The sequence below is a fragment of the Cynocephalus volans genome, chromosome 6, assembly GCF_027409185.1.
Source record: "Cynocephalus volans isolate mCynVol1 chromosome 6, mCynVol1.pri, whole genome shotgun sequence".
NCBI classification, from domain to species: Eukaryota; Metazoa; Chordata; class Mammalia; order Dermoptera; family Cynocephalidae; genus Cynocephalus; species Cynocephalus volans.
In genome coordinates this window covers 97,958,048-98,089,585 of record NC_084465.1, presented here as the reverse complement: position 1 = coordinate 98,089,585, position 131,538 = coordinate 97,958,048, and the positions used below count along the sequence as shown (strand labels likewise).

At 56.2% G+C, this 131,538-nt stretch overlaps 14 protein-coding genes, 2 long non-coding RNA genes and 1 other non-coding gene across 32 annotated transcripts in view; 5 read left to right on the top strand and 12 right to left on the bottom strand.

The window, feature by feature from the left end:
- Window positions 1–1,237, bottom strand: part of ZNF205 (zinc finger protein 205) — a 9,703-nt gene extending 8,466 nt beyond the window's left edge. Inside the window, exon 1 of the mRNA XM_063099977.1 lies at window positions 1,178–1,237. The gene's annotated coding sequence lies outside the window, so the exon portion shown is untranslated. The remainder of the gene's footprint in view (window positions 1–1,177) is intronic.
- Window positions 1,238–7,071: 5,834 nt separating this feature from the next.
- Window positions 7,072–12,231, bottom strand: LOC134379782 (uncharacterized). 2 transcript variants are annotated; one of them, XR_010023827.1, is made up of 3 exons: window positions 12,157–12,231; window positions 11,779–11,907; window positions 7,072–8,822 (listed from the first exon to the last, which is right to left on the bottom strand). It is a non-coding gene; the product is annotated as an uncharacterized LOC134379782 (long non-coding RNA). The 2 variants fall into 2 exon arrangements; XR_010023828.1 differs by lacking the exon at window positions 12,157–12,231 and adding an exon at window positions 12,062–12,116.
- A 5,360-nt stretch (window positions 12,232–17,591) lies between these two features.
- On the top strand, window positions 17,592–21,036 carry ZSCAN10 (zinc finger and SCAN domain containing 10). 2 transcript variants are annotated; one of them, XM_063098902.1, is made up of 5 exons: window positions 17,777–18,007; window positions 18,209–18,470; window positions 18,675–18,739; window positions 18,916–18,973; window positions 19,456–21,036. In XM_063098902.1, the coding sequence occupies exons 1-5, from the start codon at window positions 17,777–17,779 to the stop codon at window positions 21,009–21,011; spliced, it is 2,172 nt and encodes a 723-aa protein (XP_062954972.1). In that variant the 3' UTR covers window positions 21,012–21,036. The 2 variants fall into 2 exon arrangements, with proteins under 2 accessions (XP_062954973.1, XP_062954972.1); XM_063098903.1 differs by lacking the exon at window positions 18,209–18,470 and having other exon boundaries at window positions 17,592–18,007.
- Window positions 21,037–23,912: 2,876 nt separating this feature from the next.
- IL32 (interleukin 32) lies at window positions 23,913–29,412 on the bottom strand. Of its 3 annotated transcripts, none has more exons than XM_063101276.1 (9): window positions 29,360–29,412; window positions 29,190–29,231; window positions 27,307–27,360; window positions 26,895–26,921; window positions 26,661–26,720; window positions 26,158–26,265; window positions 25,819–25,857; window positions 25,613–25,672; window positions 23,913–24,341 (listed from the first exon to the last, which is right to left on the bottom strand). In XM_063101276.1, exons 2-9 carry the CDS (start codon window positions 29,202–29,204, stop codon window positions 24,111–24,113), a joined length of 594 nt encoding a protein of 197 aa, XP_062957346.1. In that variant the 5' UTR covers window positions 29,205–29,231; window positions 29,360–29,412; the 3' UTR covers window positions 23,913–24,110. The 3 variants fall into 3 exon arrangements, with proteins under 3 accessions (XP_062957346.1, XP_062957345.1, XP_062957347.1); XM_063101275.1 differs by having other exon boundaries at window positions 29,190–29,234; window positions 29,360–29,378; XM_063101277.1 differs by lacking the exon at window positions 27,307–27,360.
- A 10,177-nt stretch (window positions 29,413–39,589) lies between these two features.
- Window positions 39,590–49,002, bottom strand: MMP25 (matrix metallopeptidase 25). Its single transcript, XM_063101087.1, has 10 exons — window positions 48,889–49,002; window positions 48,339–48,471; window positions 46,773–46,908; window positions 46,393–46,682; window positions 41,307–41,483; window positions 41,127–41,211; window positions 40,881–40,963; window positions 40,435–40,587; window positions 40,097–40,354; window positions 39,590–39,879 (listed from the first exon to the last, which is right to left on the bottom strand). The coding sequence occupies exons 1-10, from the start codon at window positions 49,000–49,002 to the stop codon at window positions 39,590–39,592; spliced, it is 1,719 nt and encodes a 572-aa protein (XP_062957157.1).
- Window positions 49,003–56,871: 7,869 nt separating this feature from the next.
- BICDL2 (BICD family like cargo adaptor 2) lies at window positions 56,872–64,088 on the top strand. Its single transcript, XM_063101258.1, has 10 exons — window positions 56,872–56,883; window positions 58,081–58,376; window positions 60,665–60,880; window positions 61,019–61,135; window positions 61,245–61,391; window positions 62,215–62,406; window positions 62,522–62,668; window positions 63,105–63,235; window positions 63,489–63,609; window positions 63,689–64,088. Exons 2-10 carry the CDS (start codon window positions 58,095–58,097, stop codon window positions 63,848–63,850), a joined length of 1,515 nt encoding a protein of 504 aa, XP_062957328.1. The 5' UTR covers window positions 56,872–56,883; window positions 58,081–58,094; the 3' UTR covers window positions 63,851–64,088.
- Window positions 64,089–64,249: 161 nt separating this feature from the next.
- THOC6 (THO complex subunit 6) lies at window positions 64,250–67,179 on the bottom strand. Its single transcript, XM_063099269.1, has 13 exons — window positions 66,883–67,179; window positions 66,179–66,294; window positions 66,006–66,070; window positions 65,812–65,915; window positions 65,688–65,725; window positions 65,557–65,605; window positions 65,382–65,453; window positions 65,186–65,288; window positions 65,052–65,101; window positions 64,904–64,966; window positions 64,695–64,805; window positions 64,476–64,610; window positions 64,250–64,397 (listed from the first exon to the last, which is right to left on the bottom strand). Exons 1-13 carry the CDS (start codon window positions 66,919–66,921, stop codon window positions 64,317–64,319), a joined length of 1,026 nt encoding a protein of 341 aa, XP_062955339.1. The 5' UTR covers window positions 66,922–67,179; the 3' UTR covers window positions 64,250–64,316.
- Window positions 66,959–68,604, top strand: HCFC1R1 (host cell factor C1 regulator 1). 2 transcript variants are annotated; one of them, XM_063099270.1, is made up of 4 exons: window positions 66,959–67,391; window positions 67,700–67,756; window positions 67,870–67,998; window positions 68,228–68,604. In XM_063099270.1, exons 1-4 carry the CDS (start codon window positions 67,297–67,299, stop codon window positions 68,361–68,363), a joined length of 417 nt encoding a protein of 138 aa, XP_062955340.1. In that variant the 5' UTR covers window positions 66,959–67,296; the 3' UTR covers window positions 68,364–68,604. The 2 variants fall into 2 exon arrangements, with proteins under 2 accessions (XP_062955340.1, XP_062955341.1); XM_063099271.1 differs by lacking the exon at window positions 67,700–67,756 and having other exon boundaries at window positions 66,960–67,391.
- A 240-nt stretch (window positions 68,605–68,844) lies between these two features.
- On the bottom strand, window positions 68,845–70,887 carry TNFRSF12A (TNF receptor superfamily member 12A). The gene is made up of 4 exons (XM_063100071.1): window positions 70,738–70,887; window positions 69,909–70,013; window positions 69,534–69,668; window positions 68,845–69,452 (listed from the first exon to the last, which is right to left on the bottom strand). The coding sequence occupies exons 1-4, from the start codon at window positions 70,829–70,831 to the stop codon at window positions 69,397–69,399; spliced, it is 390 nt and encodes a 129-aa protein (XP_062956141.1). The 5' UTR covers window positions 70,832–70,887; the 3' UTR covers window positions 68,845–69,396.
- Window positions 70,888–73,335: 2,448 nt separating this feature from the next.
- On the top strand, window positions 73,336–74,001 carry CLDN6 (claudin 6). The gene has a single exon (XM_063100883.1). It carries the CDS (start codon window positions 73,336–73,338, stop codon window positions 73,999–74,001), a length of 666 nt encoding a protein of 221 aa, XP_062956953.1.
- A 1,334-nt stretch (window positions 74,002–75,335) lies between these two features.
- CLDN9 (claudin 9) lies at window positions 75,336–75,986 on the bottom strand. Its single transcript, XM_063100875.1, has one exon. It carries the CDS (start codon window positions 75,984–75,986, stop codon window positions 75,336–75,338), a length of 651 nt encoding a protein of 216 aa, XP_062956945.1.
- A 4,971-nt stretch (window positions 75,987–80,957) lies between these two features.
- LOC134380777 (uncharacterized) lies at window positions 80,958–82,589 on the bottom strand. Its single transcript, XR_010023909.1, has 2 exons — window positions 82,385–82,589; window positions 80,958–81,587 (listed from the first exon to the last, which is right to left on the bottom strand). It is a non-coding gene; the product is annotated as an uncharacterized LOC134380777 (long non-coding RNA).
- GREP1 (glycine rich extracellular protein 1) lies at window positions 82,587–97,538 on the bottom strand. The gene is made up of 33 exons (XM_063101086.1): window positions 97,472–97,538; window positions 96,224–96,253; window positions 95,644–95,679; window positions 95,527–95,562; window positions 95,395–95,427; window positions 95,243–95,302; window positions 94,413–94,472; window positions 94,265–94,297; window positions 93,839–93,871; window positions 93,514–93,546; window positions 93,364–93,402; window positions 92,775–92,891; window positions 92,122–92,154; window positions 92,001–92,036; window positions 91,654–91,683; window positions 91,539–91,571; window positions 91,398–91,451; window positions 91,199–91,234; window positions 91,036–91,068; window positions 90,784–90,813; window positions 90,672–90,704; window positions 90,546–90,581; window positions 90,203–90,400; window positions 89,547–89,579; window positions 89,401–89,442; window positions 88,304–88,366; window positions 88,182–88,211; window positions 88,037–88,093; window positions 87,789–87,902; window positions 87,446–87,490; window positions 83,194–83,360; window positions 82,730–83,064; window positions 82,587–82,677 (listed from the first exon to the last, which is right to left on the bottom strand). Exons 1-33 carry the CDS (start codon window positions 97,536–97,538, stop codon window positions 82,587–82,589), a joined length of 2,106 nt encoding a protein of 701 aa, XP_062957156.1.
- Window positions 97,539–103,027: 5,489 nt separating this feature from the next.
- PKMYT1 (protein kinase, membrane associated tyrosine/threonine 1) lies at window positions 103,028–112,384 on the top strand. Of its 9 annotated transcripts, none has more exons than XM_063099045.1 (9): window positions 103,030–103,101; window positions 105,375–105,413; window positions 107,994–108,510; window positions 109,359–109,852; window positions 110,501–110,607; window positions 110,744–110,916; window positions 111,002–111,159; window positions 111,986–112,063; window positions 112,145–112,384. In XM_063099045.1, exons 3-9 carry the CDS (start codon window positions 108,160–108,162, stop codon window positions 112,254–112,256), a joined length of 1,473 nt encoding a protein of 490 aa, XP_062955115.1. In that variant the 5' UTR covers window positions 103,030–103,101; window positions 105,375–105,413; window positions 107,994–108,159; the 3' UTR covers window positions 112,257–112,384. The 9 variants fall into 9 exon arrangements, with proteins under 9 accessions (XP_062955119.1, XP_062955115.1, XP_062955120.1 ...); XM_063099050.1 differs by lacking the exon at window positions 103,030–103,101 and adding an exon at window positions 103,215–103,600 and having other exon boundaries at window positions 108,143–108,510; XM_063099043.1 differs by lacking the exon at window positions 103,030–103,101 and adding an exon at window positions 103,215–103,600.
- Window positions 106,475–106,548, bottom strand: TRNAI-GAU (transfer RNA isoleucine (anticodon GAU)). Its single transcript has one exon. It is a non-coding gene; the product is annotated as a tRNA-Ile (tRNA).
- PAQR4 (progestin and adipoQ receptor family member 4) lies at window positions 111,834–115,948 on the bottom strand. 2 transcript variants are annotated; one of them, XM_063099054.1, is made up of 4 exons: window positions 115,433–115,948; window positions 113,836–114,057; window positions 113,537–113,706; window positions 111,834–113,335 (listed from the first exon to the last, which is right to left on the bottom strand). In XM_063099054.1, exons 1-4 carry the CDS (start codon window positions 115,596–115,598, stop codon window positions 113,273–113,275), a joined length of 621 nt encoding a protein of 206 aa, XP_062955124.1. In that variant the 5' UTR covers window positions 115,599–115,948; the 3' UTR covers window positions 111,834–113,272. The 2 variants fall into 2 exon arrangements, with proteins under 2 accessions (XP_062955124.1, XP_062955123.1); XM_063099053.1 differs by having other exon boundaries at window positions 111,834–113,706; window positions 115,433–115,947.
- A 1,254-nt stretch (window positions 115,949–117,202) lies between these two features.
- On the bottom strand, window positions 117,203–120,208 carry KREMEN2 (kringle containing transmembrane protein 2). Of its 2 annotated transcripts, none has more exons than XM_063100902.1 (9): window positions 120,124–120,208; window positions 119,712–119,886; window positions 119,008–119,099; window positions 118,786–118,910; window positions 118,431–118,584; window positions 118,023–118,355; window positions 117,832–117,957; window positions 117,664–117,745; window positions 117,203–117,413 (listed from the first exon to the last, which is right to left on the bottom strand). In XM_063100902.1, exons 1-9 carry the CDS (start codon window positions 120,206–120,208, stop codon window positions 117,203–117,205), a joined length of 1,383 nt encoding a protein of 460 aa, XP_062956972.1. The 2 variants fall into 2 exon arrangements, with proteins under 2 accessions (XP_062956972.1, XP_062956973.1); XM_063100903.1 differs by having other exon boundaries at window positions 118,431–118,467.
- Between the last annotated feature and the right edge of the window lie 11,330 nt (window positions 120,209–131,538).

Here is a 131,538-nt window from a genome sequence, read left to right as displayed (position 1 = left end):
TTGGCAATGCTGGACCCATATTCCCCACTTTCCAGATGACTTGCTTTCCAAATGACCACAGTTCCCACTTGGCCTTTGTCGCATGTGAGTCTGCGACTCTGCTCTTCTTAGAGTTAAAGATGTTTTAGGAGTCCTGAGATTCTGATTGATTCTGCTGTCAATTTGATGAAAGAAAAATTACCCCAGTGTTTGACTCTGGTTAGTATTTCCAGGCATTTCAACCTTCACAGTGAACAGGGGCATACAAATTTGTAGCTCTCTGTTTTCAAGCCAGAGAGCTATAAACTGAACCCAAGTTCAAGACAGGTCCTGGAAAAGATGAAACTATCCATCACTGTGCCAGCAAGGCACAGCGCCGGGTGTACAGGCTGAGGGAACTCACTCCTAAAGAGAATCATTCCACCCCACAAAGTCCCAGGAGTGCACCGATTCCAAAAAAAGTGGATGTGTCATGACTCCTGGGCAATAGTTTCTCTACCAGCAAAAGGAACCACTTCAGGGATACTGTGGGAGTCCAGGGGTTTGGGCCCCACCATGGGCTAACCTAAAGTAGACCAAATGACATCTGAGCCTTTATCTGTTTAGAGGCCATTTATTGAGGACCTACTATATTAAAGACATTAACCCCTCCTTGGGAAAGAGAGGAATTCCTTCCAAGGCTGGCTTTAGGATCTGAGCAGATTAGGAGAAGGTGACCATAGCTGCTGTGTGGGGATTGCAGCCCCTGAAAGAGTTCAGAAAGGCACCAGGGCAAAGTGAGGCTATAAATAAAGCAGATATAAAACATTTCAATGCCTCCAGCCACCAGGTAGCTCCATAAATGCCCAGTGGCTTGGGTGTAAGACAGGAGGGCAAAGAGAATTCAGGGGCCTTGAAGAATCTGTATTTTGTTTAAAGGGGGCAATTGGGGGCCCAGTATTGCCAAAATTTTAATATTTTTCGAAAAAGCCAAAAAAGAACTAGATTTCTACGTGAAATCTCTTGACTTTTGAACTGATAAAATTTTAAAAATTAAGAACTCCAGACCAAGGGTTCGGATCCCTGTACTTGGCCAGTCGCCAAAAAAACAAACAAAACAACAACAACAAATAAAATTTAAGAACTCCGTACAAGTCCAGCAGAACACGCCTGCTGTCTGCATCCAGCTCATAAGCCAATCACTTAGAGACGTACTCACCTCTCGAGCCTGCCGCAAGAACTACCTACCACGGACGAAGGCTTAGCGGAGCTTCAGGCATAGGGAACAGCAAATGCCAACTCCCATGCCTGGTACCTGGCGGCTTCACTGAGCCAGAGTAAGGAGAGGACTCCACGGTTACTAAATAAATCACGATCTACTCCCAGAGACTGGCCTGGCAGTTAACTCAAGTCTTAAAGAATAATAAAAACTAGGAGACATAATCAGCTGAACTAAGAACAGAATAACTGCTACTAATTGAGATGGCTAAGCCGGGTTGGAGACAGGGCAACGCAGAGCTGAAGCCTTAGGAGGAAGGAGACGACGGCAGGGGAAATGAAATGTGAGAGCGGTCAGCAAAAATAAGAATAACAGCAGAGCCAATGTTAAACACTGAAAAAAGAAGAAAAGGAAACCAGTAGAAGCGCTACTAGCTGGGCTAGTAGCTGCCAAAAAATTTTAAAAAACAAGAACACCCAGGGCCGCGGAAAACCAGCACATGCGAATCCCGTAGCCCACGCGGCCGCGGGACAACCCGAGCTCCGCGTACCTGCCGCTCTGCCCAGCCCCGGGAGAGCGTCGCCCAGGCAACGACGCTGCCCCGCCCCGGCGCCCACGGGCGACACCGTTGACTGGCTGGAGCCCCGCCGGGGCCCCGCCCCCCGCCCCTACCCGCGCGCTCCCGTCCGCGCCCTGCAGAGGTGGGAGGGTCGCCCTAGCGCCGGAGGGCCGACCCCGACCCCGGCTGGTGTCGCCACATTTCCTGTCCGGCTACCCCATTGCAACTTCCGGTTTGCCCGGCTCTCTCGAGGCGCCCTACCTGTCCGGCCCGGAACGCGGGGGCAGCCGGGCGGTGGGGACAGCGGGGCGAGGGCACCGCGGTCCTAAGGCTGCCTGGCAGAGGGAACTCCGCCGGGAGAGTGCCGGGGTAGCTTCCATGCCTGGGACCCGGGAGTCTTAATGAAGGGAGAGCCGAACTTCCGGGCAGAGGGTCCGGGTCGATAAAGCGGCGATACAGGCTCGGCTTCCCGGTCCAGCCTTCGGGACGAGGGTCTGCCCCACACTCACCTGTTATAGGTGTTTTATTTCAAAAATATGCTGCTGACCTGCCTTCTGTGTGTGTGTGACATGTATCTTTGAGATTGTTTAGTATAAAAAAACAGAAGAAAAAGGCTACAGCATATTCTTTGCAGAGAGCCGGCACTACCTCCCTAGGCAGGCCGCTGGTCACCGCCCCATTCCTGACGCACTTGCCTTGCAGCAAATGGAGGTACCCCAGCACCTGTCATCCCCTGGTACTGGCCGGGCAGCCTGCCCTGATCGCAGTCGGAAAAAATGGCCTTTTCAGGGTCCGCCTGTGGCTCACTTGGGAGAGTGCGGTGCTGATAGCGCCAAGGTCACGGGTTCGGATCCCTGTACAGGGATGGCCGGTTAGCTCACTTGGGAGAGTGTGGTGATGACAACACCAAGTCAAGGGTTAAGATCCCCTTACCGGTCATCTTTAAAAAAAAAATAATAATAAATAAATAAATAAGGCCTTTTCCTGTCCTGGAGGAGGCCCAGGAAGACAGGAGGAGCCTCCATGGGCAGCGACACCAAGCGCTTCTTTCTATGAGTGTCAGGACATGGAGCTTCAGCTTCAGCCAGGCCAACTGTGAAACTTCAGAACCAGAAACCCCCCAATACCCGCACCCCAGTACCCAGAACATTGTCTTTACCTGGGAGCTAAAGACAGCTTACTGTACAGGCAGGGAGGGGATACTCTATTGTAACTAAGCTCAGTAGTCACTCGGCTTTGACAAACTGGCCCTTTGGGGTGAAAACGAGATACATTACTTTCTCTATAGAGGCTGGTGCATTTTTAGGAAACCAGGACACTGTCATCATCCCCAAATATCCTTCACTGCTCCTGTAGCTGCCACCTCCTGCTATCTGATATCTAAAGTGTCCCCCAGTGTTTGCTAAAGTTTCAGGCTGCATTCACTCATACATAAGCCACCAAAGCGGTGGGGTGGGCATGTAGGAGTCATTCCGACCGATTCAGCATCCCAGGAACCCTACCAGATGCCCCTCACGGGAGCAGATGGCAGAGTGCCTGGGCACCTGCTTTGATGTCTTTTTCAGCTGCTGTCCCGCTGCCTGCACCCCAGCCCTATGACTCCCTCTTCCACTTGCCATGTGGTCTTTCTCTCACAAGTATCTCTTTTATATCGTTTTACTCCATTGTATGTGAAAAAATGTAGAACTTCCATTTGTTTTTACTTTACCTCATCCTTTTAAAATTCTATTTTTGTGAATGCTTCATAATGTAAAAACAAAAGGTGAACTAATGATAGGAAATGGCTGGTGCCAGGACTGAGGCAAGAAATGCACAAGTTGATCTTGGAGCATCTAGTAGCGCCAGAAGTAAGGAAATTCAAAAAAAAAAAAGAAAGAAAGAAAGAAAAAATGATGGGGCATGTTTTTAGAGGGACACAGGAATGAATGAAGAGAGCTCCCAACGGCCAAAGCTGGAATGGATTTAGTAATAAAATAAATCAGTACAAGATTATAACTCAAAGTATAAAATAAATATCCATAATTTCATACTGATAAAAATAAATGATTGAATAAATAAATATAAAGGGGAGAAGAGAGAAATCTCCCACGCAGAAAAATTCCAAATAAGTTATGTAAGTATGTAAGCTGAACATAGAGACTTCCTTCCAAAGGCGGGGTGGGTAACTTCACAGTGGAGAAACCAGACCAAAAAGACCTCAGCCAGGCGATCAAGGTCAGCATCAGCAGGATTAGTTCCAGTTGACAGTGGGCGCCCTGATATGATGTGGTGAGAATGGCACTTGACCTCTGTGCTCTTCCTTCCAAACCCACATCCCAAGTCTGATCACGAGGAAGACATCAGACAAAGCCCACTGAGGGGCCTCCTACAGTAAATGTGACAGCAACCCTCAGAGTTGCCCAGGTCATCAAAAACAAAGAATGTCTGAGAAACCATTACAGCCAAGGGGAGCCGAAGGAGATGTGATGACTAAACGTAAGGTGGTATCCTAGATGGGATCCTGGGGCAGAAAAAGGACATCAGGTAAAAACTAAGGAAATCCAAATAAACTGGTCTTTCGTTAATAATAATGTAACACTATCAGTTTATTAACTGTGACAAGTAAGGGCCGGCCATGGCTCACTCGGGAGAGTGAGGTGCTGATAACACCAAGGCCAAGGGTTCGGATCCTATATAGGGGATGGCCGGTTGGCTCACTGGCTGAGCGTGGTGCTGACAACACCAAGTCAAGGGTTAAGATCCCCTTACCGGTCATCTTTTTAGAAAAAAAAAAAATTAACTGTGACAAGTATACCATACTAGTAAGACATTAGTAATAGGTGTACTGGATTGAATTATGTTCCCCCAAAACTCACTGAAGCTTGAATTGTGTCACCCAAATTTTACGTATTAGAAACTTGGCCCCCACTGTGACTGTGAAGTGTGCAGGATATCCTATTATGGTAACTGAAAGGTGGAGCCTTTCCAATCACTGAAGAGGTGATTGGATTGTAGGACCATGCAGTAGTGAATGGATTAAAAATGGTGGTCAGGGGTGTGGTTCTGAAGGCCTTGAGAGAATGAATGAGGAGGTTGCACTCTGCTCCCTCGACTCTCTCTGCTTCCACCATCTTGCAATGTGAGGGGTCACTGCTGCCACCACCAGATATGTTCCTTGCACTGTGGGTTTCCCAGCCTCAGAAACTATAAGCAATAAATTTCATTTTCTTATAAATTACCCAGTATCATGTATTTTGTTATAAGCAACAGAAACAGACTAATACAATAGGAGAAACTGGGTGTGGGGTATATGGGAACTCTATTACTCTCTCAATTTTATTGTAAATCTAAAACTGTCCTTAAAAAATAAAGTCTATTTTTAAATAAAAAAATCAGTACTATAAAAAAATTTTTTTTTAATTAAATTAAACAAAATCAGTACTATAATTCATGAATTTAAAGCATTTCTAATACACACCAGAGGGCTCAAAAAACATTTTATAAGAGAAATACATGACCAAAAAAAGGTTAAGACCACTGTGTCTCAGCCTTGCTGTCTATCCATGAGCCATAATTAACATTTAATAAGTGCTTTACTATGTTCTAGACATACACTGTCTCATGTACATATACTGAGTCACTTAATCACAACAGCCCAAGAGGAGAAATGATTTTTTTTTGGCAGCTGGTCAGCTTGGGGATCCAAACCCTTGACCTTGGTGTTATAACTGCATGCTGTAACCAACTGAAGGAGGAATGATTCTTATCCCCATTTTGCAGGGGAGGAAACTGGCCTCAGAGAGGTTGGATCTCTTGCCCAAGATCACACAGCAAGGCATGGCTTGATGCTTTCGCAAACATCGTCTGCAACCTCACAATACATCTGAGAGGCAGGAATCATTGTTCATGCATTACTGAGGAGGCAACTGTGGTTTTGCAATGAGAAATGATCAGTCCAAGGCCACACGTGGCTGGGCATGGAGGGCCAGGGAGCAGAAGCTCAGTCTGTCTTAGTCCGAGCCCTGCTCCTTTTTCCTCCCCTCATTCATTCCTAGGGTAGCCTGAAAAGCATGCCTCCCCCACCCACCCTCCCAGACAACCAGGTTAGATGTCCCCAGCAGCCTGAACCTCAGCAAAAAGTGTCTTTCTGAAGGGACCAAAAGCCATGCTAGGGCAGCTCCAGGTCTGGCTTGCCCTGGTCACGTCCACCATGCCCAGCAGCAAGAGCAGGTCTATTTATGGACCAGTCCCTGGAGCTCCCTCCACAGCCCTTGGGCACACAAGTGCCATCCTCACCTCCCAGTGACAAACCTAGACTGCTGCCGCTCTGCCCTTCACCTTCTTCTACTTTCTGTTACATATGCGAATATGGTCACTAGACACATAGAAGAACTACTAGATACAGCCTCAAACTGAAAACTACCTGCTGTCCACCCACACCAGAATGAAAAAATAATGAACACCATGCAGCTACTGGAGGGAAGGAACAAGCAACCATGTGGGTGAGCCCTACAAACATGACGTTGACTGAATAAAGCCAGACACAAGAAAATGTATTCTATGGTTTCATCGATATGAAGTTCAAAAACAGACAAAACTACTCTGCTGTGGTTAGAGGTCAGTATGTTGATTATGGGGAGATAGGAAGTGACTAGAAGGGGGCACAACAGTAGCTCTTAGAGTGCGAGTAAACTCCGATTCTGACCAGGGTGCTGACTTTTTTTTTTTTTTTTTTGGTGGCTGGCCGGTACAGGTATCTGAACCTGTGACTTTGCTGTTGTAAGACTGTGCTCTAACCAATTGAGCTAGCCCGCCAGCTCAGGGTGCCGACTTAATGGCTGTTTTCATTTGGTGGAAATTCATCAAACTCTTCATTTCTGGTTTGTGTACATTTCTGTATGTATGTTATACTTATTAAAAGTTTACTTAAAAAAAAAAAGTGAATGAAGAGAAACCAGTTAGGGGCCGGCCCCGTGGCTCACTCGGGAGACTGTGGCTCTGGAAGCACTGAGGCCACAGGTTCTATATAGGGATGGCTGGTGCACTCACTGGCTGAGCGTGGTGCAGACAACACTGTGCCAGGGGTTGTGATCCCCTTACCGGTCCAAAAAAAAAAAAAAAAAAGAGAGAGAAACCAGTTAGGCCATTGCTATGGTCTGGGCAAGAGAAGATGGTAGCTTGGACTTGGGTGAAGACAGTGGAGGCAGAGAAACAGGCAGATTTGAAAAACATTTAGGATATCAAACCTATAGAACTTGGAGAGGTACAGGGAGGAGGTCAAGGAGAAATCTCAATTTTTGGCTTGAGCAACTGAATGGACAGTACTACATTTATTGAAATAGAGAATACCGGAAAAGACACAGGTTTGATGTGGAAGATTCATTCTGTCAACATTTACTGAGGACTTACTATGTGCCAGGCACTAGAAATATGGAAGTGACTCAATAAAGCCCACTCTCATGGCACTTATGTTTAAGTAGCTGGGTGAGTTTAATTTTGAACATAAAGACTCTAAGGCATTTATAAGACATCCAGGTAGAAATGTCACATAGACAAGAGTTGAAGAGCAACTATATAAATACAGAAGCAAAATATAAATACAGGAGTGCTGGCACTGAGATGGTTATTGAGACCACAGAAGCTATGAAACCACCTAGCAAGGTGTATCAGTTATCAATTGCTGTATAACAAACTGCCCCCAAACTTTGCAGCTTAAGACAAACACTTATTATCTCATGGTCTCTGCACCTGACACCTAACGCCACATAGCTGGGTGCCTCTAACTCAAGTTCAGGAGTTGTAGTTGAGCTGTTGACTACAGCTGTAGTCTCATCTTAAGGCTTGACTCATGGGGGAGGTCCATGTTGGCTGGCCTTGGCCCCTCATCTCATGGCCCTCTTCACAGAGCCACCTCAGACTTGGCAACTGGCTCTCCCAGGATGAGCAAGCGAGAGAGCAGAAGAGGACCCCCAAGATGGAAGCCACAGTCTTTTTACAACCGATCTCAGAAGTGACACCCTTCATGAATTCCTGACTCCTTAAAAGGGAGAGGATTACACAGGGTGTGAATAGCAAGAGGCAGGTGTCATTGGAGCAGTGGCGGGAACACAGTGAGAAAAGGACCCCTGGGCCAGAGCCCTGATGGGATGCCAAGACTGAATGGTTAGGTGAAAAAAAAGAGAAGTTGGTGAAGAAGACAGAAAAGAAACAACTGGAGAAGTAGAAAGAGAGAGAGAGAAGAGTGTGAGTGTTACCACCTGATGCACAGCCAAGCCACAATTTGCAGGGAAGAAAGTGCAGGCTACCTAAATGTTCATCGACAGACAACTGGATAAGGAAAATGTGGTATATATATGCAATGGAATACTACTCAGCCATAAAAAACAATGAAATTCTGCCATTCGCAGCAACATAGATGAGTCTGGAAGAAATTATGTTAACTGAAACAACCTGGGTGCAGAAAGAGAAATACTGCATGTCCTCATTCATAAGTGGGAGCTGAATTCATAACTAAACAAATAAACAATAGAGAAAGAAACAACAATCACAATAATAATTTGAACTCTTAGAAGGAGAGAACAGAACTGTGGTTACTGGAAGTGGAGAGGAGGAGGGAGAGGGAGTTAATGAGAAATGAATGAGAAATTGGTTAATAGACACAAAGAATGACTACATATTGTAATGACGAATAAGCTAACTATCCTGATTTGACCATCATATATTACGCACAACTATTGACAGTCAACTTTGCACACCACAAATATGTACAATCAATTATGCTTCAATAAAAAAAAGAGAAATAAAATGCTAAAGACAAAAAAAAAAAAAAGGAAGTGTAGGCTTTTACTGCAGGGCCAAGCAAGGAGAACAGGAAGCTATCACTTTAAATCCAAATTCTCCACTGGTTTTCAACCATGGGTTTTTAAAGGCAAAAATTAAGGGTAAGGGGCTAGGGATTGTGAACAGCTCATGGACATCTCTGATTGGTTGACTCTAGTGTAAGCTTCAGCAACTTTTTAATCTTGATTTATCTTGATTCTTGGCATCATCTTGTCTGGGCACCAGATGATCTACCTGACCATGGTCAGGCTGCCCCAACCTCAAAACCTGCAAGAACAAAACAAAACAAAAAACCAAAATAAAAACAAACAAAAAAGAAGGGTAACCCATACTGGCCAGCCACCAAAAACCAAAAAAACAAAAAAAATCTGCGACAACTTATATCTCTGTGTTAATTTTGTTATCTTCAAAACAAAAGCAGAAGTAAGCATCCTGTGATTCCAAATCAGTGCTGATATTAAGATATTATTACTTTATGACAACTGTCTACATTTTTCTTTAAGATAAGCAGGACATTCTTTAAGCGACTTCTTGTACACTTTTCTCTGTTGTAAGTTCCCACACTTGCTTGCTAAGGCCTGCGTGTTCAACTGCCATAGTGGCTACGGCTACAAGCTAACATGTTCTTTTTTTTTTTTGGTGGCTGGCTGGTACGGGGATCCGGACCTTTGACCTTGGTGTTATAACACCATGGTCTAACCAACTAAGCTAATCAGCGAGCCAGTAACTAAGCAAAATACATATTTCCAATCTTTGGGGTTTTTTTTTTTTTTTTGGCAGCTGGCCAGTACAGGAATCTAAACCCTTGACCTTGGTGTTATAACACTGTGCTCTAACCAGCTGAGCTAACCGGCCAGCCCCATATTTCTAATCTTAAAATATGAAGTCAAATTAAATCTATGTCAGTTTCATGAGTCCCAGATACCAATACATAGTTGTAAGAAAGACAGAATGCGGCCGGCCCGTGGCTCACTCGGGAGAGTGCGGTGCTGATAACACCAAGGCCACAGGTTCAGATCCTATATATGAATGGCTGGTTAGCTCATTGGCTGAGTGTAGTGCTGACAACACCAAGCCAATGGTTTAGATACCCTTACCGGTCATCTTTTTTTAAAAAAAAGAAAGACAGAATGGTCAACAAGGTCAAATGCTGCTGAGAGGTCAAGCTGGGCCATAGTGACCCTCGGAAACATGGTCAGTGGGCTACAATCCAGGGGGAGACAGAGGAAAGCCAAGTCAACAAAAATAAGCAAGCTAATTAGATTGAGAACTATCAAGGAAACAAGAGTGCACAGAGAGAGAACACTTTTATTTTTGTTTTTTGGTTTTTTTTTTTTGGCAGCTGGCTGGTGCAGAGGTCTGAACTCTTGAACTCAGTGTTATAGGGTGGCAAGCTAGAGAGAACACTTTTAAAAGGGTGAACAGAGGCAGTCTCCCCAAGGAGATTTAAGAAGGAAGAGAAGGCCGGTAAGCTCTGTGGGTTAGAGCGTGTGTCGATAACATCAAGGTCCAGAGTTCAATCCCTGTACCAGACAGCCGCCAAAATACAAACAAAAAAATCAAATATAAGGAAGAGAAACTAGCAAAGCGGTGGGGTTGGGGGAATGGGGATAGTAGCACACGTTCCAGGTGAGGGCAGGGAGGTGGGAACAGGCCTGCAGGATCAGGAATTGAAAGGCAGAGACTGGAACGTGGTGAGCAAAGGGCAGATGAGATTGGAGGCAGGCAGAGGCTGGATGAGCCCCACCAGGGTGAGCTGTTTGAATCTAGTTCAAAGTGCGACGGGAAGCCAAGGAAGAGCTCTAAGCAGCAAAAAGAAAGGATTTGATTAAATGATTTGTCAATGTCACGGTGATAGCAGCAAATGACAGAGCTGGGACTGCAATTCAGGCCTTTGGAGCCAAAGGCTGGCTTCCTGTCAATGAGACAAGAAGATGAGAAGCTCGGAGGGCAGCTAATTTACAGGCACTGCAGAAAGACTGGCAGGGCACATGGCTCACTCACCTTGTATTCTTGCCAAAATCTAACCCTAACCCAGTGCTCTGTACCAAGGCTGGACTTTAGTGAGGGGACCTGACTGCTGATAAACACCTGTAATCACTCCTTCGAGATTATGACAGTCCAGGTGAAAATGCTGGGATTAAGGAAGCAGGAAAAAATGTTACTAATGCAGTTAAAATACAGGCAGTTAAGGGACAATAGGGCTTTTAATAGTAATTCTTCCCAAAGCTGGAGAAATCTTTTGCCTGGAATTTTTTAAATGGGGGAATCCTGTGGAAACCGAAAATACAGGAAAACTTGTTTTTCTTTTGCAATCTCTGAAGAGATGAGAGGAAAGATAAAGACCTCATCAGTCACTATATTCAGGTGCTTTTGCTGATATGGCTGATACTAGACTTTACAATTTTTCATATTTAATAAATAAATAGTAAATTGGGTATTTGCTGTTGTTTTTTTAAAGACGCCAACTACTTCCAAAAAAATCTAAGGTTACAACTAGAATAGTTTATGTGTTTTCAAGATAATTTTAGAAGACATCGAAATATACCCCAAATATGTAGATTTACGTTAAAAAGTCTCTCCTTTGGGGGCTTATCTCTTACTGAATGGAGGTGAGATAATCCAGCGACTTCACAAGAATTTGCTTCTATTAGTGGATAGCACCCTGAGATGGGGGAGTGTATTTTCAACGACCAGGAAGAATTTGATAGGACTATATGTTCCTTAAGCTCTTTTTTCTGCAAAGTAACTCAGGTGAATAAAAGTCAGAAGGAATCCCTTGCTTGGTGATCCGGTCCTGCCCAGACTTGGAAGCCACATGGGGGCAGCAACTTGTCTGTTCCGCTCTGCACTGGCTCCCTCGTGTCAGGGACAGTGCCGGACATCTATTAGAAAAGCATATATTTCACAAATGAATAAATGAATGGACGGTATCTGCAAGCACTGGGCCAGGAGCAGGGGTGCTAGCTAAAGCCCATTCCCGGGTGGAGGTTTAGGAATGAAGGAGGGTCTTGTCTCACTCCAGGGGCCAGCCTCTGCCTGGATGCTATTTTTAGTGCTTAGGTCAAGCTGGTCTCTGCTATTCTGACATATTTCCAGGAAAGGTGACACGCCAGAGTCCGAGGGCCTGAAAGTCCATGTTTACAGCTATCCTTGAACCTTCTCGCTGCGTTCCAGACAGCTCTCCCAGGTTCTCACGGAGACCACCACGTAGGACCCTTACCCAGAGAGTTGTCCCGTTCCACGTCCCGGCACAGGGCCCGCTGCTTGCGGTCCTACCGCCCCAGCTCCCAAGGGCTCAGGTACGCGGTCACGTCCTCGAAAGCCACAGCCCTGGGGGCACAGGTCAGCCCTGCAGGGGAGGGGCAGGAGCTGCAGTGAAAGGGGTCGGATCCAAGCCAGGCCTGGTGTGCATGAGTGCGCATGTGCGAGCTCGGCCGGGAACTGGAGGGCGCCGGGAGGGAGGGGAGCCCCTGCCCCACCCCCGCCCCCGCTTCTCCACAGACCTCCCGCTCCTTCCCCTCTCCCAGACGCGCGGCATCACACCTCCCCGCGCCACCCGCACTGAGTGACAGCCAGGTCCCTTCCCCACGTCGCTCACCTCCGCGGAACCGGTGGGCGGAGCTCCGGCAAGACTCCCTCTACACCCCTCTGCCCCGCCCACCCGCGCCTCGGGCGGCGGAGGCCACGCCCCCGCCCACCGCACTCCCCACGCCCCCACGGCCGCTATACGTCCTGCCCCCTGGCCTTGTGGAGTGCCTCCCTTGGGGACCGGGTTTCGTGGCCCCGCCCATTGGCGGGCCGCGGTGGGCGGAGTCCCCGCAGCAGCCGCGCGGTAGCAGGAGCCCGCGGCCCGGAGCGCCGGGCAGACCTCTGGGGGCCCCGGGCCTCTCCTGGTAGCCCCGAAGTCTTTTCCTCCGCCCTGACTCGTGTCGGGCGCTGGGCCAGGCGTAGAGGATGCAGAGCAGACCAAGGAGGCAGATCATTGTCCGCAGGGAGTTTGTGGACCAGTGAGGCCAACGCTAAACAATTAAAATAAAGGAACAAGATAAGCTCACGTGCTGTTAAGTGCAGGAAAACAAAGGCCCGGCAGAGGAGCCAGAGCTAGGCAGGGTCTGGCCCCGACGGACCCAAGGGCCTGGGCCGAGGGGCGGCTAGCCCTGAGCCTCCCGCCACCAAGCAGGTAGCCCCAGGTCCCCAGGACAGGTGGTGCGGTGGGCCGTGCCCAGGGGCCCTGAACGCGCAGGGACGCCCCACGGATTCCCCAAAGGAAGCGCCCTCTGGACACCTTAAAAGAGAGGGAAGGGCTTGACTTTGGAGTTAGAGGTGGTGCCAGATGTCGTTGGTGAGGTCACTTCCTTTCCCTGGGAATCTCTGCTATCATCGGTAAAGCTGGGACAAGAGCCATCTCGCAGGATTCTAGGGAGGACTTCGGGTGACAACGTAGACCGAGCACCCTCTGCCCCGTCACTCCCCATCGCACCCTCCGGTTCCATTCCCTTCTTAGCACTGTTTGCTCCTGTGCCCTGGAACGGAAGCCCCCTGAGGGCAGGGCCTCCAAGTCCCCAGCACCTACAGCGGTGCCTGGAACACGGCAGACCCTTGGCGAAGATCTGTCACATGAATGCAAAAAAGTCAGCACACAGCAGGCATTTTTAAATGGCAGCTCTGGTCCCCAAAGAAAGGTACAGGCTATCAGACCCTGGAAGGGCACAGGGTCAGTCCTGATTTCGGGGGTGGAGTAGTCTGGCTTGGAGGCGTAGTTAGACTTGCATGCCTCGGTTGGAATCTAGATTCGTCACTTTTTTTGTTTTTTGTCTTTATTTCTCTGGCCCCGCCCTCTCCCCAAACTGGGAGGTTAAGGGTTAACTCTAGGAAGCCCCTTCATCACCTGGATGGGACTGGGGCAGGGAACTTCCTGTTCCATTTTCCTGGAGTCCTTCCCCAGGCTCGCCAAGGCTGGCTCTGGCCCCGGAGCCCTCAGAGAAGCCCCCAGCAACTCTGCCTCTGTAGTGAGGACACCGAGTGGTGAGTTGGAGGGAGGCATGGGGTGCAGAATGCCGGAACAGGCGCTAGGGGCTCACAGTAGCTTGGGGGGTTGGGGGGGCTCCAGACCTTGGTGGTGAGGTAGGGGCTGGAGAGTCTTGGGAACATGGGGGTGGGTGACTGTGCTGGGAGCTCAGTGCCAGCCAGCCCAGCAGACCTGTAGTGATGGGGGCATCAGCGAGGTTCACAGGGCATCGAAGAAGGAGGCAGGCTCCGCGTTCCCCCAGGTGGACAGACCGGCCTTGTCCACTCAGCCCAGCACCCGCAGGGAAGCCCAATTGGAGGGAAACCAAACAACACAGATGGGCAAATTAGGCACCTGCCACCTATGTCCAGGGAGAAAGGGAGTGTTCCTGGCCAAGGACCCCACTTTCTGCCCCTTCCCTGGCTCTGGGCTCTCTCACGTTGTCTGGGTGGTCTCATGGCAGCACCTCCACACCAGGCTGGTCCAGCCTATGCCCCTCCACTTCTCTGGGCTCCAAATTAAGCTGGTCAAATATCGGATGGTGGCTGAAGAGCCACCCCTGCCCCCAACCCAACCAACACCCCTACAGATGTGCATATTAATAGAGCTTTTGTCCTGGAGATTGTGGGGAGGGGGAAACTCTCTAAAGCTGACTTGCCTAGAATTTCACCTCTTTAAAACCTTTTTGAAGACCTCACCTGGAGATTCAGGCCTCCCTGTGAGCCTAGGCCTGGGGGCTGGAATTTGGAATTCTCTTTTTCTTTTCTGATTCACTGTGACATTATGGCTAAGGCCAGGATAATTGCACAAAGCGGGAGGGGAATCAGGTCCTTTCCTGTTTCAGAGATTTTGCACAGTGGCCTAGAACCACATTCTCTTTTTAGACCAAATCTTGGCTTGACCTGGTGTAACCTGGAGCAAGTCACCCATCCTCTCTGAGCTTGGTCTTTGAACATATCAAATGGAGAGATGATCATTTAGCACATGGGCCGGAGCAGGATGAAGCGAACTCCTGTGGATAAGTGCCCAGTACCTGCCAGCTGCTACTACAGGGTGACATAATCAGTGACTGGTTCTCTGGTTATTTTGCACGTGCTGCTAAAAAACAATGAAACAGAGCCCCATTTTCTTGAACATTTATCAAAGACTCTCTCTGTCCTAGACATTGTTGGATGCATCCCTCAGTTCCTACAACTCCAAGGTAGCCATTGTCAGGGCCTTTTCGTTATTTCTACTAACAAACATTGAAGTTAAGTTGAAGTGCTGGACGATCACTTACTGAGCCAGACACAGGTCCTGCTCACAGGCCAGAGGGAGAAATACACTCAACCATGATCGCAGCACAGCGTCACCCTGGGAAGGGAGAGACAGGTGGGTGGTGTGTTGTGGGATCTCAGAAGGGAGGTACCTCTGTGTGGAGGGAGCTGGTGGCAACAGAGAAAACCCCATGGGTGTCAGTTGCCAAAGTGCAAGTAAGAGCCTAGGTTGGACAGGTTGTGGGGAGGTGTGAGGTGGGAGGCCGGGAAGATAGGGGGAAGTTCTGAAAGCTTGGGGAGGCTGACCAGGTGGTCAGGAGCTAGCCAGGTCCTGAATTCTTTACTGTGCCCCACATCCCACTCCACTCACCCCACCCAAGAAGGAGGTTTGGAGAACCCTTGGCCCAACAGTGTCCAAAGCTCTTGACCAGGAGACTTTTCCATGCCCATCACCAAGGCTGGGCTACTTTCTTGGGGAAGTGACTGTACCTCTGAGCCATGGTGTTCTCCACTGTAAAATGGGTCAATGATGGGACCAACACTACTGTCACTCACTGTTAGCTGTGAGGACAATAATTGTCCACACTTCTGTGCATCTACTGTATGTCAGCCTCCACATGTTGGGTGCTGCTCTGCGCCCTTAAGTGCTGGGCAGAGGGGCCCAGGGCATTCTTCCCATCCCCCTGCCCAATATGCCCACTGGGTTGGGAGGGTGGAATGGTGTGGGAGAGGCTCATTTGCAATCCTGAGGCTAGAGAACTGGGAAGACTGAGATGTTGGAGCCTGGGTTTCCACATCTATAAAATCACTATCTGAATTAAAATATAAAAGTGCCTCAGAGTTCTGTAACAAAAGTATGAACCTGTTCAGAAAAGCTTAAGCCTTCTGGGTGGTGAGAGTGTCTTTCTCATGAGTAAGGCTGAATTTGCAGTGGTTCCCTATTGGTAGCTCTAGGTACCCAAAAAAGGAAGAAGTAGCCCCTCGGGGAGGGCTTGGGAGAAGACAGGAGGTGGTCAGTCCTGCAGAACCAGTGCTCCTTGGTGGCCAGTTAGAAGCACTGACTTTTTATTGCTAGCCGGTCTCAGGGTTGGGATAGGTAACCCCCCAACAGGGATGATGGAATAGACAAAGGAAGAGTCCAGAATTTTTCTTTTTTTCTTTTTTTAGTGGCTGACAGGTAAGGGGATCCAAACCCTGGAGCTTGGTATTATAACACTGTGCTGTAATCAACTGGGCTAACTGGCCAGCCCTCCAGAATTTTTTTAAAAATGAAAAGGAAATGACTGCCTCTCCAATCCATCCCCCAGCTCACAAGGACACACCCACTAGAAACACCCAGAGTGGGTTAGGCCAACTTTTTCCTGCTTGGGGACACACCTATCACAAACCTGTACAAGCTGCAGGCCACAGACTCCCATCTGGAGACCCATCCACCCACCCAGCCCAGATCTGCCTGCCCTTAGGTCTCCAAAAACCTCTGTTCTCATTGCAGTAACACCGATCTTACCACTGGCCTGCACTGGGCTCCAGTTTATGCTCTCCTGGGGTTGGGCTGCCCCATCCCAGCTCCCCTGGCTCATACTGGCCTCAACCTCTGGCCTGGAAATGTGGAAGGTGGGGAGACTGGAGGACCAGGGGGAGCTCAACCCTGCACTGGTCAGCTGGGCAGCCTTGGTCTTGACCTCTGAGAGCCACCTCCAGAGCCATGAAGGACAGGTCAGGACACCTGGTCAGGGAGATAGCACAGGCACAAAACCCCTTCGCCCACCACAACCTTTTATTTTGAAAATTCCCAAACATCCAGAGAAGATGAAAGAGCAGGCAATGAACGTTCATATACATACCTCTTGTCAGTCCACAAATACAGCTGAACCCTCACGCCCCTTCTCTTCCAAACCATTCTGCATCTTCTCACAACACAGACATTTCCTACATACCACAGTCCTGGAATCCCATCTCAGAAATTAACAATCATTAATCTAGTATTCTATCCATATTCAAATTTGCTCTATTAACCCCATAAGGTTTTCTAGAGCCTTATAGAAAAACATAAATCAGAACCCAATCTATGGGGCCGGCCCATGGCTCACTTGGGAGAGCGTGGTGCTGACAACACCAAGCCAACAGTTGAGATTCCCTTACCAGTCATCTTTTTTAAAAAAATTAAAAAGAAAAAGAACCCAGTCTAGGTTCCGGGACTTGGTTGTAATGGCTCTTTAGTCTCTTTGAGAACAGTGCCCCCTACAGGCACTTATTTTTTGGACATGGACACTGAAGAACCCAGGCCATTTGTTTCTGGAATGTACTATCTTGGTGATTTCTTCAATTGTTTTTTCGAGAGATTGTTAGATTTCTTCCTTACTCCCTGAAATGCCCTATAACTGGGTGCTGGGTCTGAAGGCCGGATTGGACTGAGATTAAGCATTTGCCGCCAGGACCCGTCTTCCATGGTGCTGTGTGCTCCCTGTGGCACATTAGAAAGAAGGGAAGGGCAGGTTGCTTCTCTCTCGGGCATGCTCACTTTAATCACTAGGGTAAAGTGATGTGAAGTTATAAATGCTGTTAAGAGGGGATGATGATGCAGAACTATCCATTTTCTCTGTCTTCAGTGTGTTGGTCAAAATGAGACCTGGGCTGTCCTGCCCTCCTGAGACCCAGGTGGTGGTCAGCTTCCCTGCAGCAGCAGAATCTAACCCAAAGTCTTCAGCTCCACAGGTGTGGGAGGAGACCAGGACAGAAACCCTAGATTGGGACCAGCTTTGGGGAAGTGTCCCCCAAAGTGAAGGATGTTTGCAGAACCAGTCCCAGCCACCCGGGAGCAAGAGCAGCTCGGAGCAGTCAAAACGGAGGAGGAAGAGGAGACTGCTGGCCAGGAGGATCCCAGGCGGTCAGGGACCAGGCCACGGCCCGAGGTGGCCCACCAGCTCTTCAGATGCTTCCAGTATCAGGAGGACATGGGGCCGCGGGCATCCCTGAGCCGGCTCCGGGAGCTCTGCAGCCACTGGCTGCGGCCAGCTCTGCACACCAAGCAGCAGATCCTGGAGCTGCTGGTGCTGGAGCAGTTCCTGAGTGTGCTGCCCCCGCATCTCCTGGGTCGCCTGCAGGGCCAGCCGCTGCGGGACGGCGAGGAGGTGGTGCTGCTGCTGGAGGGCGGTCACAGGGACTCCAGCCATGCAGGGCCACTGGTGAGAAAGTGGTGGGTGGGGAGACAGGGACTTTATCCTCCCATTAAGAAATCTCTGAAAATTCCATTTCCTCCACTTGCCAATTCCTTCTTAACCTCCTGACTCCTTCCCTGTCTGACTCTCATCTCTCCTCTGTCCCAGAGTCAACAGGACACAGATTGCTGCCTTGTCTGCCATCTAACATGGATGTTTTTTAAACAGGATTTTAGTTTTAATACTGGCAAGAATTGTCCCCGTGCAGACAAGACCTTGGAGGAACACGGGGGCCCTTCCCAGGTCTCCAGCCACAGCACCAAAAAAGAAGTGCCCTCAGAAGAGCCTCCAGCCCTGGGTCCATCAAATGAACTGCCTCCATTGCAGCCAGAGCCCACCGAGCCCACTGATCTGGGAGAGGAGAGACTGGCGCCAAGTTCAAAGCAGATGCTGAGCCCCCAGAGGACATTCCAGGCCCTGAGAGAAAGCAGTGAGGAGCTCATGCCCTAGGAGGATGTGTGGGCGGGAGCTGCATGGCAGGGGTGGGGCAAGAAGTGAGAGCCTCCCAGGTGACCAGGAGGGGAGAGCCAAGACATCTTCTCAGGAACATGGCCATAGGGTGTATGTCCTTGCAGCCACATGGTGGGCAGGGCTGGCTTCTAACAGCTCTTTCTTCCTCCCCCAATGCTGTCAGCTCCGCAGGAACCCTTGCTGTGGCCAGAGGAGAATTACGGAGATCAGGAGCTGGCAGCTGTGCTGGTGAGCTGGGCTGCTTTCCTCACCCCAAGACGTTCTCAAGCCCCAGAACTTTCTCTGTCTCTGCAGCTTTAGCAAATCCATGTCTTCCTCAACTTAATCCTGGAAAGTGCTTCATTCCCCTCAGATCCTGAGCCTGGGTTCTCACTCACCAAGGCCTTCTTCCCCTCTTGTCATAGGAGTCCCTGACGTTCGAGGATGTGCCAGCGAGGAAGGCATGGCCCATGCACCCTCTGGGTAAGTGGCCCTTCCCTGCGGTTATGACCGCTGAAGGCTCTTTCTTTGCCTGAAGTTTCAGATCCTATCTGACTTTTTGGCTTTTTGGATGGGTTATCTTGATGAGGTTTTTTTGTTTGTTTGTTTGAGCAGCTCTTTGTTTCTGGTCTAAACTTCATCCATTGATTTTGAGCTTTTAACAGGTGATCAAGGAAGTGATTGCTCACGGGTATGGGGTTTCTGTTGGAGAAGAAAAGATCTGTAACTCCATACTGGGGATGGTTGCAGTATATTATGAATGTATGTAATGAATCTGAACATATACTTTAAAATGCTTATCGTAGTATATTTTATGTTATGAGTATTTTACTGAAATTAAAACAAAGCAAAACAGGTGGTCAAGATAGGGGTATCCTTTCCACGTCCAGGCCAATCAGGTTCTGGCGATTCCTAGAAGCTGCCCAGAATAGACCTGACCATCCTGGTTTCTGCTTCTTTCCCAGGATCTGAAAGCAGAATCCCAGACAAGGAGGAATTAAAACAAGAAGAGCACAAAGTGGCTGCCTGGCCCGCCGCCGTCTCAGCAGAGTCGCGGGCAGATAGTCCCGGGGTGGTGGGAGAGCCTCTTGCCCAGGTCCTTGGGCAGGGCCCTGGGGCGAGCGGCGGTGGTGGCGGAGGGTCTCCCCCTGGCAGAAGTGAAATTTTGGAGGTCATAGTAGCCGGGGACACCCCCAGGTCAGAGCCCCAGACACAGTTCATATGCACAGAGTGCGGGGTTAGCTTCCCGCAGCTCTCCCGCCTGAAGGCGCACCTGGCAGTCTCCCACCCAGGAGCGCGCTCCTTCCGGTGCTCGTGCTGCGACAAGAGCTTCGGCCGCAGCTCCATCCTCAAACTGCACATGCGCACACACACGGATGAGCGTCCGCACGCCTGCCACCTCTGTGGCCACCGCTTCCGCCAGAGCTCGCACCTGAGCAAGCACCTGCTGACCCACTCCTCGGAGCCCGCCTTCCTGTGCGCCGAGTGCGGCCGGGGCTTCCAGCGCCGCGCCAGCCTCGTGCAGCACCTGCTGGCACACGCCCAAGACCAGAAGCCCGTGTGCGCCCCGGGGAGCGAGACAGAGGTGCCGCAGCTGTCCGTCGTGTTGTGCTCCCACTGCGGCCAGACCTTCCAGCGCCGCTCCAGCCTCAAGCGCCACATGCGTATCCACGCCAGGGACAAGGACCGCCAGTGCTCCAAAGGCTCGGGCAGTCTGCGCTCGGACCCTGAGCGCAGACCGTACGTGTGCAGCGACTGTGGCAAGGTCTTCCGGCGCAACGAACACCTGGTGGCTCACCGGCGCGTGCACACGGGCGAGCGGCCCTTCTCGTGCCAGGCTTGCGGCCGCAGCTTCACCCAGAGCTCCCAGCTGGTCAGCCACCAACGGGTGCACACGGGCGAAAAGCCCTACGTCTGTCCGCAGTGTGGGAAGCGCTTCGTGCGGCGAGCCGGCCTGGCCCGCCACCTGCTGACCCACGGTGGCCCACGGCCTCACCACTGCGGCCAGTGTGGCAAGAGCTTCAGCCAGATGCAGGACCTGGCCCGCCACCGGCGCAGCCACACGGGTGAGAAGCCCTGCCGCTGCAGTGAGTGCGGGGAGGGTTTCAGCCAGAGTGCCCACCTGGCGCGCCACCAGCGCATTCACACCGGGGAGAAGCCCCATGTCTGCGACACCTGCGGCCACCGCTTTCGCAACAGCTCCAACCTGGCCCGTCACCGCCGCAGCCACACGGGTGAACGTCCCTACAGCTGCCCGACGTGCAGCCGCAGCTTCCGGCGCAACGCCCACCTGCAGCGGCACATGGCCACCCACGGGGGGTCGAGCCAGGAGGAGGCCGAGGCCCCCCAGGAGTGCGTGGAGTGCGGCAAGAGCTTCAGCCGCAGCTGCAACCTGCTACGCCACCTGCTGGTGCACACGGGCGCCAGGCCCTACTCCTGCTCGCAGTGTGGCCGCAGCTTCAGCCGCAACTCCCACCTGCTGCGCCACCTGCGAACCCACGCCCGGGAGACGCTGTACTAGCGTGGCCCACATCCTGCCGGCCTCGCCCTGCGCGCACCTCCCTGCGGTCCTGAGGCCTGCAGGGCTATCTCTTACTGCCACACCCAACCTCCCTCTGCCTCCACTTGCACGTTCATCCCTTGCTGCCCGAAGCTCCTCTCCCTAGCCTCAGCAATGTATTTCAAAAGCTCAAAGTAAAGCGGCCTTCTTGAAAGTGGTCCCTCTTTATTTCTCTTTAAGTGCAGCAAAATGCCACCTGTCACTCTTCCCACAGTGGCACAGGGATGTCTTTCTCCTTCCCCACCCCAGCACCTTCTCTAGTAGGCCGCATAGGAGCAGGGTGGGCATAGAGTTTCAACAACTGTAGTGGGTGGGGAGGGGGAGGGGGCCAGCTGTTCCAGCCAGCTGTGGGGAAGGTCACGGAATCACAGAATCCCATCTTGGAGTTTTTTCTCCTCCAGAGTCTACCCCTAAATCCGTGCTGTCCAATACAGTACCGTCTAGCCATATGTGGCTTTTTAAATTAATTAAAATGGAATGGAATTTAAATCTCAGGTTCTGGATTACTATGGGAAACCTCTGGTTGTTCTGGAATGTTGATAACTACTTCAGACTGAAAATACCAGCAGTTGAAATGAACGTGCCCATAGGACAAGTCAGGCTGTCTGTTGCTGACCACCAAGACTCCTCTCAACCCCAAGCTAGTTGGTGCGTGTGCCCTGCCTGTGTCTGCATCAGACAGTCTTAGCTGGCCTCCACTGGTGCTCACATGTTAAATCACATGACTGGTGGTAAAAAGAGGAAAGAAAAATAGTGCATCCCAGCCCCCCAGCGCACACACTTCCTGCTTTACTCTGCAGCTATTATAGGAAAACAATTTTTTCTTAATAATTTTTGCTCACCCTCACCCCCTCTCAACCTAGTACATAACTGCTGCTTCATAAACGTTTGTTGAAAGGAACTGAACTCGTCAACCATGGCTCAAGTGACCAATGGAAAGCTGACCTCAAATCTGGGAGAAAGTAGAGGGGCCACCTGGGCACAGCGGGCTGAAAAGCTCTGAGCCTGAAGGAGAGTCAGCCCTTTTGGGAGTAGGAAGGAAGGAGAGTTCAGAGAGTAACAACATGAGGCCTGACAGGCCAGGGTAAGGGGCTACATACAATGGGAAGACGAGGTGAGGTTTTTTGGTACAGCGTCAGTTCATTTCAACTGATAAAATCATTTTGGCTTTGGCTACTGGACGGAAACGGTTTGAATAAGGGAAGGCCAGGGAGACCAGCTAGGAAGCCACTACTGCCATCCAAGTTCAGGAGAATGGTGACCTCAAAGGGAAGTGAGACCACAAAAGCCACTGGTGACATTGACACAGTGGAAGAAGCCAAGTAGAGGGGACATGGAGTCACTTGAAAAGTGCAGGGAAAGGGTGTGGAAGAACTTGAGCTGTGGCTGCCAGGAGATCCAAGGTCATGGTCAAGCATAAAAACAGGCCAGGTCAGGACCCAGCCTTGGGCAGCCCCTTGGAACCGGGGGCTCAGGCTAGGGACAGCCCTTCCCTTCCAGTCTGAAAGGGATGTCACAGGGACCTCCAGGACGTGGATGGTGAAAGGATGTGGGCTGGATGGGGGCTCTGCAGAAAGGAGCTCCGAGCTTGGGCCCCATCTTCCTCATGAAGGAAGGGGCAGGGCCAAGAGGGCCCAGCAAGACCCTTCCCCCTGGTGACCTCCCCATCCCCCTGCAGGAGTTGCTGGGCAAGGGGTGGAAGCAAGCAGAGCCCCTCAGGATTATCAGGGCCACCAAGGCTAATGTCAGGGTCATTGTCCAGCCATTTTCCCTGGCTGGACTCCCAGCTGGTCCCAGGAGGACATTTGTTCTAAAAATCCAGAGGTTTAGAGTGTGGTGTTATTAACACCAAGTTCAAGGTCAAGGGCTTGGATCCTCTAACTGGCCATCCACTAATAAATAAATAAATAAAATAAAAATCCAGAGGTCATTCCTATGATCCAAAAGGGTCAGAGAAGGGAGTAGAATAGTGAGCCACAGAAATGTCCTCCTGGCCTCCAGGTCCTCCCCACATCCCCCACCCAGCCCAGTGGCCCCTCCCCAGACAATGGGCTCAGCCCTGGCCTGCAGGTGCTTCCTGCTCACCAGGCCCAGCTGTTTCCTCCTCCTCTTTCCTCAGGTCACCCCCCCACACACACACGTCATCTCAGTAGCTGCAGGTCGCTGCCAGACCACCCCAGGATGGGAGGGGCAGGAAGTGGCAGGAGATGGGGAGCCTCTTCCCTGCACATGAACTTCTGCGAGGCTCAGAGATGGAGGGGCTGTCCGCTTAACTTTGCTCCTGGCTGCCCCCAGTCTCTGCCTTTGCAGCCCAGGCGAGACCTCAGGCCCACAAACTTTACTGCCACCCTCCTCCTCACCCTTCGGAGTCCCTCTCTGGCCCAGCCCTGGGAACCTCCCATCTTCGGAGAGAGACCCAGGGGTGTTGGTGGCCCCAGGCCAGCTGAAGCACCGAGGACAGACAGACGGAATCAGGAGAAGAGAAATGTGGGCCAGCGCGCCCTCATACCCAGGTCCCTGCTGCCGCAGGAGCAGGCGGCCACCGACCATCTCCTGGGCATCAGGCCCAGTGACAGACAAGTCTCCTGGCAAATATCTTTGAGTCCTCACCACACACCCATGACTGCATGGGGACCGAGTCCCCATTTATGAATAAGGGAGGTTTGCTGGCTTATCCCTTCTCATCCAAAACTGGAACACCTGCTGTGCAATCTGATCCACAGTCTCTGCGTGTAAGCACTGGGTCCTAGCCTTCTGTCCCCCCAGACCCCAGCCTGTGCCTGCCTGTCAGAGAAGACTCCAGGCAGGCCCTCCAATCTGTTCAACCCACTTTTATTAAGACACCAAGGCTAGAGCGGCATGTCACACCTACACAAGCAAAGCCAGGCAGGGAGTGCTTCGTGGGCGGTGTGGGGAGGCAGGCACAAGGAGGAGTTGGGAGGGGCTATCAAGGATGGGTGAGCAGGAGGGCAAAGCTGATGCTGGAAGATTCCTTCCCAAGACTCAGTATTCAAAGAGCTCCTAGGTGGGCCCAGCTCCTCACTCTGCCTGGTTGGGTCCCTAGGCCTTGATAGACAATGGGAAGAGCTCTGTCACGGAGTAGCAGAAACTCCTCAAAATGCTCAGGACAGCCTCCATCGCTCTGTACAGGGCCCGGAACCCTGCTGCCACTTTCTCCAGCAGCCAGGCCAGGGCATCCTGCCACACGTTCATCACTCTATCCAGCATCACTTGGAAACACTTCAGCACCTTGTCACAAAAAATCTTCACCTCTGCTGACCGTGACATCATCTGTTAGGAAAAACCACTTGGATCAAGGACCCCCTCCTTACTTTGTCTTATGCTCAAGCCCCTGCCTGTTCCCAGCCCCCACATGCACCCCATCACTGGGTCTAGCAGGTGCTTGGGGACCAGGTGTCTGGCATCCTGGTTGTGTCATTCTGATATTCTGAAAATATATTCATGTATTTTGTCTTCTGTCCCATGTCATAACACAACTGCTAAAATCATTAGAATCCCCAAAGTGCTTCTGAGTTGACTGGTGACTGGTACCCCTAGGTGACTTCAGGATGGGCACTGGTCACCAGAAAGACCAAGGCAGGACTAGAGAGTTGGGACTTTAGCCCCCCACCCCAAGCTCTGTGGAGGGGAGAGGGGCTGAAGGATAAGCTGGTCACCAGTGGCCGATGAGTTAGTCACTCAATGCAGCCTCTGATAAAACCAAGAGCCCTGGGTTCAGACAGCTTCCAAAGAGCTGGACACATGGAGGTTCCTGGAGGGTGGGACCCCAGGGAGGGTGTGGAAGCTCCGTGCCCCTTACCCCATACCTCACCCTGTGCATCTCCTCATCTGTGTCTTTAGTAATATCCTTTATAACAAACCAGTAAACGTAAGTGTTTCCCTGAGTTCTGTGAGGCTCTCAGCAAATCAACTGAACCCAAGGAGGGGGTATGTGAACCCCAGTTTATAGCGGGTCAGTCAGCAATGCAGGTAAAACAACCTGAGGTTTGTGATTGGCACCTGAGAGGGGGTGGGGGCAGTCTTGGTGCCTGAGCCCTCAGCCTATGGGATCTGACGCTAATTCCACATAGACAGTGTCAGAATTGAATTGGAGGACACGCAGCTGGTGTCCACTGTGGAACTGATTGTCTGCTTAATTGTTTGGTGGGGATAAATCCCACACATTTGATAACAAGGCTTTCTGTGTGGACGATTGTGCTGTAAGATGAAGAAAACCCAGCTCGTGGTTGCTCCTCACATCTGGTGTCAGGAGTGGGTCAGGAGCGTGTAGTGAGAGAATAGGAGCGGAGGGCGTCTCTCTCACTCAGTCATTAACGTGCTTTGGGACTTGGACACTTCCCTTGGTCCCCCAGGCCTCCATGTCTCCCACCAGTGCATTCACCTGGCACACCAGTGTGAACTGAGAAGTCAGTGAGTTGCAAGGATTTGTCCCAGGTAAGGATGGGCAAGCCTGGGATAGCACCTCCATTATTGTCATCGTGGAACCAGCCCCACCCCACCTGAATTGTGGATGGTCTGGGGGTGGGGACACATTGACACACCTTTTCACATGCTGGGCTTGAAGATTTGATACGATTAATGAATTTGTCTACACCGGATTTCTGTGAAGAAAAGCAGAATTGGAGCCAACAGGCCTGATCTTTCTCCCTCCTGGGTCCCAGGTGGGCCGGAATATCCATCATCAGGGCCATGGCCGAGAGCCCAGGCCCCCACCAACCGCCCCAGCATGCCTGGGCAAGAGACTTACCAGGCAGACCCTCAGATTCTCGAAGTGATCATCTTTTTCCTGTGGAGGCAACAACAGTGACACGCAGGCCCTATGTGACCTTGCCCCCATGGAAACGCCGCACACAACACTCATTCCCACACACACTCGTGTGCCACTGTGCACACGCACACCCAGAAGGAAGACACTTCACCGGAGTGTGCAGGGTCTACTCAGTTTCCCACACCCTCTGAGGTCCCAGGTGAGAGCTGGCCAGAGAAGGATTAGTGGGGGAGGGAAGGGAGTTGTCAGGGACAGTGCACCTTGCTACTCCATCAGCTTTCCTTGGAACTGTATCAGCACCTGGTCCCAAAATCTCACCTCAGGGTCCAAGACCCCTGGACCATCATCTTCCAGAAAGGGGTCAGAGTGACCCTGGACTCTGCAGCGTAATCCCTGCCACACATCAGGAGGCACAGGAGTAAGGTCCTATGGAAATGGGAGGCCATCAGGGCCCGGATGGTGGGGGTGTGTGGACCCACGCCCTGACCCCACCCAGGCCTCCCGGCCTTTGTGCGAGTCTAGAGGCAGAAGCCCACAGATGTCGCTCTTCTGCCAACAGCTCCACAAACATGAGGGACTTTCCTAGAGATCCCCGTCCCAATTACCCTCCGTTCATGGTGGTCGTTTGTGCTGGTGGCTCTCGGCCTGGCACCAAGCCCTTGCAGGCTCCATGGTGCACTGAATTAGGCAAGACTCTGGCCACTGTGTGCAGGGGAGGCCTGGAGGCAGGTGCCAGTTTGGGGGCCATGAATGCACACACCCGCAAGGTGAGAGAGGGGTGAAGGGGATGCAGGAGGACTGGGACAGCACCTCAAACTCACCGGGTTGTTTCTCTGATATTGAGAACCAATCACGTCCAGCAAGGTCTTGTTGATGCTGGCCTGGGAGAAGGAAGAGTGCAGGAGCTGCAGGCCTACTCCTGCCTGCTGGGGTCGCCACTGTGGCCTCCCAGGGGTCCAGGTGAGTCACAACGGAGTCAGGAGTCCTGACCCCATGATTGGTAAGCCCAAGAGCCTGGGTCTAAGCTTCAGGGAGGGGGCAAGTTCAGTACTCACCTGGAGCTCTGTTAGGACTGTCTTGACCTGTTGGGAAAATCTCTTGGTTCAAATCCCATCCTCCTACCTTTGGTCATGTGCTCAAGCCCCCGCCTATTCCCTGCCCCCACGCACATACCCCTTAACTGGGTCAAGCCAGGCACCGGGGGACCAGATATCTAGCATCCTGGCTGAGTCATCAGCATGCTGTGAGACTTAGACACCTCCCTAGGTCCCCCAGGCATCTGTGTCCCCCAGCCATGCACACACTTGCCACATGGGTGTGAACTAAGGAGTTAGTGTCCCGTGTAAAGATGAGCAAGCCCTAGGCAGCACCTTCACCATCATCATAGTGAAACCAGCCCCACCCTATCTGAACTGTGACAGTCTGGGTGGGACATCTGACCCGGAGCCTGAAGGCACATCAACCCACCTGCTCAGTTTGGGGATGATTGCATAGGATCTTATCCACGCATGTGTTTAAATCCTGGAGGTGTGAAGAGAGGCGGAGTTGGGGCCAACAGGCCTGATGCTTCTCCCTCCTGGGTCCCAGGTAAGCTGGAATGTCCGTCCTCAGCACCACCGGCTAAGAGCCCAGGCCCCCCTCCCACCACCCCAGCATACCTGGGGAAGAGCTTTACCATTTCAGCCCTGAGATGATTGAAGGGATCATATTTTGTCTTAAAGTACCAGTGACACTCAGGCCCTACGTGTACACACACATACGCCCCATGTACACACCGACAGGAGTGTGCTGGTCCACTTGGTTTCCCATCCCCTCTATGGTCTCCAGTGAGAGGTGGCTGAGGGAGGATCCTGTTGGGGACGGGGAGGGGAATGGTCCCACAGCCATTCTCTCTTTGGTGCTGATGGAGATTCAGGGATTCTGAGTGGGTCCCAAGCTGCATCTGGATGCTCTTCCCAATACAGCCCACGGGCCGTTGTCACCCCACACACTTGGCTGGCCCCAGAGAGGCCAGAGAACCCCACAGCCTCCCCCATGAGTCCCCACATTAAGATTCCAATCTGGCGCTGGACCTACTTGGCTTCTGGGTCACTCTGTGGTCACTGTCCCTCCCAGTGTGTGCAGGGCCCTGGGCGAGCGTTTTGGGCATGTGGATGTCTGTGCACTTTGAGTCAGGTGCCGTAACTTCCTGCCTCACCAGTTTCACATGAAATAGGGTAAAAGCAGTGCTGTGCCAGCCAGTGGAGCCACCTGCCCTCCAGGTTACCCCTGAGCCTGGGCTCGGCTGCAGAGCCCCAGAAACCCCACTGTCTCAGGCCCACAGTGCCCTGAGGATCTGGTCAGCCTCACATTTGGGGTGGGGGAGAGGGAAGGGAGGGGGAAGTTGGAGGGCACCCGGGAAGGGAGGAACAGACAACCAGGCCCATGCAGGTCCTGGGGTGTTCTTGGGCCTTCCCAGCCAGGCCGGCTCCTGAGAAGAAATTTGCTGTTTTTTCCTTCTGGGCAGCTGGCTGGTTCAGGGATCCAAGCCCTACGCCTTGGTGTTACAACACCACGCTCTAACCCGGCGAGCTCTGAGCTGACCGCCAGCCCCGAGAGCATCTTTCACAGTCTCCAGACAGGGCTGGCCACTTAGCACAGTCAGAGTGTGGTGCTGACAACACCAAAGTCAAGCGTTCAATCCCTGCACTGGCCGGCTGCCAACAAATTATTCCCAGAAAAGCACTGCCCGCCCTCCCACCCAGGCTTTCCAGGGTAGGGTGTCTCCTGGGATTGGTGATTCTTCTCATCCTGCAGCCCTTCCGTCTCCAGCTCCCCCCACAAACATGCAGATCTAAGGTCTCAAACAACACCCTCAAATAACATGCAAGGTCTAAGTTCTCAAATAACACCTGGGGACATTCCTTTTCACTTGGCACTCCGACTGAGCCCTGAATCAAAATCCCGTTGGAAAATGCTTAGCACACAGACCCTTTCCCAAACTCTCCCAGATCTGCCCCAATTTACCTCCCAGACTGGAGCTCTGGCCCCATGACCAGGGCCTGCTACATACTCTGATGGGCTCAAAGCAAATGAAACTAGGGCCACTTGTTGGGAATTACTCAGACTTTCCAAATGGTGACAGCCCAGCATTCACCCAGCCTCGCTGGGGCCTGTGTACCTGCACAGATCACCTCCCAGTTCTTCCCATGACCCTGCTCCCAGGCAGCCTCCCTCATGGCCTAGGAGAAGGAGACCGAGCCAGGTGGACATGGAAGGATGATCCGGGTGGGGTCTGCACTGCTGGGAGGGGGACGAGCCATGGGCGATAGGATGTCGGGCCCACCATGCCCATCACGGCTCTCACTGACCTTGGAGTAGCCCATGGCGGATCAGGATTCCAGCAGGTGGGCCTGCTGGGGAGGAACTGGTATGAGGAAAACCCTCTCAGAAAAGCATCTTGGCCCACCCCCGCCACCCCACCTCCTGAGAGTCCTTGGCCTCAGGGACCCCAGCTCCTTCCCCAGAACGACCCAGTCACCTTGTTGTCCCTGTCCTCCTAGCACAGAGGCCAGTTGCTTTCTGCTCTGGGACGGAGGCTCAGCTGGTTTAAGAGCAGAGCAGGGTGTAGCTGGCAGAGGGCAGAGCTCCCCTAGGATGGGAAGAAGGGCTGAGCAGGTGACAGTGACAGAACTAGATATAGAAAGAGAGACAGAGAGCAGAGGGAGGGGTGAAGGCCAGCTTCTGGGGACACTGCTGATCCCTGACCTTTGTCCCTCTGCTTCCTGAGCTGGGGTGGGGAGGGCAGCAGGAAAGTCCAGACCTACAAAGACTTGCGGGGTGGGTTAAGGGAACTGTGGAGCTTAGGGAAGTGAACTCAGCTGGGCAGGTTCTGGTTAACACTGTTGGGGGCTCCAGCCAGGGACCCGTGCAGGTCACCTGGTGGCTGGAGGACACGGGTCTGCCTGCAGGACTGCACCAGGCCAGGGCCCAGCAATTCTGAGGCATCTCTGTGGGAGCCTCTGAGCCCCTCACCAGCCCCACAGGCTTTGTCTACACAGCCTGGCTCCACCTCCAAGCTCTCCCCACAATCCCCCAGCTCAGCACAGCCTCCCAGGGCTGCCAGACAACTTACCGCCCACTGGGGTAACCAACACAGATGGCCCCTCTCACAGTTCTTGTCTGGTTCAATTCAGCAGTGGTAAGTAACAAGAGGAGCCAGGCAAAGGGTTTGAGACAAACTTTAACGGAGGTGCTCTCGGGCAAGGTCCCATGGGCTACAAGGGAGTGAGGCCGGGGAAGTCGCACCCAGGGTGGATAAAAACAGGTATTTATAGGGCCGAGCCCGTGGCGCACTTGGTAGAGTGCTGCGCTGGGAGCGTGGCGACGCTCCCGCCGCAGGTTGGATCCTACATAGGACTGACCAGTGCACTCACTGGCTGAGTGCTGGTCACGAAAAGACGACAAAAAAAAAAACAGGTGTTTTTAGGGGAGGGCTATTGGTGGGCTTTTTGCTCGTATATGGTATGGAATTGAGCAGAGCTCAGTTTCCGTTTCCTGCCTTCCCGGGAGGGAGGTGGGAGAGGAAAGGGGGTGGGCGCGGAGTTCACAAGATGGAGGGGAGAGGTGGAGTTCACAAAATGGAGGCTCCATCGCTACTTTGTTGCCGCTTTCCGGTCCTCCCGCCCCCACTGGCCCAACAGTTCTGGAGGCAGAATTCAGGGGTCCAGGTGTGGGGAGGGTGGGCTCTTTCTCAGGACCAGGAGGAAAGGGGATGTGAAAGGAAAAACCCTGGCCCGAGCACAAAATAAGACACACCTGGAGAAAGGGACTCAATCAAAGTGTGTTAGGCAGGCAAAATGAACAAGCGGGCTGCCCTCTCCAGAGTGGGAGCAGCAGCAGGGAGAGGCGGGGTGGGCCTTTTATATCCAGTTAGGCTGAGCTGGACTGTTCCTATTGGCTAAGAAGGAAGGGGAGGGAAGCAAGCGGGGTTTAAGCTGAGCTGGGACTTTCTCATAGGCGGGCAGACAGTGGCAGCTAGGAGATTTTTCTGGGTGGGGGTTTTCTGGGAAACTTTCTCAGGAGCCATTTTGTGTATCTCCATCTTTAACACCATTTTACTCTTCTGGCGGAAGGTATATTAGCCAACATTCCTCCCTCTTTGGTCTTAGATTGGGAGAAGGGCATCAAGATCATCTCTGGCTACTTCCTGCTGAGAAGGGGCGAAGAAGGCGAAGGGGGGACATGGGAGGCGAGGGAGGAAGGTTTGCTTAGTCTAATATGAGAGATAAGAGACCATAAACCCAGGCACTGAAGATGATAATTTCTTCTGTTGAGAAGGTGAGGAATGTCCCTTGGAGCCAAAGGTCACTGAGGCCCTCAAATATATCTTCCGCTTGTTGGATGTTAGTGAGTAACCAACTGTCCTCCTGGAGAGCGTGGAGGAAAAATAGGAGGCTTGTCCTCACCATCTGGTAGGAGCAGGTATTCTTGGAGGAGGAGTTGATTGACGGACATCCGAGATACCTCGTGGATTCGTTCCTGTTTCATGGATGTAGTAACAACATTCTTCATTGAGAAACAAGCATGTGCTGCCTTTTTCTGTGGTGAGGAGAGCTACCTAGGCTATCAAGGTGATTTGGCATTGTAGGGAGGTCAGGGCCTCTGCTGAAGCCTCGACAGCTGCCTGGAGTTTTGGGGATAGATCTCTAGTGGAGTCTGCAGAATGGATAAGAGCCCCCGTGCCCAGTCCCATGGCCACTAGAGAGGAGGCCAGGGAGACCCCGATGACTAAGGGGAGAAAGACTGCACGCTTTTGGTTTTCTGGGGGGTTAATTAGGGCAATAACTTCTGCTTGGCTGAAACCGGTAAGTTGAGGGACCAGTGAAACAGGTAGGCAGAGAACAGAACCAGAGGCGTTAAGAGTTTTGGAGAGGGTGCCATTGCACCAAAAGAAACCTCCAACAGGGGCACGGGTTGTATGACTGGTTGTCCAGGTCTCTGTCACATAAAATCTCCACCTGAACCCCGAGTCATGTGTGGCAGGGCTAAGAAGCAGAAGCAAAATCAGGAAGGGGATGAAGGTGTATCGATGTTGTTCGCACATCCTGCTTGGGGGTTACTCCCAATCACCCTCAATCTCACAAACAGGTGCGGCTATGGGCCAGGGCCAAGTAGGGAGTTCAAGCAGTTGCCACAGAAAAAGAAGAGAAAATGGGTCACACTTGAAAATCCAAATTTCCATGAAGTATGAGCGAGGAAAGGAAGAGTAGTAGTTACTCTAGAATTGGGGAGACGGTGGGTATGTGGGATATATGAAGAACTAAAGGATGGGTGGGCACAACTGCCTCATTAATGATGCACAAGTCTTGGACTAACCAGTAAGTGTTGGGAGTTTTTTTAACTGCCAGGATGGGAGTATTGTAGAGGGAGTTTGTGGGCCAAATGAAACCCTTCCTTAATTGCTCATTGATAATTGGTTGTAACCCTAGCAGGCCACTGGTAGGAAAAGGGTATGGGGCCTGGCGAGGGAAATATTGGGGGTCTCTGAGGGAGATTCGAACTGGCTGGCAATGGGATAAAGAGGGAGTTGAAGTATCCCAAACTTGGGGATTAACTTTGGATAGTGGCGGGGGAGATTTGGTTGGTCTGGGGGTTGTCTTATTCATCCAGCAACCAATAAGAGCAATGAAGGGGTATGGCGGAAAGAGATGTAGGCCTGGAACCTGGCCAATATGTCTCAACCTAACAAAGGGGTTCGGCATTGTGGCATCACAAGAAACTGATGAGCAAAGGAATGGTCCCCGAAGCAGCAAGTTATCCAGAAAGTTTTTAGTGGAAAAATGGTTTTGCCTCCTACCCCAACAATGGGCAGTGTGGAAGAGGAAGTAGGTCCCCAAAACTCTGTTAATACTGAGAAAGTGGCGCTGGTATCAAGGAGGAAAGAAATGGGGCAGCCCTCAACTGCGAGATGTACCCTGGGCTCCCTGGCGGTGGTGAGGGCTGTCATAGGTAGAGGGTGCCCTGGGCCCTGTCAGTTGTCCAATGCCAGTCCTAGAAGGCTGGGTGTGGGATTCAAGATAGGTCCATTCTCCCTATGGAGGCCGGGGCAATCCACTCCCCAGTGACCCGGAGTGTGGCATTTCGGACATGGCCTTGGTGAGGGCCTGGGTTTGGGGCATGATCGTGCCCAATGTCCTTCCTTACCACACCTGAAGCAGGGACCTGAGGGTCCCTTTGGTGTGGTTGGGCCCCTTGAAAAGGCAGTTGGTGGTGAGGGCATGGGCCCCTTTAAGGCCTGTGCCAGTAGTTGGTACTTTTGGCGTCTGGCCTTATCGTCTCGGCCATTATAAACCTTGAATGTGGCAGCCAGTACTTCATTTTGAGGAGTGAGGGGCCCCCTTTCCAGTTTCTTTAATTTGCTCTTTATGTCAGGGGAACTCTGGTTAAAGAAATAGGTCATGAGAAGTTGTCTTCCCTCTGGGGTCTCTGGGTCTATGTTAGTATATTGTAAAACAGCCTTAGTGAGGCGATCTAAGAAAGAAGAAGAATTTTCATTTTTTTTTTTTTTTTTTTTAAAGATGACCGGTAAGGGGATCTTAACCCTTGACTTGGTGTTGTCAGCACCACACTCAGCCAGTGAGCGAACCGGCCATCCATATATGGGATCCGAACCCAGGGCCTTGGTGTTATCAGCACCGCACTCTACCGAGTGAGCCACGGGCCGGCCCCAAGAATTTTCATTTTTATCTTGTATTATTTCTTGGATTTTTTTTTTTATAATTAACTGGTTTTTGTGCGGCCCGTTTAAGCCCCGCCTCTGTGCAAGTGAGAAACTGATCATGAAGGGCCAATGGGGGGTGTTATAATCCCAATGATGGTTGGTTTCTGGGACAGCTTGTGCCCCGATCAGGTGAGCGGGCGTGGTTTGATGGGCTTCATCTCCGTGTGCCCTGGCCTCTAGCCAGACTCACCTATGTTCTTCTGGCAATAAAGAATTTGTGAGGATAGTGTGGGTGTCACGGAAAGTTAAGCTATAGGTCTGGCAAAGGTATTGGAATTCCTTTGTGTCAACAACTGGGTTAGTTGTATAGGAACCCAAGCGTTTCCATTTCTCGATTTGGGAAAGATCAGTCATGGAAAAAGGGACATGGACCCTAACGATACCCTCCGCTCCTGCCACCTCTCAGAGAGGAGCTAAAAGTGGAGGTTGGGCCGGAAGGGTGGGCCGGGTTTTATGGGCTCGGGATCGTGTATGAGGGGGGCTGGAAGGATGTGGTGACGCGGTAGGGACAGAAGGGGTGGGAAGAGCCGATGGTGGTTGGAGTGGGGGAGGAGCGCGTCCCCAATATGTGGGGCTCATCTGCTGGGTCAAAGTCAAGGAAAGGGGAGGAGGGGGCAGGCAGAGGAGGCTTCGAAGCCAATAAGACCTGTTTTGGGGCACAGGTGGTACATAAAGCAGGGTTAGAACGGAGGTAAGAAAAAGCCTGGACATAGGGAATTTCATCTCGTTTCCCTGATCACTCGCAGAAGTTATATAAGTCCTGTAGAATGTCGGGGTTAAGGGACCCAAAGGGAGATCACCTATTTTGATTATCTAAATTATAGTTGGGCCATTCTTGGGTGGAAAACCTAACAAGTTTGTTTCGCTTAATATCAGGGGTCAGACCCAAAGTGTGAAGATTAGTCAGGAGACATTTTAGAGAGGAATGGGCTGGGAGAGATGAGGCACCCGCCATGAGAATGGAGGAGGAAGTACTGGACCCAAAGGGGCGTCCCTGCTTCGGTTGGGGTACTGAGAGGTCTCAAACCAGTGAAAGCAGTTGTCACCAGTTTCTGGCAGTTGATGGACCCTGGAGGGTCATAGAGCTTTGGGGCACCCAGCAGCAGGGCTTGCTTGTGCCTGGAGAGCAGAAACGAGAAACCCTACAGCGAATGAGAGGGCAGGGAAAGGGCAGACCCTGCTTAACCCAGCCGAGTCCCGAAGAGAGAGAGAGGGAGAGAGAGAGAGAAATGAAAGCGGTAATCCGAAGACTCATCAATTAGAAGGCTGGTGTTGGATGTGCTGGTGGCGATCGGGAAGAAGAGCCGGGCTGAGTGTTGTCACTGCTGTGGGCTCCAGGCCATGGGCAGAGAAATGGATGGGGTCCCACTAGGCGTGGGGAAACCCATCCAAGTCACCAATGAAAGGAAAAACGCTGGTCTGAGCACAAATAAGACACACCAGGAGACAGGGACTCAATCAAAGTGTGTTAGGCAGGCAAAATGAACAAATGGGCTGCCCTCTCGAAAGTGGGAGCAGCAGCAGGGAGAGTCCGGGTGGGCCTTTTATATCCAGTTAGGCTGAGCAGGACTGTTCCTATTGGCTAAGAAGGAAGGGGAGGGAAGTGAGCGGGGTTTAAGCTGAGCTGGGCCTTGCTCATAGGCAGGCAAAATTACACGCATGGGAAGGTGCCATGGCAGCTAGGGGATTTTTCTGGATGGGGGTTTTCTGGGAAACTTTCTCAGGTTCCATTTTGTGTATCTCGGTCTTTAACGCCATTTTACTTTTCTGGTGGAAAGTATATTAGCCAACAGGATGTTCTAGGTCTCTGTCCTTGGCTCACAGTTGGCCGCCCTCATGTTCACATGGCGTCTCCCTCTGCATCCAAATTTATTTTTTATTTATTTTTTTTTTTTTGTGACCGGCACTCAGCCAGTGAGTGCACCAGTCATTCCTATATAGGATCTGAACCCGCGGCAGGAGCGTTGCCTGCGCTCCTAGCGCAGCACGCTACCGAGTGCGCCATGGGCTCGGCCCTCTGCATCCAAATTTAGAAGGACACCACTCACAATAGATGAGAGCCCACTGTAATGATCTCATTTAACCTGATAACCTCTGTAAAGACCCTCTCTCCAAACAAGGACACGTTCTCAGGTACGGGGGTAAGACTTCAACAAAGAAACTGGGGAGGCACAATGCATCCCAGAACACCCTCAAAGGGGATCCAGAGAGCCAGAGCCTACAAGTCACACATGCCTTGGGTTAACCAGACTCCAGCTGGCACCTTTCTGCTGCTGATTCCACATCCAGGAAGTCAAGAACCTTTCCCGGAGCCATCTCTGAATTCCAGGGCGGGAGAGAGGAGAGAGCTGCCCCTGCCCCAGCTAAAACAAATGCTCTGGCTTCATCTCCAGAATCCCACCCATCCCCCGGCTCTTCCAGGACTGTCTCACTGAGGCCACCATCTGCAGGCATTTGTGTTCCATTGCCCATGGTACCAGGCGTACGGCTTTATTGAACTACAATTCACATGCAAAACAATCCACCCCATAAAGTGTAAAATTCAATGTAGGGAAAGGCACAACCACCACCATCATCTGTTAGGACATTTTCATCATCTCAAAAAGCAACTCCACCCCCTGAGCCCCCACCTCCAAGTCCCCACATCCTCATCCCCCCCCAGCCCTAGACAACCACTCATCTACTGGATATTTCAAATATATGGAATTGTATAGTATGTGGCTGTTCTGTCTGGCCAATCTCTCAGTTGGCGTTGTCCTAAAAGTGGTGGCAGGGGACTCCCTGCAGGGACAGCCCCAAGGTGTCCCAAGATGGAGCTGGTTGGGATTCCACAGAAAGAAGCCCTTATGCCAGGGTGATTGGTCCAAAGCATTTCCCAGGGGAACTTGTACACAGAGGGCTGACAATGAGCAGCATGAAGAGAGGTGTTCTACCCAGGTGTTAGGTCCCCAACAAGGGGGTCCAGCCATACAGATGATATGAGAGTTTAAGGAATCTGGCTCAGGGCACGGGCCAGTTTCTTCACACTTAGCAACATGGTTGATCTCAGTCTTTCAGGAAAAATATTAACTGACTTTATCAATGCCCGGGAATTTTCAAGGTCCTAGCTTGGGCCCAAGACTGCAGGGGAAAATATGTACCTGACCCAGTCCCACGGAGGTCGAGGCACTTGATATTTCTTGAAGAGGACAAAGAAAAAAACAGGGGAATCTTGGGGACCCTGCAGTGACCTTCCATCTGTCTTCCTTCACTCAACATCATGTTTTCTGGGTTCCTCCGTGTCATAGCGTAGGTAAGGCTCCGTTCCTCTTTATGGGTAAATAATATTGCACCGCACAGATGGAGCACCGTTTGTTTTTCCATCCCTCTGTTGATGGACACTTGCTGTCCATCAACAAGTGTCCTGTGGCTGCTGTGGACAACACTGCCGTGAGCATTCCTGTGCGAGTTTACGTGTGGCCGCGTGTCTTCCTTTCTCTTGGGTATATGCCTAGGATTGAATTGTTAGGCCAAAGGGGAACGTTGTTTTTCACCTTTTGAGGGATCACCAGACCGTTCTGCAGAGTGACCACAGCATCTTCTTTTCCCAGCAGCGGCGGCTGGGGGTCTAGCTTCTCCACATCCTCAAGAACACTCATTATTGTCTTTGTCCTTTCCATTCTAGCCATCTTCCTGAGTGTGACGTGGAATCCCACTGTGTTTTTAATTTGTATTTCCCTGATCACTAATGTCCCAGCATCTATTCATGTGCTTACTGGCCATTTGTATATCTTCTTTGGAGAAATAATATTCTCTGATCCTTTGCCCATTCTTAATTCGATTATTGGTCTTTTTATTATTAAGTTGCAAGAGTTCTGTCAGTTGTTTTTCTACTTTCTTGCCAGTGTCCTTTGAAGTACGAGATTTTATTTTGATTATGGGCCTGCACCTTTTTTAAATAAAATGAATATTTAATAAGCCATTTTTGTGTAGTAGACTTAATACATTTTGTTAATACATTTTGAAGGGTGCAGTTTACACACAGCTGTGAAGGTGGTCTCAATTTCACAGTGGACATCCCTCCTCTGGGTTCCCCCAACCACCTTGGGGGTTCCTCTCTCTACAACCTCCTCCCACTCTCCCTGCTTAGATTCCACCTCCTTTTCCCCCCTGCAGCGATACTGGATTCCAACTTTTGCAAAGCAGGGTGATTCAGGTCTGTCCAGTTCCTGCCACTGAACTTCACCCCAGGTCCATCAATGCTCAGAAGATAGGAAGGGCTTTCTCTCTAATCATGTTTATTGTCCTCCTGGGTGGGGCCGATAAGTTCTAAAATACAAGTTTCCCCCTCCTCCTACTTGAAAAGGAACCTCGGGCTGGCCTGTGGCTCACTTGGGAGAGCGTGGTGCTGACAACACCAAGTCAAGGGTTAAGATCCCCTTACCAGTCATCTTTTTTTTTTTTTTTTTAAAGGAACTTGACAGGCCCAGATGGTTTCCTGGTGGCATAGAATTCTCAGGCCATGGACTTTCGGAAGATGCCTGGCTTTTGTCCTCATGCTGGTCTGCTTGTCATGAACACCAGGGGCAACTGCCTCTAGTCCTTGGGACTGCTGCCCACAGCTTTGGCTCTGGGAAGCACTGTGGGGCCACTGAGGCTGGACAGCAACCACCAAGTGACCCACTAAGTGACCCCACCCATAGGGGTGGACACCTCTCAACCAAGGCCATCAGCGTGACTCTGTAGTGAACACATGGAGACTGTCCCGTGGGAGGCAGAACGTGGCAGAGATAGAAGTGCCGTGGGACAGCCAGTGCCCACCCCAGCCCCTTTCCCCATCTGGGCTGACATTGCCCCGCACCCCCAGCTAGTTAAAATGCTGGTTCCTGGCCCCACCCCCCAGAGTGAGGATCCAGGATGAGAGTATGGGATCTGCATTTGTCAGTTCTCCGGGTTACTCTGATGTGGAATATCCCAGAAGCATATTTCCCGAGGCCATGTTTTAGGTCCTGCCTTTCTGGGAAGTGGGGGGCCAATGAAGTGCCCCAGGTTCCACTCTCCCCACACCAGAGAGCTAGGGCCACCCAGGAGTGCTGAGGAGGCAGTGACAGGGACTGCAAGAGGACTGAGTCCATGCATTCACGGGGACAGTTAGCTACTGGGGGCCAAGCTGCCCTCCTGGGGGGAGCTGCTGAAGCTTCGGGGTTCAGGCAGGGAGAGGCGTTTTAGGGATAGGAGGGTGTCCCATTGAATGGGGGTGGGGGAGTTCTGGGTCCAGGGTGACGTCCGGGCTGTGCGGCCTTGAGTGAAGGTGACTAACAACAAGGTCCACAGTGCAGAGGGTTGTCCGGGTGGCCGCTGATATCACCCAGTACGTGGGGCACGAGGGCTGGGGGTGAGGATCTATGGTCTGGGTCGGGGTCCTCACCAACGTGGCAGTGACTGTAGTGGGGCATCGTGGGAGCAGGACATGGTGAGAGGCCGCGGGGACACGCAGCACCGCCGGTGGGAGAGGGCTGGGGTGCAGTTTCCCAGTCAAGCCTGTCCTCTAATGACCCAAAGATAGGCCAGCACCTGTTGCTGGCGGGCGGAGGCTGGAGCGAGTCCGCGGACTGGGTTCCGAGAGAGACTGTCTATTCCGGGAAAGGGAGGGTCCGGCAAGGGCCGCGCAGGGTCGGGGAAGGGGTGTCCCCTCCCAGTGACCCGCAAGGGGGCGTGACCAGTCCAAGGACTAGCCCTTTGACCTCCCGCCTCTGGCTTAGCTCCGCCTCGCCCCCGTCGGCCCCCCGGGCACTGCGCGCGCGCCCCCTGGCGGCGGGCTCCGGACTGCAGGTCGCCGGCGGGGCTCAGAGCGCGGGAAACCCAGGCAGGCCAGGGAACTACCCCCGCTCCGCCCCGCCGGAGACCCCGCGCCCGGGCAGCGTCCAACACTGCCCCCAGGTCCGGCCGTGGGAAACTGCTGTCCCCTCCGGGTACGGGGCTGTTCCGCTCGCTCAGGAAGCCCCCCCCTCAGCTGGAGACGACGCCCCCCGCCAGCAGGGGCAGCAGGGGCAGCAGGAGCAGCGGGAGCAGCGGGAGGGGCGGTGGCCGCCGCCCTGCGGCGTGATTGATCTCGCACTGACAGTCGCAGGGTCCGGAACTGGGAGACGGTTTGCGGGGTCTGGGAAGTCCTGGGCCAGAGCTGGGGGCGGGGCAGTCCAGCCACGTGGGCCCCATAGGCTGGGGGGAGTCTGGCGCCGTCTTGACGCTGCCCTTGGGAAAGCGCCAGTAGTGGGCGCCCTTGAAGAAGTAGGTGTCCCCTGCGGGGGAGGAGACGCTTCAGAGGCTTGGTCCAGGCCTGCCCCAATCCCGCTCCTTTCTGCAGCACAGTGTCTTTGCAGAGGGCTCCCCAAATCCCCCAGAACGGCCTCTATCTACCCAATCCCAGGCACCCCTCACCCCATCTCCAGGGCCAGTAACCTGCCGGTCCCTCCCCGTGTGGCTTTCAGCCTCTTCCCCAGCGTCCCCTCCCCCCACCTGTGTTGCTGACGGTGACATCGTCCGGAGCGGGCGGCGCCCCTTCCCAGAGGCTCAGGTCGCGTGGGTAGCCGGGGTCTGGGCGCGCCGCCGCCTCGTCGTACCGCCAGTACTGCTGGCCGCGGATCAAGTAGGTCTTGCCATTCAGTGGCCACCAGAACACAGCATCCACCTCCTCCCCCGGGGGCAGCCCGAGCTCGGTGAGCGGCCGCGCGGCGCCCTCCAGCTGCCGGTCCTGGAACACCCAGAACTGGGGGCCTGCAGGGAGGCGACTTGGTGAGTGGCGGCTCTCCCCGCGCCTGGCCCGGCCCGGCCCAGGCCATGGTGACCCCGCTCACCGCTGAAGAGGAGGATTCGGCCATCTCGGTGCCGGGCATAGGCCGCCTGGACGGCCTTCACCTGGGTGGGCAGTCCCTCCCAGAAGCGGTGCAGCCGAGCTGGCCGAGGGGACACCAGCTGTCCCGAGGGCTGGAGGCGCCAGAACCAGGGGCCTGTGGGAGGAGAAGGAGTGGGCATGGGGCACGAGATGGTAGGACGTCTTCTCCCCCAGAGTGTGTGGCCCAGGAGAGCTGGGTTTTCCACTCCCCCAGCATAGGGGTGGCCATTTGGAAATCCAGGGTGCAGAAGATGTAGGGTGACCAACTCCTTGTGGCTGGCCTGGGACGTTCCCTTTTTTAACACTAAGAGTTCCACTTCCAGCAAAACCACACAGCCCCCCGGGGGGGCACCCTAAGTGTGTTGGAAGCCAGCTCTGTGGGGTCAGGGACCATGTGTAGTGACTCACCTTTGAAGAAGAAAGTTTCACCTCGGATATTGGCAATGGCATCAAAATTGCCTTCACATCGATCAGGGACCGGGGACGAGGGGCTGGGGAGGAAAGGAGAGGTGAATAGAGGGGTGGGGTCTCCTCATTTCCTTACCCTTGACAACAGGCCTACGAGATGGTGACTCTTACCATCCCCCATCTCACGGAGGACACTGAGGCTAGGGAGCTGGTCACCTGAGGTCACACAGAAGGTGGAAGACTCACCTGTCTGGGGGCATGACAGGGGGCTGGGGAGGAGGAGCCAGGGGTTTCCTCGTGGGCTTGTCATATGGGGTTTGGGGCGCTTTCCCTGTGGGGAGAGTCAAGTGTGGGTTCACTGGCCCTGCTGCTGAGGCCACAGGGGGAGCCACACAGTGATTCGGGCAGGGCCCCCACTCTCCATACCATAGAGCTGCTGCAGGCCATCACGGTCATCCTGGGACAGACGGTACTTGTCAGGGTCACCCACGGGGCCCTGGTAGAAGGGCCTCATAATGGAGTTGGGAGCTGAGGAGTGGCCCAGGCCCAGGGCATGGCCGAACTCATGAACAGCCACTGCAAACAGGTCGGTGCCCTCACCATCTGGAGGAGGGGGAGAGCAGGCTAGATTGGAGGCCACCCCCAGCCCAGGAAAGGGGCAGCCCAGGAAGGCCCTGGGAGTGGGGCCAGTCATCCTCCCTGTACTTATTCGCCCATTCAGCACATACACTTGAGGAGCCTTGTCTGGCAGCGCTAGACACTGGGCAACAGGGCTGAAGAGGCTCAGGGAGGGGTGACCTTGCACTGATGGAGCCCCTTCCCCAGGAAGGGAAGACTGTGCATATAGGAAGTTTCTGGGGTGGGAGCAGGAACCTGGGTGCACATGCAGGTCTCCAGGAAGTCCCAGCCTTGGAGTGGCCCCTCCTCCCAGCTCCAGCTTATGGTCAGAGACCCCCCAGCTCCTTCCAACTCCCCACTTCCCATACCCATCTGCTAGGAAGGTAGATTAGTTTCTTTGGTCTCAGCTCCCAAGACCTTCCCCCCATTCCCAACCCCATGGCTCCTCTCCCTCCCCTCCCCCTCTTCTTCCATCTCCACTCTTCTTAGGCCCTCATTCCCTCCCCCATCTCCCCTTCTCACAGCCTCTCCCCCACCCCTACCCTGCTGGAACACGGAGCTCCCTCCGCAGGCACTCTCAGACCACAGCCTCCTCCCGCCACTGGGGCCTCTTCCCCTGGGATCCAGCCTGGGCGCCAGGACCGTCCTCCTCACACTCCAGCTGCCAGCCCAACCCAGCTCCTCATCGATCCATGAGATGCCTGCAGGCCCTGCTCCAATCCCTGAGAGGCCCCACCCAGAAGAGACCCAGACAGTGACAGTGCTGGGCAACCCCATGGGGGCACACAGATTTCCCCAAAGGTCGACCTACTTCATGGAAATCTCTACCGAGGGTTAGTAATGTTGAAAGCAGGCTTATAGGAAACAACCTGGTGAGTTGGAAAGCAAATCTCCCCAGCCCCTAAAGTCTGCTAAGATGAGACTCTAAGAAGGAAATAAACACTTGGGTCAGACCAAAGAGGAGTAGCAAGCACTTGGCCTCACTTACGTCTCACTTAATTCTCTATCTCCTAGCCCCATTTTACAGAGGAGCAAACTGAGGCACAATGAGGTCAAAGTACGTGTGGAGCTAGGATTGAGGCCTAGCGCGGTGGCTGCACTGTCCTGCCTTTTGACAGTGACTTCACAAACTGCCATGTGTGTTGACAAATTTCCATGCAGACTAGGTTTCTCGTCGCTCTGAGTCCTTTTTCTGAGAAACTGGAGGAAGTTTGGTGTCTAAATCAGGTCAATCTCTTTCATCTCTTACCTCCTTCCCTGCCCTGCCTCTCCTTTGGCCACACTGGGCTTCCGGGACGTGCACCCCTTTCTGCACACCCTCACGCTATGCAGCCAAGGGGAATTCCACGCTGTGCAGGCCCAGCCACGCGAGGGCCCTGGTGGGTAGTCTGCAGGGCCCTCGCACCTCTGCTCATCTTTGCCCTCGACCCCATTAGCAGCTCTTTGCTGTCTCCCCTCAGCCTTCATCCCAGGCCCATAGCCACTCCATCTGGGACTCAGCCCCAGCCCCCAACTCTCAGATGACAAATGCTGACCAATATGCTTCCTATTTCATCAGGACAGGACATCTGATGTAATCTGTGATTTCCGGTGCTCTTGGGGCAGATAGCTGCATCTCCCCACACTCACCTTCTGCCTCCCACCTTGCCCTGTGTAAGGACCCTGCCTCACTCCCCTTCTCCAGGACAAGGACAATGTCCCAGCCATCCATCAACCACCCATCCATCTATCCATCATCTACTCAACCAGCTTTCTATTCATTCATCCATCCATCCATCCATTCACCTCCCACTCATTCCACTGTCCACCATCCACCCATCCATCTGTCCATCATCCACCTGTCCAACTGTCCATTCATCCACTCATCCATTTGTCTATCCATCCATCAACCACCCATCCAGCTGTTCATCCACCCATCTGTCCATCATCCACCCTTCCAGATGTCTATCATCCATCCATCTACCTGTTCATCATCCACCCGTCCCTCTGGCCATGCATCCATCCCCCCGCATTCCTGTCTTTCTATTGGCTCATCCAGTGTCCCTGAGTCCTCATAACTCCCTCATCCTAAAACACTCCTTGGGCCTGTCCCCACTCCATTCCCATCTACACTACCCTCTCCCCTCCCTCCCCAGCCAAGTTCTTTGGTTAGTGGTCTAAATTCAGTCTTCAATTCCTCTGCTCCTCTCACACCTAACCCCACTGTGGTCTGGATTCTTCCCCCACCCACTAAGCCTGCAGGCACTAAAAAGGTCACTTTGTGCATGGATGACCAAATCCAGGCTTGGGTAACTTGTACTTGTCTGCTGCCTTGGCCACGGCTGCCCACTTCCTCCTTCAGTCTTGCTCTTCATCACCTTTCGGCCCCGTCTCTCTCTGTCTCCTTTGATTCCTCCTCCCCAACCATCCATCTCCTAGCTATGGGGCTTTCCGGGGCTCTGTACTTGACCTTCACATTCTATGCTCTCCTTTCGGGAAACTTATCAACCCCCACAGATTCTCAGCTCTGCCACTAGGCCCAGCTCCAAGGGCAGCTGGAAGTGCAGAGAGCCCTACTCAGGGCCAGGCTCTGTGCTAAGAGCTATAGGTGAGTTACTCATTTAACCCACAAACCCACACTCCAGGAGGTGCTATTCTTCTCCCCATTTCTAAATGAAGAAACTGGGCCGGCCCGTGGCTCACTCGGTAGAGTGCGGTGCTGATAACACCAAGGCCACGGGTTCGGTTCCCATATACGGATGGCCGGTTCGCTCACTGGCTGAGTGTGGTGCTGACAACACCAAGTCAAGGGTTAAGATCCCCTTACCGGTCATCTTTAAAAAAAAAAATAATAATAAATAAATAAATAAATAAATAAATGAAGAAACTGAGCACAATGAGGTTAAGTAACTTGTGAATGTTGCAAGCAGAGGGACGCTGACTTGAGTTTAGCCTGGAAGCCCACCTTCTCAGGGCCACAGTGCTCGGCCTCACTGTCCTGGATGCTATGTGGGTTGTGCCCAGTCCCATGACAGGGCCTGTGCACCATCCCTGGCTGCCCCTTAACCAGATCACTGCTCTTTCCCTCAACTCAGCCTCAGCCAGCCGCTCACAGCCAAGGGCAGGTCTATACAGGCCTACGGCCAAGGGTGGGACTATATGAGCCTACAAAGAGCTGGGCCTGCCTCCAGGTGGGACCAAGCCCAGGCTGCTCATCCCACTATGGAGCTCGAGGGGACCAGGCTCCTTCCCAGCCGTGACCATATCTTTGCTTAGCTTCTTCTCCTCTCCTGTTTCCCTTTCCTCTGAGCATGTGCTCCTGAGAAATCACTTGCACAAGAATTCCCACCTCAAGCTCCACGTCTGGGGAGCCTGACCTAAGACAGAGGAGTCCAAGTTCTAGAGCAGGATCTTCATGGCCTGCCTGTGCACCACCTGCAGGGGATGTCCCCAGCACTCAGGCATGTGCTAAAATGCACTCAGCCTGCCTCCCTCCAGCCTGCTCCTCCTCTCCCACATTCCCACCTGCGTTAACAGTACCTTGTCCTCCAGGGGCCCTAAGCTGGACTCTGCATGTAAGTCCTTGTCCCCAGGATCCAGCCAGATCCCCATCTTTGCCTTCCTCCCCTGGGATCACCCCCAACCATCTCTTACCTGGACCCTGCAGCAGCTTCCTGCCTCCCTGCCTCTATCCTGACACCCCACTCCCCAATGCAGCCAGTGATGTTTCTAGAACACAAAACCTTTTGATGGCTCCCCATTGCCTTCCAAACCCCATTGTCCAAACTCTTCCATATGCTTTCAAAGGCCCTTTGTGATATGAGACCTATCATTCTCTGCAATCTCCTCGATGTCTTATTTTTGTCCTCCACTGTGGGATGTCCAAGGCCATTTCTCCCCCCAGTGGCTCCTCCCAACCCCTGACTACTCTGGATCCAGTGAGCTCACTGGTTGTACTTTTTTATTGAATCTCCCCAACCTGTGCACTCTGGGAGAGCGGGACCTTGTCGATGTGGCCATGCGCTAGTTGGCACTCAGCGTAGGTGCATGTGTCTATACATGAGTGTGTATGTGGAGTAAATGGAGTCATCCCTTCCGGGAACCTCCCTTCATCCAAGAGCTTTGGGTCAACAAGTCCCCTGAGCACCCACAGGCTTGAGGACTTCCTGTTGTTATTCCGTGTCATTGCATCACCATGTGTGTAGTAACTGCCGAGTACTCTTCTGACTCAGCTGCTGGACAGAGATGTGTTTGTGGCTCTGTGAGTCCCCAGCCCCAGCTGGGTGGTTCATGTTATGTGTCAACTTGGCCCAGCTAAGGTGCCCAGTTATTTGGTCAAACACCAATCTGATTGCTGTTGTGAAAGTATTTTGTAGATGAGATTAACATCTACAATCAGTTGACTTTAAGCAAAGCAGATCACGCTCCATCATGGGGAAGGGGGGCGCATCCAATCAGTTCAAGGCCTTACGGGCAAAAACTGAGGCTCTTCAGAGAGGAGGAAATTTTGCCTCAAGACTGTAACAGAAATCCTGCCTCAGTTTCCAGCCTGCTGGTCTACCCTGTGGATTCTGACTCAAGACTGCAGCATCACCTCACACTGGAATTTCTAGCCTGCTGTCCTGCCCAACAAATTTTGGACTTGCCAGCCCCCACAATCCCCATGAGCCAATTCCTTAAAGTAATCCTCTTGAGCTGGCAGGTTAGCTCAGTTGGTTAGAGCACAGCCTTGTAACACCAAGGTCAAGGGTTCGGATTCCCATGCTGGCCAGGCATCAAAACAAGTAAATAAATCTCTTTGCGCCCATATCCTATTGGTTCTGTTACAGCCTCCACCAATAAACATAATTTAAACCTAATTCCTAAGAATAGACAGACCTGTGGGGAGGACCTCTCTGAAGAGGGGAGATTTTACCTTTTGACCCAAGAGTCCAGGTCTCTTCATCATCAAAGTGAGTGTCCCCAGAGATGGGGTGCTCGCCAGGGAAGAAGGCATGGGCCAGGGTTCCCCCCATCCCATCGAAGGGGTAACTGTCCTGGTGGTAGGCACGAGCAAAGTCAATGAGGATGTCAGGCTCCTTGTCCTGAGAGCCCACCTCCTGGAACACTAGGCCTGACTCGACGCCCCAGGCGGCCAGGGCGTAGCTCATGAGGGTGCGCACAGTTTCCTGGCTCAGTTGGGAGCTCTGGGGGAAGGAGCGTACCCTGGGAGAAGAAGAGGGGACAGAGGGAAGTAAGGGTGGCTGTGGTGGGAGAAGGCAGCCAGGCCCAGGGAGGGGGGGTGCCAGCACCTACCTCCAGGTGAGGGTTCGTGTCTTCCAGATGCTGCCACTCAGAGCGTACCGTCGGCGCCGCCTGACCAGCCCCGCTGCACCCAGCACATCAGGCAGGGAGCAGCGGGGCTTCCGCATGGTGGCCATTGTCAATGCATCTGCAAGAGACAGTTGGGTGAGGGTAGGAGTCAGCAGTAGGACCTCCTGCCCTGATCATGGCACCAGCTAACTCTCTACATGGGGAAATGGCGGCTCAGAGAGGTTAAGAAATTTTCCCAAGACAGACCCTACAGGCAGTTTGGCTCTCATAGCCAGCTCATACCAAAATATTACCACTGCCCTCCTAGGTGGCAGCTCTCTCTCGACCTGGCCCTGGATGGACTGGCTACCTCCAGGTGCTGCTCAGAGGCTTCCCTGAGCCCTGGCGGTAGACTCTAGAGAAAGGAGCCCTGGAGGTGCAGCAAGGACCCCTCACTTTGAGGCTGGAACCCCCCCCCCCCCCGAGGCTGCTTATACCTCACACCATTGCTCTTGAGTCCTCATCACATCCAGATAAAGTCCAAAGTCCCCCAGACTGGCTGGGTCTCTGGTCTCCAGTGGCCAGCACCCCTCCCAGGTTAGGTCTACCTGGAATCCCCTTTCCTAACTGGGATCCATTCTCAGCAGCCTCCTTATCTTCAAATTAAGATCAAACTGCACCTCATTTGTCAGGGTGACATATGGATGCCAGACACTGTTCCAGGCTGTTCATGAGAGTAGACAAGACAGAAAAAGATCCCCCTTTCCCTTGTAGCCAGCCAGGATCCTTCAAGTTCCCTCTTCCTCCCCATTTAACCTCACAGAGGAGCCCCTCAGTTCTGTCTCCAAAATATTCACCCTGAATTCAACTGCTTTGACCGCACCCACCACCTCTACTCCAGGCCACCATCTTCTCCCCTTGTCTGGAAGCTACAACTGCCTCCCTCCTGGGCTCTGAGCTTCACAGCATCCATTTTCCATCAGCAACCACAGGAAGCTTAAAACCACAAAAATCAGATTGAGTGCTTCCTGACTTCAAATCCTTTAAATTCAAATGGTTTCTCACCACCCTTGGAATCAAACCCAAACACTTTCAAGGCCCCTGATCAGGCCCTCCATTCAAACTCGTGCCTGCCACAGGGCCTTTGGAATACTCTTTGCCCCCGTCTTCCCCTGGCTGACCCCTCCTCTTTGCAGTCTCAGTTCAGGCCCTCCATACCACCGGCATTTCATTTTCTTCAAAACACTCACCACTATCTGAGACTATCTTGCATATTTATGTTTCTGATCTGTGTCTCTCCCTCTAGAACATTAGCTCCATGAGAGCAGGGACCTTATCTACTTTGCTCACTGCTGTACCAGCAGAGCTGGAAACGGCCTGGTATGTAGGAGATTCTCAATAAATAAATGTTTATTGAAAGATGAATGACTGAGAACCTGCAGGGTGGGGACCTGAGATCGGCGTCTTCATGGCTCCAGGGATTCGGGTGCAGCTGAGGTTTAAAGACTGCAGGATGATGGTCAGGCAGGGTGCAAGGCAGGGTTGGGGAGGGGGCGGAGGATGACCTACCCATGAGGCCCGTCTCTGGCAGCCCAGCGAACCTCTGCATGACCTTGATGGCATCCCGTAGTTTCGCGGGGCTCTGCAGCTGGGCCTGGGCGGGGTGGGGTGTCGGCAGGTAGCCATAACGGGTCAGCCAGTCCTAGGCCATCGGAGGGGACAAGTGAAGCGGGCAGGGTAAAAGGGATGGGGTTCTTCCTTCCCACCACCATCCTGGAAGCCTCGCTCGTCCCAGACAACTGGTGCCCAGGGCCCTCAGTCCCGGATGCCTGCCTGCCCTCCTCCCAAGGTCCCCACCCTCCAGCCCTGGGTCTGCCAGTCTTCGTCTGGACCAGCAGTCCCAACCCCCACCTCCCCACCCCGGCTCCTTTCCAGATCTTCAAGTCCAGACCCCAAACCTCCCCATAGATCCAAGAATCTGGGTCCCCAGACCCCATCCCCTGTCACTCTGGACATCTGAATCTGGCCCCCTGCCTCCTCCGGAGCCAGGAGTCCGGGCCGTCGTTTCTCCTTCCAGGCTCCCTGCCGACCCCAGGAGCCCGTGGAGCCCCGCGCTCACCACGCCCAGGCTCACGTCCTGTGCCGAGGGCTTCGGGGCGCGCGCGGGCGGCGGCAGCAGCGGGAGCAGCAGCGCCAGGAGCCTGAGCGGGGGCTGGGGCGCCCGCAGCCGCATGGCGCTTTCCAGCCTGAGCAGCCAGCGGGGCCGGGGGACCTGGAGGAGGAGGTTAGGGGCGCGGAAGTGGTCGAGGGACCGGGCGCCTGGTAGGAGGACTGTGGTCCGCCCGCGGATTCGGAGTCCTGGGAGGCACGAGAGGGAGCGGGCTCACGGCGAAGTCAGCGGAGGGTCCACCGGGCTGGGGTCGCACGCAGGGGTGGGAGAGGCGGAGGTCCGGGCTCCGGGCCCGCTGCAGCGGCCTCTTGGGGCCCCGGGCCTGGTTCTGTCCCGGCCCGGGCGCCGAGCCTGTGGTCCCTCTTCTCCGGGCGGGTGCGAGCAGAGGGCTGGGTGGAGCGGGGGGAGGGCGCACCCGGAGAAGCCGTAAGGGTGCGGTGCGGGAAATGGCCCAATCTTCCGACCTCCAGCGAGAAGGAGCGGGCCATGCGGTGGCCTCCGTCCCCGCCCGGACCCAGGGACCCTCCTCTGAGCACTTCAAAGCGCGAGCGGCGGACAGGACCCCCGGGTGGGAGGCGGCCGCCAGCAGCCCCAGCAGGGTCCCCGGGCTTCTCCTCCCACGACTCCGCAAGTTTCTCTTCCGCGATCCCGGCTCTCCGGAGCAGGACTCGCTTCTGCTTTCTCAGACCGCGCGGCCCGGGGGAGGGGCGGCCCGGGTTTCCCCCTTCCCCGCTCCTCCCCTACCCCCTGCTCCGCCGTCCCCGGACCCCCTGCTGCTGGCCGTACTAGCGCCGGGGGGATATCCGGGCAGCAGGAGGCTGGGAAGGAAGCTTCCTTCTCCGCGGGGTCCCGGCCCGCCCCCCGCCCGTCCCCGCCGGCGCCAGCTGTGTGCGCGGATGCGGCAGCGCTCGGTTCAGGGGTTCATTCCCGCAACCCGCGTGGGCTGCGCGCCGGTCTCTGCCTCTGTGCACAGTGGTCATGGCACCTCTAGATCCCGGACGCAGGGGATGCTCCGGAACCGCGCCCCGGGTACTAGACATTTAAATCCAGTAACCTCCGTGCAGAAGCTCCAGCGCCTGCCCCGTGCCAGGTGCGGGAGACAGAGGAGGGGGCGGACGGGATGCGATCCTGGAGGGAGAGACTTGGGGACCAGCAGAGCCGCGCCTCCCGCCCCGTGAGCCCAGGGCTGGGCGGCCGGGCAGGTGGAGAGGGATCGGGAGGAATCAGGGACCAGGTCGAGGGTGGGGGCGCTTCCTGGAGAAGGGCGGGGTAATGCGAGTTACACAGCTGTCTCTGGAGCAGCTGGGAGGGGAACAGTGAGGGGATCCCATCTGTATTTTAGACAAAATAAATAGTGAGCAGGATGAGCGAGCTGGAGATGCAAACTAAAACATTAAGATCCTCTACTCGTGTGCTAGGGCTGCTATAACAAAATACCAGAGATTGAGTGGCTTAAACAGAAATTTATTTTCTCACGTTTCTGGAAGCTGGAAGTCCCAGATCAAGGTTTGGGCAGGGGATGGTTTCTCCCGAGGCCTGTCTCCTGGACTTGCAGAAGATCGCTGGCCGCCATTTTCCTGTCTCTTCATAGGGTCGTCCTTCTGTGCATGTGCACCCCTGCTGTCTCTTCCTCTTCTTATACGGACGCCAGTCATTGGATTAGGGCCCTCTCTAAGGGTCACATATTAACTTAACCACTTCTTTATAAGCCCTGTCTCCAAATACAATCACATTCTGAGGAGTCACGTACTGGGAGTTACAGCTTCAGCATATGAATTTTGAGGGGACACAATTCAGTCCATAACAGATCCCAAGTTTGCCAGCAGATGGGCAAAAATTAAAAAGTCTGATGAGGGCTGGCCGGTTTGGTCATTGATTAGAGCAAGGTGTTATAACACCAAGGTCAAGAGTTCAGATCCCCATATCTGCCAGCTGCCAAAAAAAAAAAAAAAGTCTGACAATGCCAAGTGTTGGCCAGGTATAGCCCAGGTGAAATTCACACTCTGCTGACAGGAGTGTTTCGTGGTTGCCCCATGATAGGATCAATCCTCCACCCCAAATTAGGTTCAGATTGGAGACTAAAGAGGCCACATGCACCAAGAGAATAGGAAGAGTTGAATGACTCATTTATGAGGCTTTCTAGGACAGGATCCCAGCAGGCCTGACAATGGCTTGGGTGAGAGAGGGGGGGTGTTTATTGTGGTTAGGGAGTGCAAATCCCCCTAAACTGGCCAGGGCTGTTTAGTGTGAGGGAGAGAGCATGGGTCTTCTTATCAGCTTGCCCAAGTGTGGGCAAGAGGGAGGCATGGGGCTTTAAAGCTGTTAGCAGTCAAATGTCAAAATGGAGTCAGACTCTTTATTACAGAGTGCAAATTAAAACCCACACTTTGGAAACCTGTTTGGCAATACCAAACAAAGCTGAAGAGCCTGACCTCTGTGATAGATAAAGACACCTGCAAATCCTTTGCTGCTCTTCTCCTTGAGAGGTGGAATCTGATCCTCTCTCCTTGAGCCTGGGCTGGCCTCTCTTGGCCTTGCCTCCTTTGACCTTGAATGATGTATAAATGATAGTTCTGGGGCCTCCAAGGCTGGATCTTAAGACGCCTTGCAGCTTCTGCCCAAGCCTCTTAGAATCTCACTGTTGGGGAAGTCAGCCACCGTATTAGAAGTCTAGGACAGCCACACTGTGAGGCAGTCCAGGGGGGCCACATGCAGAGGCCGTGTGGAGAGAGAAATGCCAATAGGCCCCAGCTGTACCAGTGTTCCAGCCCAGGCACCAGACACTGGCATGTAGAAGCTTTCTGTTGACTTTAGTCCCAGCCACCATCTGCCTGCAACTTCGTGAAATCCCAGCGGCAAGAATCACCCAGCAGAACCCAGCCAACCCTCAAAAGAAAGAAAGAAAAAACCATATTGTGTCTTAAGCCTCTAAGTTGTGGGGCGGTTATTATGCAGTAAAAGGTCTCTGGAAGATACTCCACCCACTAATTCCAGAGTGCAACTCCCACCCATGTGTCCATGGAGATCTGTGCACAAGGATGCTCACTAAAATATTGTTTATAGGGGGCTGGCCGGTTAGTTGGTTGCAGTTGGTTACAGTGCAGTGTTAGAAACACCACAGTCAAGGGTTTGGATCCCCATACTGGCCAGCCACCAAATAAACAAACAAAAAAAATATTGTTTATAACATTGAAAAAGTGCCAAAAGACTAAATGATCATTGATAGGAGAATGTAGAAATAACTTGGGGTTTAAACATTGGATGGAAGACTATACAGCAGCTAATAAGCACAAACTAAATCCAAACATTCCATCCTGGAGAAATCTCAGAAACATCTTAGAACACAACTGCCTGAATTATTTGAAAAATATGACTTTGGGAGGGACCTTTTTTTTTTTTTTTTTTTTAAAAGAAGATGACCGGTAAGGGGATCTTAACCCTTGACTTGGTGGTGTCAGCACCACGCTCAGCCAGTGAGCGAACCGGCCATCCGTATATGGGATCCGAACCCGGGGCCTTGGTGTTATCAGCACCGCACTCTCCCGAGTGAGCCACGGGCCGGCCCGGGAGGGACCATTTTGGATTAAAAGAGACTAAAGAAAAACGACTGCTAAATGCACTATGTGATCCTTGACTGGATCTTGGATTTGGAAAAAAAAAAATCATCTAAAAAGGGTATTACTGGAAACATTTGAACACAGCCTGTATGTTAGGTAAGATTGTTATATGTATTTTATTAATGTTCCATTTTTCAGATGTGATAACGGTGCATAATTATGGAGGAGAAAATCCTTGTCCTTAGGAGATGCAAGTTAAAATAGCCAATGGTTTAGCAAAATGTGTGCCTGGGTGTGTAGTCCAAGAGAAAGGTAATGCAAATGCAGTAAAATGTTCACACTTGTGAGCCTATGCAGAGGGTATTCATCGTACTATTCCTGCAACTTGTCTTATAGTTTGAACATTTTCAAATCTGTCGATTCCACTGATACAAACAACATGGATAAATTTCAGAAGTCCAAGAAACCAGACACAAAGGACTACATACTATATATGATTCCATTCATAGGGCATGCTGCAAAAGACAAAATTATAATGATGAAAAACAGATCACGGGCTGGCCAGTTACCCCAGTTGGTTGTAGCATGGTTTTATAACACCGAAGTCAAGGGTTCAATCCTTGTACTGGCCAGCCGCCAAAAAAAAAAAGAAAAAAAGAAAAAGGAGATTCGAGTCACAGAGATACAGAAGAGAAGACCCAGAAGAGAAGACTCAGGTTGGGGGAAGCTCACGTAAAAACGGGGCAGAGGGCCAGCCTGTGGCTCACTTGGGAGAGTGTGATGCTGACAACACTAAGTCAAGGGTTAAATCCCCTTACTGGTTAAAAAAACAACAACAAAAAACAGGGCAGAGATGGCAATAACGTAGCTGCAAGCTGGGGAACAAGGACTGCCTGCAGTCACCAGCAGCTGTGAGAGAGGCATGGAACAGATTTCTCCTGGGGGCCTCCAGAAGGAACCAACCCTGATTTCAGACTTCTGGCCTCCAGAACTGAGAGACAATAACTTTCTGTTGTTTAAACCACTCAGTGTGGCATTTTCTTACATCAGCCCTAGGAAACTAAAACCTGCCTCAATAAAGCTGCTATGGTTCAAATGTGTCCCCCAAAACTTCATGTATTGGAAACTTGATCCACATTGTAACTGTGTTAAGAGGGTGGGAAATCTGATTATAGTATTCGAAAGGTGGGGCCTTTGAGAGGTGATTGGATTGTGAGGACTGTGCTCTTGTGAATGGATTGATCCATTCATGGAGAGATAGGTTGATAGTCATGAGTTATCACGGGTGTGGACTGGTGGCTTTATAAGGAGAACACATGGGAGAACTCTTGCTCAGGCCATTCTTATCATGTGACACCTGGTCGCCATGGACTGTATAGGGAGTCACCACCAAAAAGAAGGCCCTCACCACAGGTGCTCCCTGAGCTGGGAACTTCACAGCCTCCAAACTGTAAGAAATTTCCTTTCTTTATAAATTACCTAGTTACTGATATTATGTTATAAGCAACAGAAAACAGACTCATAGGGCTGGCCAGTTAGCTCAGTTGGTTAGAGTGTGGTGCTATAACACCAAGGTCAAGGGTTCAGATTTTGTACTGGCCAGCTGCCAAAAAATAAATAAATAAAAAGAAAAATAAAGCAGACTAATACAAAAGCTGATTTTTTTCTTAAGTTGGGGGGAAAATTTGTAAACATACGGTTAAATTTTTTAAAAAGCAAGTTGCAGAATAAGGCATTCAGTGTGAGATATTTTATGTAAAGGTTTTTAATGCTCCAAACAATATTGCTTGTTGTTCATAGACTTTGCATATATCATAGACACCCGGAGGCACCTCGGTCTGGACCCAACCCATTCCCGCTGAGCTGCTCTGTGGAAGGGGTGGGCAGGACAGTGGGCATTCTGCTGGTCTCTGGAAGCCCAGCACAGATTGCCCCAGGTGGTGAGACCTGGGAAGGCTTCTCCAGGGAGGAGACCCCTCTCTGTAACCCTCAGCCAAAACTTGAAATGCTAGGGGCTCACCCAGTGGATGGGAAGGTGGGGAGCCATTCCAGGCTGGGCATGAGCCTGGAAGCTCCAGGAAGCTGGCTTGTTTGGGGGTGGGGCCTGAGAGCAGGTGAAGGTTGGGTGATAATTCCCTCCCTTCTTATCTGAACACATCCCAGCCTCCCCATGGCACCTTTAGGGCCACTCTGTTTCTCCTGTCCATGTTCCTCCTGGGATCAGCAGAGAAGCTGGGGTAGGGGATGGGGGTCAGGCTGACAGTCTCAGATTGCTAGGTGCCAGGACTCTTAGGTCGAACAGGTGGCCAGGGACTGGACTCAAATGTCCAAAGAATGACTGGGGCTGGGAGCAGGCCAGCTGGGATGAGAGGTCTACCATGTACCTGGAGATGAAAGGCTTTGCCTCTCTGAGCTGGTTTCCTCATGTGTGAATGGTATGACCTCATAGGGTTGCTGTGAGGAGGAAATACAATGTGACATGCAGGTGAGTCACCTCTTGTGGCCTTGGGAAGGATCACCAGTAAGGACTAAGTGCTGGCACTTCACCCTCATTTAATCCTTATACCCCTCCAAGCTAGGAACTACTATCACCCCCATTTTACAGATGGGGAAACTGTGGGCTGCAGAAGCTAATCAGGTGAATGGCACAGGCACACATGTCTGGTAAGTGGCCAAACTGGGATTCAGACTGAAACCATGTGATGCTAGCACCCATGAGCCGAGCTCCTTTGCTGTGTTGTTTTACTGGTTCACTTCTGGTTTATAGGTCTACACCCCTCCCATGTGCTGGGTGGACTGTGAACCTCCTGGGAGTAGGGCCATGATCACTCTCTCTCCAGATGAGCCCAGCCCCCTGCCTGGCAGGAGGGGGGCTCAGGGAAGATGGGCTGAGTGTGGATGTTTTGTGAGTGAGGCCCAGGGTGACTCTGGCATTTGGAGGGGACACTGAACTTTTATTTTCCAGGGTATCAGGTGGCAGCACCAAGGGGAGGCTAGGATGGCTTTATTCCTTCCAAGTCTACCAGGCTGCTCCCACATGTGCTGTGGGAGAACCTGGAGCCTCGCTAGGCAATGACACTCTATGAGGAGTCTCCAACTCCCCTTGCAAAGGAATTGGCACCCTCTACTTTCTGCTGACAGGAAAGCTTGTCCCAGCCCCAGAACCCAGGAGTCCCAGCCCCTAGGCCACCACTCCAAGGAGTCCTTGCATCCCTTTTCCCACAAATCAGAAGTCTGAGCTCCCACCCTCCTATTTTTCTAGAACTTATTTACTAGGCCCTCCCAGCTCCCCAAGACTTGGGAGTCCTGACCCCCAGCCAGAGGTGTATGGAGCCAGATGACAGTGGCCAACAAGAGCTGATTAGGCACTTCCCCCTCCAACTTCATGCTGAGCGATGTCATGTTAGCAGCTTGAAATCAGCCAAGGAGGAAATATTTACACCACGGAAATAGGCAAATGCAACAATTCAGGGCTTTTGTTTTTTCCAGAGAGCCTGTTGATAAATATTTACCAGCACACCACTGCTCTCAGCACTCCATCTGTCCTGCTGTCCAGGCCAGGGACCCAAGAAGCCCTGCAGGTCCGAGGGAACTCGTGACAAGCCACATGGCCATGCTGGGGCATCACCACAGGCCCAAGCTGCACTGGCTGGACCCCGTCCCCCAGCCCTGGATTGTTCTGTCTCCACACCAAGACCTCTGTCCGTGACTGGAGCATGGGGCCCAGCTCTGCACAACTCAGGAATTGAAAGCCCCAAGTTTGAAGCCACATGGACTTGGACATGGACACAGGAAAGTCACTTTAGCTGTCTGGGCTTCAGGGTCCTAGTCTGCAGCATGGGGATCAGTAAAGAGCACCACCTTGAAGTCACACTTCCACTGTTCACATTCAAGTTCTTCTGTCCAGAGAACCCGCAGCAAGTTAGATGGCTTCCTTGAGCCTCAGTTTACTCGTCTGTAAAGTGGGGCTAATAGTTCCGGCTTCATCAAGATGTCATGAAAATAAACAAGTTATGCCTGTAAAAAAGCTTACTTGCCAGAGTGCTTAACATATGTCAGATTTGTTGTTATCGTTGGTAACAATTTCCTACTCCACAGGGCAGATGTGAGGGGAAAGGAGCTGACGTCTATGCTCAGCGTAGAATCTGCACACAGTAGGGGCACAATCGACGGGCCCGGTGGTCATTTCAGACCGCAGCAAGATGGGCAGTGCCTGTGATCAGGGCGAAGGCGACTTTCCCTCCACCCCGTCCGGCCATTCCGGCCACCAGGGGGCGCCCCAGCCTCTCCGCGGCCCCGCCCCCTCACCTGTGCGGGCAGCGCACCTGGCACCGCCTCCGGAAAAGGGGACCGCGGGGACCTTGGAGGAGCCCAGCGGCGGCGACGGGTGAGAGCCCGGGGTCCCCGGGGGCGGGCCCTCTGAGCTGCGGGCGGCCCGGGCCGGCTGCGTCGGCGGGAAAGTATGCGGGGGACCGGGCGACCGGGCCGGACTCCTGGTGCCGCCGGGAAGAGGGGGACCCTGGGAGCACGGAAGGCGGTGACTGGGCTCGGGACGCCTGGGCTGGGGTGCTAAGTAGCAGCTCGGCGCGGGGAGGGGGAGGGGAAGAAATTGGGGAGGGGAGATAGGGGGAGGGGGAGGGAAGAGACCCCCCCAGGCGCGGCCTGGGGGCTTCGGGCTGGGACTACCGCGACACCTGGCTTCTGCGGGCTCCCATCCCCAGGGGCGGGCCGGGAAGTAAACAGAAACCCGGAGTGACGGCTGCAGCGCGGCCGGCCGGCACAACCTGTTACCTCGCCCTGCGCTGGGCCTGACGCCAGGGTGCTGGGAAACTGGGGGTCCAGGGGTCAGGGCACCTGAGTCTGGAGGGGCGCGGGCCGGAATGCCTGGGTCCAGCAATAAATGGGGAACTCAGGCAGGAGTCTAGGAAGGGTGGACACGAGGGGTGGAGAACTCTGGAGGGGTGAATTCCAGAATCCCTGGGTCCCGAGAAAATAGAAGAGTAAGGTCCAGGATACATGGGAGGGCCACAGGCTGGGGTCCTGGGATCTGTGTCCTGAGGAGATGGGGACCTGGACTTCTGGAAGAGGAGTAAGATGCAATCCTGCAGGCAAAGGGGTCAGGACACCTAAGTTCCCAAGGGATAGGGTCTTGCATTCTTGGGAGGAGAAGGGGCTGAACACATCCCTTAGTGCTGAGTACCTATCAACATGGGTTCTGGGAATTGTGTCCCACTTGGTGAGGGACTGGGAGCCAAACAGCTGGGTTCTGGGAAGGGGGTGTGGGGCCGTCAGTGGGGTGGCACTGGGACAAGATTCCTTGGGGACAGAGAATGTCTGACAGAGACCAATGCAAGTCAGCTTATTTCCTTCTGCTCCCTGCCTCAGTTTATCCTGGGGACATTAACGGAGCTGGGTGGCCAAAACACTGATCATTAACCCTTCGTGGCCCAGGGAGGCCCTGGCTGCAGGACTGGGAGGGCCAGTGGGCAGATGGAAGATTGCTGGAGGGCCAGCTGGTGGCCAGCAGGGGGCGAGCCCCATTGGGCTGCAGAGTGGAGCATCCTGCAGCTACCTGTCCCCACAGATGCTGCAGGTGCCATGAGCTCCCCAGACGGGCCAAGCTTCCCGTCAGGGCTGCTGTCAGGGGGCGCCTCCCCCAGCGGTGACGAGGGATTCTTCCCCTTTGTGCTGGAGCGTCGCGACTCATTCCTGGGAGGGGGCCCCGGGCCTGAGGAGCCTGAGGACCTGGCCCTGCAGCTGCAGCAGAAGGAGAAAGACCTGCTGTTGGCCGCGGAACTCGGCAAGATGCTTCTGGAGCGCAACGAGGAGCTGCGGAGGCAGCTGGAGACGCTGAGTGCCCAGCACTCCGAGCGTGAGGAAGTGAGCTGGTGGCCAGGGACCTGGGTGGGAAGGCAGGGGGGCAAGTGATCAGGAGGAGGACACATAGGCAGGGGGATGCATCTGGAACAGTTCAGGGGTGGGCCCGGTCCCCCCCGGCAGTGTTGCTAAGTGGTTAAGAACATGACCTCTGAGGATAAGTCAAGACCTAGGTTCAGACCCTTGCCTGGCTGTGTGACCCTGGGCAAGCCCTGGCCCTTTCTGGATCTGGGTCTGGCCCTCAGCAGTAAAGCATAATTGCAGCCAGCAGTTACTGGGCATCCACCTCCTGCCTGGCACTGGGCTAAGAGCTTTTCATGCATCATCTCAGTTAATTCTTGCCCAAACCCTGTGAGGTAGGTACACTCTTGCCTCTGCCCAGGCTCTGTTGGCCACACTCTCTCCCTGGGGCTCACATCTGGACCCCTAAACACCCTCCTGGATCTGTGTCATGGGCCCCAACCACTGCCCAACCTGGTTAGCTAACCACCCCGCACCCTCCTCACCGGCCTCCTAAAGGGCATCTCAACACAAGTGGCACCCGATTCCATGACCCCATCACGTGCTGTCCCCATCCTGGCCTCCTGCCTGAGGACCAGAGCCTCCTTGACCTCTCTCACGTGTGCACTTTCTTCCCCACATCTGCAAGCCCTGTCAATTCTTCTAACTACATTCCAAATTGACCCACTTCTCATCGTCTCTGTGGCTTCTGAGCTGGTCACAGCCTCCATCACCTCTGCCCCAGACACTGCAGCCGCTGCTCACTGCTCCCTACCTTCCACTCTTGCCTCTTGGAGCCCATTCTACAAGGGACAGTCAATGATCCTCAAAAACTGCAAACCTGAGGGCTGGCCGGTTAGCTCGGTTGGTTAGAGCACAGCCTTATAACAAGTCAGGGGTTTGGATCCCTGTACCAGCCAGCTGCCAAAAAAAAAAAAAAAAAAAAAAAAAATCAAAATCTCCCAACAGCTCCCCATGACACTTAGAATGAAACTGAAACTCTTCACCATGGCCTAACAGTCCCTGAGAGGACGGGGTCTCTTTTCAGTTCCTCGAATAACTGAAGCTGTTCCCTGGGGGCTGTGTGCTCGCTGTAGACCTCTTCCTGGCTGGCTCCTTCTTGCCTTCAGGAGTCCATTCAAACGTTGCTGCTTCCCCCTTGAAGGACCCCCCCACCCCACTCCTCACTCTTCATCCCTTCATCACGTTTCTTTACAGACTTTACAGTCCCTCTGCAACTACCTGGTTCAAGCATGTGTCCATTTGTCTCAAGCTGCTTGAGGTGGTGAACTTGCTGGTCTTGCTTTCCGTGATAGCCAGACCCCAGAATAGGGGGAGCTCAGGAAATATCAGACGAATGGATGGATGGATGGGACTTGGAGATATTAAGGGACTTGCCCAGACCACACAGCAGTAGCAGAGCCAAGCACTGTCCATCCAGCACAATCGGACCCCAAACCTGCTCACTTAATCCTGAGGCTGTGTTGACCCTACAGTATTTGGTTAAGAATTTGGCTGCCTGGGTTGACATCTCTGCTCCACTGTGTCCTCTCAACTGAGGATGTCAACATTTCTCCCTCTAGTGGATTGAGTGAAATAATGCAGATCAGGCACTAGCACAGACCTGGCAGGAGTATCTGCTAATAATTGTAGCAGCTTTGGTGTGTCACCTGGGCCCAGGCCCTTTCCACTTTGAGTACCTAGAGACAGGGGGGCAGAGATTGGCCCCCCATCTGCCTCTCCAAGCCAGGCATCTGGGCGTGCCAGGTGTGTCCCCCTGCTGGTTGGACAGGTTTGGGGGAGAGCAGGAGAGGCGTGGGGCCAGGGAGGGGCTGGCCAGGGTTAATTAGAGGGAGCTGGCCGGGAGGAGCTGGGGAGAGTGGCTGGGGAAAGGCTGGGCCTCCAGAGCCCCTGGAACACAGCAGGTGTGTGCGGCCATGGGCCGGGGCTTCAATTCTGCTAGACTCAGGCGCCAAAAACGGCGGCTGCAGCTTCGGGTCCAGAAGCCCAAGCAGCAGCCAGAGGTGAGTGGGCATTAGGGACCCCGCCCTATCCAGGGTCTGGCCTAGAACTTTCTCTCTACTGCTCCCCCTCTGTTGCCTGCTCTCTGAGTCTCTGGGTTTTGCACTCTTGGCACACTTCCTCACTGACTTTCTTCCCTCTCCTGCTTTCATGGCTGTCTCAGAGGACCCCTCAGAATCTCTCTTTGGGTGTCTGTTCCTCCATCTCAGTCTCTCTGAGTTTGTCTCATCTCTCCCTCTCTGTCTCTGACCCTTTGTCCGCCCCCTCAGCGGCTCCAGCAAGAGAACCATGAGCTCCGCAGGGGCCTGGCAGCCCGAGGAGCCGAGTGGGAGGCCAGGGCTATAGAGCTGGAAGGGGACATGGAGGCCCTGCGGGCCCAGCTGGGGGAGCAGCGCTCGGAGCAGCAGGACAGCGGGCGTGAACGGGCACGAGCCCTCAGCGAACTCAGCGAGCAGAACCTCCGGCTCAGCCAGCAGCTGGCCCAGGTGGGATGGCCCTGACCCAGGCCCCTGGGCAAGGTGGGAGCAGGTGCTTGGGTCCCCAGTGGGGGTTGGGTAGATTGGGCTTGGTGTTGAGGCTTGGGCCAGCTGAGGGCTCCACTACCCACCTTCTCCCCTCTCCAGGCCTCCCAGACTGAACAGGAGCTTCAGAGGGAACTGGACACCCTTCGGGGGCAGTGTCAGGCTCAGACTCTGGCCGGGGCAGAGCTGAGAACACAGCTGGACAGTCTGCAAGCGGAGGTGAGTGCCGGCTGGGGATGGGGGCCAGGGACCTGTCTGAACCAGAAAGACTGGGCTGGGGGCCATTTGGGGCTGGCCCCACACCCCCAAATCTGTGGCCTTTTCCCAGAACCAGATGCTCCAGAGCCGCCGGCAGGACCTGGAGGCCCAAATCCGTGACCTCCGTAAGGAGGTGGAAAAGGGCCGGGGCAGGCTGCAGACCACTCATGAGGAAGTGTTATTGCTGCGAAGACAGAGGCAGGAGCACAATCTTGAGGTGACTTCGGCTGGGGGGTGCAAACAGCCAGGCCTTTGGCAACAGCCTCGGGGTTTTCTGGGAGATGAGGCCAGAGCTGGATCACTGGGAGCCTCAGCAGCTGGCCCACAAGAGCGTGGACATTAGCCTGAGGGCAAGTGGGAGCCATGGAAGGCTGTTGAGCAGGGGAAGTACACTCTTAAAATTCATCAGAGAGGAGGCCAGGGAGGGGGCCGAGGCCAGAGCTCAGGCCAGAAATGACAGGGCCTGGACCACGTGCGGGGCAGTGGAGATGGAGAAAAGCGAATGAAAAGAGGGATTATGGTCTTATGCTTGAGGTATCAGGAGTTTGCACGTTGGGGTCAGATGGCCTGGCTTCTTACCCCAGTGTCCCTCCTCACTATTGTGGGATGCCCAGCCTCAGTTTCCCCATCTGTGAGGTGGGATGGTAAGGTACCTGCCTCACGGGACTATGGTGAGGATATGAGGCTCAGAAGGAAGAATCAATAAATGCTGGATGAAAGCAGTTAGTAAAGGGTTAGAAGGTAGGCCGGAGAGGGGATGGGGCTGTGAGAGGTGACCTGACAGGGTGGGGCTGGGGTGAGGTGATGCCCGGCCCCGCCCTGCTTTATAGGTGAGGAAATTGGTATCCGCTGATGGGAAGTGTGCGACCCAAGGCCGCCAGCGATCCAGCAGTGGGAGGGGGCCTGGGCCGCTGGGGCGCGGGGACGCCGGGGCTGTCGAGCTCTCCGCGGCGCTCGGGAGCCCCCTGTGGACCGGCCGCGGTATGCGGGCGCCGGGCGCTCCGGGCTGACCGTGCTTCTGTCTGTCCGACCTTCTGCAGCTGGAACGCGCGCGCTCCGAGTCTGGGGAGGCGCTGAGCGCGCTGCGGAGGCTGCAGCGGCGCGTCTCGGAGCTGGAGGAGGAGTCGCGCCTCCAGGACGCCGGCGTGCCGGGCACCTCGCTGCAGTCGGAGCTTGCCCACAGCCTTGACAGCGACCAGGACCAGGACGGCGACGGACGCGGAGACGCCCAGGTGAGCTCACGGCGACCAGCCCCCATCTGTGCCATCCTGGAGGGGCGCAGGCTCCTCCCCCCCTCCTTTTTCCATGAGATTCCACACTGCACTGACTGATTCCTTTGGCGCACAGACCATCCTGTCCCCGGAGATCCAAGAGACGTCCAGCCCCCAGCTTTCATCCCAGGAGGAGAGCTTAGAACCCCCCAAGAAGCGAGCATCCCTGAGCCCAGCGGAGATCCTGGAGAAGGAGGCAGAAGTGGCCAGGCTGCAGGATGAGGTGGGGGAGGGGGGCATAGTGCTGGATGCAGAGCACCCCCCTCGTCAGTTTCCCATCTCCATCTCCCAGCCTTTACCAACTTAGCCCCCTGTACCTAAATCGACCTTGATCTCAACAAACCCAGTGATGCTTCAAGAGCCAGCCTGTATGCCAGCCTCCTCCAGGAAGACTTCCTGGACTGCAACCCCCCCTCCTTAGTCCCACCCCCAATGCATCCCTCCTGCAGGCTTATACGTACCCAGCTAGCCCTGTCTCCCGCACCAGCCCGAGTCAGGTTCACCTCCGAGTCTCCAGCACAGGGCTACAGCTGCCTGTGGTGTTTGTCGAGCAGGCAGGGGAGGGCTGGGGAGAGCTGGAGGAGCCGGGACTGCCGGGAGGAGCAGGGGCTGCAAGGCCCAGAGGCCTACCCGCCTTGCTGTCCCCTCCCTGCCCGCAGGTTGTGCTGCAGCAGGCAGAGCTGCAGTCCCTGCGGGAGGAGCTGCAAAGGCAGAAGGAGTTGCGGGCGCAGGATGACCCTGAGGAGGCCCTGAGCAGCGCCCTCTCGGACCGCGACGAGGCCGTGAACAAGTGAGCCTCTGCCACCATCCACCATCGCCCCAGCGGGGCTCCAGACCCCCAGGGCACTCTGGCCCTTCTGGGCCCCTGATTTCCCCATCCGTGATTTGGGTTGACTATCCACACTGCTACCCTGGGGCTCTCTTATCTCCTTAAGTTTCAGTGTTATCGTCCCCCCTCCAACCCGGGTCCAGGATCCCCCGCCACTCCTGCTCCCTGAGGCCCCGGCGCCTTCAGACCCGTTCTCCGCCCCTCCCACCCGCAGGGCCCTGGAACTGTCCCTGGAGCTCGGCCGCGTCACGCTGGAGCGGGACTCTTTGTCCCGGGAGCTGTTGCGCACGATCCGCCAGAAGGTGGCGCTGACGCAGGAGCTGGAGGCCTGGCAGGTGAGGGCGGGACCGGGCCGGGCTGGGGCGGGACGGGGGCGGGGCCTGTCGCTGACCCGCCCCGGCCCCGCCCCCGCAGGACGACATGCAAGTGGTGATCGGGCAGCAGGTGCGCTCGCAGCGCCAGAAGGAGCTGAGTGCGGCGGCGACAGCCCCGCGCCGTGGCGCGCCCCGCTTCTCGCTGCGCCTGGGCCCCGGGCCTGCCGGTGGATTCCTCAGCAACCTCTTCCGAAGGACCTGAGGGCCAGGCCGAGGGGGCCACCCTTGTCCCTCTGGGGTTCACTTTCTTCTGGCCAACGGAGCGACAGGGCCCGAATGTCTTCCAAGGGGGGCTGATGCCCTCCCCACCCCTGGAGGCTGGGCAGGGACGCTTCGGGAGCAGGGACCGGCTTTAGGGGCCTGGGGCCCCAGGTGGGTGGCAGGGGCAGATGGAGCAGAGGTGTCTATTCTTCAAATCTGTATAGATCTATCTTTTCTAAGCACTAAGCACTCTGCCCTGGCATGCTCCAAGGCAGGGGAGGGGGTGGGTATTTATGTGTCAAGATCGGACAGGGTAATATATAAATCACTACACCAACTTGGCCTCCATTCTTGGGAAAGAAGCATATATAGAAAAGCCTAAAATTTTATTGTAAAAAAAGAGGAAAGAAAAGAAAAGAAAAAAATCACTCCAAACCCCTGGGATGGGGGCTGGGTGTCACTGGAGGTCAGAAGGACAGGGAGAAGGCTCGGTAGCCCAGGTTGGTGAAGACGTCCACCCGGCAGCTGTTGCCTGCAGCTGTCAGGACCTAGAGGCAAGAGGGGTATGACTGACCTCGCCACACCCCCAGGCCTCCCAGGATCACCCACGGTACCGCTAGGCCCACCTTGCACTCGGGGGCTGCAGGCTGCTGGTTGAGGCTGAGGTTGAGCAGCCCAGGGGAGGAGCTGGGCACCTGTGCCTTGAGCTCCCCACTCAGCTGCCACTGGTTGACGCAGGGGCCCTGGCCCGCTGAAAGAATCTGTGGAGGACAGGGAGGGGTTTGGAGGTCAGGGCTGGAGAAGGGAGCCGGTGGGGCTGGTGGAAGCAGGACAGAAGGCCTCACCAGGTCCTGGTAGAAGGTGACATGCTTCTGTGGTGCCCGCATGGGGAAGATGGTGGTAGGTGTGGAGGATCGGAGGTGCCAGAGGGTCAGGGCTGGGCCCCCTCCACAGACCTAGGCAGAAAGGCAGGGTCCCCAGACACCGTGAGCCACAGGCCCTCAGCTGACAGGGCCCAGAGCTGCCACCCCGACTCACACTCTGTCCAGCTCACCATCCAGTCTGAGTCAGTCGCCAAGCATCCGATCCAGCGCCCATTGTGGGGCCTTGAACACTCCTGGGAGAGAGGAAGGGAAGAGGTGAGGACACAGAGGACACCGGGAAGGAGGAAGGGAGAACAGGGGTGTGGGTGGTGCCCTCACCTCGTGCTTGTAGACCTCGATTGTCTGGACCTCCTTGGCTGTGCGGAGATCTGTGGGGAAAGAACCATGAGAGGCGCCCTACTCGTCCCAGCCTCCCTCACTGCCATCTTGCCCTCCAGACAGCCACCCTTTACCCCAAAGCCGCACAGCCCCATCCTCGCCGCCTGACAGCACCTCGGGGCTCCGTTCCCGCAGTGCCAGACAATGAATGTAGTCTGTGTGGCCGCGGAGGGCCCGCTGAAGAGAGAGGGACCGTGTCAGGAAGAGGCCAAGGAAGAGCACACCCCCACCCCCAGCCCAGACTGCCCCCAGCTCCAAGGCCCTGCTCACTGTGAAGGTCCCAGTTTCAAGGTCCATTATGTGCAGCTGACAATCCCCTCCAGCCAGGATGAGGGAATTCTCCTGCAGAGGAAGGGAGGGGTGGGGCTGGAGTCATTGTCAAATCAGGACAGGGAGAGGGTGAATGATTAACGTTTGGGCGAAGAACAGTCACAAAGGTTCAGACCTTGGGGACCAGCAGCAAAGCATTGATCTCAGGCACTTCCAGGCTGGTCCTGGGGGAAAGAGGAAGGGTTGGCGTCCACAAGGCAGTGCCTCCACCCCCATGTGCCCTCCACCCACGTGGCCCTGGCTCACCTGTATGGGGGCTGACGATGCCACAGTTCCTTACAGCCCTTCATGGGGGAAAACACTGGGTGACCTCAAAGGCTCTTTCTGGGGTGGGGCACCCCAGCCTTTCCTCAAGTTCCAGACTCCTTACCTTCTTGAGGACTTCTGCCCAAAGCCAGGCCTTCACCTCCCCATCCCCAGCACTGAGCAGATGTCGATCGGTAGAGACCATGCTGTAGACGGGCCCATCATGGGCTAAAGGGAAATGCAGAACCTAAGTGAGCCCATCCTGTCCCCCTCCTCCACCCCAGGGTCCCCTAAGCCAGATTCGATGGCTAGACCCACCTTGGAAAGTCACCATGGGCTTCTTACTTTCCTCTTTGGCCTCTGAGCTCAAAGCAGCAGACAAGCTGAAGGGCAGAGGGGAGGGAGGCCCAGGAGTCAGAATCAGGGGCATCAGTCCCAGGAGGGCTGAGTGCCAGGGTTAACAAATGGTGGGAAGCAGGGTCCGAGGGTACCTGAAGATGGCGATCTGCCCATAATTGTTGCCAACCGCCAGGAACTTCCCACAGGGTGAGACGCTCTGGGAAAAGATGGTCATGTGCAGCCGCTGCAGGGCCTGAAACACTTCCATCTGTGGGGAGAGGCTGGATGAGGCCTGTCTGGGACATCTGGGGCCTCGAATCCACAGACTCCTCCCTGCTTCCCCTGCCGCCAGCCTGGCTCCCACTGCCCAGACTTAGTTTTCTTTTGAGGCTGCCCACCATGCACGCCTCTGCCCATGCAGTCCCAGGGGTGGCTCCAAGAAGAGGGTGAACAAAGGCAGAGTTGAAGCGTGATGTCTAGTGGAACCTTGAACAAGCACCCAGACTCGCCTACCAGTTTCCCCCACCATCAAATGGAGCTCACAAGAGATTCTGTCACGATTAGATGAGCTAAAGATTACAAAGAGCTTTGCCTAGGGTTGTCACGTGAACATTTCTTAAAAAGCAGCTCTACTGCCCCAGCACAGAAACACGTACTGACTTCTAACATCTACCCTCTGGCTTTTATGTTAGGCCACCGAGGCACTTCTGGGTTACTCTCCCGCCCCGTGGTCAAAGTCCGAGCCCCACAAACAGCCCACGCAAAACAGATCAGGGCAGGATTCCTTGCCAGCCCCATCCCAGTACGGCCCGGACTACAAACCCCAGCAGGCACCGCGCACTGCGGTCCGTCTCACCTGACCAAGAGGCGCTGCGAGCGGCACAGCTCCCTCCATCTTCGAGAACTACAAGTCCCAGAGAGCTCCGCGCACGACGCAGCCGCACAAGCCCAGACGTGCGGACGAGCGGCTCTTCACCGCCGCCGGAGCGAAGGCGGCCGCCACGTAACACCCTGAACCCCAGGAACCGAGGTGAGCGCCGCGAAGCCCCCTGACACTAAGGATTGGCGCTCACCACAGCCCTGTCACGCCGGATCCCCTCCCCCACCCCGCCAAGCAGATCCGTCTTCCAGCCTCACGCCGCCCGTCTTCCGCTCCTGCGCGGAACCTCGGCGCTATGCACGCCCAAAGCCACGCCTCTTCGCGTTGGGCCACGCCCTCGGAGGCTCCGCCCCTGTCGCCCGGATCCCACCCGCAAGACCCCGAACCCCAATGATCCTGCAGGAGCCCCTGGAGCGAGGTCCCCGGGGTCGGGCCCAGCGCGACCCGCTGGCCGCCTCGGGAGCGATTCGGGGCCAGGACGCCAGGTGCGTATGGAGGCCCTGACCAGGGGGCTCGGGAGCTTTGGTTGGGGTTTCAGGGTTGTTCTGCAGGACGACACGCGATGGGGCGAATTAGCGGGACTTGGACATGAGCTGAGTTGGGATTGGGGCTGGGGGCTTAGTGTTGAGACTTCCGAGGTAGGCTGCTGGATGGCCCAGGAGAGGGAAGTGACAGGCGTCAGCTGAGACAGGGATGGGCTCGGGGCTCCTGGCTGACGCTGCAGGCTCAAGCAGGCAGATCCTCGGGAAGGGGCCAAGAGGGTGGGGTGCACCTGGCTCTCTTTTTTTCCCAGCTCCCCTCTCCGAGGAGCTGTGCCCATGAGCACCAAGCGGCGCCTGGAGGAGGAGCAGTGAGTTTGGGGGTAGGGAGGGATTCCCAACCTGATCTCTGTTACCTGTGGTCCCCATCAGGCTGCCTCCCCTCTCAGTACTCCAGCCTGCCTTTCTCCCTGTCTCTCCTCAGGGAGCCTCTGCGCAAGCATTTCCTGTCGGAGGAGAACATGGCCACCCACTTCTCTCGACTCAGCCTGCACAATGACCACCCCTACTGCAGTCCCCCAGTGGCTTTCCCTCCAGCACTGCCCGCACTCAGGTAGGCACCTCCACTGGCCACGCCTTCTAGGTCACACCTGGTCCTCAGAGCTGACCTCCAGGCCTTGCCTCATCGTGCTATTTTTAGCTTCTAGCGGGCCTCTGTTTCCCATCTTGGCTCTTTGGAAAGTGCTGGGAACCCAAGAGCCCCTGGGGACGTGAACCTGGTGTGATGTGGTTCTACCAGGCCAGCCTCAGCCCCATGCCCTTACTGTCATTTCCTCTTCCAGGAGCCCTTGTTCTGAGCTGCTTCTCTGGAGCTACCCTGGGAGCCTTATCCCCGAGGCACTCCGGCTGCTGAGGCTGGGGGACACCCCCACCCCCCACTACCCTGCAACCCCAGCTGGGGACATAATGGAGTTCTGAGTGCTGGTGGACAGTGCCCCTCCCCACCTTCCTTCTTCCCCACAACAGAGGAGACCAGCAACCCCCACAAACGGACAAGGTGCTGGCTTATTCTCCTCCAGCCCAGGCATCTGGGCACCAGGACCTTCCCCCAACAGAGGAGGATACTGAGCCCTGTGGAACCCTGGGATGGGAGGGGCAGGAGCTAGGAAGGGAGGCATCTCCCCCAGGAGAAATAAATAAAGATTGCTGAGGAAATGAAGGCTTGTCTGGAACCTGGGGCCTTTGGGAGGGAGGGGACGGCTGGGGTGTTGGATGAGAGGGTTGCTCCTCAGGATCTTCCCTGGAAAACGGTCAGGGCCAGCCAGGTCCTGGCAGGCTGGGCTCCAGGCATTGAGAATGTGTGAGTCAGAGCCTCACCCCCGCCCCCGCGGCAGACTGACTCACTCCCTCCCTCCAGCTCTGGGGAATCAAGCTGGGGATCCTGCAACTCTCCAAGCCATTTAAAGTTAAAGATTCTTTTATTAATAAGTTCTCCCTCCCCTCCAGACTTTCTCCCCAAAATAAATATGTCCTCCCCCTTTTGCAGGTTGGGGGGTCCGTATCTTGGGGCAAGCCCTCCTAGAGGGCCAGCCCCTAGTGTTAAGTACAGGTCCCTAGCCCTCCAGGTTGAGACCACCTGTGGTGGAATTTCAGTACATCTGAGTGGGTGGGCCCTAATGTTGTGCCTGCCCCTCAAGTCAGCCTGACCCCCAAGGCATCAGGAGACCCCCGTGTGCAAATGCTGCAGTTCCTTAGTGTCAGCGGGTTTGTGTGAGCCAGCATCAGGCTCCTTTTCTGTCTTGGAGCCAAAGACAGGGCAATAAGACACCTTGGAAGGCTCCCCTGAACCCTGGGTCCAGGCCTCAGAGGTGATTCACCTCCTCTCCCCACCCCCCTTGTGGTTGGAGGAGCCTGGCTCAGGCTGTGTCTGGGAGGCAGGGGCTGGCTCCAGAATGAATGAATGAATGAATGATGAGTAGGCGCGGCCCGGGCTGGCAGGGGGCGCTCAGTGTCACTGGATCAGCGCCACGCCTGGGCAGCCCTCTCCACCAGTCTCTTCTATTGGGGCTGCAAGATAAGAGGTGGGGTCGTCATGAGAGGGGTAAATGTCGGGGAGTGATAGGGGCGGGCGGGCCGGAGCACACTTACTGGTAAACTTCTCTCTCCTGCGGCACCGTCTCCAGACGAGGAAGCCAGAAAGCAGCCCCAGCACGAGAGCCAGGCTCAGGGCGCCCCCCAGGATGGGCCAAAGCAGAGGGAAGGGGGTAGGAGGTGCTGTAGCACCTGGGGGCGGGACTCAAAGTTAGACCTCGCCCCTCTCCGGATCAGCCCCGCTCCCTAGAACTAAGCCTCAAGCCTTCCCTTTATCACGGCCCTCACCCTGATTGAAGACCCTTCCCCACTCCCGCCTCCTCCCGCCCCGAATAATTTCCTACATCCGAAGCCCTCTGTCCCGCTCTCCGCCCCAGCAACCCTCTCCTCCTGTCTGGGGTCCACTTGCTACTGGCCCCGCCCCCCACTCACAGCCCAGGCAGAAGTCGCTGTGCGGTCGCGCCGGGCACGAAGCGCAGTCCATGCACTTGTCGAGGTCCGAGCTCCAGGAGCTGCCGCGAGAACAGGGTGCAGTGCCTGGGGAGGGGGCCGTGGGTCAGAGGCTGGGGGCGGGGCGGCAGCTATTTTGGGGGCTGAGGTCAGGGTCGGCCGGCTCGAATAACATGAGTCACCGGCGCCCTCCCCTCCGCATTCCTCACAGGTGACCGCACGGCCCGACCGGGACACGGCAACGCTGGGGGGGGGGGGCCGTAGCGCGGAACGCTGGGGGGGGTCAGGTCCCCACAACCCCCCCGCCGCCGGCGGGTGACTCACTCCTGGGCACCAGGCCCGACCCCGGTCCCTCCCCCCGCATAGCTGGGCACTGAAGTCACCGGATGGAAGGGGGCACCCCACATGGTATAGAGGGCACAGACCCCTGTGCCTCTCGACGACCCCCACCCCGAATCTTCAGTCATCGGGGCTGGGCAGAGCCAGTACTGACCAGGCTGGGGGCGTGCCCGCTCACCAGACTAAACATCCCGCCCTCAAACTTACTTTCTTTCTCCACTTCCAGTCCGGACGTTCGGGACACAAGTCCCCCCACCCCGACTGGACAGGCAGGGCAACTGAGGCCCGGGCTGCGGCTAACGCTTGGAACGCGATGAGACCTCTCTCAGAAGGGAGCGCGGTGTCTCAAGACCATCTGACCCCAGATCCCCCCATCCGCCTGGTCCCCCCATTTCCGCTCCATCCTCCAGGCAGCCAATCCGGCTCCCGATCCCCGGCGTGGGGGTCCCCCGCGGCCCTGCGCCCCGCGTACCTGGAGCCTGCTCCCCGGCCGTGGCGCGTAGCAGCGTCAACGCGAGCCCCAACGCGAGGAGGCGCCGCAGCGGAGGCGGAGAGCCCTGAGCCATGCTGCGCGTCCCGCGGCCGCTGCTGTCTGCTCCCGCCGCCCGCGGCCGGGACCCGGGGCAGCGGCCCCGCCCCGCCCCCGCCTTCCGGGGCGGAGCCCTCGCCTCCGCGCGCCCCGCCCCGACCGGCCAGCGGCACTCGGTCATTCGTTCAATAAACCGCCGGGACCTCCAGGAACGCAGACCCGGTCTCTGCCCTCTCGGTGATCAAGTCCCGGAGGTGTGGGGTAGGGGGACTCAGACACGAAACAATACCGCAGCTTTCTTAAGGGCCCCGGGGGCATAACAATTACACAAAAATAATGTGTCGTTCAGTTTGTACCTTACAGGTAGTTACATACTAAAGTGCAGTTTGTTGCCTCCATTTTGCAGAGTAGGAAACTGAGGCTCAGGAACGTTAGGTGTGTTCCAGAGGTCACGATGCTAGTAAGTGGCGGGGCCGAGACTCCAGCTCCGCTTGGCTCCGCGCCCTGCGCCCTGACCGTCCGTGGGTCCTGTAGTCGGCCAGGGGTCTCCGCACCCGGGCCCTCGTTTCGAGCGCCCCCCTCTGACGAGGCCGGGATTCCTGCGCCCGGTGCGGTCCGGGCCGGGGTCTCTGCCCCTCCCCTGGGGCGGTGGTCCACTGACGTCACCGCTTCTTTAAGACCCCTGTCTCCTCCCCCATCCCCACACTCAGCCTAAGAATTTCCCTGGTGTCTCTCGCAGGTGAGCTTGGGGGAAGTGTGCGTGTTGGGAAGGTAAAGGGGAGTCGCCTCTCAGAGCCAAGCGCAGGGGTCATGGCCGCGTGGGTGGGCGTGCCCGTGGAGAACCTAGGCTCCGCTCCTGGTTCGGCTCAGCGAGTCCCTGGGCTGTAGGGCTGCGCGAAGCCACCGCGGCGATCGGGTCCTACGGCGGCTCCGGAAGGGTTAAACGCCCCTCCCCCCTCCCCGGGACAAAAGCTTCGATACCCCGGGCGCCCCTCCCCCACCTGCCTTGCCTCTCTGCGGCGGGGCTCCCCTCCCCCTCACCTGCGGGAGCGGACCCTGCTGCCAGCGCCGCCTTTAAACCCCTCCCGGGGACGCGGCTCCCAGGCTGGGGTGGCGGTCCCTTGGACAGAGCCGGGGCTGCAGTGTGTGGAAAGGGAAGGGAGTGAGGCCAGGGGCGCGCTCAGAGGAGAGAGGCCGGGGATGCCTAGATTGGCGTAGCCCCGGCCCTAACTTGGCCAGAGGAGTGATTGGCGGACCTGGGCGCTGGGGCAGAGCGTGCTGGCCTGGCCCGGCCAATCTCCCCAGAGGTCGTGAGCTCGGCCTACTGGGGCAGGACAGCAAAGGAGAAGTGAGAGCCTGCCGTCGGGCCGCACTGCTGGCGCCGGCGCCAAGTTTAGGTCCAAGCCGTGCGCACGAAGAACTTTGGGCAATGCGAAGCCACAGCAGGGCCTTGAGCAGAACTGATCGCCGGGGCGACCTCCAACAGGTGGTGGGATATGAAGGGACACGAGTGCAGACCAGGGTGGCGGTGGAGAAACTGGCTCAGCTCCTTTTAGGGAAGTTGTGCCCCGATTGGACCCTAGCATGACACAAGAAAATGAGAAAATGCCCCCAACCTTGAGGGTATGCTCTCTGGCCCCTAGGGGAGTGTAGAGGGCAGGACTCAAGAGAGTCAGTGGGTGGCCTTGGGAAAGGAACTGCTTTCGGGTTGGAGGATTATTTCATCTCTCTTGCCCCTCCAGGGATTGGCTGGGGCTGGGGCTGGGCCGGGCCTGGAGGGGCCTGACCAGGTGTGCCAGCCACCTGGTGTGAGAAGCCTGGGCCTCATGGAGGGTGGGGGAGGGCCAGGCTTGGGACTCTAGATTTTCTTTCTTTCTTTCTTTCTTTTTTTTAAAGATGACTAGTAAGGGGATCTTAACCCTTGACTTGGTGTTATCAGCACCACGCTCTCCCAAGCGAGCCACGGGCTGGCCCCTAGGACTCTAGATTTTAAGATCAACCAGCCTGGAGTATGGAACCAATGTGGGGTGAGGGGTTTGAACACTGGGTGGTGGAAGGAAGCTTGGGATGTCCAGTCTTAGTGCTGAAACTGACAAGTTTTGAGCCTGAAGCTCATGGCTAGAGCCAGATCGCCATCTGTGTTCCTCACAGAAACCACCTGGAAATTGCACTCTGTATGTTCTGCTTTTTGCCACTTTGCTGCTTGATAAAATGTACTCAAAAGTGGCTAAGGCTGAGGACTGGCATTCACACAGGCTTTATACTCTTGCCTATCATTTGCACTCAGAACTGCTGGGACAGGGTTGCTTGCTTATTCACCAGGGAGACAGATAAATGCTAAAGCATTCAATGTTCATTTTGCCCATGAGAAAATGAGGCTCAGGGAGTGTGTCCTGCCCATGTTGCAGGACATGTTGACCAACTCCCAGGGTGCATGCTCTTGGTGTCCTGTGTGGGCAACGCATGTGGCATGAGGTCTGAGCCAGCCAGTCTTAGCACTGCTTCTGTCCCCCAATGTAATGCAGCTCCTTCAACATCACCATGGCCTCTGCTGGTCTGCAAATCCTGGGAATCATCCTGACACTGCTGGGCTGGGTGAATGCCCTGGTGTCCTGCGCCCTGCCCATGTGGAAGGTGACTGCCTTCATCGGCAACAGCATCGTGGTGGCCCAGGTGGTGTGGGAGGGCCTGTGGATGTCCTGCGTGGTGCAGAGCACCGGGCAGATGCAGTGCAAGGTGTACGATTCTCTGCTGGCCCTGCCCCAGGACCTGCAGGCTGCACGTGCCCTCTGTGTCATCACCCTCCTTGTGGTCCTGCTCGGCCTGCTGGTCTACCTTGCTGGAGCCAAGTGTACCACCTGTGTGGAGGACAAGGACTCTAAGGCCCGCCTGGTGCTCACCTCTGGAATCATCTTCCTCATATCAGGGGTCCTGACCCTGATCCCCATCTGCTGGACTGCCAATGCCATCATCCAGGACTTCTACAACCCCCTGGTGGCTGAGGCCCAAAAGCGGGAGCTAGGGGCCTCCCTCTACCTGGGCTGGGCAGCCTCGGGCCTTTTGTTGCTGGGCGGGGGGCTGCTGTGCTGCACCTGTCCTTCTGGGGGTTCCCGAGGCTCCAGCAATTACATGGCCCGCTACTCAGTGTCTGTCCCGCATACCACCTCTCGGGGGCCCTCTGAGTACCCCACCAAGAATTATGTCTGATGCCAGTGAGGGAGTGGGGGTCCCACTGGCAATGGAGCCCTCACCCCTGGGCTGGAGCCATCAAGAGGTGGTGATGTGTAACCACTTTGGGGTTGGTTTCTATCTTTTCTTTTTGCTCTTTTATTTCTATGGGGTATTTTAAAAATCCATTTGATAACTGCACCAGACTCCCACCTGGACTCTGCTGTTGGCATTTCTCACCTTTGGATGGTGGAGCCAAAGAGGTGGTGTGGTGCTTTGAGTTTCTGGATCTTTCTCCAGGGGCAGAGGATGTCCCTAGACATCCCCATCTTGGAACCCAACCTGGAGCTGTGGAACCAGTGTGAAGCCTTGCTGTTCTGATAGCAAGATGGCCTGTCCCCAGGAGTTCCCACAGCTGCTGGGGGCTGGGCTTCCCTGGACTTGCAGGGACAGCTGCCCCTTCCTGGTCCGGGCTCTGGAACCCCGAGGGGCTCCTGAGCCTCTATTCTCACCTCTGGAAGAGCAGGTGATGCGTTATCAAAGAACTGCCCACCTCCCAGTCTTCTGACCTCTGGCTCCTCCATCCTGTTGTCAGGTCCCAGCTGTGCTGTAGACTCCTACCCCTCACCTCCCACCCTGCACTCTTCTGCCCATGCCCCACCCACACTCACAAGTTTTTACTAAATAAAGCTTGTTTTGTATGTGCCTTTGGTGTTGCGGGGGGGGGGGGTGGTACTGAGTGCCCAGCCTGGCTAGAGGAGGAGGTGGGTGCAAGTCAGTCATAATGCCTGGCTTATACCCCAGTCTGAGTGAGGTTACCCACCAGGCAGGACCTGGAGCAGGCCTTGGCCTGACTGCCACCAGGGGAGGCTGCCTTGCTGTCCCTGCCCAGTGGCGCACGCATCAGAGGAAGCCTGGTTACAAATGCTCTTTTTATTCCCGACTCGTAGGTGGGGGTGGAGGGCGAGGTGATTGGCGGGGCCTGCTCTAGTGGACCGACTCCAGGGCAGGGAGGGCATGATCTTCCTTTGGAGCTACTGCCTTTTGGGTGAGGCCCAGATTTCTGAGGCAGTGGGGGCCCAGAGAGGGAGTCTACATCCTGGGCAGCAGAAGGAAGCAGTTGTGGGGGAGGCCGGGGCAGGCCAGGGTACCCAACAGCTCGGCCCTGTCTGGGGGGGGAGAACGTGAGGTGAGGGTGCCAGGGAGGAGTCAGGCCAGCTGTGACGAGCCCTGGAGCCAGGTCTGGCTTGAGCTTTTGGAAAGTGGGTATCCCTGGGGGAGAGGTTGACAGTAGAAGGCAAGCGTCAGAGCAGAGCATCTGGGTACAAGGCCAAGGCTGGGGGAGCAGCGGGCTCCTGGCAAAAGCCTCAGCCTCACACATAGTCCCGCTTGTCCAGCCCAGACGCGCCCGAGCGGGAGGGGATGGAGTAGCCCAACCTAGGTCCGCGGGGCCGCTCGACTGTTGGGGGGCATGAGCAGCAGAGGAGCCCCCCGCCCAGCATGAGCAGCGCAGCTGCCGCCCAGCCCACGTAGAGGGAGGCCCCCAGCTCCCGCTTGAGGGCCTCGGCCACGAGAGGGTTGTAGAAGTCCTGGATTATGGCATGGGCCGTCCAGCAGACAGGGATGAGCACCAGGATGCCTGCGAGCAGGAGGATGACCCCCGCGGTGAGCACGATGCGGGCCTTGGTGTCTTCATCCTCCACACACGTGGTGCACTGGGCACCCGTGATGGCCAACAGCAGGCCAATCAGGGCCAGCAGGAGGGCGACCACACAGAGGGCGCGCGCGGCCTGCAGGTCCTGGGGCAGGGCCAAAAGAGAGTCGTACACCTTGCACTGCATCTGGCCGGTGCTCTGCACCACGCAGGACATCCACAGGCCCTCCCACACCACCTGGGCCACCACGATGCTGTTGCCGATGAAGGCGGTCACCTTCCACAGTGGCAGGGCGCAGGTCACGAGGGTCCCCAGCCATCCCAGCACAGCCAGAGCCATGCCCAGGAGCTCAAGGCCAGTTGAAGCCATCTGTCCCCTCAGTTAGGTCTTCTGACTTGGAGGGTGAGCCAGATGCACCAGGTGGGGTTCCCAGCAGCAGGGGAAGGTTGGTCGGTGTCCTCAGGCCAGGACAGTCCTTACATTTGTGGGCCTCTGGAGAGGAGCTTCCTGTCTGTGCTTCTCACAGGTGTGTCTCCAATCCTCATCAAACACAGACCAGTCTCACGATCCTGCTCAGCTGAGTGGCTTGTGTCCCCTTGAAGGGCCGTCGCCCATCGGATGCCCTGCTGCTGCTGCTGCTCCCACCACCCTGCAGTCACGTCTGGGCTGAGCTCACACCTGCTCTCCAGACCCACCTTCAGACTGGGGACAGCTGTGTCCCCTCCTGGCTGGCGTAGGTTCACTCCAAGCAGTGCACCCTCTGCAGGTGCCACCTGGGGCTCTGCTGGCGCCTAGCTGCAGGCGGGGTTTTAAGGCCCAGGCAAGGGAGGAGCAGAGGAGGCGCAGGGAGGCCCAAGTGGGAAACCTGAACAACGGGGGAGGAGGCGGGGCTGGGTGTGTATGGGAGTGGGGCTCAGGGTCAGTGGTGGGGGACCATGAGCAGGAGGGGACAGGGGAGGAAGAACATTCTTGCATGTGGGAACCGAGGGACAAAGAAATGGGAAGACTGAAGACAAGTTGAGAAACAAGGAATTGGGGGGAGTTGTGCAAAAAGGTGTTCAGGGTCAAGAAGTAGGCAGAGGCAGCCTTGGCTGCCTTCCTGAGCCTGCCTCCCCCTCAACCACCCTCCCTGCCATCTTCATTTTCCCCCTGCCCAGTTTCACGATGCAAAGTGTCCCCACTCTCCCAGTATCACACAACCCCTCCCCTGTCCCCCGCCCGACCGGGACTCTCTGGAATCCGATCTGACTCCTGTCTCAGCCCAGTGGCCCTGGAAGCTCCCTGGGGAGGGGCCCTGCCCGCACTGTTCCCTGGGCGACAGGTGCCTGGCGCCCAGCTCAGGTGGCATCGCCCTGGCAACGGCCTAGAAAACTACCCCCCCTTTTACCTCAACTCAGGTGTGCCCGCTGCTGAAACTGGGGGCTGAGCTGAGCAGCTGAAGGTCTCCCGAGGCCAGGGGATAAAGAGCCTCTTGTGGAGGTGGGGAGGGCAGCATGCAGGGGCCCAGGGGATGAAACAGGGAGTAGCAGAAGGAACCCAGGGCAGGAGTGCTGCCCAGGACGCCAGTCTCTCCCATGGTGACTGACTGGCCAGTCAGGCCTCCCAGGTGGACAAGGGGTGGGGCCAAGGGGACTCGTGTCCCTGAGTCCTGCCTTCCAGTCCACAGGAAAGACCTCCCTCCTGAAAACCCCCCTCGGAGCTGGTGATTCCCCTGGTGGGGAGCAGCCTGGGAGTCACACTGACCCCTTCCCGGGACAGATCATGGAAGGTCAAGGTCCTTATACTCCTTGGGTCACAGACCCTTTTGAGAAACCTCACGGGACCCATGGAATATGCTGCTGCAAACATGTGCCCCGTTTGGGGGATTTCGGAACTCCTTTGAGCCCCTCCCTGGGTGCTAAGAACTCCTGAGGACTATCATTATCTGAAAGGGGATGGTGGGGGGCTGAGGAAAACTCCTTCTATTCATATATTTTCCAGGGAGATGCAGAGGATTCTAGAAAACACAGCGTGGTCCCTCACCCGAGGAGCCTCTGGCCTCAATGCCTCTCCTGAGGAAGGCCTGGCTGCCCTGTGCCAGTGGGGGCTGGGCTGGGAGGTGCCTCCAACGCACACCATCGCTGTGCCACTTCATGTCCCTGCCTTGGGTAGAGGGGGCCATGGCTAGGTATGTCCCTGCTCACCTGTTTGGTGGGACTTTATTTATGAAGGGTTCTAACTCCTAGGATTGTTCAGGATTGGAACCCAGGGTGGGAGCATCACTTCTGGGAACAGGCCTTAGCACTTTTTGGAAGAGAGGCTTATACTTTCGTCAGATTTGCAAAGGGGTCTGTTAGCCCAAAACGCTTGAGAACCCCTCCACCAAAACAGAAAGGCTGCGTGGCCAGAGCCAGTCAGCTGGCCTGGAAGGTAGACTTAAGTCGGGGTTGCCTCTGCCCACCTCCCCAGGGAGGGGCTCCTCCAGAATGAGGGCCTGACCTGGTGGCCCCACAGAGGCCAGAGCACAGGGGGGTGGTGGGGGGAGGTTAGAAGGTAGGTTTTCTGCAGCAGGAAGTTCCTTTCCTGCAAGGTGGGGGCTGGTGACAGTCGCTGGAAAACGGCCTTCCAGTGATGGACTTGAGAGTCTTTGGGCGGGTTTATCCAGCTCATCCAGCCCCTGGGGCTTGTATTTCATGGGGTGGGTAGGGGATGGCTGAGAAGAAGGGCCAATAGAGGCGAGCCCATCAGTGGGCTTCTGGGACCGCCAGGAATCTGGCCACACAGGTTTGGGCAGGTATCAGGCAGCAGCTGCAAGCCTCGGTCTCTAGAAAGGCCCACCGCCCCCTGCCCACTGCCCTCCGCCCTCAGCAGCCCCAACCCAGGGGCTTTTCTCTTCCCCAGGCTCAGAAACATTCCTCCTCTTGCCTTGGGTCTCATTCCAGGTTCCCTGAGACATTCCTAGTTTGAGCATAGAGTCCTGCATCCCAGGGAAACCAGGACAGTTGGTCAGCCTACAGTTGGGCTTTGTCTCAATGGCCCACCAGTTCCACAGGCAGCTCTAAAGACCCAACGTTGTAACAGGTGGGGGCAGCATACACTGGGTAAGTGTTGTGCCCTAAGATGGCACTAAGAGGACCCCCAATTTTTTAGACTTCCAAATCCTGTTTGGCCCAACATCTCAACACTCAAGCAAAGAGGAAGAGCCCTGGGCTTGGTTGATTTCAGCATGGTGTTGATAACACCAAGGTCAAGGGTGCGGATCCCTATACCAGCCAGCCACGAAAAAACAAACAAAAAACAAAGAGGGAGATCCTACATTGCCAGAAATTGGCTGGCCACATGGGAGGTGGGAGCTCAGAAAGTAGACACCCCACCCCCAGTGATCAATCCCCTTTGGACTTGCCTTCAACGTGGCCCAGGCAGCTTCAGCTTCCCCCACCCTAACTCTCCATTCTTTTCCTGTCCATGATAGGATGAAGGCCCTCTCCCCAAGGCCTAGGGGGAGAGTAAAGGTGGAAAAATATCTCGGAGCACTCGGGGAGGCTGAAGAAGGTGGTCAGAGGAGCCGCCCACTTGGGGGCTCTCCCAGGCGCATTGGCAGGAACGTGCCTGCTGTCCTCAGCCCTCATTAGGCCTAGGCTGGGACGCCCAAGGCCCTCTCTTAGGTCCCCTCCTGGTCCACCTGGATTGAAACAGATCCTGGGAACTGAAGGGTTAAAGTAGGGCCTAAGCAGGAACAGCAGGGGCTGGAATGCCATTGATATGGAGAGGTGGGGCCCAGTTCAGTGTGGTTACCATCTCAATGGCACTTTAACACCTCCACTGGAATCCCCACCCCCATCTGCCTGGGTGGGTCATGGGGTACGGAGGTGGGGGAGGGGAACCTTCCCAACTGTACTATCCTGGGAGGAAACCGAGGCTGGGGTCACAGGGCATCGCCCTCCACCAGCCCCTTCATGGAGTGACAAAACTGGACCTCGTCTTTGTTCCCTCTGGGAGGACGGAGGGGCAAGGAGGGTCAGGTGGGCAGAAGAAACCGAGCTCATCTTAGGTAGGGTGGAAGTGGATTAACTCGCTCCTTCTAGAGGGGAAAAGGAAAGGAACCAATGGCTACCTAGAGCCACCATGGTGCCAGGGATGGTCCAGGGATGGGCGTGGGGACTGCACAACAGGAACACCAAGGGTGGCATCACCCACTGCCTCCGGGGGAGCCTGAAGTTCCGATTTTGCAGGTAGAGGAACCAGCCCCTTGGCTCCTCAACAAAAGGTACAGATAAATCCTGGAGGCCCCGTAATTATCCCACCCGCTTCCTACCTCCATCTTAAAGATGAGGAGGCGAGCTCAGAGAGCTAAGGGAACTCGGCCAAGTGTATGCACAGGAAGAAGGACAAGCCTGACGCAAACCAGACCCTGACCTCAAAGCCAATCCTGGGTAGGTTAGGCAGGGCCTGCGGTGCCTCCTTCCCAGCCCACAGTAGCCTCCCCTGCACCATGCCACCTGTGGTTGCCGCACTCCTCTGGAGCCCGCCATTCCCGAGGCTCCCTGTACAGGGAGGTCTGCAGAGAACGAAGTGGATTACAAGGGAAACCACTCTCCACCCTCTGGTCCACTCTCACCACGTCTGTGTCCCCCCGGCCCCGGCAACAGAAAGTATCCTTTGCTCGCCACCGGCAGTAAGCAGCAAGCCACACTCCCAGTCAGACCTGGTGAGACCCTACCCTGGCTCCCTGGGCAAGTCACAACTGCCCAAGCCTCAGGTCCCTCCTGGCTGTAAAGCAGAGAGAAGGCTTTCGCAGGGGAACACCCCACGCATCTTGGGGATCGCTATAGGTATTGACTCGGACAAGAGTATTTTGTCAGGAGCATAATGGTGGTTTCACTTGTAAGCCTGGACAGACCCCATAGACTGGGCAACAATTAACTTTATTATCAGTCAGAATTGTCAGCTTTCAATCAGCAGCAGTTATCGCTCCCAGGCTTTAAGGGTGGGCCCTGGGGATTAATGCTTTAAAAGTCCACATTCATTCTTGTCCTTTCTGTTTGCTGTTTGATTCTTAGGTGAGAGGGGAAGGGGACTACACAACACGAACGGAATGGGAACTGGGCCTTGATTCAGAGAATGACGGTCACTACTTTCTTCCCATACCACTAAGAGCTTTATTAAGGTACTGGTGATGCTGGCACCTGCCCAAGTGCTCTGAGGACACCAGAGGCTCCAGGTCAGCAAGGGATGGGACCTAAAACACAACAAGTTCTGGGAAGACAGCTAGGGAGGTAGGCCAGCCCCACAGGGGAGGGGACACAGCCTATAAGGATCAGATGCACCCAAAACAGTATATCCAAGCCCTAAGCCCCAGAATCTGTGAATGTGACTTTATTTGATAAAGGGATCTTTGCAAATGTAATTTAATTAAGGATATCAAAACAAGATCATCCTGAATTTAGGGTGGGCCCTACATCCAATGACAGGTGTCTTTTTTTTTTTTTTGCAGCTGGCTGGTACAGGGACGGAACTCTGGACCTTGGTGTTATCAGCACCACACTCTAACTAGCCAGCCCAGGTATCCTTATAAGAGAAAAACAGAGACAGATAACAGACAGACACAGAGAAGGCCATGTGAAGAAGGAGGCAGAGACTGGAGTGATGCAGCCACAGGCCGAGGAGGGCCTGGAGCCGCCGGAAACTGGGAAACATAAGAAAGGATTCTCCCCTAGAACCTGCGGAGGGAGCAGGGCACTGCCAACACCTTGATTTTGGGTTTCTGGCCTTCGGAACTGTGAGAGAATAAACTTCTGTTATGTAAGCAACTCAGTTGTGGTAGTTTGTTACTGCAATCACAGGAAGCTAATACACTGCCCTTCTCGCTGGTGGGTCCCAGGCTCTCAGAGGTCCCCAAGGTCAAGGATGGCTTCCTGATACCACTCCTGAGCTGCTGCAGAAGAGCCCATTGAGATGGAACGTCTGGCTGGTTACCTGAGCTCAGGCCACCTGAGGAACAAAGAGAACTTCATTGCGTTGTACACACTGCCCAGAAACTGGCCAGGTCAGGGTGGAAACAAGTAAAGCTGAGGAGGGAACAGGAATTTCCTCTGAGACTCAGCGTGGGAGCGCACGGGTCCCATGGGGATGACTTTTCAGCCCTTGCATGTGACCCTCCAAGCCAGTATCGATTGTCCATCAACACTGTGCTTTCCTGGTGGCCCAGCCAGCTGGAACCCTGGATCTGTTCCAGTTGAAGATTTGACTTTTTAAGACTTGGGAGGCAGCATGACTTTACTTGTTTATGTTTATTTTTGGCGGCTGGCCAGTACAGGAATCAAACGCTGGACCTCGGTGTTGTCAGCACCAAGGCCCAACAAACTGAGCTAACCGGCCAGCCCACGCCCTTTATAAGGGAAAATGAGACACTTTGGAGACTCTAGTTAAAGCATTTTAAACATTCGTTCCCCCCACCCCGCTTAATCCCCACTTCCTTCCGCATGTGCTGTGAGCCCTTGCCTGCTGCCCTGATCACCGTACAGCTTATCAGCACAGGGGATGAGTTCCATTCTCGATTAACCTAGCAAGAGGCTTGCTCTACGGCAGTAAGGGAAATTTTAAAAGACTATAATCTTAAAATGAGTTTATTTCCAGAACTGCTCCTTTCTCCCCCAAACCTGGGCTGCCCCTCTCGGACGCCCCTTCCTTCTTCCCCGATCCGAGCTGTGACCCACGCCTCCTGAACATGCCCATGGGAAAGTGGCGAGGGTCACAGGCCCCGCGTCCAGGTAGGGCTGCCTACTCACCCGCCCGCTGCCGCTAAGGTCGGCGGCCTCGGGGAAGGGCCTGGCGGTCAGCAGGGCGGCGACAGGAAGAAGCGCAGCGGCGGGGACGGTCGCACCAGGGGCGGGGGTAAGGGGGGCAGCGGCCAGGGCGCATGGGGCGCGGGCAGCGGCGGCAGCGGCTGCGGGGGTGGATCGGCAGCCAGGGGCGGTCGTCCGCGCGCGCTCACGGGCCCGGGAGCGGCGGCGGCCTCGGGCAGCGGCGGCAGCGGCAGGTGCGCGGGTGGCGGCGCGGGAGCGGGCAGGCGCGGCAGGTCCTGCAGGGCGAGCGCGGCGGTGGGCGGCGCGGGCGCGCAGGCCTCGGGCGGCAGCTCGGGCAGCGCCAGGTGCGCGCCGGGGCCCCAGGGCGTTGGCAGCTCGGGCCGCAGCGGTAGCGCGGGCAGCGGGGGCAGCTCGGCCAGCGCGAGCGCCGAGAGCGGCGGCGGCGGCGGCGCGGGGCTGAGGCCGGGCGGCAGGCAGGGCAGCGGCGGGTGCGGCAGCGACGGCGCGGGCGGCGGGGTCGGCGGCAGCGACGGACGGGCCCGGCCCAGCCGCGAGCGGGCGCGGGCGAGCCGCAGGTGCGAGCGGGAGCGGGGTAGCGGCGCCGCCAGCTTGGCCGCCGCCGCCCCAGGGCCCCGCGCGCGCCGCCGGCAGCCTCCTTCTCCCTCTCGCGGGAGCCACGCACCGCACTCAGCCCGCCTAACCAATCGGAGATGCCTGCTGCCGCGCTCCAGCCAATAAGGGGCCACTGCGCCTGCTGTCTAGTTTCTCTCCCGCCTGCTGGCATGAGCTACCCTTAGCAGCCAATCAGAGACGTCAGCGCGTTCAGGCAAGTTCTTCTTCCCGCCTTCCCCCGGTTCCAGCCAATCACCGTCTGTCGCGGCACCGCCTCCGCCCTCGCCATCCTCCCGGCAACGGTCCTTCAGACCAGGCGCTGCACGCGCGCAGTGGGCGCCCTCACCTGGTCAAGAGGGCCCACCCAGCCTCTGCAGCCCACAGGACTGCCCCACCCCGTCCCGCCCTTCTGCGACGGCCGGTTTGGGAACAGCGTGTGGTTCTCTTGTTGCTGTTTACCCTTCGTGACTCCGGAATGATGCTGCTGGGTGGGTGGGTCAAGGTCTACGCAGATTTCCATTCAGTTATGTTATACAAAAGATAAAACGGTATCATGGGCGGACCCGTGGCTCACTCGGGAGAGTGCGGTGCTGATAACACCAAGGCCCCGGGTTCGGATCCCATATAGGGAGGGCCGGTTCGCTCACCCGCTGAGCGTGGTGCTGACAACACCAAGTCAAGGCTTAAGATCCCCTTGCCGGTCATCTTAAAAAATAAATAAATAAAATAAAACGATATCACAATTCAAAAGCAAAGTTTGGTGACAATACATGTAGCATTTGTGTTTAAAGTTCCTAACAACGATTTTAAATGACAGATGGGTGGGCCGGCCCGTGGCTCACTCGGTAGAGTGCGGTGCTGATAACACCAAGGCCCCGGATTCGGATCCCATATACGGATGGCCGGTTCGCTCACTGGCTGAGCGTGGTGCTGACAACACCAAGTCGAGGGTTAAGATCCCCTTACCGGTCATCTTTTAAAAAAAAAAAATAAATAAATAAATAAATAAATAAATAAATGACAGATGGGTGAGAATCTGATAGCTCAGAAAAAAAAGAGAGAAACTGGTAATCTATTCAAAATTAGAATTCAGAAACTTTTTAGAACATTTCTAGGCATGGGCTGATCAGTTAGTCCTATCGGTAGAGCATGTTACTGATAACACCAAGGTCAAGGGTTCCGATCCCATACCGCCGGAAAAAAATGTTTTTAAATAAACAAACAAGAACCGTTCCAGGCGTCGAGATACATCTCCCAGTGCTGTCACTGAGACAGTCTGCTGGTTGGCTGCTGTAAGCAGATGTTGGCTACTAATCCTATTCTCTAGTAAAATCTTGGGATGTGGTTTACTCCATGCCTTCGTGCAGAGAAAGATGAGACTATTTGAATATTTTTTAAAGAATTAGTAAATCTGTAAAAAAAAAAAAAAAAAAGGCAAAAGTCTATGATTTTCAAATAGAGCAAATCAGATATATAGCCTAAGTGAAACCAGGCTGGAATTCCAATAACGTTTACAGAATCTTCTAAAAGTTGATAAACCCAAAACCTTCTGCATACCGTTGTGAAGTTTTGGCCTACGCTTAAATCCCATGATCATAAACCAGCTATAAAGATCTGCTGAGATCTTTATAGAGATGCTAACTCTTATCAACTCTATTCAACTCTAGCTTCAATTGAAATTTCACCCGGCTGCCTAAAGAGGTGTGGGTTTGGAAGGTCTCGGAGACACTGGTTCTGAGATTGGCTAGTAAGAAAAAAAAGCAGCCCAGAACAATCTAAGCCATGTGAGGTCTGCTAAACTGATCAGGACCAGATAGATAAGAGTATGTGGGGCTTCAGTCACCCAATTTTCCACACCCATGTCCAGGAAAATTCCTAAAGTGTGTTTTGATAATAATATCGAGACAGATGCAGTCACCAACGGGTATAAACTGTTGCAGATGTTATCACAAGTTGTATAATGTCATCCTCGCTCTTTGTTACAATGTTCTGGAATTTATGATGCAAAGAGCAATGTATATCCAATCAGTAGCTTATGTTACTTTAGTGAACCAATATAAATTCTATTTTTTTTTTTTTTTTACCTTGATGTTACAAGGCTGTGCTTCAACCACCTGAACCATCTGGCCAGCCCCAATGTAAATTCTTTTTTTTTTTTTTAAAGATGACCGGTAAGGGGATCTTAACCCTTGACTTGGTGTTGTCAGCACCACGCTCAGCCAGTGAGCAAACCGGCCATCCGTATACGGGATCCGAACCCGGGGCCTTGGTGTTATCAGCACCGCACTCTCCCGAGTGAGCCACGGGCTGGCCCTAATGTAAATTCTTGACAACCAACTTTGACATTTCCCTCTTTTTCCCTTTAAAAATCTTGTAACTGCTGCCAGGTAGAGCACATGGTCTGGGCAACCTGAGTCTGTGTCTCCCAGCTGCAGTCCTCAGATTTGGTGCAAATAAATTGTTGTACATTTGTTTGCCTCAGTTTCTTTCTTTAGGTTGACACCAGCCTCTAATTTAAAGTTTAGAATTATGATCTGCAATTGTACAACTTCCACTCAGGACCCTCCTAGAGAGAGTAATTTGCTTCCAAATTTACTCAAGTAAATTTGTAATAATGATAATAATAAAAAACTGTGGGCTGGCTGCTTAGCTCAGTTGGTTACAACTCAACCTTATAACACCAAGGTCATGGATTTGGATCCCCATACTGGCCAGATACCAAAAAAAAAATTTTTTTTTGGAATCATGAGATGGAGAAATGAAGCGACCTGGTAGCACTGAAACTGATACAGGATTAGTAACTGGCGTTTTAAGATGTTTGAAAGTTCAGTAATCTGATCTATTAAATGTCTGATTTATTCACTTCCAAGAGCCCTTTCAGTTCTTAGGAAGATGTTGGTTGTTGGATTTGTGCTCCTGCTCCATTAAGAGAATCAAGAGAATCGAGTAGATTATGTTTGTAACTGTTGTGTGAGATGTCAAAGGGAATTTAGTTAATCAGGTTTGTAAGGCATGCTAAATATTTAGGGGGAAGTCCAGCTGGGAAATTTATAATCTAATTGAGCATTAAAGAATGTGAAAGTGAGTCTTACATCCAAACCATTAGTCAGTAAAATGACATCTGGAAAGTTTTGCTTAATAACTTTGATAAGTTGATTATGAATGAAAATAGTGACGCCTCTCCCCAAGGGCAGGCATGAGTCTATTTGGTTCTCATGGTCTCGCCCATCAGAGCGCCGTCCCTGGCACATAGTCACATTGTCGAATGAATGAATGAGGTGCTGCAGGCCCATGCCACTCCCACCCAGTCTGAACCCCGCCAGGGCACACAGAGGCAAACAGGAAAGTGTGGAATACACTATAAAGCATATGTACTTCACAGGGCCTGGTTTTCCAAAGCCTTGCAGTTTCAAATATTGACCTTGCAAGGACAGAAAATTTTCCTCAGGCTGTAAGTCTCTGGTGTAAGATCAAGATTTGTGGCACAGCAGGTTGCTGGCTCAAAGACAGACTAGTTACTGATCGTTATATAAAGATACTGAGAAATTGCTATAAGAAGGAATGTTTGCTAAGATCAAGCTTTGTTGATAGCCTTACTGGAATGTCATCTGGCTTGTTTCACTTGTTAAACTATAACCCCACCTTTGTCTCTTCCTGTAACTTCCTGGTCTGGAAAATAAATGCAGTAAGAGAACCCCAATTCAGCATTAATTTCACAAGGAAGGGACCCCTCTCGCTTGAGGGTTCCGGTGGCAGATTAACCACTTTGGGGCCTCTCACTGCTCGGAGAGATGGGCTTTGTGTAACCCTTTGCATCTCCATCACCCAGGGGAAGTGGGGTGACAAATCCGTGGGGGGCGAAGCAACGCAAAGCAACAGGAAAGCATGTTGTCTTTATTAACACTCCCAGCCCAATGGAGGCCTGAGGCCGGGCAGTGCCAGAGGCCAAGCCCGAAGGTCTGGCCTTCCTTGCCCAGCGGGCCAGGCTCTGACAAACAGGCCCTCAGGACAGGCAGGGGACAGCTCCAGTGCTCAGCACTTCCCAAGGAGTCAGCGGCCTGGGAAAAGGCAGAGCAGGGACTGGGGAGGGGCAGGGCCCCGTGAGGTCTTGCCCCCTCCTTACCTCCCAGGAACCTGAGCCCTCTCCCTCCTCTGGTCTCCAAGGTGGCTGAGAGCCTACTGTCCCTCCCAAGGGCAGGGGCCACCCCCTAGTGCAGCTGGAGGAGTGACATTGGTGGTCCTTTGGGCATGGGGCACATGGGCCGCTGGCCTCCCTCTCACCTGCATGACCATTTCCCAACTAGCCGTTGCTGCCTCTCTTCCCTTCGGGGTCCCCTAAGCACAGACAGACAAACTAGGGGCACCTGGGGTCACCAGAGGACCTCCTACCCACCCCACGTTCACCCCAGTCTCTGGGACACCCTCACTCACCAAAGGGCCCAGGGCCCAGCTCTGACCTCAGCTGCCCATAGAGCCCTGAGGAGAGGGAAAGAAGGTGGAGAAACTGAGTCCCAGATGGCCCTCATTCCTGGTTCCATCACCTCCCCATCTCTGTCCAGCATCCGGGCTGGCACTCAGGGCCCCCTGCTCCGCTGGCCTCTCCTCCAGCTCCATCTTTCCCTGCCTCTGTCTTCCTGCCCCCCAACTCCATTCCCTCCTCAGTGGAGCCACCCCTGCCATCTCTGCAGGGCGGTGAGGTGTGCCTGGACCCAGGGCCCAGCTCCCCAAAGCCACCCCTAACCTCCCCCCCCCACCCATCCACACACCCCATTACCTGGCTGGCTCCTGACCCCTGCAAATGTGCCTCCAGCCGCATATCCTGGCTTCGAGCTGGACCCCCATGGCTGGAGGGCGGGCCAGGGAGAGCCCCACAGGGCCCGGGCCTGACCTGCGGGAAGAGAGTGGTGTGGGCACCACTGCTCACCCCAGCTGGACATCTGGGAGGCTCAGTCCTCCCAAGGCCTCAGAGCCCCCACCCACTCCGCCTGGCTCCACTCTGCTCCCTGAACACTCATTTGTTACCGTCTTCTTCAGGGGCTGGAGCGGCTTTGGGGTACACAAGAGCTTCTTCCCCATACCCTGCAAGAGATCCCAGTTATTCACGCTCAGCCCCCGGGGATGTCCCTTCCCCTCACTCACTGCTCTTTGTCTCCTGGGTTCAACTCACCGTTCCTAAAGCTGTGGGCCCCAGGGAACCCTGGAGGAGGAGAGAGAATGGGGGCAGAGGTCAGAGTGGGGGCAGACCCCAGCACAGGGCTCCCTGCCCTCCATCCCAGCTCCCCCAGGCACCTGGCTGTGGGCAGGCCTCGGGGAAGACCCCAGCTTCCAGAACACCAGTCCCATAACCAAAACCTGAAGGCAAGATTGGAGGGTGGCTAGGGGGTGGGAAGAGGACAGGGATGGGAGGGGGAGCAGACCAGCTCAGCTCCAAGAGACTCGGAGATGCAGATAGACAAAGTGACTCAGAGGTGACCTAGAGAGGGCCTTGCTTTGGCTGCTCTATCGGCCTGGAGCACTCTCCCCCCAATCTCAAGCAACTAACCCCTATGTAACCTTCCTTGCCACCACCTCCAGGAAGCTTTTCCTGACTTCCCTTCTGGGTAACTTTCTCACCTGCTCTTTCCTTTCCACCTGGCTTCAGTCTGTCACTCTACCCTCACCTGAGACAGGATCGCCCCTGGTTCCGGCCACCATTATGGCCCAGTACATGGCAATATGTGTTGCTTTGTGTTGCTTCGCCCCCCACGGATTTGTCACCCCTCTTCCACTGGGTGACGGAGATGCAAAGGATTACTCAAAGCTCATCTCTTCTGAGCAGTGAGATGCCCTGAAGTGATTAACTTCCCTGGGACCCTCCAGCAAGAGGCAACCCTTCCTCGGGAAATTAACCCCAAATTGAGGTTCTCTTCCTGCATTTATTTTCCAGACCAGGAAGTTACAGGAAGAGACATAGGTGGGGTTATAGTTTAACAATATAGGCTGGTAACTTTCAGTGAAACAAGCCATATGACATTCCAGTAAGGCTATCAACAAATGTTGATCTTAGCAAACATTCCTTCTTATAGCAATTTCTCAGTATCTTTATATAACTATCAGTAACTAGTCTGTCCTTGAGCCAGCAACCTTGCTGTGCCACAAATCTTTATCTCACACCAGAGACTTATAGCCTGAGGAAAATTTTCTGTCCTTGCAAGGTCAATATTTGAAACTGCAAGGCTTTGGAAAACCAGGCCCTGTGAAGTACATATGCTTTATAGTATATTCCACAAATATGTGCTGAGTAAGGAGAGAGACAGACACAAGAGAGAGACAGGAAGAGAGAGGGGCTTGCTCTGAGAGAGATACCAACCTTGTCAGAGACAAGATGGGGGCCCAGGAGGACTCACCAACTTTCTGAGGCTTGAGGCCACAAGCAAAGCCTGGGGAGAGGAAACTGGGTCAGAGATGGGGGCCAGAGCCTTTGCCCCCTCTTCCTAGGCTGGCAGAGTGGGGAGGGCAGGGGAGGAGAAGGGCAGGGCCTCCTCACCCAGTCCTGCCAGTCCATAGCCATTGGGAGGCCGGTATCCTGTGAGGAATAGGGAGGTCAGCGGGGAGGTCCAGGCTTTCCCTGACTCCTTGGGGGCCAAGTATGGACCTTAGGGACTCGGAGGAGGAAGAGGGACTCTCCCCACCCACAGGGAATGGAACCAGAAGAAATGAGCTTAGAAAGCAGCAAAAGAGACTGGGGGTAGAGTTGGGGACAGACTTCCTGGCCGTACGGTGCCGGAACCACTGGGGCAGCTGGGGAACATGGTGATGGAGGAGTGAGCCTGACCTGGCATGAGGACAGGAGGACAAACCTAGCTGAGGGTTTGTCCCTCTGGGATGTGGGGCCTCAGGGAGACAAACTCACCTGCTTTCTGTGGTTTCAGTTCCCACTGGATGGCTGGGGTCAGTGCTAGGAAGAAAGTCAGGGATGTGATGAGCCTGCCATGGGGCAGGGGATGGAGGGAGCTGCCAAATTGGGGGCCACAGGGGGGGTCACAGGGCCAAAGACTTTTCCTCAGCCAACTCACTGAGTAACAAGTCACTGCCCTCTCTAAGATTCAGTGTCAGATGACAAAGCAGAGCAGGTCATGGGGGCCAGGCCCAGCTCCTCCTAGGACCAGGCGCTTCCCAGTGCCCCCAGACCCCATACTCCACACTGACCTGGGAACTTGCCGTTCTGCACAGGGGGAGGGGGCTGGGATTTGAGGCCCCAGTCACCCTCGTTATCCGAAGGGACCTCTGGAGTGGCAGGCCTGGGGAGGAACAGTGGAGCGACCCCCCCCACCGCAGGGACCTGAAGTGGGAGGAAGGGAGGGGTGGTGAACTCCAAGCTGCCCAGGAGACCTGGGATGGCTTCTTCTAGGGCAGACACAGCACACAAGGGGGACACATGCCAGTCTGGGAAAAGTCTGCTCTCGATGAGGTGACCACCCACCCCTCCACCTTCTAGCAGCTTCCTTCCCACCTCCCTCCTGTGCCCCACGCCTGGTTCCAGTGACCTCACCTGACTGGGCCCCCAGCCCATTCCTGTTTCCAAAGCCTGGGGACAGATCGAGGTGGGGTGTGAGTGGGGGGAGGGGAGCACAGGGTTTGGGGGGGGCAGAGATGGGCGGGCCAGGGCAGGGCTCACCTGGCTTCAGGGACTTCCTGCCCTCTCCATAGCCTGGTAGAAGGACAGGGAGTGGGTGAGGGACCCAGGGCCCCATCTCTGGGCCTCCCCAGAGCCCTGGCCACCCCTCTACCCAGTCCATAGCTGTCCTGAGCCACAGGACCTGTGGGGAAAAGGGACAAGGATGCCAGGACTGGGGTCACTTGCTCTCTCCCTATGGTCCTCGGTGCCCCTACAGACCCCTCCACTCAGGACGCAAGGACAGTCCCTCTTCTGAGACATGCACAGACCCAGCTGGAGATGCTCAGAGTCTAAGGGTGGTGGGGACATGGAAGGAAGGCCTAAATGTCAGAGCGGGAGGAGAGAGGACGCAGGCACCACTCACCTGGCTTCTGAGGCCTCGCGTTCACTTCCAGGCCTGGGGAAAGACAGAAGGAGGCTGATGCTGACTCCAGCCAGCCCTCTCCCATCCCCCAGACCCCAACCCTCTGTCCTCCTGGTCCCTGCTTTCCCCCCAACACCTCAAACCCAGGCCCAACTGCCCTCACCTGGCCGGGCTCCCAGTCCATTCCCATTTCCATGTCCTGAGGGGGAGAAATGGGGTGGGCGTGAGGGGTGTCTGTGCAGGGGTGTCCAGGAGGAGACAGCACAGAGACAAGGCTGGGCTCATCCCTCCCCGATGCCAAACCACTCTCCACCCTCCCCTCTCCCTCTAGGAAGCCTGGGCTCCTGCTCAGGTGTCATCACCTGGCTGGGTTCCTGGCCCAGGGAAGGCCCCAGTTCCCAGCCTGTTCCCATATCCTGGAGAGAGACAGAGGGAGGCGTGAGTGGGGGGCACTTACAGCTCCAGGAGTACCTGGATAGAGACAAAGCCAGGGCGAGACTCACCTGGCTTCTGGGACTTCACGCCCTCTCTAAAGCCTGGAGGATATACGGGGGAGCAGCTGAGCAGCCCAGGACCCCATCCCCAGGTCTCCACAGCTCCTCCCAGGCCTGCTCCTACCTGCTCCAAATCCATTCTGGGCTGCTCGGCCTGTGGGGAAATTAAGGGGTGAGCAGGGGGATTTGGGGTCCAGCTGAGGTGAAGGCAAAGATTCCCCTCTTAGACTGAGCCAGAAACCTGGGATTCTGGAGGATTCCTCCCAGCACCCCCTCAATTATTCACCAGGGCTGGCCGGTTACTCCATTGGTTAGAGCGTGGTGTTATAACACCAAGGTCAAGGGTTTGGATCCCTGTACCGACCAGCCACCAAAAAAAAAATTATTCACCAACTCCGCCCCTCTGGCCTGGGAATAAGGCGAGGAGAGGACGCCCCAGATGTGGACCCTGCAAAACCCCACCCGTCTCACTTGGCTGGGCTCCCAGCATGCTCCCATTTCCGAATCCTGGGGGACAGAGGGAGGAGGAGTGTGAATGAGGGAGGGGAGCGCAGGGTTTGGGGAGGCAGAGACGGGCCAGGACAGGGTTCACCTGGCTTCTGGGCCTTCACACCCCCTCCATAGCCTGGTGGAGGGATGGGGAGTGAGTGAGGAATCCCAGGCCCCATCTCTGGACCTCCCCAGAGCCCTGGCCACCCCCCTCCCTTCTCCATAGCCATCCTGAGCCACAGGACCTGCGGAAGACAGAGGGCTCTGAGGAATCCAGCCTGGGGCAGTGAAAGGACTGGGAGAGAAAGGACATGGGGGGACACAGTTTGGGCTGCATCCTCTGCGAGATGACAGTCCCCAGCCTTCTGTGATGAGTCCTCCACTGTTCTCCTGGGCCCAGCCTCTCTGAAGCCCTGGATGCCATACCCAGCTGCCTGTGTCTTCGGTGTCACCACCTCCACAAATGCCAACCAGCCAGGAAGGTGGACCCTTTCCCTCATCGACCACAGCCTCAGCACTAGCTCCTGCCACCTTGGCTTCTCAGCTGCTCCTAGAGCCTGCGCCCTCTTTGATCCTCTCTTGCATACCCCCAGCTCGAGCTCCCACCAGTTTCTCAGTGGCCTTGGCCCAGCTCTCCTCCTTTTCCCCGATGCCTGGGTATCTCAGTGGCAGCCTTGGCCACCGTATTGTCTTTGGCGCCATCCCTCTTCACCCTCCCCAGCATGCCCGGGGCTCTGGGAGGCCTGTCTCCAGTACCTGGTTGCTGCGGGCCAGGACTGGTCTGGTGAATGAGTGTTTGCTGTGTGAGACCAGGTTGGGAGGCAAGAGGGTGGGTCTCACCCAGCTTCTGGGGTTTTCTGCCCCCTCCAAAGCCTGGGGGAGAGATGAGCAGGTGAGGGACCCTCACCTCTGCGCCTCTCCCCAGAATTCAGCGCTGGGCTCCCCACTTACATCCCCATCCCCTCTTTACCTGGTCCAAAGCCATTTTGAGCTGCAGGACCTATTAGGGGTGGATGCAGGAAATGTGGATGGTGCTGTAGTAGGACGAGGCTGGGGGCTGCTCGGCCCCAGGCTCCCTCCACCCTGCCCCGTGGACACTGCCTCTCACCCTCCATCTCTCGTGAATTCCCTCCCCAGTCCTGGCCACAGTTGGCACTTGCAGCTCTGGTCCTTGGCTCATGGGTTGAGCCCAGTGGGTCTGGGCATTGTTGAGCTTGGCCAGCACCAGTGTCCCCAGTGCCCAGCAGGGTCCAGCTCAGGGCAGGTGCTCAGGGGAGACTGGTTGGATACCGAACCCCTACAAGCCCATCTGCCCAGACCCCAGCCTCTCCCTCCTGGTCCTCACCTGGCTCGGGGGTCCCCAGGCCAACTCCATTGCCATATCCTGGCAACAAAAAGCTTGTGTGAGGAGTGGATCTGGGGAGGATGGGGAGGGGACAAGGCCAGAGATGGGCGGGCATAGTCACCATGTGGGAAGGGGAGAACAGGGTCTCACCTGGTTCCTGAGGCTTCATGCCCCCTCCCGAGCCTGGGGGAGACCCAGAGAGGCTGAGCCACACTCTGATGTCACCCAACCCTCTTTTCTCCCCCAGAAATCACTGTTCCGCCCTCCCAATCCTTGACCTCCCTCCCCCCCCAACTCCTAGAACCACAACTTGGCCCAGGTGCCCTCACTTGGCTGGGCTCCAACTTCTGGGAAGGCTCCAGCTCCCATCCCCATTGCCAAATCCTGGGGACAGAGCAGGGAGGAGTAAGGAGAGACCAGGCCAGGGGTATATTGGGGGGTGTGAACAGGGACATAGGGACAGGGCAGGGCTCACCTAGCTTTTGAGGTTTCGTGCCCCCTCCAATGCCTGAGAAAGAGAAAGGGACCAGGTAAAGGAGCCTGGAGCTCCCTTGATACCCCAAACCCAAGCACATGCCCCCTGCCATGGTCCATGGCTGTCCTGAGCTGTAGGCCTGTGGGGAGAGGGAGGCAGAGGCTGGAGCTAGGCCAATGTGGGGTCCAGGCTGTTGCTGGTGTCCCCACTCCAGGACCTTAGTATCCCCCTCCCCCCACAGCTCTTCCCTCAGGGAGTATCTGCCCAGACTGTGTCTCAAGCCCTAGGAGTGGCATCAGTAGGCCTGTGAGGGACCAGTCCCTGGGAGGGGTAATATGAACAGTGACAGAGATGGGGACAAGGAGAGAGGGGATGGAGAGATGCCTGGAGAGGAAGACAGGGGGAGGGGCAGGGCCCTCCTCTCACCTGGCTTTTGAGGTTTCATTCCCCCTCCCAGACCTGGGGAGAGAGAGAAAGAGGTGACCCCAATGAGCCCTTCCCCTAAGAATGAGGGTAGGGACCCTAAACCTCCTGCCCTGCCCCTCCCTGCGGTCCCTGCCCTGGCCATCCTCACCTGGCAGGGTTCCTGCCCCTGGAAAAGCACAGACTCCCAAACCATTTCTGCTCCCAAATCCTGGGGAGACAGAAGTGAGGGCCATAAGCTGTGGGGTAGGCAGGTTTGGGGGGACACAGAAGGGCCAGGCTAGAAATGGGCAGGGATAAGATAGAGAGGCAGGGCAGGGCCCTCCACTCAGCAGACTTCAGAAGCTGCACGCCCCCTCCCAGGCCTGGGCAGAGACAGAGAGAGGCTGAGCCCCCTGCCCTCCCTCCAGAGCCCAACTCCCTCCTGGCTCCCGGATTCCAGCTCTGCCCCCTCCTTTTTCCCTCCTGAGCCCCAGGGCCCTGCCCTGGGTGAACTCAACTGGCTGAGCTCCCACCCCTGGAAAGGCTCCTGTTCCCAGCCCAGACCCATATCCTAGGAAGACAGAGCCAGAGGGAAGAATCAGGAGGAGGGGACTGGGGCTCAAAGAGAGGCAGAGATGGATGGTGAGAGGGACAGAAGGACAGGCACAGAGGGGTCTCACCTGGCTTCTGTGGTCTCACACCCTATCTAAAGCCTGGGGACAGAGATGGGGTAGAAGAGGTGACCCCAGGGACCCAACTGAGGTGGGGGTGGGACAGGGGTGCCCTTGTTCCCCGTCCCCAAACCAGATATCAGAAACCCTCACAGCCTCTCTCCAGCCCACCCCAGTGAGTACTCACTTCTGTCCCTCAGAGGCTTGGGGGAGCCTGGGAGAGATCCCCTGAAATGCTGTCCCAGCCACATCCCCCCAACCCAGAGCCAGAAAAGACTCAGCATCCCCCACTCCCCTCCCACGTCCATGCCCCCCCCCCACACCTCACCTGGCTGGGTCACAGCCCCTGGAAGGGCCCCAGCTTCCAGCCCATCCCCATTTCCAAACCCTGAGGGGATAGGGCTGGGGCATTCAGGGAGGAGTAAGGGGGCAGGGGCAGGACGCAGAGCTGGGAGACAGGCAGGTCTGAGGGACACTCACCTGGCTTCTGGGGCTTCACACCCGCTCCAATGCCTGAGAAGGAGGCAGGATCATGTGAGGGTCTCAGGAGTCCCCATTCCAGGGCCGCCCAGCATCCTGGCTCCCCGCTCCCTCTCCCCCTCCCCTGCCCACCTCTCCCTGCTCCGTAGCCATACTGAGCTGGGGGGCCTGTGGGGAGGGGTCGAGGGGAGGAGGGAGGCCCCCACCCCCTCTGATCACTCACCATCCCTCTCCTCCCCACCAGCTCACCTGGCTGGGCTCCCAGCCCATTCCAGATCCAGAATCCTGAGGGGACCGAAGGAGGTGAGGGGGGTGAGAGGAAGATGGAGACAGAGAGCGCGGGCCAGGCAGGGCTCACCTGGCTTCTGAGGTTTAACACCCACTCTGAAACCTTGGGGAGAGATGGGGACCAGGTGAAAGACCCAGGAGCCCATCCCTCAGAGCGTCCCCAGAACCCCCAATGTGGCCCATAGCCAGTCCCCACATGAGCTCAGCCCAGCCAGCCAGACCGGGAGGCAGAGGGCTCCGGTGCAGGCGGCCCTCCCGCCTTCCTCCTGCCTTCCCCAGTAGGCCCAAGGGACATATGGGGATCAGCTCTGTCCCCACATAGTTTTTCTTTCTTTCCTTTTTATTTTTTGCTACTGGCCGGTACAGGGATCCGAACCCTTGACCTTGGTGTTATAACACCGCACAGGCCTCACATATTTCTGAGATGACTGCTTCCCTTCCCCCACTTTCCCTGCGGCTGTCCTGCCTCACCCAACCCAAAAATCCCGTTTGCTGGAGAGAGAGCCGGGAAACCACGCGCCACCCCCCCCCCAGCCCTCACCTGCTCCCAGGCCACTGGGGGGGCCATATCCTGTGGGGGGAGAGGAGAAATTGAGCATGGGGGACAGGAGGGGCCAGGAGCTGGGATGCTTCATCCTCACTGGGAGGACACGTAGCTGCCCCCACCCTGCCCACCCCCTCAACCAGCTTTACCTGTTCTATAGCCATATGGGCTTCCTAAGCCTGTGGGGTCAGGGAGAAGGTGGGTGACTTAGGAGGGGACAAAGAGGGCCAAGGGTCAAATCTGGATGCTGCCCCTCCCTCTCTGGGCCTCAGTTTCCCCACTGTGGGGTGAGGAGAGAGCCAGGTGAGCAGTCTGGTGGCAGAGGCAACTGGACCTGGAGGGTCACTGGGCAGGGAGGAAGGGGTCTGAGCCTCACTCCCACACAGCTGCGCAGCCCACCCCCCCCTTAGTTTGGAGGTCTTTGGACTCCCTTCCCTTCCTGGAATCTCACCCTCCTCCTCTGTCCCCCCATCCCCTGGTCTTTCTCTCCTGCAGCTTTGTTTGATGCGGCAGGTCTCATGGGAGCCCTGGAGTAGAGCCTTCCGTGACACTCAGCACCCTCCCCCCACCTCCCCCAGTCCCCAGCCCTGATCCAGCTGGACTTGTCTCCTCCTCTCCTGTCCCACCTCCAGGCTTTGCCTCTTCTTGCTGCTAGGAATGTCCTTCCTCTCTCCTGTCACAACCTGCCAGCCCTTCAAGACCCAGCTACACGCCCCCTCCTCCAGGTGCCCCAGAGTGATGCTGAGTCAAGATTCCACCTGGTCTCAACTCTTGCAAAGGTGCGGGGTGTCTGTGCTCCCCACACTTGAGCTGATCATTGACATGGCTGCCTGCCAGGAGGGCAGGGAGGGACCCTGGGCTGTCCTGGGCCCCACATCTGGAGTCCCAGAGCTGGGGAACACCCAGGGCTATCCCCTAGAGAGCTCCCAGACCCTATGGAGGGGGAGCCCTGGCCCTCTTCTCTGACCCTATTTCCCAGAAGGGCCATTTACTTTTCCCCTTTCCAGGCCAGGAGGCAGTGGGGGCAGCCCTGAGGGAGTAAGGGGGCCCTAACTCAGGGCCAAGGACCCTGGAGGCTGAGAGGGGGCAGCACCCAGGCATCTGTCCCCCAGGCCCCCAAACCCTCCCCATCTGAAAACAGGCTTCCTACACCCCAACCCTCCCCACCTCTGGAACCCCAGCATCTGGTGAATGATCTGCCTGGACTTCAGTCCCAACCCAGCCCCTCCACCACTTCATCCTCACCACCTTGCACGCTCTCCAGAGTCAAGCAGAGGAGGAAAAAGGCCATGGGAAAGGCCAGGGTGCCCATGATGCCTGGCAGAGTGGAATGGCCCAACACTCTTTGGGTCTTTAAATATCCCTGCTGGGTGGGACCCTCACACAGGCCCCCCAGCTGTGAGTAACAGAGGCTCTGCCTGCAGACCCCCCAGGGCCAGCCCCCCACCTCCCACAGCACTAGGAATCTAGCCCCCTGGCCCTCCTTCCTGCCCTACCCCTCATCCATCATGTGCGCTGACAGCCGGGAAAGGCCCCCCCCACCTGGGCCACGAGGCTCCCCCACCCCTGTCAGCCACTCGGGCCCTGGTGCCAGGCCTGGGAAATCCTCCCAGCATCTGGCGAGGGGCAGGCGGGCACCCCAGGCCTCACCCAAACACAGCTGGGGAGAGGGCAGGAGCAGGGGCAGAAACATGGGCGAGGCTGGCAGAGGAGCCTCAGAATGAGTTACTGTGTTACAAAGAGAGAGCACAGAGAGTGCAGAGGCCAGAATGTTACAGATGCGTGAAGGTGACAGTGTATCAGACACTGACTGACAGGCAGGCGGCACCCACAAGAAGAGTCAGGCTATTATCCCATCTAATCCTGAGACCATATGTACCACACCGGGAGACAGGTCCTTGTCCCCAACTGAGGATCGGCTTGCCAGTGTGGGCCCAATCCTCCTACCCCAGATCCACCCCTTCCTCCTTCCAAGAGGGATGGTGACACACAGACACAGGTCATCCCGTGCTCAGCCTGCCCACGAATCCTCACTGTTTCTGGAAGTCCTGGCGGGGCTCACCCCCTGCAACAGCCCCTCCTGGCTTGGCCTCATGTCCCGCCTCAGCTCTAGCAGCACCCATTCTAACTTTGGAGGACAGACTAGTGGTGCCACTCATCACCATGGGGTGGCGCAGGACTGCAGGCACTGGCTGAGGAGGGGAGCCTGGGAGACTGGGAGCAGCTCTCCATTCCTGGGGTTAGATGATGAGCCTGGAGACGGGGCCAGTGCTGGGGGCCTGGCAGGGAAGTGGCAAGAGAGGCAGCCTGGTAACTGCAGGAGTGGGGGTCTGGACACCAGGCGCCTCCTCCTCCAGTGAGTCTGGGGACCCCACCAAGCTGGTGGGGTATGGCAGTGACTCAGCCCCCAGCCTCTGGACCCTTGTCCAGAAGGCCCCACACCCTGCCTGTCTCCTGCTCAGTCAGTCCCACCTGGTGCCTCTGGCTGAGAAGTCCAGCCTGCCAGGCCAGGCAGCCCAGGCAGGGTGGGGATCTGGAGAGGGGTTACAGTGAGGAAGGGGCAGCGGGAGCTTCTCAGTGTGAGGCTTCTGAGCCCACAACACCTGTGGGGACCAGATCCAGCCATCAGTAGACTGCAGGGTTATCACCAGGTACCTCTCACTCATGAGCCGCTTGCCAGTGCTGAGAGGTCCCTGCACTTCCTCTCCCTCTCTGCTCTCTACCCCCACCCAAGAGCCCCCCACCACAGGTGCACACACACAACCGGGCCCATGATGCCCACCTCCCTGCCACACACCCCTTTGCACAAGATCCTGTGCTCACAGCAGGCATCCCCAGCCCAGCACCTTGGCAAAGTACCCGATATGCCCACCTCTTGCCCTGCGGAGTCCTGGAGGCTAGACCTTCCACTGGCTGCTGGGGGGAGCTCAGGGTTAGCCCCTGGCCCCAAGCACCATATAAGAGACCAGGACAGATGGAACATCCATTCAGACTCCCTAGGGAAAGCTTTCCTGCCAGGACATCTGTAGTCTAGTGGTTAGCAGGCTGGGTGCTGGATTCGGATCAGGTTCAAAATGGCTGGGGACCTGCAGCAGGAACTCAACCTTCCTGGGTCTGTTCACTCTCCTCTAAGATGACCACAATAAGAGCGCCTCCCTGTTGGGGCTATTGGGAGGAGCTAGTTTTATCCGCATTTTACAGATGGGGAAATAGAGGCAGAGAAGGGAAAGAACTTGGTCCAGATTGTACAGCTCCTAAGCATTGCGGTTGGAGTAGGGGCTTCACGTCCACAGTCCTTGGCTCTCTGCCACTCCACACACTTCTGGGTAGGCAGCAGGCCCAGTTATACCAGGCTGGGCCCAAGGTGTCAGCTTCAGACCTGGGATAGCTGGGTCTGCCCCCTACACAGACCCAGATGCACAGACACACACACTCACCCCGCAGGGCACCAGGGAAGCTCGGCTCAGGAGGAGGCAGGTGGGAGACCAGGAGGGGCTGTGCAGGAGGTAAGGCTGAGTGCCAGAGGGAATGCCAGTGCTTACTGCCACTACCAGGCTGCCTTGTGCTGGCATGGGCCTGTGTAAAATACCTGCCAGCCTGGGGCCTTGGGCCAGCTTGATGGCTGCTCAGGACCAGGGCTGGGCCCAGTTGGGCCTCCCAACCCCTGCAATGCCACCACCATCACCCCCAGCACAGCCCCAGTACCACCCAGGCAGGGCCAGACTGAGAGAGCACTGAACCACTTGGGGGACAGCAGAGCCCCAACAGAGCCCTGGCCTGGGCTATCTTTTGCTCCCAGGCATCCCGGCCTGAGAGAGACACCATGGCCCAGCCTCTGAACAGAAGAGCAACTTTGAGGGGCTTGGGCTGGGGGCTAAGGGAAAGGAGACTGCTGGGGTGTTGGGAGTGCAGACCGAGGCCCAGGAAGAGTGTTACCTAAAATGGCACAGCCTGTTTCAAGAGACTCCCAGCCAGCTGCTTGACACCAGCAGCACCTGCGAGGGTTGGAATTCGGGAGGACAGCTGCAGGGGCAGCCAGGCGCCTGCCAGGCAGTCACCTTCTGCACCCACAGCTGTGCTGAAGCCCCCTCAGGCCACCCCTCTGCCCTCTGTCTGGGCATCTCTTCAGCCCAGATCCAAGCATCCGCAGCTTCCAGGACACCTTCCCAGGCATCAGCCAGGCACTGCACACCATGCAAAGTTGAACTCTGTTAACTCCTTCTCCCACCCACCGGCCAGTTTATTAAAACCTTATGCAACTGTGAAACATGGCATACATAGGACATAAAGTAGGATATGACAAATACCTATAAAGCAAACACCTATGCGGCCTGCACAGAGGTGCAGAAATGGAACACGTCGGTTTCTCGGAAGTGCCCCTCACAGCCCCCTCATTCTCGTGTGGTAGCCAGGTTTGCATTCGTGGTCGTCAGTTCCTCGCCTTTCTTAAGTCTTGCTGTGGCTGGGTCAGGACCAACGTCTCTTTCTGGGAGTCCGGTGGGGCGCGCCGTGCTGTTGTGGCGACGGGACACACGGGGGCGCGCGCGCCTCTCACCCGGACGTGCGGGTGCAACCCTGGGAATCCAGTGCCTGGGCTGGGGGGCTTCCTCCTGAACAGACCCCCAGCCGATTGCTTTGATCCCGAAACCTGTGGGCCCGTGCCTCTGTCCCTGTGACCCCGGGGTGGGTGGGGTCCTGGACCCTTTCCTCCAAGGGCCTCCTTTTGGCCCCGGCAGCTGCTTTGAAAACTGCAAAACACTCTACAGAAGTGAGGGTGTTACTGTTACTAATCAATGAGTAAACTCCTACTGTGCGCTGGGCCCTGTGCTAAGCACTTCACTGCATTTTCTCATTTAGTGCTCATACCACCCAAGGAGGGAGGCTCTCTTATTACTATCCCCATCTGATGCACTGGAAACAGTGCAGCAGGATAGGACTGCAGCCCTGATTTCCCTGACACCAGGGCCCAGGAGCTTACCTGCTACCTGTGCTCATTATTTATTGTGTTTATATTATAGCTCTCCCGCACGCAGTGAAATGTCCATGAGAAGCATGTTTTTGAATTTATATATATATATATTGGGGGGTCAGGTTAATACTTGACTTGGTGTTGTAAGCACCACGCTCTCCCAAGTGAGCAACCGGCCATCCCTATATAGGGATCCGAACTCGTGGCCCTGGTGTCATCAGCACCACACTCTCCCAAGTGAGCCACAGGCCGGCCCCTATGTCTTTGAATTTAAAATGTGTTTTGTTTCATTTTGTTTTGTTTTTAAATCACTGTGAATCAGACTTTCAAGAATGGACAGTTGGGAAGGGGCCTGTGCCAGAGATGAGGCTGGGCAGCTGGGGAGGGGTCTGCTCTGCCTATTCCCCAGGCCTCCTGGGACCAGCCTGAGTCACTGTAGCCATGGCTGCCAGAGATGCCAATGCGAAGGAAGGGTGCATGGAGGTGGGTTGCAGCCCCCAGAGAAGCTCTGGGACTTGCTCCTAACCCAGGATGCCAGGCCCTCCCCCAGGACTGATCCATGCCCAGGAGGGCTCTGGAGTGTTCGCTGAGGGTGCAGGCACCGGAGGGGCTGGGAGCCCTGCAGCCCATGAGCTCTCAGAAACTTGGAGAGGGTGGGTTGGGGGACTGGTTCTGGTGACAGGGCTAGGAGGAGACAAGTGGTCAACAAGTAAACTAACAAATAGATGATAGACTTTTCAGATAAAGTGCAGTAGTGCACATAAGGCGGGAGGGGGGATGCAGGTGAGATGGGAGCATTTTAGAGGGCGTTGCCCGGAAGCGTGGCTCCCCACCCCCACCGCCACCCCGTTAAACAGATGAAGGTCCCCTCCGTGAAGGAAGAAGCAATCCCCAGCCTGGCTTGCTCTGCGCGGGCCCCCTGCTAAGCACTCTAAGGGGATCATCCCAGCGTCATCGGCTCCGTTTTTACAGATGAGGAGACTAATCCTGAGCTCAGAAGAGCCCAGCTCCTTCCCAAGGTCGTCCAGCCGCGAAGGAGCAGAGGTGGATGTGGCTGAGTGTGGGTCTCAGACCCGGAGAATGGGAGGTGCCGCCTCGTTAGTGGCCGAGGCCTGCTAGCCGGCAGCTGCGGACAGGCAGGCCGCCCGGGAGGCTGCCGCCTGACTGTCGGGAGCACTTCCTGGAAAAGGCGGCGGTTTTTGTCTTCCGAAGCCGCCACTCGTGGGACGGGAGTGCTGTCTGTCTGGCTCCCCCCGGGACCCTGGCGCCTGGCTCGTCGGCGTGGGGAGGGGCCCAGCGAGCCCGGCGCTTGACCCCGCTGGGGCTCCGGAGGCCTCAGGGACCTCCTGAGCTGCCCCGAATGGCCGCGCCTCTGGGGCGCACGTCAGTGGCTGCCCCTTTTATACACTAGAAAACTAAGCCAGCCCAGCGAGGGAAGCGGGTGCCGGGCCGAGGCAGTGGGCGTCGGGGGAACCGGGCGGGAGGGCCCAAGGACTGGATGAGACTCCGCGCCGCCCCTCAGGACGAAGTCCGTCGCGAGCAGCCAGCCTAGCTCGCTGCCAGCGCCGAGGACGCTGTGCGCCTGCGCACGGGCAGCTCAAGGCCTGCGGCGCGAGCGCGCGGGGGAACAGAGACGCGCACGCAGGGACGCGGGGGGCGGAGCCCGGCAGGCAGAGCGCCTCTGATGGGCTGATGTGGAAAGGGGGCGGGGTAAGAGGTGCTCCTGGGCGGGGCCTCGCGGCCGGTTTGGAATTTTTGGCGCGAGCTGGGTCTGCGCGCGTTCAAGGGCCGTTCCCCCTCCGGAGGGTCGTCCGTCAGGGCGCCTGACCGTGCCGAAGGCTCCCGTGACCTCCGCCGACCCGGAATCTGGGACCTCGTTGAGCCGCGCCTCGCCCACCAGCTTCAGGTGAGCCCCGACACGGCACTGAGCTTTCTGGGGCGGGGCAACGCTTCGCCCCTCCCCCTTTCCGTCTCGCCCGGGCGGCCGCTCGCCCCTGACCGCCCTCCCGAGTCTGCCCCACCCGCTGCCCCTCAAGCCCCTCCCTCGGGCTGGCCCTCCCGCGCCGCCTCCCGGGGCTCTCCCCGCCGCCTGCTCCCTGTGCTGAGGGAGCCCCTTCCCCCACGGCCCGGTTCCCGCTCCTCCCGGGAAGCGCCGCGCCCGCCTTCCCTCAACTTTCGCTCGCTAGCCCCGCCCCGCGGCCGCCCGTCCCCTCGCCCGGCGGCCCCCGGGCCCACGCGGGGGGCTTAGCTGCGGGAGGCCGTGCGCAGCCGATGAGCCCGGCCCAGTGAGCGAGTGAGGCCCCGGAAACCGCCGAGGCCCGCCCGGCCTCACCCGGAGCCCCCGCTCCTTCTGCCAACCCCTTCCCACCTCTAAGGCTGTTTGGCCAGGCCAGTCGTGCAAGAACGTAAGTGACATTCGGACGGTCTGGGAACCGGTTTAAGATGCAGGCCCGGGTCCCCGAGTGCGTCGTCCCTCGGTGTCCGTGGGGGATTGGTTCCAGGACCCCTGCGGATGCTCAAGTCCCTGATGTACAAAGGCGTGACATTTGCATAGAACCTACCACATCCTCCTGTATACTTTTTTTTTTTTTTAGTGGCTGGCCGGTAAGGGGATCTGAACCCTTGACCTGGTAGTGTAAGCACCACGCTCTTGCATACTTTAAATCATCTTTAGATTACTTATCACATCTAGTACAATGTAAATGCTGTATAAATAGTTATTATACTGTATTGTTTAGGGAATAATAACAAGGGGGAAAAGTTTGTACTTGTTCAGTACAGATGCAGTTTTTTTCCCGAGTATTTTTCATCCACGGTGGGTTCCATCTATGGTCGCGGAACCCACAGATACGGAGGGCCCGACTGTACTAACCAGCGCCCTCGGGGATCCTGACACTGTCGTTTCTCACTTTGAGAAACGCTGAGGTGGGATTCTTGAGGTAAATAGAGGCAGATAAAGGGTACCTACAGGACGCAGGGTGCGTTTTCCAGCCAGGCCCGGGTAGGGTCCCTCCCCTCAGCCCTTTACTCCCCCTGGGACCGGAGGCCACTCTTTAAATGACTGCTCCCTCCTGTTTCAGTGAGGTAGGGCATCTTTTGATACATTGTGGCTTCTGTCAAAATTGACTCTCCCTCCCTTTTTTCTTGTTTTTGTTTCAATTACAACATTATAGCAACACACCAGCCCTGTCTGCCCCACTCACAAAGTCCCTTATACCATGGGGCCACCGTACGTTGTGTATTCTTTCAATTACTACCCAGAGCACTGTTTATGATAATAGCAATTAGCATTTATGCTAGACACTGGCTAAGCCCTCCATGAGGTCAGTATTACAGGTGCACAAACCCCTGGGGCAAGATGTGTTTTGGAATTCAAGATGTCTCAGATTTTAGAAAGCTAATGGGGTGCATATAACATATGTAACACCACTTGTGGGTCTGAGACATCATTCCATAATCAAACTCACTAATATTTCTGTCAAGAAATATATGAATATTAGAGGCTAGCCAGTTAGCTAAGTTGGTTAGAGTGTGGTGTTTTTTGTTTTTTTTTCCTATTTGTGTGTGTGTGTGTGGGGGGGGGTGTTATAACACCAAGATCAAGGAATCAGATCCCCGTACCAGCCAGCTGCCAAAAAAAATAAATAAATAAAAGGAAAAGTAAAGAAATATATGAATGTTTACACTAAAAAGGAAAAATAGGAAAAGAAGACAGGTCAGATTTTTCTGCTAAATTAGTTTTACATACAGATAACCAGTTGTCCCAGCACCAGTGGTTTGAAAAGACAGTTCTTTCCCACTGATTGTTTTGGCACCCTTGTTGAAAATCAATTGACCATAACTGTGAGGGTTTATTTCTGAACTCTCAATTCTATTCCCTTTATCTATATAACTATCCCTATGTGAGTACCACACTGTTTTGATTACTGTAGCATTGTAGTAAGTTTTGAAAATGGGAGGTGTGTATCCTTCAACTTTATTCTTTTTTGAGATTATCTATTCTGGGTTCCTTGAATTTCCATATGAATTTTACGATAGCTTGTCAACTTCTGTAATGAAGCCAGATAGGATTCTGATAGGAATCACACTGAATCTGTAGATCAATTTGGAGGGCATTGCCATCTTGTCTATATTAAGTGTTTGGATCCATGAACACATAATGTCTTTCCATTTATTTAGGTTTTCAGTTTCTTAAAGAAGCTGAAAGAAGAAAGGAAAGTAAGTATGTATGTATGTATAATGTTTATTATATTGATGTTGTTATTTACCATTTCTGGTTCTTGTCATCTCTTCCTATGTGTTTGAATTACCATCTGGTGTCATTTTTTAGTTTAATACAGTTTTGCTCCCACTCACCTCCTTTGTGCTGTTATTTGCAAATTTATTACATTTCTATATGTTATATGCCTAATACAGTTATATACATATTGTTTTATACAATTGCTTTTTAAATCAGTTAAGGGAAGAAAGGAGAAGTATGAATATATACTGTCTTTATCATTACATAATTGCCTTTACCATTTCTTTATCTGGATTCAAATTACTGTTTGGGGTAATATGCTTTCAGCCTGAAGAACTTCCTTTAGTATTTCTTGTAAGGCTGCTAGCAGTGAATTCTTTCTGTTTTTGTTTATGTGGGAATGTCTTTATTATTTTGTCTTTATTTTGGAAAGATATTTTGCTGGACATAAAATTCTTGGTTGACATTTTTTTCTCCCAGCACTTTTTTTTTTTTTTAAAGATGACCGGTAAGGGGATCTTAACCCTTGACTTGGTGTTGTCAGCACCATGCTCTCCCAAGTGAGCCATGGGCCCGGCCGGCCTTCTCCCAGCACTTTGAATCCATGATCTTACTGCCTTCTGGCCTCCATTGTTTCTGATGAGTCAACAGTTAATTTTAGTGTGGGGATGAGTCATTTTTCTCTGGCTGATTTCAAGATTTTATGCTTGTTTTTGTTGTTCAGCACTTTTTACGTATTTTTTTGTTCAGCACTTTTAATACAATGTGTATTTATCTCTGCATTCATCTTACTTGGAGTTTGTTGAGTTTTTTGGATGTGTGGGCTAATGTTTTTTTAAAAAGTAATCAAATTTGGGAAGTTTTCAGCCGTTATTTCTTCAGATATTTTTTCTGCTCCTTCTCTTTTTTGAGTACCGATTATGCATATGTTGGTGCACTTAATGGTGTGTGTCCTACATTTCTCTAAGGCTCTCTGTTCCTATTCATTCCTTTTCTCTCTCTCTCTCTCTCTCTCTCTTTTTTTTTTTTTTTTTGCAGCTGGCCAGTACAGGGATTGAACCCTGGACCTTGGTGTTATCAGCACCATGCTCTAACCAACTGAGCTAACCAGCCAGCCTTCTCTGTTCTTCAGATTGCATAATCTCTGTTGATCTGTCCTCAAGTTCAATAATTGTTTCTTCTTCCAGGTGAAGTCAACTGCTGAACACCTCTAATGAATTTTATCATTTCAGTTATTGTACTTTCAACTCTACAATTTCCATTTGGTTTTTATAATTGCTCTCTGTATTCATAATCTCTATTATGTTGTCATTGTACCTTCCCTTACTTCTTTAAGCATGGTTTCCTTTAGTTCTTTGAACATACTTATAACAACTGTTTCAAAGTTTTCATCTGTTAAATCTGACATCTCGGCTTTCTCACAGGCAGTTTATGTTGCCTGTTTTGTTTTTGTTTGTTTTTTCCTGTGAATGGGTCACACTTTCCTGTGTCTTCACATATCTGGTAGTTTTTTTGGTGAAAACTGGACATTTTGGATAATATGCTGTAGCAACTGTGGACACTGGTTCTCCACCCACGTCTGGGCAATGTTGTGATTGTTTGCTTATTTCTTTGTTTAGTGGCTGGCTGGACTATTGTAGTGAAGCCTCTGGCCTTCTTGGCTTGCCTCTAGTCTGGAGCTTCCTTCCTATGAATGAGCTGGGACTTGGGCAATTGAGGTTCTGTGTTCCCAGCCTGCTGGGCCTGCAGTAGAGCCTCTGCTCTGTGAATGGGGGCAGATTCAAGAATGGAGCCCCTCGCCCATCTGCTATACTCAGCTGGAATTTAGCCTCTGCCACAAGGGGCTGAGCAGGCTGGGAAATGCTGAGAGCTTGCCCCTCCTGGGCAGAACCCTAATCCTGACTGGGAGCTAGGGGGAGTGCAAGCCCCATCCTCTTGGCCACATCTGCCTCCAGTGCTTGGCAGGGGTTAAGAGCAAGGTGGGTGGGAGGGGCATCATGGCTCAGGTGCTACAGGTGCTCAATGTTATTACCAGGATTTGGTAGATGTTCTTGTATAAATGTTTATTCTTTTGCTATACGCCCTTAGTGCCATGTCTAGGGACTTCAAATGCTTGCTTTTGAGTACTTTTCACTAGCTATGTCTGTTTCGCTGGGGAGACGATTCATGGGGCTCCTTACATTGCCATGCTGGAAGTGGAACTCCGCTAAATGAGTTTTGGCACCACAACTATGAAAAAGAAAGAAGTTTTTGGAATTCAGAGCTTTTTACTTTGGAATTGAAGATAAGGGCTAGTGGGCATGGGTTAATATTTCCATCTTATGGTCTAGGAAGAGGTTGCATAGTTTAGGGTCCAACAGCTGGTTGTGACGAGGCGGGGGCATACACGCAAGTGGTCTGACTCTAGAAGCCACCTTGGTTTTAACCTCTCTACTGGACTGTAAGACCCTCAAGGACACAGGTGCCATGGTTTTCATTTTATATTCCTATCATCTCCAAAATACAAACAGCACAGTATGCATGTATGTGAATATCTGTCATCTGCTTTCTCCTGGTAGGTGCTTGTTGCCCCCACAGCCTTCATGTTTAAAGCAGAACATGTGTGTGGTGTAGATGCAGCTCTCTTCTGCAGTCTCTGAGGCCATAGGACCAGGCGCCGTTTGAGTGGACACATTGGTCTGTACTCAGCCTCCATCTTCGTCCCCAGGGCCTTCTGCGCTGGCCATGCCTGTGCCCATGGAGGGCACCCCACCTCCCCTGAGTGGCACCCCCATCCCAGTCCCAGCCTACTTCCGCCATGCAGAACCTGGTTTCTCCCTCAAAAAGCCAGGGGGGCTCAGCCGGAGCCTCCCACCCCGGCCCCCTGCCAAGGGCAGCATCCCTGTTAGCCGCCTCTTCCCTCCTCGGACCCCAGGCTGGCACCAGCACCAGCCCCGGAGGGTGTCATTCCGGGGCAAGGCCTCAGAGATCCTGCAGAGCCCCGGGTATGACCCGAGCCTGCCAGAGTCCTTCTTCCAGCAGAGTTTCCAGAGGCTCAGCCGCCTGGGCCATGGCTCCCATGGAGAGGTCTTCAAGGTAGGTGAGGGAAAGGCATCCCAGGCCCGTCTGGGGGACCCCCTTTGCCTCCCTCCCCCTCCCCAGATGGGACAGTGTCCCCTAACAGCAACCTCTCCTGGGCTCATGGGCTTCCCCGTCCCTGTTTGGATTGGCTGCTTTTTCATAACCGCCCCCGCAACAGACCCTCTGAGGGCCACCTCAGCACACAGTGGGCCCTTATTCATAGCCTGTCTCACCCCCTGGCAGCTCCCAGCTGCCATCTCCTCCTGCCCTGCAGCCAGCCATGCTGGGGTCTCTGGCAAGTTCTGCCAGCCCCCAGAGCAGGCACTAAGTGCAGTGCACACCTCCACCCCCTGGGCTGGTGGCCCCCAAGGCTACCCCCTGCCTGCCACCTTCTTTTTTCTTAAAATATATTTTCCAATCATTTATATTTCCTTTAGAATGGTAATTTTCCTTTGCACAAGCCTTGTCTGAAGATAATTTTGTTAAAAAGTACAAACAGCACAGGCCCCTGGATTGGCTCTCCTTGCCAGAGGGAACCATTTTCACAACGCAGAGCACCCTGCCTGTCTTGTTCTATAGCCAGTTTTTTTTCCCTAAGATTCCATCCTAGAGATTGTCTGGCTCGGTGCTGGTAGGTCTGCCCTGTCTCTTCCATCACGGGGTTTCCAGAAACCAGCCCTGTGGATAGAAATCTGGCCAATTTTGCTACTGCAGTGTGCAGGGGTCTCTAAGATGAAGGTCAACTATGCTGCACCCTCCACACAAGTAAAATCTTCATAGAATCTGTTGAGTTGTCCCCCCAAGTGGTTGTGCCACCTGTGGCCCACTCCCCTCCCTGCCTGTGGGCACCACCTCTCTTCCAGGTGCGCTCCAAGGAAGATGGCCAGCTCTATGCGGTAAAGCGCTCCATGTCGCCATTCCGGGGCCCCAAGGACCGGGCCCGCAAGCTGGCCGAGGTGGGCAGCTATGAGAAGGTGGGGCAGCACCCACACTGCGTGCGGCTGAAGCAGGCCTGGGAAGAGGGCGGCATCCTGTACCTGCAGACGGAGCTGTGCGGGCCCAGCCTGCAGCAGCACTGTGAGGCTTCGGGTACCAGCCTGCCCGAGGCCCAGGTCTGGGGCTACCTGCGGGACACCCTACTTGCCCTGGCCCACCTGCATGGCCAAGGCCTGGTCCACCTTGATGTCAAACCTGCCAACATCTTCCTGGGGCCTCGGGGCTGCTGCAAGTTGGGTGACTTTGGGCTGCTGGTGGATCTGGGTGCGATCAGAGCCGGTGAGGCCCAGGAGGGAGACCCTCGCTACATGGCCCCTGAGCTGCTGCAGGGCTTCTACGGGACAGCAGCAGATGTGTTCAGGTGGGGACTGGGAAGTGGAGGGATCATGGTGGGCTGCGGGAAGCCCTTTCCCAGGTGGTCAGCAAAGACAGGGACTACCCAGGAGGGAAGCTCTGTCCTAGCCCAAGACGCTTGGCTTCAGGCCTGGGAGATACTGCCCCTGCCCTCCCTTCGAGAGGAGTTTCCAGTGTCAGGCTGCCTCTAAGTGGCAAACACTCGAGAGCCACCTTATGCAGATGAACCCACCTCACAGCTCTATTGGAGGAACTATTATAGTCCATTTACAGTGAGGTTAGGAGATTTGCCCAAAGGCCAGTTAGCAGGTGGTGCAGCTGGGATTGGACCAGGCACTGGGTTCCACGGTCCATGCTGGTGACCACTGCCCTACCTCTAAGTCATATCAGAGCATCTCAACAGAACAATGATAAGAAATAACAGGAGGAACTGTGCGCCTGTCCAGTGGGGTGCTGGGAAGGCACCACGCTAGCTGGTGGGCTGCGCTGGGCTTGGGGTCCGTACTCCATGATATGGTGGGCCTCATCATCAGCCCTGCTAGGGCATCCTAAGAGCCCCCCAACCCCTTTCCCACCTTCCTCTAATGGGCAGCCTGGGAATGGGCTGTGTCCCATGTCCAACCCGTTTTCTGTCCCCAACCCCTGTCCCTCCCAGTCTGGGTCTCACAATCCTGGAAGTGGCCTGCAACATGGAGCTGCCCCATGGTGGGGAGGGCTGGCAGCAGCTGCGCCAGGGCTACCTGCCCCCCGAATTCACTTCTGGTGAGTGGGGGCCGGTGTGGGAAGGGCATGCTGCCACAGGCTCTTGTGGTAGGGAATGGCTGGTGACAGGGGCACTGCTGGGCTCAGAGCCAGCCAGTGCCCTGGGACCCCTGACGTGGCCCTGCCACCCGGGCAGATCTGTCTCCTGAGCTGCGTTCTGTCCTTGTCATGATGCTGGAGCCCGACCCGAAGCTGCGGGCCACAGCCAAGGCCCTGCTGGCCCTGCCCATGCTCAGGCAGCCACGGTCCTTGAGCATCCTGAGGTGTACAGCTGCTGAAGCCTGGAGTCGAGGCTGGGCCCTGTGGCAGGTAAGCTCCTGTCAGGGACAGGCTGCCTGCCGTGCTTCCAGCCCCAGGGCTCACCCGGCCTCCTGAGGCTCCCCTCTCCCTGCAGGCCCTGCTCGCCTTGCTGTGCTGGCTCTGGCATGGGCTGGCTCACCCTGCCAGCTGGCTGCAGCCCCCAGGCCCGCCGGCCACCCCACCTGGCTCGCCACCCTACAGCCTCCTCCTGGACAGCAGCCTCTCCAGCAGCTGGGATAACGACAGCATAGGGTGGGTGAGCACTCAGGCCACATGCAGGTGTGGGGTGGACACCACCTGGGCTGAACCTCATGCCAGAGGAGGCCCAGGCCCCACAGAGATCCCCTCCTACAAACCCAGCCCCCAGCCTACCCCTGGGAAGGGAACCAGAGCCAATGGTGTGTGGCCTGGCCTAGCGTGAACACAGCTCTCTTATAGTGAGCATGTGGGGTAGCCACTGCACACAGCACAGTCACGCTAGGGATTGTCACACTGGGAGCAGCAGGTGGGCCACAGCACTTGGTGGGGCCACCCCAGCAGGGGCTGCCAGTGTCCAGGGACAAGGCACTGTCCCTTCTCCAGGGGAAGAAAGCCTCTCAGCCTGGCAGAGCCCTGCCCCAAGAGGAATTCCTTAGTCCCAGGTGCCTGGTGGCCAAGTGAAAGGCTGTAATTAAGAAACTGCTGCAGGAGAAAACCACATGCTCGGTGCAGAAAGCTCTCAGGAGGGATACCATAAGCCCCTTCTGTACAAACATGTCACCCCTTTGCCTGGGGCACGTTCTAGCAGACACGAAAGCACCAGAAGAGATTCATTTACCAAAAGTTCACTTCAAACCTGGCTGAGCTTCAGCCATCTGTTCTGAAAAGGGACAGAGGTGGCTTTTGAGTATGGTCAGGTGGAAGGACTTTGAAGGCTGTCAATCTGCTGCTTTCAAAGTGCATCATGTTTTTATTGCCCAGGCTGAGGCTCCCCTGCCTGTGTCAGGTAGGAACCTGGAACCTGAGCAGGGACAGAGCTGGCCTTGTCCTATGCTCCTCACCCCTCGACACCCTGCTTCTCTCACTCACCCTCCTGCAGGCCCTCGTTCTCTCCAGAGGCCGTCCTGGCCCAGGCCAACGGGAGCACCTCCACCCCCTGGAGCAGGCACACACCGAGGTAAGCAGGCCCCAGGCTGGGGGGTGGGCAGGGTTGGCTTTCAGATCCCGAATGTCATTCCTTTTTCTTCCGTCCCACCAGGGATGCCCTGGACCTAAGTGACATTGACTTGGAGCCTCCTCGGGGCTCCTTCCCCTCCTTTGAGCCTCGGAACCTCCTCAGCCTATTTGAGGACTCACTGGACCCAACCTGAGCCCTCGGCCCAGCCTCGGTGCTTTTAACCTTTTATCCCCTTTCCCTATGGGAACTCTCATGGTCCCCTCTGCCTGGCCATATCTAATAAAAGGTATTTGAATCCTGGGAGCATCCAGGCTTGCTTGTGTGGCAACACAGTGCTTCCTGTCCCTTTATTGATGTCCAGGGCCTTAGGCCCCAGGGACGGGCCCTGAGACTGAGCCCTGCTGTAGAAACAGAGCCACACACTGTGTGCAGCAAAGAGATTTCCTGAGTGGGAACGTCCCCGATGGGCAGGTAGAGCCGTGAGAGCATGGCACTGAAGGTGGAAGGTGGGCCTTTAGTCCTATGGGGCCTGGATCTGTGGAGCCTGGGTCCAGGTCACACCACTTTAGGTCTATACCAGTTGCCTGGAAGAAGCAGCAGCCTCTTGGCCAGCTGGTACAGGAAGGGTCAGTGCCCACATGGTCCTGGGAGAAGAGGCTAGTCCTGCTGCTCCATACCCCTCACTCCACAGTATCTGGACAGAAGGGAGAAAGGTGGGCAAGCTTCTGGCTGCTGGAAGGGCTGGGGCAGAAAGACGGAGGTCAGGAAGCATGGGCCTGAGGGGCTGGCCCAGGGCCCTAGGAGGTGCCTGTGGGAGGGGCCACAGGGAGCGATGGCTCTGGGCTTGCAGGCCTGGTAAGCTGGCAGCACCCCAACTGTCAGAGCAAGACGTAACTCCAGAGAGCCACCCCTCACAGGTCCCAGAGGGTAAATGGAGGCCCAGAGAGGGAAAGGTTCCTTCCTGCTGACAGTAGAACAGTACCCTGGAGGGAGAGGGCAGGGAGCGGAAGCTGGAGCTTCAAGGCCTGCGTTGAAGAAGAGGTTAGTCCACAGGGAAGAGTGGATGAGCAGATGAGGGCTCCCAGCTGGGATGTCTTGCTCGCTGGAGGCACCCAGGGAGCCGGCCCCTTGTAGGCCAGCAGGAGGAAAGTGTGGTGGTGTTGGCCCCAGGAGGCCCTGGACAGGCCAGTATGGCAGGCAGGAGGCAGCTCAATCTGGGGGACAGGCATGGTGGGCGGCCCAGAGCAGGTCAGGCACGACGCCGGCATGCAGCTGAAGGATGGAGCCCACGCTGAGCAGGTGCATGATCTGGTGGGAGTTGCCCCAATAATCGAAGCGTCCAGGTCCCCAGCGCTCTGGCAAGCGGGCCACATTCACCAACCCCCCAAGCAGTGCCAGTGCATCCATGCGCAGGTAGCAGGGCAGGGAGCCTGGAGCTCCTGAGCCCAGCCCCACTCCCCGGGCCCCAAATACCAGCAGGCGGGCACCAGCTTGCCAACCAAAGGCTCTGAGCCGGGCACTGGTGGAGGGGGCGGTGAGGGCCCGCCAGCCAGCCACACCTGACAGCATGGTGTAGCCCACCAGGGCAGCTGGGCGCAGCCAGGGCCTGCAGGCCAGTGTGCAGTGGATGATGGGCAGGGCCCCTACACAGAGGAGAGAGGAGAGGTCACATCAGTCCTAGAGTCTGCCTGCCATTCCCTACCCACAGCTCACATGAGCGCCACCCCCTCCCCAGTTGCCCCCAGCTCCCATTGCTTAGGACCCTGGCTCACCGAGGGTGTTGACAAGGCAGACCCCACACATATCCAGGGCGAGGAGCCGGGCGTACACAGGGCCGCCCCCTTGGTGGCACATGAAGAGGTGATAGAGCACAGAGCCCACAGGGGGTGCCAGGCAGGCCACGCAGTGTGTGCCCCCCAGCCAGCCGTCCTTGCCCAGCTGCCCCCAGGGCATGGTCATCGGCAACAGCACCAGGAAGCCCAGCAGGGCCAAGCCTTGGGGAGGGAGACAGTGATCCATCAGACAATTTCGGCACTGAGGTAAGTCAAGTCCTCAAGGAGGCCACAGTCTTAAGACAACACAAGGACGACAGTGAGATAGGTCTTGATGATGCTGTTATCCAGCTTGGACTAAGGCAATCCCAGGCCAAAGGCTTTTGGAAACTTTAGTTTACTTTTCATGGCTCAGAACAGTTCTGGGAAGTAGAGACCATCATCCCCACCTTGCAGATGAGGACACTGGGCTGTGGAGAGGCTGAGTCTCACCTGCCTCAGGCAAGCCCGGCAAGTAAGCAACCTACAGAGGACAGAACCCAGCAGTCTAACTCCCTCGCTGTTCTCACCCTCCTGTCTCGTGGCCTACGCCGCAAGCAGGAGGTCCCACCCAAGCCTGGATGTCAGCAGAAGCCTGAGAAGGCACGACCTCCTCGAATAGTTCTGAGTAGGACACGTGGATACCCGCCTGGGGCCACTCAGCTTACTCCTCGCAGCCCCTGTCCTCTCCTCTCCAGAAATGTCCAGGCAGATGGAGCCGTGGGCCTTTTTGTCTTCCAGAAAGTGGTGAGGCCAGGCAGGGGAGGGTGAGTCCAGAATGAGGGGGAGGGGGCTGAAAGGAGCTTGTCCCATCACCTCCCCAGGCTCCTCCCCCAGGAGTTCCAGTCCTCCCAGCCCAGTCCCTTCCAAAAGGTTCCCACCCACCCCTGCCTTCATTCTGGCATTGCCCTCACAGGGGTCAAACGGGGCGCTTCGGGCTGCCCACTCTCGGTGGGGTCTAGCCGGACAATAGCGCCCGGGGAAGGCGCCAAGGCTGGGCCCGGCCGACGCTGAGCCCGGCCGACGCAGGGCCCCTCTTCTGGCTGGGACAACTCAAGGACGGGCAGGGCTGTGTCAGCAGAGCTCGGCTAGGCGCCTGCGGGGGGAGGAAGGAGCCGCTACCAGGCGGAGCCCCAAGGCAGGGTTGCTTGGGCGGGAACGACAGGGTGGCGGCGGGGGCCGGGGCCGGGACCAGCTTCTCCAGGGCCCATTCTCGCCGTAGTCAGCACCCATCTCCGGGGCGGGTGCTGGCGGGGAAGGGTGCCCAGAGCGCTAGGATTACGAAGGGGCCGGACAGCAGGCTCACTCCCGGGACTAAGAAGGATTAAGCGGGCTCGGTTCCCCACTCTGCCTCCCTCTCCTGCCCCGGGGCCCCCATGGGGGAAGCGGAAGCTGGCAGCGCTGCCCGAGACAATGGCAGCTTTGTCACCGCGGCTCCTGGCCGTGCCAGGGCCGGGGCAACCCCGGACCCGGGCGCTGCGGCGCTCCTCGGCCTCGGCCCGGCCGGGCTCGGAAGGGCGGCCGCGGATGCGGGATGCGCGTTGCGGGCGCGGCTCACCGTGCGTGTAGATGTTGCCCAGCTCGTTGTGCAGGTAGAAGAGGCTGCGCAGGCAGCCCGAGCCGCTGCTGGCTGGCCGGTAGCCGGTCAGCACGAACTTATTGAACTGCAGGTGCGGCGGCGAGCTGGCCCAGTCCAGCAGGCGCGGCCCGGTCAGGAACGCCATGGCACGGCTCGGCGCGCTCCTCCCGCACCGGCCTTCTCCTCAGATAGGCCACAGCGTCCGGAGGCTCATCCCAGCCGACCGCCGCGGGCCCCCCGCCGCCCCACGCTCTGTCAGCGCACGCGCCAGCCCGGGGGGTCGAGCCCGCGCCCCTCCCGCGCTGCGCACGCGCGACTCGAACGCCCCCGCGCCGGGGCGGAGGCTGGGGACGCACGGGCGCCTGAGCGCAGGGCAGCCGGCTCTGCCGGGGCAGGCGCGCCCCAGGGACAGCTCGCGGCGGCGGCGGCGGCGGCCGGTCATCTGGCCCCAACTCGGAAGACGGGAGCGGCCGGACGCCGGAGGGGACGCCAGGCTCCGCCCCGGCCCCTCGCCCCCGCCATCCTGCCAGCGTTTCGCGCGCTGGCGCCTGACGCCGACGCGGCGAGGGCCAATGGGCGCGTCCGGCGGTGAGGCTCCGCCCCGAGGCCGCCCGGGCCTTCGCCCGGTTAGCATAATATTCGCAGTACCAGCCTCATTTGCATGGGGTGGCTGTTGAACTGGGACCCGACGTTTCGGGTCCTGGGGCACCGCTGGAGCGACCCCGGCACCTGGCCTCCCCTAGTATTGCGCGCCCGGGCTTTTCGCATGACCGCAGGTCGCCCCACATTTGGGCACCTACCGTCGAGGGCATAGCCCCGCCACCCCGCCCCACTCCGCAGCCCGGGCTCTGTCCAAGGTGCTGCCATCTCGGGCCCGTTCGGACGAGTCCGGCCTGGAGCCGGCGCTCCCCAACTCCGGGGGTGATCTCTCCACCGGCCCGACTCCTCCGGGGCACTCCAAAGCGCGCCGAGATACCCAAGCCTCTGGAGGCGTGCCTGACGCGCCTGGAGCCCTGGGGCGAGGCTCTGCCCTTCGGGCCGGGCTTCTTCGAGCTTGTGCTCGGCCCAACTCGCTCCCTGTTATTGCCCATGAGGCGCACCCTCCGCCCCGGCGCCCAGGACAGGGAGGAAACCGAGGGGAAGACAGGCCCCCAACCCGTCCACCCTGATCGAGGAACAGGAGGGCACCCCTTTTTTGCATAACTGTACCCACAACCAGCCTCCTCCCTTCTCCCCACTTCTACAGGACCTCGCCCACACATTCTTCCTCGTTAGTGGTCCTCTGCATTCCAGGCGGCTCCTTCATTTGCATGGACACACGCAACCCTCGGCTTCAGTGCCCTCATTAACATCGCTCCTTCCACTACCTAAGAATTCGCCCAGGCCTGTACCAAAATAGGTCCTTTATTCAAAGTCTGTGGCGGGCCTTTTGATCACTTTTGCTGACGTCTGATGTTTCACTGAAGGCAGCAGTCCAGGATTACCCCAAGAGGAGCTCAAAGATTTCTGGAAGCAGAGACAGCCCCACATCACGGTCCATGGGGAAGACGGCTGGGTTCCTCTTGCCCTTTGGCTTCGACCATCTGGACCTCAAGGGTCAGGCCAAGTTCCCGATAATAGCACCAGATGCTTCTTTTCGCTTTGTGGTCTCCCCGAGATGAGCAGAGGCCGAGCTGCCCTTAAAGGGTCAGAAGGCCGAGGTAGGGTGCGGCAGGGCGTCTCGGGATCCATCTCACTGGCTGTCCGGAGTCAGAGGGCGGAGATGAGCGAGCGCAAGGAGCTTTGGCTGGAAGCGCTCAGGGGACGGTAGCCCGCCGCAGGACCCTCAGCCTGGGGGTCCCCGGGGGCGCACGGTAGAGCCACCCCTCGGGGCCGGCGGTACCACACGGCCCAGCTTTTCCTGGGGCTCCGGGAAGTCCCCAGCGCCGGGGCCCCTTTACCCGGAGCCAGCAGACAGCTCCTAGAGAGGGAGCAGACGTCAGCCGGACCCCGACCCAACCCCACTGCCAGCATCCTGCGCTACCTGCGATCCCAAGTGCGATGCTCTGTGGAGACCCAGGGCCTCGCCCCCCAAGAATCCAGGAGTCTCTTCCTAGCCCCCTTCCCCTCTTGGGCCCCAGATCCCCACCAGGGCCCCCGCGCTCCGGAGTCACCGAGGCGTCAGGCACCCGGCTGGAGTCCGCCCTCAGGCCCTGCCCAAGCGCCCTCACCGTCGGCGCAGTAGACGCAGCAGAGACAGGAGCAGCAGCAGCAGCAGCACTGAGACGGCCGTCACCGTCGAGAAGACCCGGGCTGCGGGCGCACGGGTGAAGTGAGGACGAGGCCCGGAGGGGGCAGTTCCCCGCCTCCCTCCCACCTCGCACGCCCTCCTGCCTCACCCCCCATCGCAGCCTGCGGAGCCCCAGGCCTGGGGCTGCAGCTCACGTTGGTCCCGTCGGGGGGCGCTGCGGGGGTCTGGGCCGAGTCCTTGGGGGGCGCCCAGTCCTCGGTGTGGTCCTGCAGCCCTATGGAGAGGGGTGTGAGGCGGGGCGGGGCTGGGGGCGGGGGCGGGGGGCGGGGCGGGGCTCACCCCGGTACACGAGCGCGAAGCCCTGCCCGTGGCCGCGCGCGTCGCTGCGAAAGTTGAGCAGCAGCACCGCGGCGCGCAGGAGCAGCGGACCAGGCGGAGGCGGGCGGGCGCCGTCGAAGGCGCGGAGCAGGCTTCCCGAGGCGGAGTCGCGCAGCTCCAGCCGGTCGCGCGGGTCGGCCAGCTCGAAGAGGCGGAAGGTGAGCTCCAGCAGGGCGCCCGGCGGGCCCAGCGCCCAGCTGCAGTTCCGGTCCGGCCCATACTCGTCCGGGAAGTCCGGGGAGTAGATGACGCCCTGAGGCGCCGTCCAGTTGCCCTGGCAAGAACCCACGGACACTGCGGACGGGGCCGGCGGTCAGGGCTCGAGGCCACGCGGAGCTCCACATCCGCGCACTGCCGCCCCCTCCTCACCTTCGTAGATGCCCAGCCGCCCATCGCCGCCGCACAGCTGGCCCGGGTGGCCGAAACAGATCTGGTCACATTCGGTGGCGGGGGCCGGGCGTCCGTGGGTCAGGTCGCTTTCAGAGCCACAGAAGCAGGCGTAACCAGCCTCCACTCCCGCCAGCTGGGAGCACAGACTGGGTGACCCCAAAGGGCAGGGGCTGGAGGAGGAGTGAAGTGGTGGGGGGCCTGGGGTCGGGGTCGGAAGTGGGAATCGGGTTGCTGGTTCGGAATTAGTGACAAGGTTTGGTGTCAGAATGTTGGAAGAGGAGTGGGGTCCTGAGGTCAAGGCCAGGGGTCACTGGTCTGGACCCGTGGGCAGTACCTGGTAGCCCTTCATGCGGCAGAAGCGAAGGCACACCTGGACCGTGAGCTTCGTGGAGGTGCCACTGGGGCCGCTGAGGGCTGGGGGCGACCCCGAGTCAACGAAGCATCCCAGGTAGCCGGGCACTGAGGGGACAGTGGAGTCAGGCTCCCGCACCTTCCAAAGTGACCCTCCGCCTGGGCACCACAGCGCTCCCACCTCTCTCCGGCCTGGCCCACTCACTGTGACACGTGGGGATGTCGCAATAGCGCCAGTAGATGCCCTCCTCCGTCTCGGCTACGTAGCACCATGGCTGCACGTCACCGTCTGGGTTCCTGAGGGTGGGAGGGAGGTGGTGGGGATCCCGCCGCCCCAAAAGCGCAAGTCCCAGCCTGTGTGCAAAGAAGGCTCCGTGCATGTAAGAGACTATGCTCGCCTCCGTCTTAAAACAAAGTCTAGTTTTCACCACGTGCTTCTGGACGTTGGCTGCCGAGTGGACGGCAGGTCAAAAAGGGGACTTGAGTGCTGTTTTTAGGTCTTCAGCTGTTGCTCGGACTTGATCTCATATGTGAGGACTTTCAGGCCATCTGTAGAACTGTGGTCTTTTTTTTTTTCCTTTGCAGCTGGCCGGTACAGGGATCGAACCCTGGACCTTGGTGTTACCAGCACCACGCTCTAATCAACTGAGCAACCGGCCAGCCCCATCCAGGGCCGCCTTCTGACCAGGCCCTGCCCGTACAGTCACTTTGAGTGCCCAGGCCTGGTCCTTCTCTCCTGGCCCTAAACTGAGGCTACGCAGAAGTTGGATACCTAAAGTCAAAGGCTTTTGCGCAGTTTTTGTGCCCCGTCCCCGAGCAAGATAGGCCCCGCCCCAGATCCTCCCCTCCGGCAGGGCACCCGCCCCTCGCGGATCTCCGCCCCGCCCTCACGGAGGCCCCGCCCCTCACCGGCAGAAGTTGTGCGCGCCCAGGCCCCAGCGGCCCTGAGGGTCGCTGGCGCTGCTGTAGCTGTGCTGCTGCGTCTGGTCCCAGAAGAGGCACGGGCGGCCGGACCCACGCGGGCCAGTGCGGTTCTGGTTGCCGCGGTAGTCGGCGCCGTTCACTTGGAAGCACTCGGACAGGCCTGCACGGCAACAGCGGGGCCTGGGGAGGTCCGGACCCTAGCCGGGCGTCCTCACCCCCTCCAACGAGCCTGGGTCCCCAGCCAGCGCCCCGACACCCGCCCCCGCGGCGGCCCTCGGGCTGCTCAGCTGCTCCGGCCACCTGCTCTGCCCCCTCCCCAGCCTCGGGGACCCGGCCCTGGGCGCGCAGGCCTACAAGGGGGTGGTGTCCATGGCCCGGCTGCTGTGCCTGGACTCACCTGGACTGTGCAGGCTCCCCGCCGAGGCCCCGCGCGGCGACAGCAGCAGGAGGAGAAGGAGACCCCTCAGGGCCCGTGTCCCCATCGCCCCCAACCCCAAAGAGGTCGCCCTGGCCTGGACACGGCCCGGGCCGCCCCCAGGGTCGCTCTGGGGTCTCCCAGGCGACTTGGGGGGCGTTGTCCTCTGAGCGTCTGTCCTTGTCGCACTCTGGGTTGCGCTCTCCGACTGGGGCGGGGAAATATCTCCTGGGGGGTCTTTGCCTCCCAGGGTCTCTGCTTCTGGAGGCGTTTCTCTGCCCCTGTCTCTACCTGGAGGGCTCTCTGGGGAGTATGTAGCCGGAGGTGTTCTCAGTCTCTGCCTCTCTGAGCTCTGGGTCTTGCCTTGGCGTCAACACCCGCCCCCTCCCTCTGCGCCTCGCTCACTGCGTCTCCCTCGCTCAGGTCTCTAACGCGCTGGCTCCTGCCCCCCTCGCGTCCCTCCGCGGGTCCCTCCCCCCTGGGTCCCTCCCTCCCCCAGAGGGAGACTGGGAAGCCCCGCCCGGGACTGGAGCGGAGGCAGCAGGTCCAGACGCCTCCCACGCCTGCCTCCCCCGCCCCGGGACCCCCGGCGTTCCAGCGCGCGCCTCCCCGCCCCCTCCCCCTCAGGGTCGGTGCGGATTCTGGTGGGAGCTTGCGGATGGGGACAGCCCAGGCTAGTAGCGGACTTTAACAGGGAAAATACGGGATCCCCTCCCGCGCGGCCACACGTGCCCGGGGACATCCGCAGTCTCCGGGTCACAAGCACCCTCATTCAAGTGCATGCACGGCTCCCCTTCAGTCACCCACTCATTGTCAGAAGCTCACAAGCACAAGTTCTCGGGATCCTCACGCTCCTCCCTCCCCAGGTCCCGACGCCACTGGCCTGGAGGAGAAAGTTCCACTCCAGGTCCCGGCAGCCGCGAGACCGGCAGGAATCGTGGACGCTCAGTAGGGACAGGCAGGGGCAGCTGGTGTCTGGGGAGGAAGGCAGCTGCGTTCCTGGTCCCAGCCCGGCTCCCCTCCCCTCCCTAGGACCCCCAGCCCAGGCTCTCCGGAGCCTTTGCAGTGCGGTGGAATTCCCCCAGCGGTGCCCCCCACCTAGAGGGGGACGGGGAGGGGAGCAGGCCCAGGCAGGCGTGGGGGGAAATTCCCCGCCCCCTCCCCCTAGACCCGACTCCTTCGAGTCCTCTGATCTCCCAGCGCCGCCCGCTGCCCCCAGGGCTTGGGGGGAGGCCAGCGCAGGTGCGTGGGAGGGCGGAGGCGGGGGCCTGGGGAAGGAGACGGTGGGGGCCTGGGGCCCAGAGCTGCCCCCCACCCCGCCCAGATCCCTTGCCCCTCTGACCAGCCCGCCCACCCCCCCACCAAGCCCCCGCAGGATCTGTCCCTGCCCTGCCAATCTCCCCTCCCCCGTTCGGGAGCAGATGCAGAAGCAAGATGTGGGTCGCAGGGAGGGTTCCGAGAGGCCAAAGTGCCCACGGCAGTGACTCGACGGGGGCGGGAGGGATCTTGCAGTTAGGGCCTCACGCCAAGGCTCTTGGGGCCAGGGGCGCATGGGACGCGGGCGGGGGGCATTCGAAGGAGATGGTCTTGCTGAAACTCCAGGCCACGCCCAGGTCATGTCCTCGGGGAGCCCTCTCAACTCGCTGAACACTGGGGTGGGAGTCTCCCCAAACGCTGGCCCGGCGCTGGACCCCGCCTGACCCTCCCTAACGAGGGAGCCAGGGGCCACCTTGTCAACCCCGGGTCTCTTCTCCCTCCGGCCCGCGAGCAGAGGGGTAGGGTGGCGTTGTCCCAGGCTGCAGCCCACGGAGAATGTCAGGGTGCAGGCCTGGGCTATGCTATCAGTGTGGGGGGAATTTCACACACACACTCCGTCACAGCCCGCCGAAGGAGGGCGAGGTGGGGGACAGGGACAATCAGGACTCCACGTGCAGAAACAGGGGTCAGTGGTTGGCGGGGCTGGAGCGCGGGCCTAGCACTGTCCCTCTGGACCGCGGCACTGCGACACCTCGCCCGGGGGCGGCGGATGAGAAGGAGGGGGTGCTTAGTTCCGAGGCTCTGGAACTGAGATGGCGGGGGGCGTGTCCCTGCCGTAAACTCCAGTCTCAGGTCTCTCATGGACCCTTCGAGAACTAAGAAAGGCCTTCGCCCTCCGCGCCCTCCCCCGGCCCCCCAGCTTTCGGCGCTCAGCGCTCTGCAAGCAGCGGCGTGTCTGCTCTCCTAACGCCCTGCGGAGGAGTCCGCATTTCCCCATTCTGCAGATGGGCCGACCCGGGCTCGGCGGCGCTACGTGACTCGAGCGCCGCCACCAGCTATGAAGTGCTGGAGCCGGGATTCAAACTTCGCTGGGTCGATCCAAGTAAGGGGCGCTGACGCACGCCCATCCCACACAGCGTCACGGTCCCTGACTCCGCAGGGACGTCTGGCTACATAGAGACACCAGCTCCCTCTTGCCCGCGTTGGGAGGTCCCACCACCACTCCCATGTTTCTGCCGTGAGCGACACCACCAGGGCAGGATCTCCAGCAGCCCATTTCACAGAAGGGGAGACCGAGTCCAAAAAAAGACAGGGGTCAGCCAGCGTTACCAGGGCCTGAGTCCGACTCCGGTGGACGTCAGTCCTCGCCTTGGCTTGTCACCTCTGAGGGGAGCGGATTCTCAGGCGCACACCGGCCAGGAGGGGGCGGCAGGAAAAAAGGAGCGGAGGACCTGGGCGTGGGTGGGCGAAAAGGAACCCAGGGCCTGGGGTCGGCCTTGCCCTGCCCTCTCCTGGGCATGCGACTAGTGATTCTCCCTGTCTGCGCGGGGGAGACGGTAAGAATGTGGGGGACCTTGGAGGGGCAGGCTCAGCCCTGACCCTGGGACCGCCATAAAGGGATGGGTGTGGCCCAGCCTGTGTATTTGAGCCCAGCTCTTTTCTGCCAGGAGAGCAGGGTCAGAGTGAGGTTGGACCCCAGTGTGGAGTCAGGACTCCTGGGTTCTACCCACGGCTGCTCAGCGGCCCTGGATCTTCCTTCAGTTTCCTCATCTTTCCAGTGGGATCCTTTGGGGCACACCCCTTATGGCAGGGGCACATCAGGGCCACGAAGGCTAAACGAGGCCCCGGAACTGTTGTATGTGCAGCCCTGGGGGAAGAAGAACCAGGTCAGGCCTCACCTTTAAGGGGTCAGTGGTTCAACTGTCCTAGGTGAGACCTGGACGAGGGCTGGGGGCTGGGGGTGGGCTTGTGGGCCCCTCTGAGACCCTGAGGCAGCTCTTAGTCTCTCTTGGGGCAAAGGCTGGGGCCTTCCCAGGGATTTAGAAAGGTCCCAGTCGTGACCTCCCCCTAGTCCCCCCGCAGCAATGATACTGCTGCCCTGTTCTTTGTGGGAGAGCTGTGTTCCTCCTGCCCACCTCCTGCCTGCCCCACCTGCCTGTGTTTACTGATCCCGGTTCCTCCAGCTCCTGCACAAACCGCTGGCCTCCATCTCCCTGCCTCCCTTGCGTCAGGTGTGGCTATGGGAGTGAGTTCAGGTCGGTGGCAGGAGTGACAACTCTCAATATTCAAAGTGCAGTCCCCGGACCAGAATCATCATCACCAGGGAGCTTGTTAGAAATGCAGATTCTCAGGCTCCACCCAGACCTCCTGCAGAACCTGCACTTTCACGGGATCCCTGGGTGTTCAAGTTTGGAAAGCACTGACATAGGCCCCTGGCAGGTCTGACCTGCAGCAGGTCTCGAGCACCCTCCCAGAGCCCCAGGTTCTCTCTTCTCCATTCACCAGCTAAAAGAGGGGATGCTCAGGGCTTAGAGGAGGGTGGAAGGAGCCAGATCCTTGAGTGCCCTTATGGAAAGTGCCTGCCAGCCGGAAGTATGGGTGTGGGTCTCAGCAGGAGTGAGAACTAAACGTCTATGTGTTAAGCAACTGGGATTGGGGGGGTGCTTGTTACCGCAGCTGGTATTACTTACCTTAACAATACACCCTCCCACCTCCATCCTGCTCTTTCCTCTGTGTCAGCTTCCTGTGGCTGCTGTAACAAAGCAGCCCAGACTCGGGGATTTAAACAACAGAAATTCATTAGCTTACAGTTCTGGAGGCCAGAAATCCAAGATCAAGGCATCCGCAGGGTTGATTCCTTCTGAGGCCAAGGCAGAATCTGTTCCAGGCCTCTCACTCAGTTTCTGGTGGTTTGCTGGCAATCTTTGGCATTCTGTGGCTTGTAGAGCATCACTCCGAAATGACTTTATCTTCGCATGGTGTTCTCCCTGTGTGAGGTGCCCATGTCCAAATTCCCCCTAATGATGCCATCATTTTGGATTAGGGGGCCCAACCTACTCCGCTATGACTTCATCTTAACTAACTACATCTCCAACGACCCTATGTCCAAATAAGCTCACACTCTAATGTTCTATGGGTTAGGACCTCAACTCATTATGACTTTTGAGAGGACACGATTCAATGCATAACATCTCTTAATGATCTCTTGTCTCTTTCCCATCCTTCCTGCACCACCATCTCTTGCCTAGACATCTGCTCTCCCAATTGATGTCCAACTTCCCACTTGATATGCGTTGAATTGTGTCCTCCAAGGTTTCATGCATTAGATGGTTGATCCCCACTGTGACAGTGTTAGAAGGGGCGGGGGAATCCTATTATGGTAATTGAAAGGTGGAGCCTTAAAGAGGTAATTAGATTGTGAGGACCAGGCCCTAGTAAATGGATTGACCCATTTATGGAGTAATAAGTTGATAGTTTAATGGGTGGTAATTGGCATGGTTCTGAGGGCTTCATAGGAGAGAAATCAAGCAGGTTAGTGCTCTGTCTCTTGCTCTTGCTTTTGTTGTCTCTTGCTCAAGCCATCCACCATGTGATACCCTGTGTCTCTATAGAGTCACCACCAGGAAAAGTCCCTTACCAGATTTGTTTCCTGGACTTTGGACTTCCCAGCCTCCAAAACTGTAAGGAATAAATTTTATTTCTTTATAAATTATCCAGTTTCAGGTATTCTGTTATAAGCAGCAGAAATGGACTAATACGCCACTCTTAACCCTCTGCGGTCCCTTTCAGCAACTAGGCATTTATCTGGTCGTTAAACATTAAATGATCAGATAAATGACCAGATAAAGTCATTAAACATTAAATCTGATTGAGTCACTGGTCTGATAAAAATCATCTGAAAAGTTTCAGAACACATGGAGTATAAAGGGAACATCTCTCCGTGTCCTTCCAGGTGCAGCCTGGTCTGGCTCGAGTCTCCCTCTCTGGGCGCCCCCCACCCCTGTCCAGCACCTGAACCCCTTCCATTCCTCAGGCCTGCGTCCTTTCTCACCTCTGGGCCTCTGTACCTGTGGTTCCCTTGCACTGAAACGCTTCTCCCCCATGTCTTCACTTGACTAATTCCTGCTTCAGATCTCAGAACAGCTTCTCCTTAGAGGCCTTCCCTGACCACTGCCCCTCCAGCCTACTCTCTGTGCCCTGGCCCCACTGCCTCCTAAGCTGCCTGCTTCCCTTAGGTTTCCCTCACCACCTGGGGAAACAGGGGATGTTGGGCCACAGGAGGTGCCTCATATATGCTGAGAGGATGAGCAGACCTCACGCAGGAGGCTCAAGGCCCAAAGCCACACTTACTTCTGATGGGAGGGGTAAGCTGCTGCCAGCTTGTCCTATATGCTCTGGTCATCAGGCAGAGCCAAGGAGGGGCACAGATTTGGAAACTCCCAGTTGGATTCTGTTCTTGACCTACTGGATGGATTTGGGAGTTTCTGGAGCTCCCTGGGCCTCAGTTTCCCCATGGGGATGCCACTAAGTGCCCATAGTCAGGGACACCGGACAACTAGCAATCACCTCAGTGGCTTGGTCTGTAAGACCTGCCCTTCTCAGATGGGGACGCTGAGGCTGGGGGCCCTGGGAGTGCCCAAGGCTTGCTGGTTTCATCTGGTCACTTGGCCATGCAGACTGTGCCTCCAGGGAATCCACATGACTTGCAGGAAATCACACTGCCCCGGCTGGGCTGGGGGCTCCGTCTGAGCGCAGGAGTCTGTCTGTCTCTCTGTCCACCCAGCCCTTGGTGTTCCTGTGCAGGGCCAGGGAGGGGCCCCCTCAAGGGGCAGCTCTAGGGGCTGGGGACTGGGTGGGCCGAGCTGTTTCTTGCCTGCCCCTCCCTCTTGAACGAGGCCAGGGAAGGAAGGAAGGGTTTCACTTTCAGTCGAGAGAAGCTCAGCTGGAGGGAGGCTGGTTGATCGCAGGCAGGCTGGGCCCCGGGCACTGTGGTGAGCATGGCCTAAGGACCCCAGATGGTTTGAGGGCATGAGGACCCTGGGAGGGGAAGACACAAAGCCTCTGGTGGGTGTGGGGGCTGGTCCAGGGCGGCTGGGGTGGGAGCACCTCTTACCCTTTCCCGACAGGCGAGGAGCCGACCATGATCTCCTTCCTGGGGGACTTGTTCAGGAAACAGCTGGTGGGGAACACGCAGGTGAGGGCTGCTGCCCCCTCCCACCCTCCCCCCCTCCTCCCCAGACAGGCCCCTCACTGTCTCCCTCTCCCCAGCGCAACCGCGGAGAGGGACTGCAGCTGCCCCTGGGGATCTACATCACCCCCATAGTCCTGGCCTTCCTCGCCATCCTGGCTGTGGCCTGTCACTGCCTCACAGAGGTGCCCGCCCTGCCTGCACCCTGCCCGCTGCACCCCTCCTTGTGCTCGGCTCCTGCCTCATGATTCTCTATGCTCCCCAGGCCTGGAAGTCCAACTGCAGGGCTCGCTGCCAGGCCCGGAGGAGCCCTGGCCCCGGGGAGGGCCTGCAGCTCGTGCTCACTCACAGCCCAGGTGAGGGGCGGCCAGGAGCCCCCTCTGTGGAGCCGAGTTGCTCCTAGTTGCCCACCCCACTGTCCTCTGAGGGCCCTTGTTCCCAGTTCTTCAGAGAAGGAGGACATATGGGCAAGTGCTCAAGACTGTCCGTTAGTATTGGCTGAACGACCCTGCAGGGAAAGCAGGCAGGAGAACGCACTGGGACACCCAGCTGTAGCAGCACCCTTCCTTGCATGGGGGGATGGGGTGTCCCGAGGGAGAGCCAGGGGCTGGTGGGCAAAGTGAGAAGCTCCAGCCCTGTGGCCCTCGAGGGTTGCTGGTGAAGGTCAGGGCATGCAGAGGCAAAGGGCTGGGCACTGCCAAGCAGATGGCAGACACTGGGTCCTCCTCAAGTACCCCCACAAGGCATGGCTCTGTCCCCAGCCTACCCCCAGGGGATTACCCCATTCCCCTCCCATACAGAGCTCTGAGCTCTGAGGCCCAGGCAGGCCCCTTCCCAGGACCGTGGGGAGAGCCACTTGGGCCCCCATGCAGCCCCCGAGTCTTCCTGCCTTAGGCTGGGCAGTGTGGGAGATGGGAGCACCACAGGAGCTTGTCTGAGAACACAGAGCTGGCAGGCACAGAGCCTTGCGGGTCGTTGCAGGCCAGGGCACTTCCACAGGCCAGCTCCCCCAGACCCAGGGAAGCTGTTCCCCTGGAAGCCTGGGATCCTGAGGCCCTTACTGGGTCAGGGAGGGCAAATTAGTAAGGGAGGTAGGTTAGGAGCTATGCAGGCAGAATTCCAGGATGGGCTACGGTTCCTGCCCCTTGGAGTCCACGTGCTCTGTAATCCCCTCTCCTGGAGTGTGGACCTGACGTGGGAATGTAATGGATGTTTCAATGGTGAAGGGATTTTTGCAGATGTAATTAAGGTCCCTAACCAGTTGACTTTGAGCTTATCAAAAGGGAGATTAACCTGGGTGTGTCTGGCTTGATCAGGTGAGCCTTTTAAAAGACTGCAAGTAACAGAGGTGCCCTCTCTGGCTGGTGATGAGGCAGAGTGTGATTTCTATGGCTGCCAAGAAGGGAATCCTGCCAACCACCATGTGAGCTTGGGAGAGGACCCCAGGCTCAGATGAGACCCAGCCCCGGCTGACACCTTGATTGCAGCCTTGTGAGACCTAGAGCGAGGACCTAGCTCAGCCGTTCCCAGACTCCTGATTCACAGAAACCATGAGATAATAAATGAGTGTCATAAGCCGCTGAGTGGTGGTGACTGTTCCGCAGCAGTAATGTGTGCTGGGGGGGGAGAGAGGCGGCGGGTCTGAGGCTCTGCCTATTACAGTCTGAAGCCCTGGGACTTCAGATGGGGATGGGGCGATCGGTCTCCTCCCTGGGGAGCTGGACATCTTGTATTGGCCATACAGGCTGAGGAGGCTGAGGAGGCAGCCACACAAAGGAAAAAAGGTGGATAAAGCAGTGCGGGAAAGCAGTCGGGACCGGCAGTGCCTGCCTGAAGCCAGTGGCTGCCCTGCCCTTGGTGGGTCCCCAGGGACCCCCTTGGGTACACCTGGCTTCTGGTCCTTGAACCAGGTGGTCATACCTGATACCAGGAGAGGACACCTGGGGCAGGTGTTGTGAGAGGGGATTTGCATTTTAGAATGTCCACCTCCCCATGTGTATTAGAGTTCTCCAGAGAGACAGAATCAATAGAATATGTTATAATTATATGAGAGGGATTTATTAGGGGAATTAGCTCACGTGACTATGAAGAAAAGTCCCACAATAGGCCGTCTATAAACTGGATGCTGGTAGCATGGCTCAGTCCTGGAACCCAAAAGCAGAAGAGTCTCGTCGTAGCTCACGCGACTATGAAGAAAAGTCCCACAATAGGGCCATCTGCAAACTGGATGCCAGTAGTGTGGCTCAGTCCAAGTCCAAAGGCCTCAAAACCAGGGAAGCTGATGGTGTCCTTGGTGTAAGTCCTGGAACCCAAAAGCTGAAGAGTCTCAAGCTCTGATGTCCACGGACAGGAGAGAAGAGTGTATCCCAGCTCCAGCGGATAGAGAGAGGCAGAGAGAGAGAGAGGCAGAGAGAGAGAGGGAGGGAGGGAGGGAGGGAGGGGGGGAGAGAAAGAGAGAGAGAGACTCTCCTCTTCTTTTAAAGCCCTCAGACCACCATTTTTAATCCAGTCACTACTGCGCAGTCCTACAATCCAATCACCTCTTCAAGGCTCCAACATTCAATCACCATAATAGGGTTTCCCACCCTCTTAACAGTCACTGTGGGGGCTAAGTTTCTAATACATAAAACATGGGGGATACAATTCAAGCTTCAATGAGTTTTGGGGGGACATAATTCAATCCGCTACACCGTGCTATTGTGGGGAAGGATTGTAGAGAAGGGACGCTGGAGGCAGAGAGGTGGCTTTGGACACTGCTGTGGTCACACACGCCAGTGGCTGGGCCCAGGTGAGCCAGGGGCTGAAGGATGGAGATGCTTGTTAATACAGGGATTGACTAAAGGGTACCCATACTATGCTAGTGCCTTATCTGGATTCCCCAAATCCTCCCAGCACTAGACACATAAGGGAAAGAAGCTGATGGAAGGGAAGGACTGTCCATGTGTACAGGGCTTCTTTTTGGGGTGATAAAAATGTTCTGAAATTAGGGGTGACATTCACACAAATCTGCGAATACACCGAATTGTACACTTTGAATGGGTGTATTGTGTGGTATGTGAATATATTTCAATAAAGCTGTTATTAAAAAAGAAAGAACTAGGCAGTTGGCGGGCACTGACAGCAGGTGGGATGTGGGAACAGGCAGGGTGGCATCGAGGATGACCTGTGCGGTGGTGCAGCAGACAAGACAACAGGAGGACGGTCCCACGGTAGATCCCAGCAGGGCCTGGAAGGCGGTGGGACACCCAGGTCTGGTCTGCAGAAGAGAGGGCCAGGCTGGGGCCATAGACTGACAGCCCCTAAAGCCCAAAAGTGGATTAGCATAAACGGGCTGAGACCCAGCCCTCAGAACACCAACCATGACTTTACAAGGTTGGGCAGGGACGAGGAGCCCTCGAGGGAGGCTGGGATGGAGAAGCCAGAGGAGCCGCCACTGGGAGGGATGAAGGAGGGACAGTTGGTGGCTGAGGGTCGGCTCTGAGAAGCACCTGCTGACCTTACTGACAAGGGGTCCTTGTGCCACTCTGACAGAGGAGATGCAGACAGGAGGCTGGGCTGGAACTGATGGGGTATGGGGCCCACCTTACAGCCTTGGGGACAAGGACTAGAGCTGGCCACTGCCCCCCAGTTTCAAAATTTGAGTTCCTTGTTAATATTCTGCTACTCCTTGGGAATTTTTTGTTTTAAACTTTATGAGATGTTTTGCACTGTTTGCCGAGGGGCACAGAGACACACAGCAGCAGCACGTGGTACAGATGTAATAAAATAGGGTTTATTGGGGGACTGATGAGCAGAGCAAGGCAGGGAAGGAGGAGGCGCCACACTGCACTGTCGCCGAGGGGGCCTGGCTGGGCTGCACGCTCCACGGCCAGCTTTGCTCTGTGACAGGGACAGGGCAGGGGGCATCTAGGTGCGTTTGGAACCCTGGAGGAAGTGGACTTGTGAGGGGGAAGGCTCAGGGGCTATCAACCTCTTGCCATGGCTGAGTGGCCCTGGGGCAGGAATGGGTGGCCGTGAAGCCACCCAAGGCAATGGCTGTATCCAAATTTATGTCTGTCTGGGAGTCTGCAGTCCCAGCAACATGCACCACCCGTCAGTCCTCTAAGGTCAAAGCAGGGTGGGAGTGAAGTGCGGGAGCGAGCAGGGGAAAGAAGAGGGAGACCGTCTATGCCCGACTGTCAGTGATCAACTCTGTTCTTTCTGCACCTCTCCTCGTGCCCCACGCCGACGTCTGGGTGCCCAGAGCCCAGACAGAGGGACGGGGCGTGGCCACATGGTGGCAACTGGTGATGAGAGAAGATGCCAGCCCTGCAGTGGCTCCCCAACTGCTGCCTGCGGAGGCGGCGGGAGCAGCGGACGGCATAGGCTTTGCAGGTGGCAATGGCTGCGTGACTCATGGCAATTCTCTCAGGGTGTCTGCGCCCTGTGCAGAGCTTCCCCTCCCACGGTGGGCCTGGCTGGAGACCCAGCAGGCAGCAACACAACCTAGACTGTCCTTTTGAGTCCAGGTGCCTTCCTTCCGCTGTGGCCACCTCCCATGTCATGCACCTGTGACATGCAGATGGAGCCTGGGACTGAGGTGCCATGTCTGTTCCCACGGGGCCACATTTCTAGCCTTGGCCGTGAGTCTGGCCAAGGGTGGTTTACTCAGCCTCAGGGCAGGATGCTTCACGGCCAAGACCACTGCCCCAAACGTAGCCACATGTCAAGTGTCCAGTACTGCGGGCCATCAGAAAATGACAGATGGGCTGATTGAAGGACAGCTGTGGCACTGCCTGGGGGTGTGTCACATCATCACATTGATGGGGCATCTTCTGGCAAGTCTGGTGGGAACCACAGTTAAGGTCAAGTAATGGGCAGGGCTGAGGAACAAGGACAGTTACCAGTCCAGGAAGGCAACCAGGGCCTCAGGGCAAAACTGCCCTTTGCTCGGGGGTGCCGTGTCGATTTCA

Excerpts from the sequence above, each read along its gene's own strand:
- ZSCAN10 (XM_063098902.1), top strand. The coding sequence starts at position 17,777 with ATGGGGCCGCGGGCATCCCTGAGCCGGCTCCGGGAGCTCTGCAGCCAC. Across the intron at positions 18,008-18,208 it reads CCAGCCATGCAGGGCCACTG|GATTTTAGTTTTAATACTGG; the intron begins GTGAGAAAGTGG and ends TTTTTTAAACAG. Across the intron at positions 18,740-18,915 it reads AGGAGCTGGCAGCTGTGCTG|GAGTCCCTGACGTTCGAGGA; the intron begins GTGAGCTGGGCT and ends CTCTTGTCATAG.
- IL32 (XM_063101276.1), bottom strand. Across the intron at positions 26,922-27,306 it reads ATCATCCCCAAACTGAGCAG|GTCAAGACAGTCCTAACAGA; the intron begins GTGGGTTGATGT and ends TTTTCCCAACAG. Across the intron at positions 25,673-25,818 it reads AGAATCTGAGGGTCTGCCTG|AAATCCGGTGTAGACAAATT; the intron begins GTAAGTCTCTTG and ends TTTTCTTCACAG.
- MMP25 (XM_063101087.1), bottom strand. The coding sequence starts at position 49,002 with ATGCGGCTGCGGGCGCCCCAGCCCCCGCTCAGGCTCCTGGCGCTGCTG. Across the intron at positions 40,355-40,434 it reads CCGAATCCTCCTCTTCAGCG|GCCCCCAGTTCTGGGTGTTC; the intron begins GTGAGCGGGGTC and ends GCCTCCCTGCAG. Across the intron at positions 39,880-40,096 it reads TGTCACCGTCAGCAACACAG|GGGACACCTACTTCTTCAAG; the intron begins GTGGGGGGAGGG and ends CCTCCCCCGCAG.
- BICDL2 (XM_063101258.1), top strand. The coding sequence starts at position 58,095 with ATGAGCTCCCCAGACGGGCCAAGCTTCCCGTCAGGGCTGCTGTCAGGG. Across the intron at positions 62,407-62,521 it reads ACGGACGCGGAGACGCCCAG|ACCATCCTGTCCCCGGAGAT; the intron begins GTGAGCTCACGG and ends TTTGGCGCACAG. Across the intron at positions 62,669-63,104 it reads TGGCCAGGCTGCAGGATGAG|GTTGTGCTGCAGCAGGCAGA; the intron begins GTGGGGGAGGGG and ends CCCTGCCCGCAG.
- THOC6 (XM_063099269.1), bottom strand. The coding sequence starts at position 66,921 with ATGGAGGGAGCTGTGCCGCTCGCAGCGCCTCTTGGTCAG. Across the intron at positions 64,611-64,694 it reads TCACCTTCTACCAGGACCTG|ATTCTTTCAGCGGGCCAGGG; the intron begins GTGAGGCCTTCT and ends TGTCCTCCACAG. Across the intron at positions 64,398-64,475 it reads CTGCAGCCCCCGAGTGCAAG|GTCCTGACAGCTGCAGGCAA; the intron begins GTGGGCCTAGCG and ends TCTTGCCTCTAG.
- HCFC1R1 (XM_063099270.1), top strand. The coding sequence starts at position 67,297 with ATGATCCTGCAGGAGCCCCTGGAGCGAGGTCCCCGGGGTCGGGCCCAG. Across the intron at positions 67,392-67,699 it reads ATTCGGGGCCAGGACGCCAG|CTCCCCTCTCCGAGGAGCTG; the intron begins GTGCGTATGGAG and ends TTTTTTTCCCAG. Across the intron at positions 67,999-68,227 it reads CCAGCACTGCCCGCACTCAG|GAGCCCTTGTTCTGAGCTGC; the intron begins GTAGGCACCTCC and ends TTCCTCTTCCAG.
- TNFRSF12A (XM_063100071.1), bottom strand. The coding sequence starts at position 70,831 with ATGGCTCAGGGCTCTCCGCCTCCGCTGCGGCGCCTCCTCGCGTTGGGG. Across the intron at positions 70,014-70,737 it reads GGCCGGGGAGCAGGCTCCAG|GCACTGCACCCTGTTCTCGC; the intron begins GTACGCGGGGCG and ends CCCCCTCCCCAG. Across the intron at positions 69,669-69,908 it reads CAGCGACTTCTGCCTGGGCT|GTGCTACAGCACCTCCTACC; the intron begins GTGAGTGGGGGG and ends TCCCGCCCCCAG.
- CLDN6 (XM_063100883.1), top strand. The coding sequence starts at position 73,336 with ATGGCCTCTGCTGGTCTGCAAATCCTGGGAATCATCCTGACACTGCTG.
- CLDN9 (XM_063100875.1), bottom strand. The coding sequence starts at position 75,986 with ATGGCTTCAACTGGCCTTGAGCTCCTGGGCATGGCTCTGGCTGTGCTG.
- GREP1 (XM_063101086.1), bottom strand. The coding sequence starts at position 97,538 with ATGGGCACCCTGGCCTTTCCCATGGCCTTTTTCCTCCTCTGCTTGACT. Across the intron at positions 91,069-91,198 it reads TGGACTGGGAGCCCGGCCAG|GCCTGGAAGTGAACGCGAGG; the intron begins GTGAGGGCAGTT and ends GTCTTTCCCCAG. Across the intron at positions 90,582-90,671 it reads CAGGAAGTCCCTGAAGCCAG|GCTTTGGAAACAGGAATGGG; the intron begins GTGAGCCCTGCC and ends ATCTGTCCCCAG.
- PKMYT1 (XM_063099049.1), top strand. The coding sequence starts at position 108,160 with ATGCCTGTGCCCATGGAGGGCACCCCACCTCCCCTGAGTGGCACCCCC. Across the intron at positions 111,160-111,985 it reads TGGGATAACGACAGCATAGG|GCCCTCGTTCTCTCCAGAGG; the intron begins GTGGGTGAGCAC and ends ACCCTCCTGCAG. Across the intron at positions 112,064-112,144 it reads TGGAGCAGGCACACACCGAG|GGATGCCCTGGACCTAAGTG; the intron begins GTAAGCAGGCCC and ends CCGTCCCACCAG.
- PAQR4 (XM_063099053.1), bottom strand. The coding sequence starts at position 115,598 with ATGGCGTTCCTGACCGGGCCGCGCCTGCTGGACTGGGCCAGCTCGCCG. Across the intron at positions 114,058-115,432 it reads GGGCAACATCTACACGCACG|GCTTGGCCCTGCTGGGCTTC; the intron begins GTGAGCCGCGCC and ends TCCCTCCCCAAG. Across the intron at positions 113,707-113,835 it reads CTGCCTTGTCAACACCCTCG|GGGCCCTGCCCATCATCCAC; the intron begins GTGAGCCAGGGT and ends TCCTCTGTGTAG.
- KREMEN2 (XM_063100902.1), bottom strand. The coding sequence starts at position 120,208 with ATGGGGACACGGGCCCTGAGGGGTCTCCTTCTCCTCCTGCTGCTGTCG. Across the intron at positions 117,746-117,831 it reads TCCGCAGGCTGCGATGGGGG|CCCGGGTCTTCTCGACGGTG; the intron begins GTGAGGCAGGAG and ends GTGCGCCCGCAG. Across the intron at positions 117,414-117,663 it reads CTGCGTCTACTGCGCCGACG|GAGCTGTCTGCTGGCTCCGG; the intron begins GTGAGGGCGCTT and ends CTCCCTCTCTAG.